Source organism: Cryptomeria japonica, chromosome 5 (genome assembly GCF_030272615.1).
Source record: "Cryptomeria japonica chromosome 5, Sugi_1.0, whole genome shotgun sequence".
Taxonomy (NCBI): Eukaryota; Viridiplantae; Streptophyta; class Pinopsida; order Cupressales; family Cupressaceae; genus Cryptomeria; species Cryptomeria japonica.
The window spans coordinates 216,409,407-216,532,975 of NC_081409.1; the positions used below are offsets into that span (position 1 = coordinate 216,409,407).

The 123,569-nt window shown below is 39.6% G+C and overlaps 1 protein-coding gene across 1 annotated transcript; it reads left to right on the forward strand.

The window, feature by feature from the left end:
• The first annotated feature begins 38,245 nt into the window (after positions 1-38,245).
• Positions 38,246-121,094, forward strand: LOC131064395 (uncharacterized). The gene is made up of 3 exons (XM_057998526.2): positions 38,246-38,638; positions 59,959-60,426; positions 120,147-121,094. Exons 1-3 carry the CDS (start codon positions 38,519-38,521, stop codon positions 120,957-120,959), a joined length of 1,401 nt encoding a protein of 466 aa, XP_057854509.2. The 5' UTR covers positions 38,246-38,518; the 3' UTR covers positions 120,960-121,094.
• The last annotated feature ends 2,475 nt before the right edge of the window (positions 121,095-123,569 follow it).

The following is a 123,569-nucleotide window of genomic DNA, read 5'->3' on the forward strand; positions in this document are numbered from 1 at the left end:
GTCTAGTTGGCATGTATATTTTGTATATGGACATACATTTATATATATCGACATGTATTTTGTTTGAGTTGGCATTTATGCCATTTTTTTATATGGACATACACATGTAATTATTCAATATTTTGATATAAATAGAAGTTGAGATTTGATATAACTTGTTCCTCATGTGCATGGTGTCATTAGTTTAAACTTTAATCTTCAATGCAATAATTAACAATGGTTAAATAATGAACGATAGAATGTTGTTTGTATAATCTTGACATTCTATATAATTCGTTCCATCTAAATATTAAGTGTTAAATTTGGTTGTCTTTGGCACCTTTGCCAAATTTAATGACCATATTGGTATTGTTATTAATCATAACATGGATACTTAGTAATGACATATAAAAAAGTGGCAAAGCATCTTCTATAGCGGAATGCAATTTTTTCATAATCGGTTGGTTACATTTAGCAACAATCCCCTATCATTAAAGTCATCTCAGCAGGGAGATACTGTGAAGAGGTCCATTTCCACACGTTGCCTATTAAATACAAATTTTACCTTCCTTTCTTTTACTATCACATGCAAAATATCACCACCCCCTACTGAATATAGGCATATTGTGCTTCATAATGCATTGTAACATCAGTCCTAACACCTTTGGTTTTACATTCTTATCCAAGGAATGCTCTCATTTTACACCCCCCCCCCCCCCTCGATCGAACGCTCAGGGCCATACCCTATCGGCATCGTCCCTTGAGCGTCCTAAGTGTAAAAAAATGTCAAAATTTGACAAGTTGTATCTTGGAAACCATGGTACTTGCAAATGATCCGTTTGAACCTATAGGGTCATGTGAGGGCTGCCTACAATAGCCTATCTCGAATTTTTAAGATTCAAAGCAGTTTTCGTAGGACAACATTTTTTTTAGTTGATGAAAAAATTGTTAGTTTCATTCAATGAAAAGTTGCCACGTAGCCAATTTATCATTCTGCTCATCGTGGGAATGAACTGTCGGTCCCAACACCTCAAGATAGGCATGCTCTTGTTTTACACCCCCTCTCCCCCCCCCCCTCAATCAAACATTGAGGACCATACCCTACTGGCGTCGTCCCTTGAGCACCCTAAGTGCGAAAAATTGTCAAAATTTGTTAGGTTGTATCTCTGAAACCGTGGCACCTGCGAATGGTCTGTTTGAACCTACAGGGTCATGTGAGGGCTATGTATAATAGCCTATCTTTTATTTTCAAGATTCATAATGATTTTCATAGGGCAACATTTTTTCAGTTGACAAAAAAATCATCAGTTGCATTCAATGAAAAGTTGCCATAGAGCCAATTCTCGTTCTACTTGTTGTGGGCGTGAACCATCAGTCCCAACAACTCTAGTTAGGAATTATTACCCTAGGAATGCTCCTATTATACCCCCCCCCCTCGATCAAACACTCAGGGCCATACCCTACCAGTGTCGTCCCTTGAGCTCCCTAAGTGCAAAAAAAATCAAAATTTGACAAGATATATCTCGAAAACCATGGCACCTGCGAATGATATGTTTGAACCTATAGGGTCATGTGAGGGTTGCCTACAATATCCTATCTTGGATTTTCAAGATTTGGAGCGATTTTTGTGGGGCAAAATTTTTTTTTTTTCATTTGACGAAAAAATCGTCAGTTTCATTCAATGAAGAGTTGCCACATAGCCAATTTTTCATTCTGCTCATCGTGGGAATGAACCGTCAGTCCCAACACCTAGGATTAGGCATTTGCCCTAGGCATGCTCTTTTTTAACCCCCCATCAGCCGAACACTTAGGGCTATACCCTACCGACATCGTCCTTTGAGCGCCCTAAGTGCGAAAAATGTCAAAATGTGACAAGTTGTATCTTGGAAACCGTGGCACCTACGAATGATCTGTTTGAACATACAGGGTCATGTGAGGGCTGCCTACAATAGTATGTCTCATATTTTTAATATACAGAAAGGTTTTTGTAGGGCAGTGTTTTTTTAGTTGACAAAAAAATCATTAGTTTCATTCAATGGAAAGTTGCCACAGACCCAATTTATCGTTTTGCTCGTCATGGGAACAAACCATCAATCCCAACATCTTTGATTAGGCATTCTTACCCTAAGAATGCTCCTATTTTACCCCCCCTCTCAGTCGAATGCTCAGGGCCATACCCTACCGACGTCGTCCCTTGAGTGCCCTAAGTGTGAAAAATTGTCAACATTTGACAGGTTGTATCTCAAAAATCATAGCATCTGTGAATGGTCTGTTTGAACCTATAGGGTCATGTGAGGCCTTCCTACAACTGTCTGTCTCAGATTTTCAAGATTTGGATTGCTTTTCGTAGGGCAATGTTTTTTCAGTTGACGAAAAAATCATTAATTTCATTCAATGAAAAGTTGGCACGAAGCCAATTTCTTGTTCTGCTCCTCATGGGAACAAACCATTGGTCTCAACACCTCTGATTAAGCATTCTCCTATTTTAACCCCCCCCCCCCACTGGGTTGAATACTCAGGGCCATACCCCACCGACGTCATCTCTTGAAAACTGTGGCACCTGTGAATGATTTGTTTGAACATGCAGGGTCACATGAGATTTGCCTACAATAGCTTATCTCAGATTTTCAATATTTGGAGCGGTTTTCTTAGGGCAGTGGTGTTTTAGTTGACGAAAAAATTATCAGTTTCATTCAATGAAAAGTTGCCACAGAGCAAATTTCTCATTCCGCTCGTCGTGGGAACAAACTGTCAGTCCTAATACCTCTAGTTAAGCATTCTTACCCTAGGCATGCTCCTATTTTATCCCCTGCCCCTGTTAGTTGAACGCTCATGGCCATACCCTACTGGTGTCGTCCCTTGAGCGCCCTAAGTGCGAAAAAATGTCAAAATTTGACAAGTTGTATCTCGGAAACCATGGCACCTACGAATGATTTTTTTGAACTTATAGGGTCACATGAGAGCTACCTACAATAGCCTATCTCTGATTTTCAAGATTCAGAGTGGTTTTCATAGGGCAGCATTTGTTATGGGACTTTTTCCCATAGTGAATAAATTAATCAAAAGTATTTTAAAACAAAGTAATAATTATATTTATCAAATGATAATTGAAATCTTTGTGAAAGGGTGTGATGGTTTGAAAAATGAACCCTTAAGGATTATATAATCCACTTATGTGGGAGTTGGAAAAAGGGGAGAGGTATGGAGAATATACCCAAAGAATAATATAGGAGAAGGAATAATAAAGGAGAGCACAAAGAAGGGGATAGTTAAGGTCTATGGCTGAGCATTGGGCATTGGAGAGGGGGCACACAATGTGTGGCCAAATCGGGGTACAACGTATACCCAAGAGTGTCTTGGCCAGGGTTTCTTTTATTTCGTGTCATGAAGACACACGAGGTTTTGTATGAGAAATTGTCCTCCTGGAGTGCCTCCTTGTCGTGAAAAACCAAGACTTGTAACTGATCCTCTACGTGCTGGATAGAAGCCCTCTCCAGAGTTCACACAGATATGTATTTAAACACACACACACACACACACACACACACACACACACACACACACACACACACACACACACACATAATAATAGATAAATTAATTATCTCAATATTTTGAATACTTACTTAGGATGAAAAAGGTAGTTACAATTTGGTATCAGAGCTAAATTGATCTATAAAACCAAACAATAGAAATTAGAAGAAAAATAAATTATCTAGCGCTAATAAATTAACTTTCCAAACAAATCACCATTCAAATTGACATAGTAATTAGATTTAAAAAAAATTGGTGATAAATTCCATGTGGCTTGGAGATTAGGTTAGCATTATCAATATTTCACGCTATTCATCTCCAAACTTTTCAATCAATTTACCTTGCAATTTTTATTTTTATTTTTAAATTCTTTCTTGAGAAATGCCTAATGTCACTAGCTGCTATTTTTAATCACCTATAATTCTCTAAAATAAAAGAAGAATTTGCTTATAGATTTCTTGCATTTAGGTCTCCATATTTTGCCACCATTTTCTCTCTTTCACTCAGATCTAATCATCATCCAAGCAATACACCAAGAAACTTCGATAAATGAATGAGGATTTATGCATTAAGAGACAAGTAGAGCATCGCCTTTAGTGCCAAATGTCATGAACAGGGTTACAGTTTGTTATTTTTGTGAATGTGACTTTCAACTCTATTGCCATTGTGTGTCCATGTTTGTAATATGTCATTTTCACTCAAATAATTCTTATTTTTCTAATCAAAATAGATTTCTAAATCCCTATGGCTATTGAATTACAAAAAAAAAAAAAATTATAAACTTACGAGCTACCAATATTTTCATTTACAACAATTGGAACATTTTTTGACCCACACCTGCAAATAGATTTCAACTCGCAATCAATATTTTCATTTAAAAGGCTTCAAAAAAACAATATAGTTAATAAATCAGTACATTATATTTTTATGAAAAGGATCCAAAATCAAAATCAAAATCAAAATCATGTAGTTAGTAATTCAGCACATTACATATACATTGAATTATGAGCCACTTTCACACCGTTACGATTTAGTCTTGCACCCATTTGAGTTCTCTCATGCTTCTAAGTAAACGTTTGGTTAAAATTTTATCAGTTGGACTATACAAGCCTGCAACCAGAGGTTTACATTTTTTGGAATCCAATAACACGGAGAGCGGGGGTGGATTAGTGTTATACCGGAACTATTAATTTTAGCCTTATTAAAACATGCATACACCAACCGGTACATACAGAATTGAAAGAAGTAAAGCAACCAATAAGCCAATCACATAAATGGGAACCATAACACACACAATTATATGTGGAAAACCTCAAAGGGGAAAAACCACAGAGGGATTTGTGACCCACAATATCAATCCACTGGCCATATGAAGAGATATTACAAAATATAAGGGGGCCTGCACTTGCAGGAAGGCTTACAGCCTAGAGCACACTACTCAATCACAAAAGGAGCCTCACTGACTACATAAAAATCCAGACTGCAATCTGGAGAAGTGTTGAATTGTTAAGATAGCATCTTCTATGCCAGAATACAGTTTTGGTTTAAGCTCTATCTATTCCGGTCTAAAACCCTAAAACCTTTACCGAAATAACCCTTACATGATTTTCCTCACATTCATAATCTCTCTGATATATTTCGCATCATATTACATTCACATATCCATAATCTCCTATTTCTTGAATATTTCAAAATGATCTAATCCGACTGACCTGTATACCCTATACATCTTTCATACCTTATGTCGACTTACAAAGATATATACAATATCAAATTACATGTCGGCCAGATAACATAAATGCATAAATATTAAAATCAATTGTTGATGCCGAATCCAAGAGATGTCGACCTCCAATATCGATAACCTTTTACTAAACCATGTCGGCCTGCATTATCGGTAACCAAAGAAATCCTTTTGTCTGGTGTCGGTGTCGGTACACAACTGAACCAAAACATGAAGCTGGAATAAGATACCATGTTTCCATCAATGACAACATAGTGAAACCAACCAATTGAGTGTCAATGGCCAACAATCTTCCCCTTTGGCATTGATGACAACACTCATGTGAAAAATGGTCAAGGTTTCATCTGTCGGTTTCATTTGTTGGTTTCATCTATCAAGGTTTGTGGTTGGGCATTGGGCATTGGAGAAGGGACACATAGCGTGTGTCCAACTCGGGGTACAAATTACACCTAGGAGTGCCTTGCCTAGGGTTGCATTCATTTCATGTCGTGAAGAGACACGAGGTTTTGTATGAGAATCTGTCCTCTTGGAGTGCTTCCTTGCCTTGGGTATATATATATATATATATATATATATATATATATATATATATATATATATATATCTATGCAGATTGTGATGTTTAATTGGTTTATTGATTACTGCATAATAATGCTTTTGAATTTCTATGATCTAATTATTAATGCACAAATTAATGTTTATAAAGGTTCTCTTGTAATATATTATTGCATAAATGTTATGTTGTTATGTTTTAAATGTTTATTTAATATAGAGTAGGGTTAATTCATCTACCAAATTTATATTAAATAACTTACTTGTGGAAATGCATTAAATATTATTTAAAGACTCGATAACAATAGTTAAATTAATTATCTCAATATTTTTAATATTTACTTAGTATGAAAAAGGTAGTTACAATATTTTTTCAGTTGACAAAAAAATTGTCAGTTGCATTCAATGAAAAGTTGTCACGGAGCTAATTTATCATTCTACTCGTCGTGGGTGCGAACCGTCAGTCTCAACACCTCTGATTAGGCAATCTTACCCTAGGCATGCTCCGGTTTCACCCCCCCTCAGTCGAACACTCTGGGCCATACCCTACTGGCGTCATCCCTTGAGCGCCTTAAGTGCGAAAAATTGTCAAAATTTGATAAGTTGTATCTCAAAAACCGTGGCACATGCGAATGATCCGTTTGAATCTATAGGGTTACGTGAAGACTTCCTACAATAACATGTCTCAGATTTTAAATATTTAGAGTGGTTTTTGTAGGGTAGCATTTTTTTAGTTGACAAAAAAATCGTATGTTGCATTCAATGAAAAGTTGCCACAAAGACAATTTCTCATTCTGCTCATCATGAGCATGAATCATCGATCCCAATCACCTTTAATTAGGCATGATTACCCTAGGCATGCTCTTGTTTTACCCCCTCCCCCCCTTGATCGAATGCTCAGGGCAAACCCTACCAACGCCATCCCTTGAGCGCCCTAAGTGCAAAAAATTCTCAAATTTTGACAAGTTGTATCTCGAAAACTGGGGCACCTACAAATGATCCATTTGAACCTAAAGGGTTACATGATTCCTACCTACAATATCCTATCTTGGATTTTCAAGATTTAGCGCAGTTTTCGTACGATAATATTTTTGCAGTTGATGAAAAAAACGTCATTTTCATTCAATTAAAAGTTGTCATGGAGCCAATTTCTCATTCTTCTCATCGTGGGGGCGAACCGTCAGTCCCAACACCTTTGGTTAGGCATTTTTACCATATGCATTCTCTTGTTTTACCCACCCCCTCTCAGTCGAACGCTCAGGGCCATAGCCTATCAGCATCGTCCCTTGAAAATCCTAAGTGCAAAAAAATGTCAAAATTTGATAGGTTGTATCTTAGAAACCATGGCACTTGTGAATGATCCATTTGAACCTGCAGGGTCACGTGAGGGCTGCCTACAATAGCCTGTCTCAAATTTTCAAGATTCAAAGCGGTTTTCATGGGGCAATGTTTTTTTAGTTGACGAAAAAATCGTTAGTTGCATTCAATGAAAAGTTGTCATGGAGCCAATTTCTTGTTCTTCTTGTTGTGGGCGTGAACCATCGATCCCAAAATATCTAGTTAGACACTCTTACCCTAGGCACGCTCTTATTTTACCCTCCCATTGGGTCAAACATTCGGCACCATACCCTACCGATGTCATTTCTTGATCGCCCTAAGTGTGAAAAATTGTCAAACAAGCCTATATTAAATGATAATGAGGATGAAAAAGATAAATGTAGACTAACAAGGCTATATTAAGTTGTGATAAATTTAGGAAATTAGTAATAATCATGATCATCAATATTTGCATATATTATAGACACATAATTACCATTAGACTTGCATATGACATCCATGAACATACATAAGTGGGCCATACACATAATATTTGTTAGTCTATGCATATTTTTTCATCATTATCAATACAACTACCCCAATGTACTCATGTACAAATACATTATATATCATGAATACAAGTAAACCAATTTACTCATGTACAAATACATTATATGAACAAGTTGAAAAAATACAACTTCTGAGATCCCAAGAGCACCTGCAAGAAAAATACCTATCACAAGAGAGGATTGGAGACATAAACACAATAATGGCTCTGAAGAAAAAGATTATCATTCAGAGAGGGAATAGAATAGAAAAGTACAATACAATCCTTATGAAAGGAGAATGTGAAACCTTAAAGAAACCCTAAAGGGATAAAGTGTATTTAATAATTAGAATAATTATTAAATACCTACCATATTATTAAATGCCTAATTTTAGCTTAAGCGTAGAGTATAATAGACTAATAATTAAATAAATAATTATTAGCAAATACAAGATAACTCTAACATTATATATCTTCAATACAACTACACCAATGTGCTCATGTGTAAATACATTATATATATTTGTACCCAAGTACAAATATATCATATATCATCATAACAAAGTTGAATCAATGTACTCATATACAAATAGAACATCCCACTTCATGTGCATCAGTTATCCTCTTGTCCTAAGAGCAAAGCTTACGTAGAGCAATGTCTGCATATAAATGAAGACCAACATAAGCAACATGAACAACATCAACAAGACCTACATTTTTAAGAATTGTTAACCTACACAAAAAGGAAACATGATAATAAATGGAGAGGTGGGATTATATCAAATGTAACCACTATGTTGATGCGAAAATCATGATGTAATAGTATTGTATATCATAAAAAATACATATGTTTAAGAATTGTTCATCTACACATAAAAAGTATCATCATAAATATTTTGTGATTATTATTTGAAATGAAATGCATGATAATAAATGAAGAGGTGGGATTATTTACCATGAAGATACGTCCCTTCAAATTATATCAAGTGTTCCCACTATGTCGATGCATTGGTATTGTATATCATAAAAAAGATCTTCATTTAAAACAATTGTTAATCTACATATAAAAAAGCATGAACATAAAGGTTTTATGATCATTGTTTGAAATGAAAATAATGATAATAAACAAAGAGGTAAGATTATACGAATTTTATCAAGTGTACCCACTACATTGATGCAATAGTATTGTTCATCAAAAAGGACCTGCATTTTTAAGAATCCTTAATATACACGTAAAAAACTTGTATATAAAAGTTTTATGGGATCATTATTTGAGATGAAATGTATGATTAAAAAAATAAGAGATAATAAATATTTGCTACTCTAGTGTTCCCAAAGGGTCATATCTTAGCTTAAGAGTATCTAGTATTGCTTCATGATCAGATCTAGTCACTATCTGTGAGATTTTGCCAAGATCAAGGGTACAATGAAAAGCATAAAGAGAGACAATAGAATGACAAGAACAAATTGTATTCTCATCAATATACAAATGATCAACTAGATTAACCAATACAATGAATATGAGCCTGCTTATATAGGCAAGGCCACAAGGATATACGAGCGCACAATCATGACATGTGGCTCAATGAGAAACAAGGGTAGGTAAGAAATACTAGGGGTAGGTAGGAGAAATAATATTATATTCTACAAGAGATGGATGACCCACCGAATGTGGAGTGTAACAGCAAGATAAGAGCACAAAAGGTGGAATTTCTCCTACAAGCTATATCCCTATGTGCACACTTCCCTAAGTGTCTCATATCCAAACTACAAAGAGATGCATTATCCTAAGCTAACTTAAGTAAGTGTAATAATATCCATGATGAATATTTATTTACACCAACACCCGCCCCCTTAAGTGAAACTTAGGGGAATAAAGACTCAAGTCAACAATGCGAGATGGGTCTTGGCTACTAGGCCATGATAGGTACACATGTACAATATGAAAATACAAGCAAACCTATGAAATGAAATCTCTCACAAACGGAGAAAGGGAGAAAACCCAGTGGGTTTAACTCCCCCCAAAAGAGAGATGAATGTACAAAAAGACTCTCAAAGAAGAAGGACAAAACCTCAAAGAGGAAAAAGTCCCCCCCATAAGAGAGGAAGGTGAAGTTAGCAAACCCCCCCTAATGAGACATCGCGCACCCCCAAGAGAGCTCGCAACTATTGGAACTTACTCTCGGTGAAAGGTTTGGTAAAGATGTCGGCAACCTGCTCCGCTGTAGGACAATACTGCAAATCAATGACGTGCTCCTGAATTAGCTCTCGGATGTAGTGCCTATGGATCGCGATGTGTTTGGTCTACTAATGCTGGATCGGGTTCTTCGAGATTGAAATAGCACTCTGATTGTCGCAATGTAGAACTGTCAGTCGTGGAGAGGTGAACCCAAACTCTGTGAGAATCTGTTGAAGCCAAATGGTCTCAGTCGCTGCGTTAACAACTCTTTGATACTCAACCTCAGTAGAAGAGAGAGCAATAGCATGTTGCTTCTTGCTTTACCAACAAATGGGGCCTGAACCAAGGAGAAAGTTGTAACCTGAAGTAGACTTACGATCATCCTTATCGCCAGCCCAATCGAAGTTTGTGTACCCAACCAAGCGAAGTCCTGTGCCTGCTGCATAGTGAATCCCATAGTGATGTGTACCCTGGATGTAATGAAGGATGTATTTGGCAGCTTTCCAATGAAGCTCATGTGGTTCCTACATGAAGCGGGACACAATGGCAACTACAAATGAAATATCAGGGCATGTGTGAGTCAAGTAAATGAGACTACCCACAAGCTGATGATATAATGTGGCATCAACTGGTGGAGAAGAAAATCAAACCTCAAGCTTGACTCCTAAAAGAAAGGGAGTCAATGCAGGCTTACAATCAGCCATATGAAAGCGTGCAAGTAGATCAAGATAATACTTGGGCTGCGATAGTGTAATCCCGAAAGGTGACTGTAAAGTCTCTATCTCGAGAAAGTAGTGCAAAAGACCCAAGTCAGTCATAGAAAATCTATCATGCAAAGCAAATTTGACCCTGATAATGATGGATGTGGTGCTCCCTATAATGATCAAATCATCAACATAGAGCATAAGTATCAAGTGTGAGTCATCCCATCACAAAATGTAGACATTCGGATCAGAATGACACCTAGTGAGCCCTGTAGAGAGAAGAAAGGAATCCATCTTGGTGTACCAATCCCTGGGGGCCTTCTTAAGGCCATAGAGAGATTTCATTAGTCTCCAAACTAAGGAAGAATCCTGGATGAAACCCTATGGCTTCTCCATATAAATCTCCTCATCTAGATCCCCATGAAGAAAAACACTCTTGACATCCATCTGATGTACAACACAACCATGAGCTGCAGCAATAGCAAGCATCAAGTGAATGGAGTTCATCTTGGCTATGCGTGCAAAGGTTTTAGTATAGTCAACACTTGGAACCCAAGAGAAACCTTTCGTAACAAGCTGAGCCTTATACTTATCCACACCACCATCTGCTGCAAACTTGGTCTGATAGATCCACTTACATTGAACCATCTTTCTCCCTTTAGGGACGGGGACTAACTCCCATGTGTTTTTCCTTATTAAGGAACTATACTCTTCCTCCATAGCGTGGTCCCACTCAGGAACCCCTGATGCTTCCCGAAATGTCTATGGATTGGAAGCGGTAGCAATGAATGCATGTGGAAGGTCCTAATGTTGTGATCAAGTCCTTTGTGTATCTAAACGATCCCCAACAAGAGAATCCATTGACTCAAGTGTTTGTCAAGCCCAACAAGTTCTAGGTGGACGTGGAGAACGAGGCTCCTCAACTGCAAGTGGACCCTACGTAGGTGTAACCCTATGAGTCAGAGTTGAAGGAGCCTCATCATCTGAATCACTAGCATCACTATCCACAATGGAGGAAGGTGGAGGAGGTAGAGAGTCTAAGCTAGGAGAGATTTCTTCAAAGTGAAGACTCCTCTCAATGAACACCTCATGTGTCTCATAATCCATCAATCTATATGCCTTAACACCCTCGGGATATCCAACAAAAATACAAGGCCTACTCTGAGGTTCCAATTCCTTGTGTTTCTGTGGTGGTATGTGAGCCCATGCTGGACAGCCAAAGACTCTGAAATGTCTCACAATCGGTTACCTACTAGCCCAAGCCACAAAAGGAATAATACCTTACAAAACTTTGTGAGGAACCCGATTCTGGATGTGTGTGGCACAACTGATAGCCTCTGCACAAAAGGCGGGATCAAGAGAACGTGCATGTATCATACAACTAGCCATTTCTTTGAGAGTTCTATTCTTGCACTCTGCAACTCTGTTCTGTTGTGGAGTGTATGCAACTGAATGCTGAAGATCAATCCCCTCAAATGTACATAAATCCTCAACTCTTTTGTTCACATATTCCCTTCCATTATATGTACGAAGAATCTTGACCACTTTCCCGGATTGCTTCTCCACAGGAATCTTGAAGTCCTGAAATCTGTCAAATACTTCACTCTTATAAATAAGAAAGTAGACCCAAGTGAAGCTGGAGTAGTCATTAATGAAGGTAAGGACATGGCAGGCTTTACTAAATGAAGGGGATGGAAATGGACCTGGTACAACATTGTGAACAAGTTAAAGAACTTCCAAAGCTCTCCAAGCTTTCCCCTTATCAAACTTCTCCTTGGGATGCTTACCCATGGAATACCCTGAACATACACCCTCTGAAAAACTAATTCGAGGTAGACTTGTGACCATGTCTTTACTACTGAGCTGCTGAAGATAGTGGTAGTTGAGGTGACCAAACCGCTCATGCCATAGCTTACTTTCTGAATTAGAATGAGTAAGCAAGGCCCTAGAAGGAGAGCTTGGCACAAAGTGGGAAAATGAATACAACATTGAGTTGTCATTGACTTGTCCCACTGCTATGTCCCACTGCTACCAAGGCATCATTATCAAGTTCCTTTACTACAACTGTATTAGGTGTAAACTCAACCTTTTTCTCATTCCCATAGTGAGTGATTTGGTAGATAGAGAGAAGGCTGGTAGACAAGATAGGAACATAGAGAACATTCTCAAATGTTCCATCATCCATGTCAACTGAACCTTTCCCTTCAACCTCAACTTGCGTATCATCGCCTATGTAAATGTGAGGTACCTTTGATGGCTCCAATGAAGAAAATTGCTCCTTTGTAGAACCCATGTGATAAGAGGCACCTGAGTCAAGTATCCACTGTTGTAAAGAACCTATTGTAGCCACAAATGCTTTCCCTTTTCCCTTAGACTACGAGGAAGAGGAAGGAGATGAATCCTTCTTTGTGTAGGCGGATGGCAAGTTGATGTTATTTTTCTTAAGAAGATTTATCAAATCATCAACTTGTTTGGTGTGACATCGATTCTCATCATGACCGTACTTCTTGCAATAAGCACAAGTTGGTTTATCCTTCTTAGGTGGAGTCCCCTTCTTGGAAGAGGATGAAAAACCGCTTTGTGATGGAGAGGATGATTGTCCTTTTTCCTGTTGTGGCTTTGACTTAGATTGATTCTTCTTCTTGTTGGAATCTTTGCCTCGACTCCCTTGACTCCCTTTATTAGCCACCAAAGCCTTGGACTTTGAAGACTTAAGAAGCCCCATGTTAAACAACTTAGATTGTTCCAATATCAACATTTCTGTGAAAGCATCAAATGAAGGCATAGTATAGGAACTTCCCATTGTCAAACAATGAGTTTGGAAGCTAGACACAAATGCTGAATATTTTGGTGCAAGCTTGTCCAACAAGTTGAAGATCAACTGAGCATCCTTTTTGTTAATTCCATGATCCTTAAGCTTTGCTCTTAGCTCATTTGCTTTGGTGACATAATCTTGGATTATATCAAAATTCTTGAGATTCAAGTTGGTGATCTCATTGTTAATCTTGTAACCTCTGATTTCATCAACTTGACCATACAATTTATGAAACATATCCCAAGCCTCTTTGATTGTAGTACACTTCTCAATGTGAAAAATTAGGTCATTTGATACATACTTATGCAAATTTCCAAGAGCCATGAAATTATTAGTGAGCCATTCTAACTGAGCATTAGGACCAACCTTAGGATCATGTGGTGTTGCTATTGCTGCATCTATGTAATGCGTGAGATCTTTTTCCATTAATTTGCTCCATACTTTAATTTTCCAAGATGCATAATTATGTGGAGTTAAAGGTGGAAATTTATGAGGACTCGTAGCAACAAAATGAAATAGCACAAGGAAAGAGAGGAACAATCACACAAGACACCCCCCAAAATGATGATTTGGCACTTTATACTTAGTGCGTGTACAATGGGCCACTTGCAAAAAATGGCAAAGTGGACTTCTGATTTCAACTTTACAACTGCCTCAATGAGTCAAAAGGGGACTCAAACTAATAATGCAAGAGATCTAAACTAAGATCCAAGCAAATTACAAGTACCAAGTAGGCCAAAAAAGACCAATATCTGAAAGTACAATATCCACTCAAAATATCTGAAAATTGATCATATATTATGAAATTAGACAAAAAAATATGCACTTTCAAAAAAAACGACACCTGAAAAGGAGGTCTTATGAGCTCAAACGAAGCCTTTGAAGTTGCAAATTTGAAGATTGGACAGGTATAGCTAAGAGAATCCAAAAATTCTAAAAAAATTGTGCACCAAAATCAGAAAATAACCACACCACTACAAAGAGCATGAAATATTAGCCAAAATATAAAAAAATTGTACCCAAAAAGGAGCAAAATTGAGCAAGTTATGAGCCTCCAAAGTTGACCCAAAAATCCAAACTACTCAACAGAGAGGGGTCTAAAATTTTCAAAAAATGTTGATGTCAGCAAAACACTTTGCTAAATTTGACGATCGTATGAACGTCAAAATGGTCGTCGCACCCCTGGACTAGGTTAACTGGAAGACGGTGGGCCTTGGGCCTAGAGTTAGAGGGGCCGACGATGGCAAGGCCTGGCGAGAGACCGGAGGAGAGGCCATTGCGGGGTCAAGCCGATGGAATTGTCGGTAGTGGTGTTGCTACACGAGGTCGGCAGTGTCGTGCTGCACGATATCCCTACAAAAACCCTGGAGAAGTACGGTGGGGGTAGAGGGGGGGGGTGGTCTTCGGACCCCCAAACAAAGTTTTTTTAAATTTTTTTTCAAAAAAAAAGCCCCCAAATTTTTCAGAAAATAAAAAATTTCAAAAATAAAAAAATATTTTTTTTTGCAAATCTGAAAATTCCATACCGTACCTCCCAAATTGGGCAAAAAAAATTTCCACACCCAAAAATCGACTTTTGCCAAAATAGGTCGAGTTTATACTCGATTTTTATGGAAACAGCCTCTCGGATGCAATGGTGAGGTCAAAAATGCTCTAGGATGCCTCCAAAAAGCGCAAAACCTCAGATCCAAAAATAGAAGCCTTCCAAGATGGCTCCCAAAACCAATCAATGAAACCCCAATAGCTTTGATACCATGTGAGATTTTGCCAAGATCAAGGGCACAATGAAAAGCATAAAGAGAGACAATAGAATGACAAGAACAAATTGTATTCTCATCAATATACAAATGATCAACTAGATTAACCAATACAATGAATATGAGCCTGCTTATATAGGCAAGGCCATATGGATATATGAGCACACAATCATGACATGTGGCTCAATGAGAAACAAGTGTATGTAAGAAATATTAGGGGTGGGTAGGAGAAATAATATAATATTCCACAAGAGGTGGATGACCCACCGAATGTGGAATGTAACAGCAAGATAAGACCACAAAAGGTGGAATTTCTCCTACAAGCTATATCCCTATGTGCATACTTCCCTAAGTCTCTCATATCCAAACTACGAAGAGATGCATTATCCTAAGTTAACTTAAGTAAGTGTAATAATATCCATGATGAGTAATTATTTACACCAATACTATCCATAGTTCTTTTGTTTTCGGTCTTGCTTGATGCTTCAACAACTTGACATTTATAGCTATAATAAGGTGCGAATACATGAGAATGGTTTTTTGTCTCTCATAGTCTTCAAATGTAGGTATACCATTCTTTCTAATCATGTATGTTCGCAACAAAGTTCCTGCAATAAAAATTGAACCTATAGGGTACGTGAACCCATCATGATCTGTCACTGGTTGTGTTAGCTTTTGCTTTCCTTATATACACTATTCCAACCAATAGTCTGATCTCTCTTTATTCCCCTACGGTGCAACCACTGCAAAAACATGTATTGGTTGTAGAATATCTGAAAGTCAAGCATACTCAACTAAACTTTCCATGTCATCATTTGACATGGATATTGTTTGAGATGAAGGAGTTAGATATTGTGGAACCCATGTATCAAACTACTCACTTGACTTGCACTGAACACAACTTTGACAAAAACAAGCCAATTCTCATGTCCAAATGGTCCACATACTTGCATTTGAGCTGTGAAATGAATGCATCTTTGAAGAATATTTAATTGTTTGACAATCCAATATGTCTCCCACTATGCCCTCCTCAACTAGCCAAAAGAATCTACGCACTATTGAATCAAGAGTCCCTCCCTATGATATTGTTGTACTGCACCAATCAACAATTGAATGTGCATCAAAGAATTTTGCACTCGAAATTCTTAATTGCTCCTTAACTAAAGCTCTCTTCAAACATGCACCTAATCCATCATGCTCCTCCTTCCCATGCTCTGATTCAAAAAAACTCCAAATATGAGGTACATGCATTCTACTCAACCAATAAAACATATGAGCATTCTTGAATTGACTCGTGCAGTTATTTGATAATATGAGATTTCGTTCTATTGCAATACCTTTCTCTTGCAAGAACTCAAAAAAAATCTCAAAACAATGTTGCACATACTCAGAGGAGTGAGATCTATCATCACTCATATAAAAATGATACTCCCTGATTAGCTTCTCATCCTCTTCTATACTATCAGGGGCATGTCTGTAGGTTATGTCAACAAAAATAGTAATCTGAATTGAATTATAATACTAAGCATGTACCTCATTTTATGGTTGCAATGTATAGTTTTATGCAAAATCGACCACCGATATAATAGTGTCAATTGTGAAAGAGTTCTTACACATCCTGAACTGTTGATCTAGCCACTGAGACCTGTGGGTGTGCCTTGCATACTTGTAGAAAATATTTTCCTTAAAATCCAAAATAAAATCAGCAACACTAACTTCTCTAGAGAGCAACTCGCATCTAGAACCTTCACCTCTAGTATTCAAAGTATATTTCATTGTCTCATATCTTTTTTTCTAAACAATATTCTTTCCAAACTCGTGTTCATTGTCTTTGTGAAAAGACAAAACAAACTTTGACAACCCACCATATTGTGAGCACTTCTCATCCAAACACTCATTTCTATAAAAAAAATGCATCCATCATCTCTAGGACATAAAAAAAGATCTAGCAAGTCTCTTGATGATCTCAGAAATCGCTCGATTGATGGCTTACTAAGGAGGTTGTAATCACTCTTTGAGTGGCTCTCTTATCATTTTCCCTGCTATTCATTCTAATAGAATTGAGAGCATTAAAAACGTTTTTGACAATAATAGAATTTTTCTCCATCTTGTTCATACGAATCTTCAATTTGGCTAGCAATGTTCTCATCTTATTCATCTTTGGAAATTGAAAAAATAGTTGGCATTGCTTGGTCAATGTCTTATTGCTAAAATATTGGTTGAAACGTTGTGTATCCCACAACCGAACGCTTCGTGTTGACCTCTTGCCTTCAAGATTGTCAAATGTTCTCATGGATTTCAAGTAATCATTTTGGGGTTCTTGAAGGTCTTGAATTTGGAATTTGTCTTTTCTCCATGAGAGGATCTTCATTTCTCATGTAATTAGGAGTTACATATTGTTCACTTGGTTAAAAAATTCCACCTTCAATGTCAAAATTTTCCAAATTTTCACCTCCAATGTTATTTACTAAATTTTCACCTTCAATGTCAACGCCCAAATTTTCACCTTCATTGTCAATTCCCACATTTTCATTCCTAAATTCAATATCATGCTGAAAATTTTCAATATTTATTTCAACATTCTCATTCCCAATTTGAATATCATGTTCAACATTTCCAATATCAAAATCTACATTTTCATTTTCACTTTCAATAACTTGCTCAACATTTTCAAATTCAGTTTCCTCTTCACTTTAAGTAACATTTGCAAAGGCTTCACCAATATTTGATATGCCTTGTCTTCTCCTCCTATGACCTTCTATATCTCTTTGTCTATATACTTCAATTTGCTCATTTGAAAGCTTTCTTTTACATATACGCTTTCGATGACTGATACTCCCCATTATACCTCCACAAAGATGCTCCTAAATGATTGGCAGTGACAAATTTGTCTCCAAGAATCTCTCAAAAGCACATTTTTGTCACTGTCTATCTGAAAACCCATGATTATCGCCTGCAACATGAATGTGTGGGTTGTTGGAATGCACAAAATGACCCAAAAGCCTATTTTGTGTGGTACAAAAATCAGATATCTGATTTTTACTCATATTTTTCCTATGCGCTACAAAAAATTCTCGTTAGCGCCCAAATTTTTGAATGTTGGCGCCTTAATGGAAACAAATTGGATATCAAATTATATCTGGTATTCAATTTGTTTACATATAGGCAAAGTGAGAGAGACACTTGAGGAATATAATGAGAGGAATAGTGAGAGAGAGTGAGGGAGAGAGAGATGGGAAGTGAGAAGGAGAAAGGGAGATGGATGGGGGAAGGGGAAAGCGAAAGGGAGAGAGATAGCAGGAGGAGGGGGAGAGAGAGAGGGGTTGAGGAGAGAAAAATAAGGAGAGAGGGAGAGAAAGAGGGAGAGTGAGCAAGGGACAGAGGAATAGGGAGGGGAAGAAAGAGGGAGAGAGATGGACACCATAAGGCACCATATGACCCCTTTGGAAACCATATGGTGTCCTAAGGGGTCATTGTTAATCTTATGAAGATTTGGTTAATACTGAGAGGGGGGTGAATCAGTATTAACAATAACTTAAACTTTGAATCCAAATCCAACTAAAATTAGATCTGAAACTTCTTAACAAATATCCTCACTTCTACAATCAGATCTAACAATCTTTTAATCAGATTTGCAAAAACAATTTATCATAATTATCAACATCTATATATCTTAATCAGTCATACCAATTTGATCATTCAACCAATCAATCTTATCAATTTGATCAAGTCCTTGATCATTTCATATCAGTACCAATAATCTCTGATAAACTATAAATGACATATCATAACTGGTGTCTCAGAAATAATGCTTGTAAACATAAACATCATAAAAAGACATTCCACACATAAACACCAAGATTTTTGATGTGGAAACCCAAATGGGAAAAACCACGGTGTAAATTGGTACCCATGATAATTTGTACTTTTTTGAAGTATGCCCTGTTAGGAGCTTAGCCCGGTTAAGAGCTTACAATATGCCCGGTTAGGAGCAGACCCTGTTAGGAATCACCCGGTTAAGGGATTTGCCTATCACTCTAGCTGGGAGCTTAATGATTTGTTAGGATCAACTTGGTTAGAGGATTTAAACACTCTTTTGTGAGTTGCCCTGTTAGGGGACTTAGATGACAAAGTCCTGTTAGGACCTAGCCAGTTAAGGGATTTAAGCTATTGCAATTGTTAGGGAACAACAGTGAAAAATGATCTATAACTTTGCACTTTCAGCTTGCTAAATCAGATCTAGTTTTGCTTCACAATATGCAACACTCAGGCAGATCTATATCTTCTTTGGGATAGCTTAACTCATTCTCCATGCCACTGACACATAAACCATCAGTTGTGTTGCCCTAAATAGTCATAACAAATAGTCATCCATAAAACCTAATTACATCTTGAATTTACAATACAGATCACAAAAGATAAGCATACAGGTCATTACAACAAATTGCAATGCAATATCAATCGTTGATTATTCATAAACCATCACAAAAATCCAATCTGTAGAAAAGTCAAACCCTTAGAAGATTCCACTAAGCACTTTCCACATTCCCAAGAAATTCTATCATCTTCTACGCCAAAACACATTTCAAACCATTCAAGTGGGTTGTGTCGTGTTATCCTCTTCATGTAGATTCACCACCAATCACCGTCAAGTAGAAATCATTATCGATTGAGTGAATTCATGACCAATCCTAAAACCCTACTAAAACCTTAGCACAACTCAATCAAAATTTCAAAACATGCCTTCTGGTAATCAACATAGGATGCAGTTTTGGTCACATACACAAATCCATCATAAAATATTATTTCTCAAACCACATGTTTCCAACCATCACCCATTTATCGATTCCATCAAAATCTTTGCTTTTACCGGTTGAAGTCCTAATTCTCAGTCCTACCGATAAACCCTGTCAAACTTACAAATTCTAAATCCAGTAGACCAAATTACTTATCCAACAAGTTAGACATCAAAGTTCATTTGTAACCATAATCAAACATTAATTGACATAGGTTGCCATCAATGACAACTCCAATAACTGATCATGTCATCATCATTCCTCTACCGGTACAATCATCAACTCATTTGCATCAGGTATGCCAAACATGCCAATAATCTCCCCCTTTGTCATTGATGGAAACACTAATTAGATATACAATCATATATATCAATCATCTGCATCTGACGATCTTCTATTTCTTTTCTTCTCCTCAAGCCTGATCATCAAATTTCTTTTTCTTCTCTCCCTTTGACAACAATGCCAAACAAAAATGCATCACTTGACTTGAATATGATCAGATTTCTAATTCATATCATACTATATTAGAGCCGCTCCCCCTACAGAGTAGCCCACATCTTCATCAATCTTTAGTGAATAATAAACATGAAATCCACGAGATTGATGCAACTTCAGCATCTTAGTTCTTCCGGTGTAGGGGTCTAACCCCTAATTTACTTCCGAGAAACTCAAAAGTAGTCTTTGGCAAGGGTTTAGTAAAGATATTAGCTAATTGATCTTTACTTTTCACATACTCCATATTTACCTGCTTCTCCTGAACTCTTTCCCATAAGAAATGATACTTCAAATCTATATGCTTGGTTCTTGCATGAAGTACAAGATTCTTGGAAATATTTATTGCACTCGTATTGTCACAATAGATAGTCAATGGTTCAAACATATCTATCTTGAATCCTTCTAGCACATGTCTCATCCATATGGATTGCATGCAATTCATGGATGCAACAACATACTCAGCTTCAGCTGTAGATTGAGAAACACAAGTGTGTTTCTTGCTTGTCCATGCTACAAGTCTTCCTCCAAGAAGAAAAGCTCCATCGGTTGTGCTTTTCCTATTATCCACATTGCTTGCGCAATCTGCATCAGTAAAAACATTTAAAGTGAAATAACCTTTGCAGGGATACCATAATCCATAGTCTAATGTTCCTTTAAGATATCGAAAAATCGTCTTAACAACCATCAAGTGACTTTCTTTGGGCTCTTTTTGGAATCTTGCAACTAACCCAACAAAATGAGCAATGTATGGTCTGCATGTACAACATAATGCATTTTACCAATCATAGGCATGTATTATTTTTCACTAACACCAAGTGAATCATTCTGCTTTGTCAATTTATAGCCTATTACCATCGGTGTTCTTACCGGTTTGTAGTCTTCCATGTCAAAAGTCTTCAACGCCTCTTTAATATACTTGTTTTGACAAATAAAGATACCACCATCCAGTTGTTGGATTTGTAATCCAAGAAGGAACTTTATTTCACCGATTAGAGACATCTTGAATTCCTTTTTCATCTCATCAGCAAAATCCCTACTCATATTATCATTTCCACCAAAAATTATGTCATCTGCAAATACTTCAACTATTAGCATCTTGTCTCCATCAATTTTAGATAAATATTACTATCCTCATCGGCACGCTGGAATCCAATCTTGATCAAATGTGCATGTAGTCTCTCATACCATGCTCTTGGTGCCTGCTTTAGACCATACAAAGCTTTATGTAATTTACAGACCATGTCTTTATCATACCATCCATTTGGTATGACCATACAAAGCTTTATGTAATTTACATACCATGTCTTTATCATACCATCCTTAACTGTTTTGGGTTCCATTGTAGAGATCAAACATGAATTTTCTCTAATCTTCCTCTCGATTTGGACACCTGCATTCTTATCACCAATTATTTGGTCCTGAGAGTGATTTAATCTCACATATCTAGGTATAGTATGTGTTGGCTATGCATCTTCCTTATCTGATTCACTAGTCAAATCACTACTTCCTTCATCATTGTCCTCGCTTATCAGTTGAGCACATGATACTACATTTGTCGGCTGATTATTATTCTGTGCTTTCGGTTCAAAGATCACTAGTCTTTCTTCGTCATCATCTTTTTCGGGTTTAGACCTACTTGATCCTTCATATTTACTTGACAAATCATCCACCTTTACATGCTAATAGTCATACAGTGACCTAAGGGGTCCTATGATTCCCTAAGGGGTCATATCATGTTCTATGACCTCTTAGGACACCATATTACCCCTTAAGACACCATATGGTGTTGTTAGGGGTTATATGGTGTCCTAAGGGGTAAAATGGTGTCCTGAGAGGTCATATGGTGTCCTATGACCCCTTTGGACACCATATGACCCATTTTAACATCTTAGTATATGACGTGACCCCTTAAGGCACTGTATGACCCCTTAGGACACCATATGAGGTCATTGGGGGTCATATGGCGTTCTAAGGGATCATATGGTGTCCTAAGGGGACATATGGTGTTCTAAGGGGACATGTGGTCTTCTATCACCCCTTAGGACACTATACGGTGTCTATAGGGGCCGTATGGTGTCCTAAGGGGTCATAAGGTGTTGTTAGGGGTCATATGGTGTCCTAAGCGGTCATAGGGTGTCATTAGGGGTCATATGGTGTCCTATGACCCCTTAGGACACCATATGACCCCTTTAACATCCTAGTACACGGCTTGACCCCTTAAGGCACCATATGACCCATTGAGACACCATGTGGTGTCGTTATGGGTCATATGATGTCTTATGACCCCTTAGGACACCATATGGCCCCTTTCAACATCCTAGTACATGACATGACCCCTTAAGATACCACATGACCCCTTAGTACACCATATGGTGTCATTGGGGGTCATATGGTGTTCTAAGGGGACATATGGTGTCTAATGACCCCTTAAGAAACCATACAGTGACGTTAGGGGTCATGTGGTGTCCTAAGGGGTCATAGAGTGTCATTAGGGGTCATGTGGTGTCCTATGACCCCTTAGGACACCATATGACCCCTTTTGACATCCTAGTACATGACATGCCCCCCTGTGACATGATATGGTGTCCTAAGGGGTCATATGGTGTCCTATGACCCTTAAGGATACCATATGGCCCCTTTTAACATAACAGTATGCGACATGACCCCCCAAGGCACCATATCATCCCTTAGGACACCATATGGTGTCCTTAGGGGTCATATGGTATCCTAAGGGGTCATATGGTGTTATATGACCCCTTAGGACACCATATGGTGTCATTTGGGGTCATATGGTGTTTTATGACCCCTTAGGACACCATATGACCCCTTTTGACATCCTAGTACACGACATTACAATTTAAGACACCATATGGTGGGTCATATTGTGTCCTAAGGGGCCATATGGTGTTTTATGACCCCTTGTGACACTATATGATTCCTTTTAACATCCTAGTACATGACATGACCCCTTAAGGCACCATATGACCCCTTAGGACACCATATGATGTCGTTGGGGGTCATATGGTGTTCTAAGGGGTCATATGGTGTTTTAAGGGGTCATATGGGTTCATTGAGGGTCATATAGTGTCCTAAGAGGTATGACTATGGTGTCCTAATGGGTCATATGGTGTTCTATGACCCCTCAAGACACTATATGATCGCTTTTAACATTTTAGTAAATGACATCACCCCTTAAGGCACCATATGATCCCTCAGGACATCATACGACCCATTTTGACATCCTAGTACATGAAATTACTCCTTTAGGCACCATATGACCCCATGGTGTCCTAAGGGACCACGTGGTGTCCTAAGAGGACATATGGTGTCCTATGGACTCTTAGGACACCATATGACCCCTTAGGACATCGTACGATGTCATCAGGGGTCATATAGAATTCTAAGGGGTCATATGGTGTCCTAAGGGGTCATAGGGTTTCGTTAGGGATCATATGGTGTTTGAATGGGTCATATGGTGTCCTATAACCCCTTTTAACATCCCAGTAGATGACATGACCCCTTAAGGCATGATATGACCCCTTAGGACACCATATGGTGTTGTTGAGGATAATATAGTGTCCTAAGGGGTCATTTGGTGTTATATGACCCCTTAGGACACCATATGACCCCTTTTAACATCCTAGTACATGACATGACCCCTTAAGACACCATATGACCTCTTAGGACATCAAATAGTGTCGTTAGAGGTCATATGGTGTCCTAAGGGGTCATATTATGCCCTATAACCCCTCAGGACACCATATGAACCCTTTTGACATCCTAGTACACATTACCCCTTAAGGCACAATATGACCCCTTAGGACACCATATGGTGTCGTTAGGGGTAATAGGGTGTCATTAGGGGTCATATGGTGTCATATGACCCCTTAACACACCATATGACCCCTTTTAATATCATATTACACAACATGACCCCATAAGGCACCGTATGACCTGTTAGGACACCATATGGCATCATTGGGGGTCATATGGTGTCACAAGAGACCATATGGTGTTCTATGACCACTTAGGATAGTGTATGGTCCCTTTTGACATCCTAGTGCACGACATTACCCCTTAAGGCACCATTGTTGGCATTTCAATAACGATATTGAAAAGGTTGTTGATGATTATGGATAAAACTGATTAAGGATGTTTACTGTCTTAATATTATTATTTTGTTATTGATGTCAAGAAATTAATTTTCTAATTTAGTATGATGTTGCCATATCTTGTGAAGTATGATTTGATGAGTATAAAGATGTCGGTAAAAGACACAGAAAGAATATGATGAATAAGGGGAGGAATAAGTTATTCAATGGGCAACTATTACCGAGTTAGACAATGATGAGATCATGATGTTTAGATTGTTTTGATATCATACATATGTTATTGATTGTAAGGTTAATACTATACTATGTTACCGAGCAAAGAACCTAGTTGGTAAACCCTAAGGAACCTAGTTGGTAAACCCTAAGGTTATCGCTATCGGTTAATGAAGGTAGAATGTCTACCGAGTAAAGTTTAGTATTTACCAAGTTGCAACCGAGTAATAATAGAATGCATTGAATGAATAAAAGCATTATTTAATGAAGGAAGCTGGTGAGCAGGCTATGATTAAATGATTGGTATGTCGTGAATGAAGTTTGTTAAAGATCTATGGCAAAGGAAAATCGGCAGGAAGATCTACAGCTCAGATTGAACCGCAATACCCTAGCACAAGTTCCAAGAAATGTATGCAAGTTCCAATGTGGGGTAAAACATTTTCAGATCAAAGGATAGATTGAACCTGGTCAAAGTTTGAATATCTAATGGCTATGATTGATCATGGGAAATGTGATAAAGGAGATTAAGCGGTTGGCGAATTATTTATAAATAAGGAACTGTTGATAAAAAATGCATGCGGGCAAGTGTATGCACAAAGATGCTACATAGTGATTACCGAGCACAGAAGCTTGAAGACCTGTTTGAATAAAAAAGTATAGAGCCCAGCAGATGGACAAGATTAGTCCTATTGTATTGAGAAAATAAGAATCCACTTTAGCATTTTGGATGTGAAGTTGCAGATAGATTTTTATTACTGTTATTTTGTGAAGTGACAGAAAATCTCTTAACTGAGTGGACTTAACAGTCTTATTTGTAAAACCCTCTAGCAAGGTGACATTCTGATTGAGTGTTTGAAATCCTTTAACAAGGTCACTTCTAACAAGGTGAAGATCCTAACAAATCTGAGGGAAATCCCTTAACCGGGTCACATCTAGCAATGTGTTTGTAATCTTTAATAGGATTTGCTTTTAATGATCATACTCTATAAGAGTATATTTCTTAGTGGGTCCAAAATCCCACAATGGTTTTTTCCTATTTGGGTTTCCATGTTAAATCTGGTGTTATGAGTGTTATGATGTTTATATGCTTTTGAGTTTGCATGTTTAGCAGTTTTGGTTATATTACTAAAGTATATGTTACCAAGGTTTAATCTGTTGTTTTTATGGAAGATTAAGTTTGTATGATTCACCCCCCCCCTCTCATCTTATTAGCTTGGCATCTGTACTTAACATTAAGTATCAGAACTATCAACTGGTATCAGAGCTTTGGAATCCGAAAGAAAAAGTTTAAAGGTACTTGAGGAAAAGATCCAAAGATGTATAAGAGGGATGCGTCGAAGTTGAACAAGTCAAGTTTCTCTACATGGCAGAAAAGGATGAAGTTGCACCTATCAGGAGTTGGAGAATATGTTGTATATTATCTGGAGAATGATTTCATTACACCGAGCACCTATCCATTGATAATGGAAGAGATAAAGGCAAAGCAAGAACATATTCAAGCAATGATTGAAATAACATCTACATTGACCGACTCAGAGTTTAATGATCTAGAAGGCTGCAATGATGCAAAGGCAATGTGGGACAAGCTCATATCTGTGTATGGTGGAGATGAACATGTTCAAAGAGAAAAAGTGGATAGTCTAAGAGGACAACTTGAATCTATGAGGATGAATGAAGGTGAGAACATAACCCAGTACAGTACAAGACTAAAGGAGATTGTCAATCAAATCAAAGGAGCAGGTGGAACTATTGAAGAAAAGGATATAACAAGTAAGTTGTTAAGAACCCTTCTACCAGCATATGCAATCCAAGTCTCTGCAATCAATGAATTGAGGTCTGTACCCAATATGCCAGTTTCTTTAGATGCTACTATTGGTAAGCTACATGCATTTGAGTTAAGTAACTTTGATAACAGTGGGTCATCGGTAAATAAAGTTGAATCTGCATTTAGTTCTCTTCATATTGGTGAATTTGATGATTACAATGATAGAATGAGTAAGTACACTAAAGGGGATCACAATGGAGCAAGTGAAGGATTTCGCAAGAACATGGAGGAAGTACACAAACTGTATGAGGAAATCAGAAAGCAAGAAGAGTTTGAAGCACTTTTAGCCAGAAGGTTACCGAGAGGCAAAGGTAAGTATAAAGGAAAACTACCTTCGAAATGTTTCAATTGTGATAAGATAGGACATATGGCTTCTAACTATCTTGACAAAGATTCTACTGAAAAGAGAGATTACCAAGATGATAGACAGAAAGATAATCATTACAGAGGACACCGAGACTTCAGAAGAAGAGATAGAAAGTCATGCTTAATAGCCAATGAGGAATCCAATGATGATAAATCAGATGAAACTGATACAGAGGAAATAGTTTATGTGGCTATCAAAGATGGATCAGATGAAGACAGGTATGAAGAAAAAGCCCTAATATCTCACATAAATACTAATGATTCTTGGATCATAGATAGTGGATGCTCACATCACATGACAGGCAATAAACACAAGTTTGTTATGTTAGAAGACTATGATGGAGGCTATGCAAGATTTGGTAATGATGCACCATGTCCAGTAAAAGGTAAAGGATCCATAACACTTCTTGACAATGCAAGATGCAATGATGTTTATTGGGTTGAAGGTTTGAAATACAATTTGTTGAGTGTAACACAACTAAACAATACAGGATACTGAATAGAATTTCAAAAAGGAATTGTCAAATTTCATGACAAGCATGGAAAGTTAGCTACTACCGGGACACATTTCACCTTGACTCAACTCGGAATAAATGTTTGTATGCAAAGATAGATGATACATGGTTATGGCATACAAGGTTTTGTCATGTAAATTTTGATAATCTGATCAAAATAAGCAAGAAGCACTGAGTAAGAGGTCTACCGAGTCTTGAAAAACCTGAGAATGCTATGTGCCGAGGATTCCAGATGGGTAAAATGACAAGATCAAGCTTTACAAGTAAGTCCTACACTTCCAAGGGAATTTTAGATCTTGTGCACACTGATCTTTGTGGTCCTATGAAAGTTCAAAGTTATTATGGTGATAAATATTTCATATTATTTGTGGATGATTATTTAAGGATGATGTCAGTTATGTTTTTAAAAGAAAAATCAGAAGCTTTTCAAATGTTTAAATGGTACAAGGCAAGAGTTGAAAATGAATTAGGAAGACAACTGAAATGTCTTAGATCAGATAGAGGAGGAGAGTTCACATCTGATGAGTTCAACTTATTCCGCAATGATCATGGTATAAAAAGACAAGTCTCTGCACTGAGAACTCCACAACAAAATAGAATTCCTGAGAGAAGAAATAGATCTATTGTGGATTGTGCCAGAACCCTGATGATTGAAAAGAAAGTGCCACAAACATTTTGGAGAGAAGCAATAAGCACAACAATTTACTCCCTGAACTGAGTACAACTGAAGAAAGGAACTTTGAAGACACCATATGAAATCAGGTATGACAAGAAACCTAATGTAAGTTATTTTAAAATCTTTGGAAGTAGATGCTATGTACACAAAGATGATAGAAATGGCAAGCTTGATTAGAAAAGTGAAGAAGGAACATTTCTTGGTTATTCTTCCAGAAGTAAAGCATTTAAATGTCTAATCAAATCATCTAACAAAATAGTAGAAAGTGCAAATGTGAAAATTGATGAATTTGCAGAAAGAAATGATGAAGGAAATTCCAAAGAACTAGAAGATTATGATGAATTTGTCTATGTTCAACTGACAAATCCTACCGAGAAAATTGCAGAAGGAAATGAAGAAAATATTCAGTTATCGAGTGATGAAGAAGATCATACAGAGCCTACCGAGCCTGTATTAGCCAAGTATGTCAGAAGACATCATGCATCAAGTCAGATTATAGGAGATAAGGATGATCCAATGATGACAAGGAACAAACTAAGACAGAACACATGTCTGATATCTGAATTTGAACCGAGAATAGTGAGAGAGGCATTTAACAGTGAAGATTGGATAAATGCTACGACATAAGAGATTGATCAAATCAAGAAGAATGACACATGGACACTGGTCCCAAGACCGAAGGACAAAAATGTAATCGATACAAAGTGGATTTTCAAAAAACAAGCTGAATGAAAAAGGTGAGGTCATTCGAAATAAAGCAAGACTAGTTTGCAAAGGTTATGCCCAAGAAGAAGGAATTAACTATGGTGAGACTTTTGCACCTGTGGCAAGACTTGAAGGAGTAAGAACATTGTTGGCATATGCTGCTTACAAGAATTTCAAGGTATATCAAATGGATGTCAAATCTGCATTTCTGAATGGTATATTAGAAGAAGAAGTTTTTATTGAACAACCTGAAGGATTTGTTGAAGAGAAGAATAAAGATCAGGTATGTAAATTGAACAAAGCTTTATATGGTTTGAAACAAGCACCTAGAGCATGGTATGAAAGATTGCACTCTTATTTAATCAAGATTGGTTTTATAAGAACAAGTGAAAACAACAATATGTACATGAAGAATGATGAAAATGGAATACTGATCTCAGCCATGTTCGTTGATGATATTATCTTTTGTGGAAATGACTCTCTATGTAAGAACTTTGGAAATGAAATGAGCAAAGAATTTGAGATATCATTAATCGGTGAGATAAAGTATTTTATAGGTTTACAGATACTGCAAATGAAAGATGAGATTTTCATTACTCAATCCAAGTACATAAAGGAAATCTTGAAGAAATTTGGAATGGAGGATTCAAAACCAGCAAGTACTCCTATAACTACCAACTGTAAACTATCAAAGAATGATGAATCTGCATCTATTGATGAGACACTTTACCCATCCATGATTGGAAAGTTGCAATATGTTGTTCACGACAGGCCAGACATAGCACATGCAGTAGGTATAGTTGCAAGATTCTCTGCAGATCCTAAGGAAACACACATGACAACAATCAAGAGAATTTTCAGATACTTGAAAGACACTGAAGATTATGGCTTAGTATATCAGAAAAGAAATGGTTTTGATTTAAAAGTTTATACTCATGCTGATTGGGCAAGCAACATTGATGACAGGAAAAGCACAAGTGGAGGAGCTTTCTTTTTAGGAGAAAGACTAGTAAGTTGGCTTAGCAAGAAACAAGGATGTGTTTCATAGTCAACAACAGAAGTTGAATACATTGTTGCAACATTGAATTGTACCAACATAGCATGGATCAAACAACTGTTGGAAGGTATAAATGAGAAAGTTACCGAGCCAGTAACTATATTCTGTGACAATACTAGTGCCATTAACATTTCAAAGAATCCTATTATGCACTCTAAGACAAAGCACATATCTATCAAATATCATTATCTTAGAAGAAGAAGCTCAAGAGAAGAAAGTGGTGTTGGAGTATGTTAGCACAAAGGAACAAATAGCAGATATCTTCACCAAGCCACTGCCAAGGGACACTTTTGAGTATCTCAGAAGTAAGTTAGGGGTCCTACCCCTATCTTCTACTCACTGACCGAGTTCGGTGAAAGCATCAATCGATGACTCTACAAAATATCTTTTAGGAGTTGATGCTGATTTACACACTTTAGGATGTTTTCTAAAGGTGTGCAGGAAACAATACAGGGAACAAGAATTGAAGACATGAATGCTTTGACCGAGACTAAGTTGACACATAACAACAGGAAATCACTTCATACAGGAAGGAATTATGTTTTAGTTCTTTACTTTTTGGCATTATTGTCAAAGGGGGAGAAGACTGGAGAAAAGGAGTGGATACTAATGTATGGGGGAGAATTCTAATGACAGGAGGAGAGAATTTCAACATTTTAGAATCTCACAACAATCCGAATCAATTAGGTCAAATCAATTGGTTTTGCCATCAATGCCAAAGGGGGAGATTGTTGGCATTTCAATAAGGATATTGAGAAGGTTGTTGATGATTATGGATAAAATTGATTAAGGATGTTTACTGCCTTAATATTATTATTTTGTCATTGATGTCAAGAAATTGATTTTCTAATTCAATATGATGTTGCCATATCTTGAGAAGTATGGTTTGATGAGTATAAAGATGTCGGTAAAAGACATAGAAAGAATATGATGAATAAGGGGAGGAATAAGTTATTCAATGGGCAACTATTACCGAGTTAGACAACGATGAGATCATGATGTTTAGATTATTTTGATATCATACATATGTTATTGATTGTAAGGTTAATACTATACTATGTTATCGAGCAAAGAACCTAGTCAGTAAACCCTAAGGTTATCGCTATCGATTAATGAAGGCAGAATGTCTACCGAGTAAAGTTTAGTATTTACCAAGTTGCAACCGAGTAATAACAAAATGCATTGAATGAATAAAATCATTATTTAATGAAGGAAGTTGATGAGCTGGCTATGATTAAATGATTGGTATGCCATGAATGAAGTTTGTTAAAGAATCTATGGCAAAGGAAAATCGATAGGAAGATCTACAGCTCAGATTGAACCACAATACCCTAGCACAAGTTCCAAGAAATGTATGCAAGTTCCAAGGCGGGGTAAAAAGTTTTCAGATCAAAGGATACATTGAACTTGGTCAAAGTTTGAAGATCTGATGGCTATGATTGATCATGGGAAATGTGATCAAGGAGATTAAGTGGTTGGTGAATTGTTTATAAATAAGGAACTGTTGATAAAAAATGCATTCGGGCAAGTGTATGCACAAGGATGCTACATAGTAATTACCAAGCACAGAAGCTTGAAGACCTGTTTGAATAACAGAGTATAGAGCCGAGCAGATGGACAAGATTAGTCCTATTGTATTGAGAAAATAAGAATCTGCTTTAGCATTTTGGATGTGAAGTTGCAGATAGATTTTTATTACTGTTATTTTGTGAAGTGACAGAAAATCTCTTAATCGAGTGGACTTAACAGTCTTATTCGTAAAACCCTCTAGCAAGGTGACATTCCAATTGAGTGTTTGAAATCCTTTAACAAGGTCACTTCTAACAAGGTGAAGATCCTAACAGATCTGAGGGAAATCCCTTAACCGGGTCACATCTAGCAATGTGTTTGTAATCTTTAATAGGATTTGCTTTTAACTGAGCATACTCTAGAAGAGTATATTTCTTAGTGGGTCCGAAATCCCACAGTGGTTTTTCCCTGTTTGGGTTTCCACGTTAAATATGGTGTTATGAGTGTTATGATGTTTATATGCTTTTGAGTTTGCGTGTTTAGTAGTTTTGGTTATATTACTGAAGTATATGTTACCGAGGTTGAATCTGTTGTTTTTATGGAAGATTGAGTTTGTATGATTCACCCCCCCCTCTCATCTTATTAGCTTGGCATTTGTACTTAACATTAAGTATCAGAACTATCAATTGGTATCAGAGCTTTGGACTCCGGAAGAATAAGTTTAAAGGTACTTGAGGAAAAGATCCAAAGATTTATAAGAGGGATGCACCGAAGCTGAACAAGTCAAGTTTCTCTACATGGCAGAAAAGGATGAAGCTGCACCTATCAGGAGTTGGAGAATATGTTGTATATTATCTGGAGAATGATTTCATTACATCGAGCACCTATCCATTGACAATGGAAGAGATAAAGGCAAAGCAAGAACATACTCAAGCAATGATTGAAATAACATATGCATTGACCAACTCAGAGTTTAATGATCTAGAAGGCTGCAATGATGCAAAGGCAATGTGGGACAAGCTCATATATGTGTATGGTGGAGAAGAACATGTTCAGAGAGCAAAAGTGGATAGTCTAAGAGGACAAATTGAATCTATGAGGATGAATGAAGGTGAGAACATAACCCAGTATAGTACAAGATTAAAGGAGATTGTCGATCAAATCAAAGGAGCAGGTGGAACTATTGAAGAAAAGGATATAACAAGTAAGTTGTTAAGAACCCTTCTACCAACTTATGACCCCTTAGGACACCATAAGGTGTCGTTAGCGGTCATATGGTGTGCTATGACCCCTCAGGACAATATATGACCCCTTTGATATCCTAGTACACACCATTACCCCTTAAGGCACCATATATGGTGTCTCGTATGGTGTCCCAAGGGGATATATGGTGACCTGTGACCCCTTACGACACTCTGTCCTAAAAAGTCATATGGTGTCGTAAGGGGTCATAGGGTGTCATTAGGGGTCATATGGTGTTCGATGACCCCTCAGGACACCATATGACCCCTTTTAACATCATAGTACATGACATGGCCCCTTAAGGCACCATATGACCCCTTAGGACACCATATGGTATGGTGTGTTAAGGGGTCTTATGGTATCCCAAGAAGCCATGGAACATTTTATGACCCTTTAGGACACCATACGGTGTTGTTGGGGGTCATATGGTGTTCTATGACCCCCTAGGACACAATATGACCCCTTGGAACACCATATGATCCTTTTTAACATCCTATTACACGATGTGACCACTCATGACACCATATGGTGTCCTAAGGGGTTATATGGTGTCCTATGACCCCTTAGGACCACATATGACCCTTTTAACATCATTGTACACGACATGACCACTTGTGTCATCATATGACCCCTTAGGATACCATATAACCCCTTAGGACACCATATGGTATCGTTGGGGATCATATGGTGTCCTAAAGGGTTATGTGGTGTTTAATGACCCCTTAGGAAACCACATGACCCCTTAGGACACCATATGGTGTTGTTGGGGGTCATATGGTGTTCTATGACCCCTTAGGACACCATCACCATATGACCGCTTAGGACACCATATGACCCCTTTTAACATCCTAGTACACGACATGTGTCCCAAGGGGTCATATGGTGTCTTATGACCCCTTAAGACCCCATATGACCTTTTTAACATCCTTGTACATGAAATGAACCCTTGTGACACCATGTGACCCCTTAGGACACCATATGTTGTCGTTAGGGATCATATGACGTCCTAAGGGTTCATACAGTGTCCTAAGGGGTAATATGGTGTTCCATGACCCCTTAGGACACCATATGACATGTTAGGACACCATATGACCCTTTTTAACATCCTAGTTCATGACATGACCCCTTGTGACACCATATAACCCCTTAGAACATCATATGGCATCGTTAGGTGTCAGTTGGTGTCCTAAGGTGGCATATGGTGTCCTATGACCCCTTTGGACACCTTATGGCCCCTTTTAACATCCTAGTACATGACATGATTCCTTATGATACCATATGACCCCTTAGGACAATATGATGTCCTAATGACCCCTTAGAACACCATATGACCCCTTTTAACATCCTAGTATACAACATGACCACTTATGACACCATATGACTTCTTAGGACAATATGATGTCCTAATGAGTCATATGGTGTCCTAAGGGGTCAAATGGTGTTCTAAGGGGTCATACGGTGTTCTAACACATGTGTGGACCCTTAGGACCCCATATAACCCCTAATGACACTGTATGACCCCTCATGACACCATACAATCACTTTTAATATCCTAGTACACGACATGACCCTTTATGACAACATATGACCCCTTAGGACAATATGATGTCCTAATGGGTCATATGGTGTCCTAAGGGGTCATATGGTGTTCTAACACATGCGTGGGCCCTTAGGACACCATATGACCCCTAATGACACCATATGACCCCTTAGGACACATATGACCCCTTTTAACATCCTACTACACACAATGACTCCAGACATATGGTGTCTTAAGGGGTCATATGGTGTCTTAAGGCATCATATGAATTGTTCTAACATATGTGTGGGCCCTCAGGACATCATATGACCCCTAACGACACCACATATCTCTTTAGAACACCACATGGCCCTTCAAGACACCATATGACTTTTTGAGACCTATGATGTCCATATGGTACATCCTAAGGGGTCATATGTTATTCTAACACATGTGTTGCCCCTTACTACCCCATATGACACCTAATGACACCATGTTGAGCCCTTATGACACCATATGAACCCTTGGAACACCATATGACCCTTGGAACACCATATGACCCCTTACACCACCATATGACCCCTAACGAATATATTAATAATATATTTTAATATATAGATTTATATATATTATAGTATTAATATATAACATGTTTATTATATCTCAATATATTGAATATTATTATATTAATATATTAATATAATGTATTATATAATTTATTAATATATTCATAATAAAAACTTATTAGAATCAAATATTCGATTTCTTTGACAAAAAATTGAAAATTTGAAATCTGGCTCAAGATTTGTTTGGGATTTGGCTTGGAAAGTTAACAAAAAAAATGTGTTTTTCAGTGTTCATTGTTTTTCCAGACTTCGCCCTGGTGGTTGACATCTTTTTTTTAGTCGAAATTGATAAAACGAAAAGGGTTTTTTAATGTCATTCTCAGATTTCCAACAATATAAGGTTTGCCTTGTTTTGACTTTAATAAATAATTATTCTTTATTTTCTAATTGAATTCTGACTAAAGTCCTGATTAATAGGCTAATTGAAAAACACCCATAACTTTCAAATGGTATCACATTTTTTGAATCCGAAACATGTGTCACATTCTATGCTTCCTCTACTATAGGATAATTTTTTATTTTTTATTTTTTATTTTAATTTCATAAATTTTAGACCAAGTTAAGGTGGTGAAATGTATGAGTTTTTGAATTTCTGAAAAGTTGTAGTAAAAAAAATCACAATTAATCATTTACTTAAAAAAAAAGTACAAAAAAATATGTTTCACATCCGGACATGAGTCTACTACTTATATTATAAATCTTATAAAATATTTTGATTTGATTATGGTTAGGGTGGTTAGACATACACCTACTTCTTATCTTTTTCCTAAAATTTTAGTACCATTGCATTGAAATTTCAAATTTTCATCAAATACATTTTTTTTTTCAAAAAACAACTAGTAACTTAGAAACTATATTCAATTTGCTACTGATTCTCTTCTTACATATTTTTAAAATAATGTTCACAACTTATTCAAAATTTCATGTCAAGTTTCATTGTAAATCAAGAAGAAGTGTATATCTAACATGATTAGATTGTTACATTAGAGGATATATTTACGGGTGTGAAAGTGATCTACAAGCAGGAATTCAACCTAGATAGAGAACACATGCTACATGAAATTTGAAGCAATACATAGACATGTAGATCCTTTCTCTTATCTTCAAATAGTTTAGGTTTTAAACTATAGTGAAACTATTCATCTCCAAAATAGAACTAAATTCTTTTGCATCTTATTGAATTAGTCTAGATTAAACATAAATAAATATATTCTTTCCATTTTACAAAATCTAATAGCTAGCATGATTGATAAATGAGATCCACATAAACATTTTCTTTTTTGATCTGTAAATAAAAAAACCTTACAATTTCAGAGTATTCGATATCATAATAAAAATCAACGTATGCAGACCTACTGGTTCTGAGTAGTAAACCCCCATCCTAGATATACAAAACATAGCTAGTAGTCATCCATTGAGAGAGCTAAGAGCATTACATATGATTTTACATTTATTCATTTAAAATAAAAAATAACAAAAGATCACATAATTCCTACAGTAAGACATTGAAACGATTTCCTTGCCTTTCCCGCTCGAAGCCATGGCGTGCTCCATCTCCTCCTCTGGATCTTCAATGTCATCATTATCCTTAAGAGGAAAGCCAATCCACAAAGAATGTCAATGTTGTCTCTTTCTTGATTTCCTCGGCCTTCCTCGCTTGCATTTTGAGGATGAAGAGCTCCTTGACTGAGAAGATTTCACCTCATAATTGCCCCACTTCTCCATCTCCACTTGTAGCTCTTGTTTGTCCCACATCTTCAAGAATTCCTTCACTCTGTGCATCCCTATCTGTGTAGAGGCATGCCTAACCTCCTTATTACAGTTTGCACTCCATAGAAGATATGAGCACAAGGGACGGTTTAACTCATTGACGTGTATCCACGTTCCATATGGACACACGAAACCTGCACCAGCTCTAGACATTTTTAGGAAACTATCCAAGCCTTCACACCATTCTTCATGGAGGCAACCTCACACAATCCATTTTGCCTGTTCTTTGCTCTCCAATTCAAAGAACCACACCACGAACATGGAGGTGACTTCAACATTTGTGTGATATGTAAACCCTCCTCGCATGTATTCATCTCCAAACACTATCTTAAACCTTGTTAGGAAACTTTTTTTCTCAAATAGAAATATGTTCACCAATCTTTCATCAGAGATCTCACCCCAAAAAGCCATCATTGGTTGCGTGGATTGGAAGGAGAAGTTTGAATCCATAATCCCTTTTTGCTATTCAACTTGACAGATAAATGTTAAGTCTCATATGGTTTTGATTATCTTCATCATCTTGCGCTCCAAGCTTGTCGATGAAGCTAATATCTACCTCCACGTCCTTACATTAGAACCATTAATGCATATTCTTTTCAAGGTTGGCTAAGTTTAAGATGAAAGGACGTTACCAACTTTCACATGCTTGAGGTGACAATGCCCCCCACCACCTTTATCCATTGAGGTCGCGATCTGACCTCATTTAGTTCACTCTCAACTTGGAAATATTTACTGATCATCCTCCCACTTTTCCAAAAGGATGATTTTCGGATTTAGGAAGATCTTTATTTAATGCCTTGCATGACTTTCCTGCGTAATGAAGCCAACTTTATTGTTACCACATGTTTTAAATTTTATATGGTCGAGCCGTTAGAAAGAAATTCTTCCTACCTAACATCCCCTATTTGCAATTCAAATACTCTATTATCACACTCATCGACCTCCTTGTTTCCTTCCCTTAAAATGTGAGATATCTTGAACTCTTGAAAGATGTGTAGAAGGTTTCTGATCCCTTTGATTTCTCTCTCTATCCTCCAGTTGTGAGCTTCTCCTCAGATTATAGCTTGAGTGATGATTTGAGAATTGCCTTCCAACTGGATCTTGTCCACCTTTAGTTTCTTAGCTACTTGAATCGCCAAAGAAGTAGCCTTAACCTCAACTTCATTGTTTGTGCCCGAATTCAGGCATTGCGTGCATATAGCAATAATCCTCCCATTACAATCTTTGTCAACAGATCCTGCACTCGAAGGTCCCAGATTACCACGAGATGCACCATCAAAATTAATTTTAGTCCAACTTGAATTCGAGGGAGACCAAAAAAATGATTTGGTTAATCCACATAAGCATTTTAGACCTTATTGATGTAGAAAACAAATCGAATAACCACGACCCACCTCCTTACCCTTCTATTATTTATTCTCTCACCAATTAACAACCTTCTATAATGGTGTTGCTATTTTATGTTGGGAGCAAATCGAATTAACCTTTTGAAGATGTGACTTGGTGTTGCTATTTTATGTTGGGAGCAAATCGAATTAACCTTTTGAAGATGTGACTTTTTCCCTTTTTGGGGGGGGGATACATGTAAAATTATTTGTAAATTAATACTATATCAACTATTTATTAAATAAATTAATAGTGAATTCGTGAGATTCTGAACACAACTCTGTCGATTTAAATATCCCGCAATATTTATACATAAAGCATCGCTCCTGAACTTCCAAACATAAAATTGCATCATGAAAACCCAGATAAATTCCCGTACACACCAAGGAAAAACAATCCTAGTTCTTCCGCTGTAACTAAGATTGTCGGCAAATTATAAGCCAATGATCATTGGACGTCAATTCTTTATAGTTTTGTGTTTTCCCCACTTTCACGTCAGACGTAATATGGCAGAGATTTGTATATACGCTTTGCAATAACCGATGCGATTAAGATCTTTGTAGCAGAGTAGAGGTATTATGGAGGAGAGCAGTAATAAGTGGAAAGGTCTATCACTTCCTGGCGTAGGCCTGTTGAACAACATACGTCAAAAGGCTACAGACTTCATCTGGCGTCCTCCAAAACCACCTTCACAAGATGTAACTAATTTTCTTCTCTTTGTATCAAAATTTCATGTTATTGACATTACATATTGGTTTCTTTTGTTTCATTCAAAAAGCCCTAAACTGCTGTAATGATACAAGCCACGTTCCCAATTTAAAGGAGTGGGTTGCTATAAAAGCCATTAGCTCAGAGGCAGAGCACCCAACGTACACCATGGAGGTCTTAGATTCCATTTCTAGATGGTCTATCTTAAATAACTTACCTGACCTCTAATTGTGTTGGACCAGTTATTCTTTAACATGACACATAGAGAAAATGCCATTAGTCTTATTAATATTATAACATTACTTTGGGCAGTCGGTACTCCGAGCTAGTTTTTTGTTATTGAACATGGGCTATGCACTCTGAATGTTCTACCGTTTTAATAATCAACAAACCCATTTTACACATTTTTTAGTGCTCCATAACCTTGAACTCAAAACTCACAACCAATTACTTTGAATTTGATTCCACACCGAAGGACCAAACCAGGGCCTTTGATATGGAACTCACTATTTTGAAACTCTAAAAGGAACTCGTATTGTAAATATTCACAATCCTTCCTGCGTGTGTAGACTGCCTTTTTGAGGCGTGAAAATTTGAAACTGGTTTGCTGAACTTTTGCTTCAGACAGCTTCTCAATGGCCATTGGAATAAAAGAAGAAAATGCAATTTGATTTATTTTGATGTGTCTTCTTCAAATCAGAGTCTTCTTCAAATCAAATGTATTGGTCTTTACTCCTATCTAGCTTTATTACAATGATAATGTGTAAGCTGATCCAGAGCCTAAATGCCCTACCCCTCATCAGCATCCTTTTGCTGGCAGGAATGCCTTTACCTTTAGGTCCTCAACCAATGGGACAAGGAAGATCTCTATTAATTGAGTGCCTTAAAAAGCCCTAAAGCATCAAGTCAGTAAAGGGCCTCAACTCAGTTCATTACGTCAATACCCAAGGGCGGGAGAACCTCAAGGGCTTCAATCTTAAGTGAATTTCAATACTCCATAACCCATGTCAAGATGGGCCTTCTTGTTATGGTCCCATTTTCAGACGTTAAATAAATTATTTCCAGATTTTTGAAGGGTTTCGTGGAACAATTTTTTCATGAATTATTGAGGGTGCCAAGGATATTGTTTCATAGGGCTTCTTCAACATAAATTCAAGAGTGCAAGAAGTTGAATTTTCATTGTCTTATCATAATCCTCTTGCATTTCATTTACATAGGGTTTTATTCATTATCATAATCCAAGGTTTTCCCTTTGTCTTTTCAAGTTTGTTGCAAGGAATGAGGTGCATGGAACATGGAAAGTACTTCACAACATGTAAGAGGACTAGCTCATGACATGAGCATGACTTCCCAATGATGGCAAACAAATGAAGGAAAGACAAGTTCAAGACACGAAAGGATGAGAAAATCAAAGTCAATGAAGGCATCACAAAGAATTTCAAAGGTGCAAGATGAAATGATCAAGGCAAGTGGATAGTTTTAGAAGAGTTAATCAAAGTTAGAAACTTGATCAAGATGATGCAATTTGGGAATATATGCCATCACATCAAACAATTGGATGATGTTGAGTATTAAAAGATATGCATGCTGAGGTGGCGCCTTATTCATCATCAACCAATCAAGTTATTCTAAGTCAAGGCGTCCAAGTTAATCGAACCTAACTTTCTCACTGGTCCTTTTCATTTAAGGATGTACATTCAAGACATGTAATTTTCCCATTTACTGATATTAAATGTAAGGTGGTGGTTGTTGTAACTACCCCAATTAGAGTTTGCTTTGAATTATCTTGGCCGTTGATTTCAAATCAATCCCAGCCTTTCATTTGTAATCAAGACCTTTATATAAGGCTTTGCCTTCTCATTTGTAAAGGTTAATAGTGAAGGAATAGAAGATACATAACAATCGATAGTTAGCAAGTGGAAGTAATAGTAGAAGGAGACTAGAAATTGTTGCCAAGATTATGTCGAAATGAACATATGATTTTCATTGAAGATATGGTGGATTTTGTTTGAGTTTGAACATGTTGCATGGTTTCTACTTCTTAGTTTTTAGATTTGTTTACATGGAGTTGATTAGTTGAATGGAAGATATTGCCGCTGATTAATGGTGAAGCCTATATAGTTATACCATTTGGAATTCGTTGATTATAAATTGTAGTGCATGGTTAGTCCTAACTCATATCTGAAGCTTAACTTGAATTGCTCTATGCTCATTGTTCATGGTATTGATGTGCATAAGTGATATGAAAACCATTTGCATAGGAGATTGTACCATCTTTGTGTAGTCGTTTCCTCATGGCGAAGCAAAGCTTGGTTTGGTTTCGCTAAGTCAGCAATCATTTCTTGCATTGTTAGGATTTTAGATTAGATTCTCTAAACCCTAGTCCCTTTTGTCTTTTATTTTCCAAGTTAGTTAAGTATTCCAACTTCTAGGAAAGCGTAAGCCCCTTCGTGATACCAGCAAATCACATCAATTCACTGAGTCTACCCATCATAAAAGTCACATTGTTCGCATTGTAAACCTTGGAGTTGCCTTATTTGATTACTTTGTTTAGCATTTGAGGTTTCCTTGTTCAAGAGATGATAGAGTACTTGGTATTTTATTTTGTGTTCAAGGTGTCATAGAAAATGCATCAACAGGATGGATCCATAGAAATTCTTAATACTACAATTGGTGAAATGGGGGTATCATTGAGGGCTGAATCACCCAACCATCGAGCCAATTCTGAATGCTATCCGGCCTCCCCCTACCTGGGACTGGGCCTACCTGTCATTAGGGTAGCAGATAAAGAAAATAAATTCAAAAGAAAGAGAATTATGTGCCACAATGTCTCAATTAGCATGCAACAAGCACATAAGCACCAAACTTAGACAATGCAATAAGTGAGACAACATGAACATAAAGTAAAACACTTCCAATAGAAAGAAATGTGCTTTGACAACCCATCTACATGTTTAAATCTATTAGAGGGATTGAAGGGTTCTGTGGTACACCCTATGGGCTCTATTTCCTACAGTGCACCAAGCACATCTATGATGATTAGATATTCAATCACGACCATCTTCCTTAGGGACCTATGTTGGTCAGTAAAGAAGCGGTCAATGGGGTATACTGCAGAACCCTTAACCTACCTGGACTGGTCCAAAGAAGAGAGTGAAGGGGAGCACCTCCACACCATGGAAGCTAACTATCTATCCTCTTTGCATACCTATGGGAGAGGATTTAGTTCCACACTCTCTCCTATTTGTATGTAGAGAGATCTCTGTTCAAATCCATTCAGATAATTACATAACATTTAAATCCCAATGAGGTAGGACTAAGTTCAGAATGGCAACAGCTTAATGAAGTAAATTATAATCAGCTATATCTCTCTTCGTCAAGCTCAAAAAGCCAAGAATGGTTCATCACAGTTTTGATATATTATAATTCTGCAAAGAAAAGTTCTAAACTTATACAAAGGACTGTTACAAAGGCAACCAGGTACATAGGAGTTTGACTAGCCTCTTCCTTTCTAGAGATTGCATGATGTTGTAATGAATGTCTCAAAAAGCAAGGATAGAGTCCTAGTTTCATTATAATCAACAAACCGTTGAGTTGAAACAACAGGTCATCATTAGACATTCAGAGATCAAAGTGATGTACTTAATTTTTTTTGATTTAGCACAACTGTCATGATGCTTCACATTCATTTCATGATACATTTCCCAACTTAATACTAAAGTTTTAACAGCTCCAATGAAGACCATCTAATTTTGCAATCGTGACAAGGATTTCATTTCATTTCCAAGGTCACTGTAAACCAATCACAGTCAACGAAACATGATGTATAGATGGACAAATATTTATATTTATCAGCTAATGATGTATAGATGGACAAATATTTACATTTTCAGCTATTTATAGATGGGATTGTGATCCCAGTCAAATAACAGCAACAACAAGACCAATAAATACTTATCTTCCTGGCTAAATTGGAAACACAGCCATAATGGAAGTAAATCTCCCGTTAGTTTCTCTCATAAATAAGAAAGTAAGGAAAGGAAATTTTGGAGATCATAGACATCAATTTTGAATGAACCCTAATGAGATCTGGGGTGTACAAGCGTCTATATGTTCATTTTCATTCTCATGGGATTCAAAGTAACAATTCAAAAGGTTTAAAACAGTGCTCCCCAAGGATGTGTCCCGTCTTTTGACCTTTTTCCCTTGTAGGGGAGATCTCGGGGACTCGGGGACGCTTAGGAAATGTCCCCTTCCCACCACTTTCTGTGCCAAATTCTGGAAACATCTTGGGGACTTAAAAAAAATTGTCCCCTAACATACTTAAGGACAATTTCAGTCACATTTTAAAAAAACTTACAACCTTTCAATGCTTGTTTGGTTTATGACAAGTGCACTAGTATTTATAAAAAAAATATGAAAATGGTGTTTTCATGAAGGTGTATGTGGTTTCAAAGGTGTTGATTTGGGCATGGTGGTGGGGGCTCCTCCCCTCGATCCCGCCCTATATCACAGCAAGGAACATGCCCAAGGTGCTGCCTCTTGAGCCTGTCAGGGAAATTGCTATTAGTCTAACCAAGTAATAGACCAATGATGAATCATAATTACAAAATCTACAAAATACATATCCTCTATTGTAAATCTCTATATCTTCACAATCAAAATCACAATCAAGGATTGTTTTGTTTCATACATTGGAGAACTTGTTTAGCATACAAGGACTGCCATAGAAAAAGTTGGCATGCTACAGTCATTAGACTGTTGAAAATACGACTCAGAGCTGGCAGTAAATGTCATTTTTATAATGCAAAAATGTATTTGCACAGACAACTCGGAACAATCTCATCTAAGGTCAAACTAGAACATAATCAGTTATCTTTTTAGTTAACCATTAATCTTTGGTAATGAGTTTGACAACAAAACATGCAGTCTTGAAGGCTTTAGGAAAACTTAAATACTGAATCTCTCACTTGACTTTGAGTATACAGTGTCTTTATTAACTCATGCTCATATGTGTATATAAAGAACAATATAATTCCTATTCAATTACCCATGCTCACAAAGGTTCTATAATGTCTATGAAGAATGCTATATCAATGTAATCATAAGAATATTTGAAATTTCCTTTTTTTCAATAGCTGCCCCCTGCCGTCCCCTAATAAATGGCCAAAAAGTACCCCTGTACCGGAAGCACATCTTGCTGCCCCATACCGTCCCCATTCTAGCAACCTGGTGGAGCATAGGTTTTAAAGAGAATTAATATTAAAGAGAACATTGCTGTTATTTATGCATGGCATGTAGGATTTAATCCTTTATCAACAGGGAAACAACAATAATCATTAGGGAAACAATAATATGTCTACGCAAATATTTTATTCAACGTAAAAAGATGACTGCAACAATCTATGGTTCTATACCATTGAAGATTGTTAAATGGTTAATAATTCCCTTTTTTCAAGGCTAAAAGGAAAATACAAGAGATCGGTTCATACTTTGAGACATTTTACAGTCTCCATTTTAAAGAAACAAACAGAGAGAGTGTAATGTCCCCTAATGCAACCCTCTTATATTCTGTCCTAGAATCACAATTTTAGTACATAGAGAGAACAATAGCAGGACACTAATGTCAACCTGCACAACAAATTAGACAACATTTCCATGTCATGATAGAACATATATTCGTCATTCTTAATATATTGCAAAGTGTATGTGAAGGATTCAACAACCTTTCTTTCCCTACACCCATCCTCATATGGAGCTCAAGGAGAATCACACAAGGTGCCTTGAGTACTATCCTTCTCCCACAAGCCCACAAGCACCAAGGACCTCGTTAACTTGGCCTCATGGCCCACACTCGGGGTTGGCGTACCTGCTGGAGCCTAGTGCTCTTGCTTCCTTATATTCTCCCTCCATAATTGGATGGTGAGATTGAAAGGTATTGCAGACTCTCATATAACTTATTAGTCATAAGAACAGTTAATGCTAGTAAGGCATTATTATACTGTCATCATGTTATATTACATTATTAGTATTATATCATATTTATTAATAGCGTGATGTTAACAGCATTATATTATTTAACAATATTATATTATATTGATTTAAATTGTGAAACTTAATTCTTTCTGATTATCATTATTAAATTTTCCTGTTTAGAAGACTGTTTATATGTTAGTTAGCATTTCATGTCGCATATTTCTGACGCATATTACTGTTTATATTTCTTAAACTAGACAACATATATACTTGATGAGGGCAATATTATTACATGGATCAGCCAACGTACCAGACTGTTCCTTTTGACCCAGTTATAAACCTTGGCAAGCAGACCTCAATTCTCAATTGTAACTTAGACACTATTCTGTGCCCCAATTCCTTAATCTTCTCCGTATTGGGTCATAGTGATTTGCTGGACCCTTTAATATGTGCGATGCTGTAGTGATTGGCTACGTGGGAAGGATGTGTCTCCTTATTTTCAAAGGGTGCCTTTTGACTAAGGTTCTCAGCCTTAATTTATTATTGTGTTCTTTAAATAATATCGCTAACATAGCCTTGTTAGCTATTACTAATACATTGCTTTATACAATCTTATTAATGATTAATTCAATTAATCTTAGATAAATACATTGCTTAGTTAATTAATACTGGATAAATACAAGATGGAAGATAAACACATTAATATTATATTGATTAATTAATCGATTAATATCATATTACTTAACTAATTATATTGCTTAATCATTTAATTAACATTGTGTTGTTTAATCAATTAATTAATATTATTGATAATGGCCATGTTCTGAAGAATAAATTTAAGAGATAAATTTTGGAAATTTATTATCATTATTGAATAATCTGATCAAGGGAACAAGCTATGACAGAGAGAAGATTCAGCATGCCTGGCCATGGATTGGAGTTCTAATGACTGTAATGCCAAGTCAATGTTACCCTAATACCATTTTCAGTGTCCCTCTTAACAGCAAACACAGAAATCACAGTCCATGATCAGGGCATTTAAACCCTATGGGCTGTTAAGTATTTCACTCACAGCAATATAATAATAGAAAATAGTCCTTATGCAAGCTCTGCCCTGCTTTTCTTTTCAGTCTTCATGTCATCTTCCTCCAAAAACCCAATTTTCACCTCTTTAAACCCGAAACTCCAAAGATTGCACTAAACAAAGAAATAAAAACCATAGAATGAGATGTAAGCTGTTTGAAACCCATTTCTTTCTCAACTGTCAACTGACATCCCCATTTATAGACTTTGTTTACCTCACTGGGTAAACAGGAAGAATACAGAAATCGAACAGTAATGCACAATGCAAATACAAAAGAAGTACCAGAATAATCTTTCCATTAATGTCAAAGGATGTTCATATTATATCTATCGTACATATTACATGTCACATGACTAACATTACCTGTCTCAACACCCGAAGGTGGTACAATATATGACTGCCGAAGGGGTGCGACCCAACCGTCGCGACTCCAACTACCTACCCGTCGGCTAACTAACTATTGATAATTAACATTACTAACTATACACTTTTTCCCGATAACATCATCCCCCCCAAAAAAGAAGTCGTCTCCGACGACTAACAACAAAATGGAGACAATGTAATATAAATATACAACCAAGTGGAAGTCAAGGAGGGGGCTGAGGAAGCGTCCCTGAAGTCGAAGGGTGAGATGCAGGTGTCTGGGCCGCCAGGCGGGCGCGGAGCTCATAGACCTGCTGGGTGCGCGCTGCCACATCCCGCTCTGCGACCAACACCTTCTCCAAGGCAGTCTTCACCATAAGCGCAGCCTCCAGTAGCTCCCTCTCCTTGGTATCGGCGGACTCTGTCATGCGAACCAACTGGGCCTGAACACCATCTAACTCCTGCTGGACTAGACTCCGCGCACTCTGTTCCTCTGAAAGACGGGCGTCCACGGCAACCTTCTTTGCGCGGGCTGTCTCAAGCTGTGCGACCAACTCTGATCTCTCGGCTGCCCACGAGGCTTGTTGCCTAGCCATGTCCTGCTCTAACTCCACTCGAGCAGCCTCGCAAACTACGGACTTATGCTGTGTCTGGCGTAAGGTATAGTAGGCCTCCCTATAAACCTGCTCAATCTCCCGGACGAGAGTCGTCACCCTACTCTCCACGACGGGCTGAGGCACACGCCAAGCCTCCAACATCGCCTCCGTCTGGGTAACTGGCCACCCTCGTGCCTCAAAACATGAGGTGAAAGCTGCGGGACAGCCCTCTCGCATAAACTGGAGGACCTGCTCTAATTCCTCCACAACCTGCTGTAGAGACCGTGTCTGGGCCGCGGCCACCACTCGCCGACCCCTCGTCACCATATCTGCCAGATAAACCTCAATATCCTCTCCCTCTAGCCCCGATGTAGGTACAGGAAGCCCTCGTGGTAACTCAAAAGTCTCCTCAACCACCCCAACTGCATCCTGCTGGCCCAGAACACCCTCTCCAAGGACCTGTCCCTCTGCCGGTGCCTGCGTCTCCGCCGAGGAATCCTCCAGATCCACCACCTCAGTGGGAGGCTCTCGCCGAGGTGAGAGTACAGCTGCTCCTACGGGTGGCGTCACTGTCATCTGGAATCTCCGGGTCAGCCAACTCCCCATAGCCGCCACTGATGGAACTGCACTCAACACCTCCGACCCTCTCTCCCCCTCGGAGACATGTCCGGTGACGGGCTCCTCCAACAAGGAGGCCGCAACCGTCACCACTGCATCGGATCCCACGACGTCCAGTCGTACCTGAGGCTCCGTCTCAACCATCTCCTCTGCCACGCCTCCCTGCGGTGGACCACACAACTCTGCCGTGCTCTCAGTACATGCCTCTGCGGGAATCGGTCCTGCGGCTGGTATGACGGAAGGTGCTGCGGCCGGCTGCATGGGCCTAAGTGTAACGGGCGTGCGGCTCTGTCCGAATGCCGGAATCGAAGTACTGCCTGCGGACGACCCCACAAGTGTGCCAAGTGGGAGTGTGGGTGGTGCAAACAACACTCGCTCTCCGGCGGGCTCCATCCTCCCCTCGTCTGTGGCCCGACTACTACTGTCGTCCTCATCCTCTGAATCCTCGGAATCCTCTGCACTGCTAGAAGTTTCTCGCCCACTATCTGGTTCTGCTGCGGTGGTCTCTAATACCTGTTTCCGCTTCGCGGAAGAGTGTCCAATATCCAGATGTCGCCAATGCATGATAGGAGGCTCACCCTCCGCCAAGGGTCCCTGTGGCCGTACCTCCAACTCAGCCTCTGGCACTGCTTCCCGCGTAGCCTCCAAGAACAGTCCAATGGCATAGTGGGGCATGTAAAAGGTGCGCTGCTCCCTCATCAGGAATGCGCACATCCGCTCTGATAACAAGGTAGCCCAATCATAGACGACTCCGTTCATCAACCCGTTCATCAATACTATCTGTGGTAGAGCGATGTCTGATGCCCTACCCGACCCTGTCAACCTGCTTTTGATGACGTCCATAATGCATCGCCAGTGACCCTCTGCGACAAAGGACCGGCGCATCCCACGACCCTTCGTGGCGTCTACGATGCTCGCCAACTCTGCAGGGGTCAAGTCTCGGGACACTCGCCTAATCCAATGTTCCTTTTCTTCCCGTGTCATCTTCTTCGGCTTCAAGTCCACTTTCTTGCCATGTATGCCTGGGATGCCAAATACTCTGGTGAAATCTGCAGGTTTGAAGGATATGGTGATATCCTTCCCCAAATACTCAAATGTGCTCGTCTGTGCGCGGCTATCAAAGGTATCAACCATATACCGCAATGCTCCCTCGTACTCGCGAATGGCGAACACAGGCATCCGTATAGCCCATTCTACCCCTGCTCGGCGAAGACTTGTTTTCACCAAATTATCATCCGACGTCTCTTGCCACCATTTCCGACATTCCACCCCATTCAATCCCTCAAAAGTGATATTCTGTGAAGTGGAAGTGTTCTTCCCTCGTACAGTGGGCTGCTGTGGTGTTTTTTTCTTCTGCCTGTCTTCCATCGTGCCGCCTGCTATTCGAACACCCGAAGGGAGAATACGTGCATCCGGCTTCCTATGGCTGCTATCCTGCAATTGTTTTTTCCAGTTTCTTTTTCCCGCAGACTCCATTGACCTGCTAACCGCTTCTTGAGTTGCCCTTGTCGGATGGAAGGCACCTAACTACCTCCTGGCAGGTGGGCCGTACGGCTGTAATCCTCAACTACCTCCGGCTAATAAAATGCTCAAAACAAATCTTCGTCCACCTCCCGCACTACACCGCACGGTAATTTTGAAAAATCCTTGCGGCTGCCAAGTTCGGTTCAAGCCCTTTGGGCTTATTCTGGTTCAGCGACTGATACTAGCAGCTCGCGGGGTGTCACATGCGAAGGTCGTTTGCCAAAATACAACACGCCCTAAGCCTACCGTAACTCCACGGGATACCCCTTCGGTAGGCGGCGTTGTTTCTCCCTTCGGTAGCCAGTGTTTGTTAGATCCTTCGGTGGCTTCGTTTTATTCCCCTTCGGTTCGGCGTGGCTGTTCGGTAGGCGTGGCTGTGCGGCGTTTGTTTCCCTCCCTTCAGCGTTTTATTTCAGCGTTTTATCTCCCTTCGTTTGGTAGGCGTGGCTGTGCGGCGTTAACCCTGTGCGGTGCCTTTGTCTCGTGCGGTGCCTTTGTCTTCATCCGGTGCCTTTGCTTCGCGTTTTGTCTTCCTTTTGCTTTGTGCGGCTTTTATAAACCTCCGGACTACCACCGCACGGTGGCTTCCACCTACGGTGGTGTCCACCGTCGGTGGTGCCACCGCACGGTGGCTTCCACCTACGGTGGTCCCACCGTCGGTGGTGCCACCGCACGGTGGCTTCCACCTACGGTGGTCCCACCGCACGGTGGCTTCCACCGTCGGTGGTGTCCACCTACGGTGGTGCCACCGCACGGTGGTGTCCACCGTGGGTGGTCCCACCACGTGGCCACCGCACGGTGGTGCCACTACGTGGCCACCGTGCGGTGGTCTTTTTCGCCCTTTTTCTAACTTTTTTTTTTTCTTTTTTTTTTTTTTTCCAATGTTTTTCAATTTTTTTTCTTTTATATATTTTTTCAATTTTTTTTTTTTTTTTTTTTTTTGAATTTTCTAATTATTTATTTATTTATTTATTTATTTTATTTTCATTTATTGGCTGACTGCGACTGTGCGCCTCCTGTCGGGGTGCTCCTGTGCGCTTCCACCCTCTGGTGATACACTTTCAGTTTCGACCCATTGACGCCCTCTGGGATTACCTGTCCGTCGAGGGTCGAGAGTTTGACGGATCCGTTGGCGGCGACCTCTTGGATCCTGTAAGGGCCTAGCCACTTCACTTTGAACTTGCCGGGCTTAATCTTGTTCCTTCCGTTATACTTTAGGACTAATTGGCCCGGTGTGAACCTCGCCCGCCGAATGTGTTGGTCATGCCAGTATTTCCTGCGTTGTTGGGCCACGTCTGTCACCCATTGTGCCATCGTTCGTCTTTCATCCAACTTATTTAAGGCGTATAGTCTCTCTCGAAGGCTTTCCATGTCACCCAGTTTGTTGTCAATGGCGATTCTGAGACTTGGCACCATGAATTCGATCGGTACCACAGCCTCCTGGCCATACATCAATTGGAAAGGTGTCTGCCCGGTGGTTACTTTGTAAGTTGTGCGGTACGCCCAAAGTACCGAAGGCAGACGCTCTTCCCAGTCTTCCTTTTCCACCCCACAGGACTTATAAATTACCGACACGATGATTTTGTTGGTTGCCTCGGCCTGACCGTTTGCCCTGGGATAGTACGGACTCGATAGAGAATGAAAAATTTTGAACTCGGTTGTCAGTAGTCGAACAATATGATTTACAAAGTGCCCTCCTCTATCACTTGTCAGTTGAATCGGTATTCCGTACCGGGTGATAATCTGTTCATAAATGAATTTCGCCGTGCTGACGGCGGAGTTGTCTGCCAACGCCCTGGCTTCGACCCATTTTGTCAAATATTCTGTCGCCACGACAATGTATCTACATCGTCGGGCGCGACTCGGTTTTAATGGACCAACGAAGTCTAACCCCCATCTTTCGAACAATTCTTGAGCATGCGCCGGGTTAAGTGGCATGAAATCTCTTTTTAATGGTCGCCCAGCACGCTGACATGTATCACAACTTGTCACCCATTCTCTGGCGTCATTATGCAGTGTCGGCCACCACAAGCCAGCTAGTAGGACCTTCCTTGCTGTCGTATCCGGTCCCATGTGCCCTCCAGCAGCCCCTTCATGGGCTTCTCTCAATACTCCTGGGATTTCCTCTTCCAAGACACATCGTCGTAGGATCTGATCAGGTCCCATTTTGTAGAGAAGACCATTTATAAGTTGGAATGTTCGGCTTCTTAATACAAGTTTCCGTCTTTCACCTGGTGGCATTTCCTTCGGAAATTTTGATGTTGACAGATATTCACCCACACTGGTGTACCAATGAGGAAGGATGGCAATGCGGAAAAGATGGGTGTCCGGAAAATCCTTGCTAATGCCTTCGGCCGGCTCTCCCGACTTGATCCGTGATAGCTGGTCGGCTATGACGTGGCTCCTGCCAGGTCTGACAATGATGTTGAACGTAAATTCTTGTAACAGCAACAGCCATCGACTAATCCGCCCCTGGATGATTGGCTTGTTCACCAAATACATCAACGCCTGGTGATCCACATAAAATGTGAATGGTGTCGCCAGTAAATAATGTCTGAATTTTTGGACGGAGTATACCATGCCGAGGGCTTCTCTCTCCGTCGTGCTGTAGTTCCTCTCCGCGTTTGACAAGAGTCGACTTGCAAAATATACTGGGTGGTCCAGCCCGTGGCTGCCGACCTGTGCTAGGGTGGCCCCTATGGCGAAGTTGGATGCGTCGACATGTACATGGAACTCTTTGTCCCAATCTGGGTATGTCAAGATTGGCGCACCCACCAATCGTGATTTTAACTCTTGAAAAGCCTCTTCTTGGGCCGTCCCCCAGACGTACGGCTCCCCCCTTCGTGTCAGCTTATCAAGTGGGTATGATACTTGGGCAAAGTTCTTAATAAACCGCCTATAATACCCGATGTGTCCAAGAAATGACTTGACGCCGGTGACATCATCGGGCGCCTCCATCTCCACGATGACTCGTATTTTGTCAGGGTCCGTCTTCAGTCCAGCCTTGCAGACGATGTGCCCTAGTAACTTGCCCTGAGGCACCATGAATCTGCATTTCTTGGGATTTAGGGCGAGGCGGGCTCGTCGGCATCTCTCCATGCATTCGCCAAGTGCGGCCAGATGTGCCTCCTCCGTGCTGTAAATGGACCAATCATCCAAGAATGCTTTGAAGTTTCCCACGGACATTTTATCGAAGATATGGAGGATTATCCGTTGAAAGGTAGCTGGCGCGTTGCACAACCCGAATGGCATCCGGTTGTATGCATAGACGCCATCTTCTACGATAAAGGTGGTCTTCAATTTGTCCTCCTCTGCAATGGAAATTTGATTATATCCGGAGAATCCATCCATAAATGAATAAATTTCGTGACCCGCGACTTCCTCGAGGATGGTGTCTGTGAATGGTATGGGAAATGGATCTTTAATTGTGACAGCATTCAAACACCTGAAGTCTACACAGATTCTTATCTGATCGGCCTCCTTTTTCAAAGATATCACAATGGGTGATACCCATTCACTCGTCTGGACCTTGAAGATAATCCCTGCTTCCAGCATGTGGTCAATTTCATTATTTACCCTGGCCGCATAATTTTTGTTCATTCTGTATGGCCTCTTCCGTACGGGCACGGCCCCGGGAACCAAAGGGATCCGATGTACACAGAGTTCTTGTGGTACCCCCTTGAGGTCCTTATATGTCCAAGCGAACACGTCTTTGTATTCTGTAAAATTTTTGAACGCCGCCGTCTTTAAGACGGGATTCCAGTCGTCGCCGACTAGAATATTTTTCTGTTCTGAAGGTTCTCCAAGGTTTGTAACTTGAAGTGCGGATTCTTCATACCTTATGGGCTTACTTTTGTCAAACTTGTGCGCTGGTGCGTCATCCACAGGGACATCCCCTTCCTTGTATTGTCCGTACTCTGGCGGAAACTCGTTCATGTCAGGTCCTTCGATCCCCAACATATTGCACCCATACAATAATTCATAGTCTTCCATTTGCCAATGGAAGAGCCCTCTCAAAGAATCCGTCTCATCCTCAGAACAGGCTTGAATTCCTAAGATGCCTTCATCATTTGGTTCCCTGCCCTCCTTCCCTTCGTCGGTATCGTCTCTGTCGGACTCTGACTCCGACGCCAACTCTTCACTGACCTGTTGAGTTTTGAGGTCAATGGTATACCTTCGGCCAGCCTTTTCCATGGACAAGGTGTTTTTCTTCCAATTGTGATTTGCTTTGGCCGCCACCAACCAGCCTCTGCCGAGGATGGCGTCGTACCCCTTCTTCTTCAATGGGATGACCACAAAATTCAGGACGAATGGCTGTGTTCCGATCGTCACCTGTTGCGCCATGAGTGTGCCCAGCGGCTTGATGCCGTGTTGGTCTGCTCCCAATAAAGTAAAGGTGGACGGCCAGAGAGTAGGTTTACCCAATTTTTTCCATGTTTCCTCTGGCAAGACATTTACTCCCGACCCGCCGTCGACAATTGTGTCGGTTAGGATGGTGCCCAATATACCCATTTCCACCACTGCTGGGTGTCTACCATTGTTGATCGTCAGGGTTAATGGGTTTGCTGCTGTCTCGCCAAGGTTGTCCTTGCCATGTATTGGTTGGCCTACTGGGGTTACTATTGCGGATTGCAACAACGTCGCTCGCAAGTGCGGCATACTTTCTAGGAGGTCCTTCATTTTGACAGGTATCTCGACCTGTAACAGTTGGTTTATAATGTTTGTTTCTCCTTCAGAGCGAGAAGTACCCGCCAGCTTTTGTGCACCCTTGCTCCTCAACATCTCCCTCTCCAATTCCGCTCGTGCCTCCAGTGCCTTTTGTTTTTCCGTACGGGGGTCTGGATAAGTGGCTGCTTTCGTCTTGGACCTTGTTATGGCGAGTGCATCCTCCGTTTCTACATTCAACAGGTTCACGCCAGATTTGGGACAATTGCCATCATCATGGTCCCCGGGACCGCACCACTTGCAAAGTTTTTGTGGTGCTTCCTCCACCGTACAGTCTCTAGCGAAATGCCCCCAGTGATTGCAAGCTCGGCATTGTATCATCGGCCGCCCTTTAGCGTCGTATTGGATTCGGCTTCTATTATTCGTATTGTTATTATTGCCTCTTCCTCGCCTGTTGTTTCGGTAGCCGCCACACGAAGCGTTGTTGCTCGCAGGCTGGGACGTGCCAGTTGACGCAGATGGTTCTGCAAAGAGAACCTGTTGGCTACGAGTCCTCATATTGTACGGACACTCCTTGGTAAGGTGTCCGGCAATCTGACAAATATCACAAAATGCTTTTTTCGGACAAGACCCCTTGGTGTGTCCGTCGGTACGGCAGTCCGTGCACCATAACTCCCCTTCGTCGCCCTTGCTTGTGCTTCCTTTTGTTGCCTTTATCTCTCTCATCATTCGCTCCATATCTTTTTGGAGAGCCCGTACCTTCCGATTAGAGTCGTCATCACTACTATCACTTTTGTCCGAAGAGGAATCATCGTCCGTCGAGGATTTATTTTTCTTCTTCTTGGACGTCTTCTGTTCACTTTCTAAATCCATTGCCCTGTTATAGGCGTCCGAATATGAAGAAGGGGGTACTATCTTCATTTTTCGTCTAAGGGATTTCTTTAGGCCTTCCACGAACCACCGTTTTTTCAATCCGTCTGCCGGCTGGTTCTCCATCTTTCCTAGCAGTTCTTTGAGCCGCCGGCTGTAGGTTCGGACAGTCTCGTCTTTCCTCTGTTTCGTGCCGTAGATTTCAGCTACGATCTCATTATCGTCTCTTAGGAGACGAAACTCTGCTTGAAATTCCTTCTTTAGGTCTGCCCATGTGCCAATTTTGGCCTTATCCGTGTCCGAAAACCAGTCGATGGCTACGCCCCTCAGTGTTGCGGGAAACTGTGTTACCCAATCGTCCTCATCGGTAACACCATTCGCTCCCCAAATTGTTTCACACGTGCGACAATGGCGGACAGGGTCTTCTTTCCCATCCCCATGGAACTTTGGAAGTTTTTGTTTTTGTGCCATACCTTGCCTTTTTACTACTGGTGGTGGCTGTTGTCCTACTCCTGATGGGTCAGATCCTATAAGGGGTGCTTGACCGCCGTGCCCCGGTGTCCCTCCGACACTCCTGGCAGCCCCGGTGTCTTCTCCCTCTCCTGCCTCCTCCCCACTCCTTGGAGTTTTGCTAGCCTCTGGTGTGTGTGGCAAGTCCCTCAACTCCCTCAACTGAGTTTGGGTACACTCTATCCTGCGGCGGGTTTCCGCAAGTAACTCCTCCCGACTCCGTGGGTGGCCTCTGGCCTCACCGTCCCCTTCGGAGCGTTCCTCCTCTCTTCGCTTATACCTCTGTCGCCTTTCCGCTTGCTGTTCAAGGATCAAGGCACGTTGGGCTACTGCACGTTCATCTATATATTGTTGCTTATTTTTGTCTTTATTCAGTGTATTGGGCATTAATTCCCAGACCGCTTTAATGACATAAAAAGTAGAACACTTTTATTCATTCATAATGTGGTAGACAAGTTTATGCCAACAATATGACATAATTATTACAATAAGTGTTCTTTATTTCGTCCCGTATGGTTCACGGTTCAAATGCGCCTGGCGCCATCTCGTTCTGCTTCCCGTTCCTCGTACTGTTGCAAAATTTCTTGGCGTCGCTCCTCCCGGGCAATCTCCTCCAGGCGAGCTTGTTGTGCCAACGATGCTTGTGCTAGCAGTCGAGGGAGATGGTTCATCAACCGATTTACCTCCGGACTCACTTCCAACGCTGTCCACACGGCACTTGGTGGGACTCCTGCCTCCGCCGCCTCTCGTCGTACGTGGGTTTGAATGGCTACTTGGAGTAGAATCGAAAATTCTCTCGTCGCAGTGTCTTCTCCTATATAGAGTTCTGTTTGGGCATCGTCGACCTCGGGATTCACCTCACCAACGGGTAGGCCCATTGTGTCTGTGCGCCATCCGTGTCTTCCCTTCCTGAGTTCGTGTCGGCAACGGCGCCAAATGTTTACCTCACTGGGTAAACAGGAAGAATACAGAAATCGAACAGTAATGCACAATGCAAATACAAAAGAAGTACCAGAATAATCTTTCCATTAATGTCAAAGGATGTTCATATTATATCTATCGTACATATTACATGTCACATGACTAACATTACCTGTCTCAACACCCGAAGGTGGTACAATATATGACTGCCGAAGGGGTGCGACCCAACCGTCGCGACTCCAACTACCTACCCGTCGGCTAACTAACTATTGATAATTAACATTACTAACTATACACTTTTTCCCGATAACAGACTTGGGCCCCTTAACAGCCTATCAATTCTGTCCACTACTAACAAAAGCAAAGCAAAATTTCTAATGTTTAGGTTTCACCCTGCCTGCTATTACATTTGAACAAAGAGCTATCAATAAATGCACCACTGCCGCACTATAATCAAACATCAAATACCCGATATTAGGGCTAAACTATAATGCCTACACTTTTTTGATTTAATGACAAAGTCACAGTAAATATTTTGATTTTTAAACATGGTCAGGTTAATTTGCTGTCCAAACACCATGCAAAGCAAATTGAGCCTAAAGGTGTAAAAGTAGTCTTCAAAATATCAACGAATGACACTCAAAACATAGTTTCTAAAGACAAACCATGGGATAACGGATTGGTCACAATCCAGCGAGCTCGACATAGAATCATCACAAAAGCTCAAAATGCTATGAAGATAATTACACAAAAAAGATCTGTTAATGAAACATATCTACCACACAGGTGCGACACAGTCACAGGAGAAGCACTTCAAGAAGGTTAAATGCTGAACATGACAACAATGCAAGTTCACTCACATGACATCTATATTAGGCACGAGTTTTCCACAGTCCATGAAGATATTAAATTCCACAATTTTGATGCAAAAAGACTTATGTAGTTGTATTTAAAAGCACTCAAAATCGGCTCATGACATCTTGCAAAGTGATGAAATGTCAAAATACATAATCAAGTAGAACATTAATGCCAATCATGAATAGTGAGGCTGTGAGGTTCTTTTTTTCTTGGAGTTGCTCCATTTCTATTTACTTCCATCTCCTCAATGATAATCTCCCTCAAGTCTGCCTATGTGATGGAGAGTCACCTGCATGGCACTCACACAATTAAAAGCAGTTGTTGGTTATTATTATTAACTCAAACATATTATGATAATGTGAAGATTAACAAGAATAAAAAATTAACTGGATCATGGATTGTTATTTAATCAACCATAACTGAATTAACAATTCTGCTGTCATGGCTCCGCCAGGATTAACTTTCAAAAGAGATTACAGATGAACCAATCTAATTTTCTGCCACCAATATGTAGCCAATAATTATAGCAATTAAAGGAAATAAGGATGGCAGTCAATGGAGATCATGTTTTTGAAAAAGAGATGCTAGTTTTATACTAGCACTTCAGGTTAAACATTGTTAAATTAACATTCAATTATTAATTATTAAAGGTAGCAATTGTATGAAGGGGTGTTTAAATTAAAATTAAATTATAATTACCAAGAGCAGTGGCTTATGGAAGGCTTTTGACTTCTTCCAACCATAAGATATTAAACGTAAATCATTTCAGTGTGAGGAATATATCATTTCGGAATAAATTTTATGTGACTTTGCAATTAAATTTTACAACCAAAGAGGACAATATCCCTCCAAGGAAATTAAGAGACTTAAGGACGGAAACCCTTACTTGTCCTACCAAGTTATTGGACGAAAAACCTTAAATTTTCTAGATATCAAGGACAAACATTCGACGAAAAATAGTTGCAAATGGAAAGTAGAATTACAGCAGAAAATCAAGATAAGCCTTTTTCCAGAATAATGTCAAAGTGATAAAACTAAATATTATAATAAAATTCATAATTTTGATTAAATTATATTTATAAATATAAATACAAGTATCATTTTTGAGTTAGAATTATTGTTTGAAGGCAAAAATAAGAAATGTACTAGAATGGGACATTACACAATCCAGTGAGGTTGACATAAAATTATCACAAAAGATCAAAATGCTTATGAAGACAGTTACACAAAAAGATCTGTTAATGAAACATATCTGCCACACAGGTGTGATACAGTCACAGGAGAAGCACATTAATAAGGTTATATGTGGAACATGACAAGATGCAAGTTCACTCTCATGACATCTATATTAGGCATGAGTTTTCTAGAGTTGACGAAAATGATAATAGATTCCACAATTTTGATGCAAAAGGACTTACACAGTTGTATCTAAAAGCACTAAAAATCATCTCATGACATCTTGGAAAGTGATGAAATGTCAAAATACAGTACTTAATCAACTAGAACATTGAAGTCAACAATGCATAGTGAGGTTGTGAGGCTCTTTTTGCCTTGGAATTGCTTCATTTCTATCTACTTCCATCTCAATGATAACCTCCCTCAAGCCTGCCTATGTGATGGAGAGTCACCTGCATGGCGCTCACAATGAAAAACAGTAGTTGGTTATTATCAATAACTCAATCATATTATGATGATCTGAAGATTAACAATAAGCTACGAAACCTGGGGACGTGTCCCCTACCTGAAAACCCCCGTCCTAGTCCCGGGGACGTTTCGGGGACTTGGGGACGGCTAGGGGATGTCCCCCCCCCCAATCCCCAAATTGTCAGAATTTTGAGGGGACGTCCCCGAAATGGGGGGATGGCTTCCCTAGCTGTGGGGGACGTCCGTACTTCCGGGTACGGCTGGACGGCTAGATGTCCCCCACATCTAGGGCTAGGGAAAAGTATTAAAAAAAAAAAAGTCGTATTTTCAATTTTTTAAATTTTTTTCTAACATGGGCCCTCTATATTGAAAAAAATAAAAAAAAGACTCTCAATTTTTTTATTATTGAATTTGAATAGTTATGAAATCAAAATACGACTATCTATATTTTATTATTTTTCTAACATGGGCCCTCTATCAAAAATTAAAAGGCAACATTAAATTTATTAATTCATATCAAATATTTATAATTTTAAAAATTTATAAATAGAAAATAAATTAAATAATAAATATTATACTTTGCTTTTTAGTATTTACTTAGTACTATTTTGATTTCCATATCGCAATTGACAATGAAACAATATGGCAGCAGTGTGGCCTTTGGGCATTTTGTATGTTATTTCTTTAATATCTATTATGATATACATATTGACAATGTGAATGAATTGAAATTCTGAATTATGAGTGCATATTGAGTATTGAGTCTATTGATAATGTTGTATGTTCAATGTTTGCATTCTAAAATGTTTTCATAGTATCATACACATGCTATATCCATGTTTTCATATGAATATAATGTTTAGATGCATGCTTTATCCATGTTTTCATATGAACATTTAGAATTTTCCTATATATTTTAAATTTTCCCTATATTTTATATAGCCGTCCCCTTTGCCGTCACCCCCCGTCCCCAAATTTGGCAAAAAAATTTGCCGTCCCGAAAACTCGTTCCCTTGTCCCCCCGTCCTGGAAACTTGGGGTAACGTAGACAATAAGTAAAAATTAATTGGATTATAGATTGTTATTTAATCAATCATAAATGAGTTAACAAATCTGTCAATAATTCAGTAACCAACATCAATAGTAATCCTTAATAATTGTCATACAATTAATAAATAATAATAATTGAAAAAAAAAACATAAGGAGCAAGATTATTTATCTATTATCACTATGGCAGCAGTTTCAGGTACTTCTTACCAAAACCAAACAAATAGAAATTTTCTTTTGCATGATGGAAACTGTAGAGTCAATCGCAGGACCAGGGTGAGTCATTACAAAAATGGGTTTAGCAGTCTACTTCTGTAAATTGTAAATTCTCCCGTTGTGTAACGCAATATTTATAGCTGGCATAAGAAACACTAAATTACAAATTTATATAACATAAAGAAAGGTTCTACGTGAACTCTGATTTATTTGTCAAGTTATATAATTATTTATTAGTAAATGACATTCATGCATGATATATTATTCTTGAGGATTGCTATCTTACCAAACATTCATGGCTTAAAGAAAGGGTTATTTTGCTCTGGATGAGTTGACAGTGGATTACTGTAAATTTAGGTATTTGATTTGATGAGGTTTATTTATGTCAAACTCCTTATGAAACCTATTTTTTGGCAGATACAAACCTTAAAAAGACTACAAAGAGAAGCTTTTGCAGAGTTGAAGAAAATGAGAGATAAAGTAGAGATGATTGAGAAACAGTTCTCTTGTTTTTTATCTAATACTCAGGGAAGTTTGGCAGGGGGAACCAAAACCCAACTTAAAGGGGAAGTCAAAGCAGGTGGAGCATTTGTAATGATGCAAAATGAGAGCAGCCAGGAAGCCTATTCTTTACTGGAGCAAGCAAGGATGAAGATTGGAACAGAAGTGAAATTTACTTTTGAGACATTTTTCAGGGAGAGAGACCTCCTTGTAACAGAATGCACTGCAGGCCAAAGCTGCTTGAGCACTGGTGATGTTTTTGGGGGTCCACTTACCTTAGGAAAAGTTCTTTATTCTGCAAGTATCAGTGATTACTTGTCATTGTCTATCGTTCCACTAGGAGCCAAGGGGACGGATACAACCACAATTCTTAATCCTTTGCAGGTAATTTAAGATAAGCATTCACATTGCATTGGGTTTCTGATATTTTATCTATTTATCCCATTTCTTCATTTGCATGTGAATAAGAATGTGTGTTTAGTTTGTCTAGATGGAAGTTGAAACTACTGCCCAACATTTAAAAATAGAAATATCATAAGTTATCAAGTATTTTTCTTTTGTTAATTCCTCTCATAAAAATGCAAAAAGGCAGAGCTCTTAGCTTTTCCTTCTTAGGCACAATTTGACTTACTGTGCAGGATTTTGGATTCCACTGGATTATAATCAACATATGCATATGTTTTTGAGAAATAAAACATTATATAAATTTTATGCTCGGTAATTTTAGTATGCAATATATTTGGAAATCACAAATTGATTTTCTTATTTTTATCGCTGTTTTGGCTGAGTATTCTAGTTTCAAATGCAACAAAAAAATCATAATCAGGAGCCTCATAACTCCTCAACTTATGCTGCAAAAAACTTGAAGACAGTGGAAGAATACTTGAGGCATAATTTTTTATTTTCATTTCTTCCTATTCAAATGTAAATCTGATTGTTGATTTTAGTAGTGAAGAAATCAGACATTTCTTACTGGTGCACTTTTTTTAATTTTGCTCTCCTTGAGATGCTTGAGTTTCAGTGAGGCATGGATTTAGATTAATATAAAACATTTGTGTACATCTATACCGTGACAATACTAAATAAAATAGACTAGAAACAACTCGTTGTGAGTGAAATTTTGAATATGCTATTAGTTGTTGCTCCAAAGCTGATAATTCTATTCAAGGCTGCATGCTGGCTTCTTTCTAATGATTAACATCAATCAAGAAGTCATGTGCTGTTATGGTCCTTTGGTATAGTCCACTTTGATGCAAATGAAAATAACAAAATAACGATATTGTGAAGTATCCAGTGAATATTTGCAGTCGCTGTAGATTTTTTCCATAACATGAACAGGATTCCTACTTTGTCGATTTAATCTTAAAATTTTCAAGCATTGAATGCTATTTATCATTCATACTCTAAATTTACATGATGCTACATAATTCAATATTTCAAACATTTTTATCAACAGTTTATTTTTTATTTGTCTAAGAAATTGTGTTGTACTTTCTTCCTTTGTAATGCACTACTAACTGCTTGAAATTTGGCCTTTGATGGTATATCATATTCTTGTTACAAATCAACTATATCCCACAGGAAAGGAGAGGGAGTCAGTGGGATTTGCTTGTAAATAGTAATAATTTTATTCACTATAGGATATGCTTGGGTATGGAAGGTTAACTGGGTAAACAAGTGACTATAGCAATTCATATAGTTGCACTCTAGTCCCTGGAGGACAACAGTGGCCTTCAGTGGGGAATTTCACATTCCAATTAACCATTAAGGTGGTTGGTTGGATGATGCCATGATTTAAATTTTATAATGGAGGATGTCCCTTCTGGTCGCTGATGAACATTGGTTTGGAATCAACTTTGACTTGCAAATTCCTGTCAATGTCCGTAGATGGTTATTGTTTGTTTTGAGTACTTTTTCTTGTATTGATATTGGGTATGCTGGAGCTAAGGTAGGAAGAAGTACTAAGTTTTTAATAGGCTACTAATCCATTTAAGTGTTATGATATAGGTAACAAACTTTTTTTAACTTGCTAATCCATCTTTTGTTATTTTGACAATTGTCTACAGTTAACTGGAGTTTGGATTTGCCTTTGATATTTGCAATTTCTTGGGATTCAATAATTTTGGTTTTTGACGAGTCACAAACTCTTGCACCATGTCTTGTAGTTGTGTTTTTGTCAATATTCTATGTTGTTGAGTTAAATTGTTGATGGTATTGTAATGAGTATCACCTATGTTATTGGATGTGCTCATTTTACCCTGGATTTGGTTTCTGATCTGAGCAGGGTGAGTTAACTGCTGTGGGTTCGTACCAGACAAACATAGGCAAGCCCATGGCAAATTTCAATAGGATTTCCCATTGCTGTGACAAATCCAACATGTTTTAAATATTTTTCTTCTTTTTTAATTCTTTTCTGCTGTTCAAGCTATGCCTTACCACATATTTTTTTGTGGCAAGGGCCAGTAAATATTAATAATATTCCACCTATAGTCCTTCAGATTCTTTGGGTTCTTTCTTCTCTTTGGTGGAAAAACTCCCGCATTCACTATTAATATTTCAATATTTAAATATTGATACTATTTATTAGAATCCAAAACCATACAGGCCCTTCAACGGGATATGTTGAGAAAAATGAAAGAATTGGATGTTAATTTTAGTAATCAGAAGTAATAATAAAACTCAGAAATAAACAATACAAACAAAACACAAGACAATACACTCAGATTATCCTGGGAAAACCTCCAGATTGGAGGAAAAACCCAGCCTCAAGTCCAGATCAAAACCTTTTCATTAATGTGCAGATTACATATACAGATTGATCAGATTACTTATCTGATTAGTTGCTGATCCACAGCCACTTTGCCCTAGCTTGCTTCAAGGAAGATAATGACACTAATCCACATCAACTTTGCTCAGCAAAATATCTACTTAAGATTCGATGGAAGATTAGACACAGTCCAGCTTCTTGCAAGGTTCGATCAGCTAGATTGCATAATGAATTCGCTATGAAGGTGACAATGAATAGGCTCGTGCTCGCTGTGAAAGAATCAGAATTCGCATTATTCTACAGATCAGAATTTGCTATGACTCCAAGGTAGGTGATCAGCATTCACATGAAATGATGCTTTATATTATGCACAGTTCGCTTCCCTGATTTGCATGGAGGAATACATAGTTTTCTGCCTTAGTTTGCTGCCTTGATTTGCTACCTTGATTCGCATGCACATAAGGTATCATAATTTTCGCATTGTACATACTGGAAGGGAGGTTGAGCCTTGTATTCAACCCTTCAACTTGACCCAGCCGACTTTGATCTTTGGCGCCAAAATAAAACATAATTTGCTTTTACATTTTACCGCCCAGCTTTGGGGCCTACAAGTTACAATATTTAGTTTGGTCCCAGCCAAATACAATTTAAGTTCACACAAAGTTACATTATGCATTTGGGCCCAGCCCAATACAAATAATACAAGTTACATATATTTGATTTGCAAGGTAATCGAAACTAGCTATTATTTCAACACTCCCTCTTAGCTAGAGAGGATTCAGTCAGCTATAGTGTAATCATGCATCGTGGACTTCTTTATGAGATTCATCTTACATTGCCTGTAGAGGATGAATGTAACCTGCAAGAAAACAACAAAACTTTTCATCTTGCATTGCCCGTAGAGGATGGATCCACCTTGTATTGCTCGCAGAGGTGACTCCACCATGCATTGCCCGCAGAGGTTGGAAGATGTAACTTAATGCATCACTGAGACTAAGACTCCCTCTCAGTCATAGCTGGATTCTCCACAATTCCAATCCTATCTCTGAAGTATTCAAACTTCACACGAGCAAGGGGCTTGGTGAGAATGTCTGCAACCTGCTCATCAGTGCTAACATATTTCAGCTGTAAGGCACCTCTTTGTACCATATCACGAACATAGTGATAGTGAGTTTCCACATGTTTTGATCTATCATGAAACACAGGATTAGCAGACATTTTAATACAACTTTGATTATCACAATGAATAAATTTGGGTTCCTGTTGATGTGTTTTTTATGCACATGCGAACACAGAATAAAATACCTAAAGGTACCTTATCCTCTCTTGAACAAAGTTTCCCGACTGCTGAAGATTTCTCCGAAGGATCAATCGAGGCAACTCCAAGGTTCTTGTATGTAGGATCTCTACGTGTGGATAAGCTTCTCGTGGTATGATGTGATTTTGCTGGAATCACAAGGGGACTTACGTTTGACTGCCTGGACGTTTGATTTGCTTTGGATATTGCTGGAACGTGAGATTTTACTGGTTGTTGATTTTGAAAAAAAAGGAAAAAGGAGAAGGGTTGAAATGGGATCTATTTCTAATACTAAGAATGTAAGAGCAATGAATGACCTTTGATGAAATTCTAACTAAGTCTTGCTTTGACATCCCAGGACCATCTCCATAAGGTTAGTGCGATCTTCTGAGGAAAGCTTTGTGATGTTTAGATCACCGCCACAGGCATGGACACCATCAGATTGATGCATATCAATGAAGAAGCGACAATTGAAGTTAAGCTTAAGCTGAATGATTCCAGTTGACTACACAAGGGGAGTCTGCAATCAACAAATTGCTAGTAGTATGGATATACAAATTTCACCATTGATCATACAGATTTCTTCCACTCATCTAATAACATGAAATAAAATTTGAGAAGTATAGAGACCCTGCAAATTGTTGAATCGACCCATAGAATTCACCATTTCTTCAATGAAGTTTACAAGTCCTTTACAACAACATTTTGGCAACAATCTTTGCCTTCTCTTTCTATTCTACTCTAACTATTTCCTACTCTGACTATTCACTACTATCTATTCTCTATTAACCAACCATTAACTATTAGCTAGCTATTCTCTATTAACCTCTACAAAATGAAGAGCTTGAGCCTTTTATGATACTCTCAATACAATTCAATGGCTTAGATCAATTTGAGATCAATGGCCAAGATTTTACAATGTAAACCCTAATTAGGGTTTGTTACAACAAACTCAATTCTAGCCAATGAAATAATTGCATTATTTGGACACATGTCTTCTCTGGAATATTCGACCAATGGATAACCAGGGTAGGTACATTGAAGTTTGTGTCATCCCCGATGAGTCAGGTACATTGAATCTGGACATGTTGAGGTGGACCAATCCAACTGGAGGAATGATGACTGGGACGCCACCCTGTCTGACACTTGTAACTTGGTTGATGTTTCAATTTGATGATGCTGAGAAGATAACTTTAATTAACTCTTCTGAAACTATTGGCTTCTTCAACGGACCCTTGCTTTAACCTCATTTGTCTTTGCTTTAACCTCATTTGTCTTTGATGTGCAGGATGGATGGTGTACCTTTCCTTGAAATGCTGGACTGGAAGAGGTCGTCCTTGATCTGGCCTGGTCTTCTTTCATCTGCAAGACAAACCAAAAGATGATTAAGGTCATATAACGAATTCATTTCAACATAGCATTTTCTACCTTAAATCATCAACAAGAAGATATCAAAATGAAGTTTGCTCAAGATTCTTTCCAGGGACAGGCTCTATAAGAATTTCGCCCTGGACCCTTTGGAAGGGTCAGGAGCGAATTTTGCATTCCTGGCTCATTTAGACCTCACTTTGCGACTACGCTTGCTTAGATGCATGCCTAAGGATCCCTATACTCTCAACCCATACCAAGTTTGATGTAAATTTGGGGCAAAATAGAGGTTTTAAGAATTTCGCTCTGGACCCTTTGGAAGGGTCAGGAGTGAAATTTATATTTTAGGACAAAATCTATCATGCCTCTACTCCAAAATGCCTTCCAAGGCAAGCATACACTAGTCTTCTCTCCACCAAGGTCTGGGAATCCATCTCCCGATCTTCATCATGAGCAATTTAGGTGAAATTGGTAATTTTGCTCTGGACCCTTTGGAAGGGTCAGGAGCGAAATTCAAGTTTTAGGTCTCAATTCCTCATCTCCTTCACTTCAATTCATCTTGCAGGGCAAAGTAACATCATTTCAACCTCAACCACGCCTTAGGACTCAAAGTCTCGATTTGACACAAGGAGGAAATAGGCAGATTGAAGAATTTCGCTCTGGACCCTTTGGAAGGCTCAGGAGCAAAATTCATTTTTTGCTTGCCTATTCACACTAAATTTCACTTTCTTCACTTGACTTCATCTGGACTCCCTCATATTGAATCCACTTCTCAACTTGGCAACATTGGCTTGATCTTACTAAGGCCTAAAAAGGAGAATTCGCTCAAAAAACCTAGCTAGGGACAGGACCTATCCAGAATTTCGCTCTGGACCCTTTGGAAGGGTCAGGAGCGAATTTCTTCCTCTAGCCCAAAATTTGCACTTTTAATGATTAAAAAACTTTCCAAGGCATTCCAAATGGCTTCTCTCACCCTAGCCTAGGCTTGACATCATTCAAAATTTGGATAAAAGGATGGTTGGAAGAATTTCGCTTTGGACCCTTTGGAAGGGTCAGGAGCGAAATTCACTTTTTAGCTTAAAATTAGCATATTTGAAGGCAACAAACTATTCAAGGGCAATCCTAGGGGCATCCCTCACTTGATCTAGGCCTGACTTGGCACAAACTCTTGAAGATAGGATGTGTTTTAGGATTTTCGCTTTGGACCCTTTGGAAGGGTCAGGAGCGAAAATCTTGTTTTGAGCTCATTCCTCCATCATTTCATCTTGAATCCACCTCAAAAGGCAAGGAAACACTTCTCTTCTCTCATCCAACCCAAGTTTGACTTGATTTTGCAAGGAAAAATAGGTGATTGAAGAATTTTCGCCCTGGACCCTTTGGAAGGGTCAGGAGCGATTTTTATCATTTGGCTCAATTCCTTCAAACTAGATAATCACTGGCAAGTCAAAGTCACACCTAAGGACACTCCCAATCTTATTTTACCTTGAACCACCCTAGACTTGGCATAAAATTGAGGGAAAAGAGAGGTTTGGAGAATTTCGCTTTGGACCCTTTGGAAGGGTCAGGAGCGAAAATCTCATTGTAGGCTTGATATTTCATTTTTTTATTGCTTTCCATCATCCCTCAAGGCAAGAACATGTCCGTCTACCCCCACTATGATCAAGGAACAAGACTTTCAGTGCAAACAAGGAAGAAAAAGGGGTTTTCTAAGAATTTCGCTCTGGACCCTCTGGAAGGGTCAGAAGCGAAATTCCTCTTTGAGCTCAAGTCTTGGCTTCATTTTCACATTTCTTCATTCAAACAAGTGCCTTTTCCTTCATTCAAACCTAGGAATGGGTTAGCTTATAGTTTGGGTCAAGGTGGAGTGTCTTGTAGAGGAATTCGCTCTGGACCCTTTGGAAGGGTCAGGAGCGAAATTCCTATTCTAGGCTCAATTCACCTTCAAACTGACTTGACTTTGTCTTAGACTTGATCCTAGATCCATTTCCTTCTATATCCTTGCCCGTTCGCTCAACCACTCTTTGACTTAGGTGAGATCCCGAGTACTTGGTGAATTTTCGCTCTGGACCCTTTGGAAGGGTCAGGAGCGAAATTTGACATTTTAGCCTCTCCGTCAGGATCATTTTATGGAATATAACATCCTCTTCTTTCTTATACTTTAAGTTATATTCCATAGATACTGTCAGGATGTTTGAGAGTGGTTTCGGACCTCCAGGAGTTATAATGCAAATTCTAGTTTTTGGAGGATTCTTTAGTTTTCCAGACAGCCAAATTTTAGGATCAGGACATTCCAGACTTAGCCAAATTTCAGGGCATTTGAAGATCAAGATGATATTCCAGACTTCATCACTCACCAACTTGATCTAGCTTGGACCTTCAAGATGATACTCACTCAACAAGCAAGACACAATTAGCAACAAGAGCAAAACTAGGCCCTAAGGAAGACTTTCAAAGAAACCCTAACCTGGAGCATCTACTGACTCAACCTAGCTCAAGCAGAGCCTACTATCCAGCGATCCCCCTGACAGCACTCATCATGCAAAGGCTAATAGACAAAACCCTAAAAGACCTAGAAAACAAACCCTAGAAAGCAAAAAAAGTAGGGGTCCCCATTTGCAATGGGGCGATGTGTGAATACGTCACAACAGTTCCCAAGGTTGTCCAAACAACCCAGCAAGAAGCTTCCGAAGCCACACTGCTTCTCTTGATGCAACACTCGTTGCGATATACTTAGCTTCTGCAGTACTCAAGGCTTACTCAAGGCTATTGAGGACTATATCCTGCTGGCCCAGGAAATCATAGCAGAACCCAACCTGAAACAGATGCTTGAAGTGCTCTTCCTATCTGTAACACTTCCTACCCAATCAAAATCTGAGTAACCTTCCAAGGTAATGATAGTGTTGATTGGATACTTCAGCCCATAGCCAACAGTTCCACGCAAATATCTCAGAATATGTTTGGTTGCAACAAGGTGAACGTGCTTTGGCTTGTTCATAAACTGGCTGAGTGCACTCATTGCATAACAAATGTCTGTCTAGTGTTAACCAGATACATCAATGATCCAATCAACTGCTTGTACTCTGAAGATCCTGCAAAATCAGAGTTAGCTGCAGATAAACTCAATTTCTTCAAGTTAGTTTCCATAGGAGTAGACATAGGTTTGCAATCCAACATTCCAAATCTATTCAAAATATCAACAGTATATTTTCTTTGACTTAGAATGATTTCATTAGGTCTTTGCCACACTTCTAACCCTAGAAAGCAATGCATTAGACCTAGATCCTTCATTTCAAATTCAGTAGCTAATTCTTTCTTACATCTAATGATGAGACTATCTTCACCAGCTAGAAATAAATCATCCACATATAAAACCAGAATTAGCATTTCATTACCAAATACTTTAAAGTCAAGGTTAGGATCAACATCATTCTTACAAAATCCTAGACTTACTGAATACTTATCAATTCTTTCATGCCAAGCTCTAGGGGCTTGCTTGAGGCCATAAAGAGCTTTCTTTAATCTGCACACATGAGATTCTTTGCTATGAATCTCATAACCTTATGGTTGCTCAACATAAACTTCTTCCTCAATGACACCATTAAGGCTGTCTTTACATCCATCTGATGTAACTTCCAACCTTTAGGTGCAGCAATAGCTATAATAGTTCTAATAGAAGTATATCTAGCAACAGGAGCAAATGTTTCCTCATAATCTTTACTTTCCTTTTGAGAAAAACCACGAGCTACAAATCTAGCTTTATATTTCTCATTACTACCATCAGCAACATGTTTAATTTTAAACAACCATTTAGAAGAAACAACAAACTTACCTTTAGGTCTAGGCACAATATCCCAGACATCATTCTTGATGATGGATTGATACTCTTTGTCCACAGCTAGTTTCCATGCTTGTTGGTTCATAGCTTCTTCTATGCTTCATGGTTGAGTCTCAATTATATTGCACATCATTGCAACATAGTTTGAGAATTTCTGAGGTCTTCAGCTTTCTCTAAATGTTCCTTGGGGAGCTGCAAACTTTTCTGCTTCTTGAATTGTGCTCCTAACCCAAAGTGATCTTTTCTTGCTAACTGCAATATCTCTAGGTCCATCAATTGGATCCAAGGGCTCATAAGGATCACTACAATCAATGTGTTGAGGATTCTCAATAGGCTCCCTTTGAATCTCAGGGGACTCTCTCAGAATCTCAGGTTTAGTATCAATATCCATATTTTGATTATCAACAATTTCCTTATCATAACCTTTAGATTTCTTAAAAGCAATATTCTCTTCAAAGGTAACATCTCTACTTACCTCAATATACCTTTGTCCTGGAATGTAGATGCGGAAAGCTTTGGAGGTCTCACTGTATCCAACAAGTATGCCTTTCTTCCCGGATTGTTCTAGCTTAGTTCTCTTTTCCTTTGGAACACGAACATAGACAGGACTTCAAAAAATCCTTAGGTGACTGATGTCTGGTTTGACTCCAGTGAAGGCTTCTTCAGGAGTCATGTTCTTCAATACTCGATGAGGACATCTATTCTGAATATAAATTGCAGTTTTGGAAGCTTCGACCCATAAGAAGGTTTGAAGATCCTGATCATGAATCATGGCTTTAGCAGCTTCAACAATAGATCTATTCTTCCTTTCAACTACTCCATTTTGCTGAGGATTGTAGGGAATGCAGAACTCTCTCTTAATTCCTGTCTCTACACAAAAATCATGAAAGCTACCTGAGGTGTATTCACCTCCATTATCAGATCTTAACACTTTAATTCTTTTACCAGACATTTTCTCAGCTAAGGCTTTAAATTTTTTGAACCTACTTAGTACTTCATCAGATTCTTTTGTTTTCAGAAAATAAATCCAAGTTTTTCTAGAAAAATAAGTCAGAATGAACAAGTGCCAATTTTTCCTTGGCTCTACTTTCACTTTTATGAAATGGACTTTTAGTGTTCTTACCTAATGCACAACCTTTGCAAGTATCATCATGAAAATGACTAAGTTTAGGCATACCTTTAACTATCTTTTCAAGTGAAGGAAGTGCCTGGAATTGGAGGTGACCAAGCCTTCTGTGCCATAGCTCGCTAGATTCGGGAGCCTCATGAATGAGTGCTTGAACAGGGTGAGCTGAAAGCTTATACAAACTATCATATCTATTTCCAATAACACGAGCAGATTTAAAACTAGCCATGCAATTACTCTACCCTCAGAAAATGCTACTTGATAACCTTTATCTTCTAGGGCAAAAATGGAGATTAAATTTCTTTTAATTCCAGGAACAAATAAAATATCACTAATATGCAAGGAGATACCAAATTCTAAATTTAAAGAAGTATTGCCAAAACCTCTTACCGAATACCGAGCATCATCACCAATTACCACATGAAGGTTGGACTCTTTCTCCATTAAGTCTGAGAGGTGCTCCTGGTACCCCGTGATATGCCTGGATGCACCACTGTTTATCAACCAAGTGTTGCTGTCAGTTGACACATTGCTGGATAAAGCAGAAATGAAGAGGAAGTCTTCGTTATCCTTTGAATCTGCAACTTCATCCAGGTTCGCTTCTCCTTGCTTTGGCAGATTCTGACATTCTTTAACATAGTGTCCAAACTTATCACATCTGAAGCAACGGATATGTGAAAGATCCCTTGGCTTCTTCCTTGAATCATGAGCAATAGGAGGTCTGAAATCTCTATTTCTTTTGAAGTTGTTCTTCTTCCAATGACCACCCTTTCTTTTGACACATTGAGATGCAAGCATGTGATGGTCACCTCCATGAGCGCCCTTGAGCATTCCTCTTGCAGCTAAGCGAGATTCTTCTTGAATGCAATCAGACTGGAGGCGATCAAATGTGGGAAATTCAGATCTTCTGCTTATACTTTGAATGAATGGATCCCAAGAATCAGGAAGTCCATTTAGTGCAATCATGACAATGTTCTTGTCCACAACTTCATTTCCAATGGAGCTGAGTTGATCCTTCAATTCTGAAATTTTCATGAAGAAAGACATTACTGAATCTCCCTTACCCATCTTGACTTGAAGTAGTTTCTGCCTTCGATCAAGTGCTCGGCTGATGTTGTTGATCTCATACATTCTAAGTGTTTCAACATCTCCCTGGCTGAAGGCAACTTGGAGATGATTGGGACAAGATGATCCTTTACAGAATCAATTAGGAACTTCTTGGCCTTAAGAGCATTCTTCTTGAACTGCTTTAACTCTTCTGGATCTGAGGGCTTAGGCAGATCCTTATCTTCTACAAACTGCAGCAGATCAATCTCTTCAAGGGCAAGGAGAACACGAACCTTCCAAGAGGTAAAATTAAGAGCCCCATCAAGTCTGTCTCTACTTTCAAACCTGTCACCATCTTGAAAATAAAACAGCAAACTGAAGGTGAAAGCTTACTGTTAATCTGATTACTTAGAATGAATCTGGCTCTGATACCATGTTAATTTTAGTAATCAGAAGTAATAATAAAACTCAAAAATAAAGAATACAAACAAAACACAAGACAACACACTCAGATTATCCTGGGAAAACCTCCAGATTGGAGGAAAAACACAGCCTCAAGTCCAGATCAAAACCTTTTCAGTAATGTGCATATTACATATGCAGATTGATCAGATTACTTATCTGTTTAGTTGCTGATCCACAACCACTTTGCCCTAGCTTGCTTCAAGGAAGATAATGACACTAATCCACATCAACTTCGCTCAACAAAATATCAACTTCAGATTTGATGGAAGATTAGACATAGTCCAACTTCTTGCAAGGTTCGATCAGCTCGATTGCATAATGAATTCGCTATGAAGTTGATGATGAATAGGCTCGTGCTCACTGTGAAAGAATCAAAATGTTGGTGTTGGAAATAAGCCACACTCGGACCGACGATGGACTGGTCCAAGAGGGCCAGTAGCTTAGTGGTAGAGCACTCCAGCAGGGTGTGGAAGGTCCTAGGTTCGAGTCCTAGCTGGTCCATGTCTCAACATGGTATCAGAGCCAAGTCCAGGCTAGGAGCCCCAAGCACAGGAGAGGTGTGGCTTAAGGGGGGGTGTTGGTGTTGGAAATAAGCCACACCCGGACCGACAATGGACTGGTCCAAGAGGGCCAGTAGCTCAGTGGTAGAGCACTCCAACAACGTATGGAAGGTCCTAGGTTCGAGTCCTAGCTGGTCCATGTCTCAACACAGAATTCGCAGTATTCTACAGATCAGAATTCGCTATGACTCCAAGGGAGGTGATCAGCATTCACATGAAATGATGCTTATATTATGCACAGTTCGCTTCCCTGATTTGCATGGAGGAATACATAGTTTTCTGCCTTAGTTCGCTGCCTTGATTTGCTACCTTGATTCGCATGCACATAAGGTATTATAATTTTCGCATTGTACATATTGGAAGGGAGGTTGAGCCTTGTATATATACAAGGCTTAACCCTTCAACTTGACCCAACCAACTTTGATCCTTGGTGCCAAAATAAAACATAATTTGCTTTTACATTTTACCGCCCAGCTTTGGGGCCTACAAGTTACAATATATATTTTGGTCCCAGCCAAATACAATTTAAGTTCGCACAAGTTACATTATGCGTTTGGGCCCAACCCGATACAAATAATACAAGTTACATATATTTGATTTGCAAGGTAATCCGAACTAGCTATTATTTCAACATTGGAGGCTGAGAAAGGAGCCAATAAAGAATGTAATGAATTATGGTGTACCGAGTGCAAAATTGAGGGGCACACGAAAGGTAGTTGTCCTAAAAAGATGTTTTGTGAGATTTGCCAATGATGGGTTATTCAATAAAGGAGTGTTCATATAATTTGAAGACTAGAAGTACGCAAGTACTCTTTATATAGGTAGATTACAGCCCATTGAAACCACAAAATGTATTGCTTGGTGGCAATGGAAATCAACGAGGTCGAAACCAAATATAGTACGACTGCAAAGGATGTCCTATCATACAGTTGTAATGTCCCCACTTTGAAATAGAATTTAATAATAAATGATAATAATAAAATTAAAACATTAAAAATTAAATTAAAATATAAAATAATATAATTAAATATGATTAATTAAAAATTAATTAAGTTAATGAAAAGTCAAAAGACATGAAAGGAAAAGTTGTGACTCCCTCAACAATGAGATATAAAAGGGAGAAGAGAACCTCATTTGAGAGGGGGGATAATTTGGAAATGAGAAGTGCAGATCTGATTTAAATAATAAGTGCACATCTGATTATGAAAGGCTGTGTCCCTTTCAGGGTAGAATTAATGAAGAGTTGCACTCTTTCAAATGGTGCTAAGGGTGAAAGGGTATGTCTCTTGCCAAAGGGCATACATGATGAAGAGGTGTGACCTCTCCCTCAAATTGAGAGATATAAAGTGCTAACAGTGATAGCCACGTTGGAAGCAAAAACCGTGGAAGGAATAGAGCGTACCCAGCATATCCAAGATACACCACCGGCAAGTGAACGGTAAGTGGTTTGCCCTAAACTGTAGGAAATACTTCATGAATAATGCCGTGGAATTCGAATCATACCGCAAGATAAATTAAAGCAGAACAGCCGGTAAATAACAAAGATACATTCTAAATTAATATATCAGAGATGCATTTAGAATCAATGTTGCAGAGATACATTCAGAATTAGCATAATAGAGATGCACTCAGAATTGTAACGACACTCTAGAGACAGAGATACACTCAGGATTATAATATAATAGTGATATATTAGTGATGTTAAATAACAATTACCATAAGATTGTAGAGATACACTCAGAATTAAAACAGAGGGAATAGAGATTGCTTCAGAGGCAATTTACAGAGCTAGGGATCATTGAGGCATTTCAAAGCAGAATTATATTTAAGTCCCTGCTAATGTCTACGATGATTGCTCCCTTTAAAGGAGCCATAGAGACCAGAGGGCAAAATTGAATGCCAAGATTCCAAGAGGAATCCAGAGAGAGATTCATAGGGAATCTCTTAGAGACAATATATATATATATATATATATATATATATATATATATATATATATATATATATTTAGAGGTTAACCATATGCATATGTTAGAGATAGAGAAGCTTGAGCAGGGGTGGGATCTCTGCCAAGCTTTGAGAAAATTAATGATTTCACTTATTAATAGAGATCCCAAATAGAGACCTTAGGAGGACTACATCCTGGGTTGCTCCTAACTGAGAAATATTTCTCAATAGAGGGTTGGGTCAATCCAGGTAAGGTCCAACTGAGTATTGTATCCTTTTTTATAGATAACATTAAATTAGCTTAACATTATTTGTTAAATATGTAGAATAACGTATAGCATTCTTTCTTGTATAATTGCCCAAACAAATATATATGTTTAATTATCTTTCATATTGTTTGTATACTAACGTTTGTTTGCAGGACTTGAACGCCAAATAATCCAATCCCCAACTGGGAACATTACAACAGTGCCGACAATTTAGCAAATGGGGACACTTTGCGAGAGACTGCCAAAACAAGAAAGACAACTTACGATTATTGTGCAAATGGTGTGGACCAGGTGACTATGAAGACACCAACTGCCCGAAGTAGAAGGGTATTAATATGATATATGTGGAGGAACAAGAGGACGCAATTTTGGTAGTCACGAGAGCACAGAGAAAGAAGGTGATCAATTCAAACTCTTGTACGGAGAAGGAACAACTCCAAGAAGGTAGAGTCGAAGTAGAACAAGTGTTAGTGAAGGATCGAGTAACCTCCAATAGAACTGCAAGTACGTCATTGCGGGAGTTAGAGAAGAACATAGTTTGACAGGGGCTACAGACAATCATACCCATCAAGGTGGCAAACCTTCTTCAAACTATGCTGCAACTGAGAGTGGCAATTCCCAACACGGTTAGTGACGATACAATTAGCCAAAAACAATTCAAACCACGAGATAGAGAAACCGCCACATGAAGGGAATGAGGCTAGTGATCCAAGGTTGCTGATGGTGAGCATCGGGAGGAAGCCGACTATTGTCGAGATGGAAATAATGGGCCAAAAGTTGACAAACACCATCATTGACGGGGGCTCGGGAGTTAATGTGCTACTGGAGGAAACTTGGAAATGTCTGGGGAAGTTGACATTGTGGCCGCCAACCTTCCACTTAGTAGGTACCGACCAACATGGCATCAAGCCATTGGGAACTTTGGTGGTACAAAAAGTAATGATTGAGACAACAATTTTTCTTGGACTTCGTAGTCATCCCGTTGTAGAAGGCATACGACGCACTCCTCGGGAAGGCATGGTTGATTAATGTGAAGGTGAATCATAATTGGAAGCGGAACACACTCTCGATTGAGAGTGATGGGAGGAAGTATGTCATTGACATGAGGAACAAGCAGTGAGTGAAGAATTGGCATCCTTTGACTCAAAGTTTGAGGGTGGAGATTTTGGATGGAGGAAAGGCATGGAACCAAACAATGAAGGGGTGCTCGAGTTGGAAGATTGTTCTAAAGATGAGATGAGTTCCTTGAATGGACTATTTCATTGGCAAATGGAGGAGTACAAGATATTTCCGTCGACGTTTAATATTTTGGAAGCTGCAACTCTTGATGAAGAGAAACCAATAAAAGCATGTAAATTTATGGACGATACATTTGATAGTACAAAGATGGAAAATTGAAGCAAAAAGAAAAGGGAATCGAAGAAAATAAAAAAATTTAGAAGGCAAAATATGGAGTTGGCTAATGAGAAAAAAATAAAAAATGGAGGCATTAAATTGGTACGACACCCAACATTGGTACAACTTTCAATATTCAATGCACAACCTTCAAGGAGTATTATAGCATGGCAACCAAGTCTTCATTTCGTATGGTAGCATTTGGTAGACCCCATCCAACAATCTTGGTAGGACACTTTAAGATTTTGGCTATTGCATTTGGAGGTACGACATATTGAACAACATTCTTAGACTTGCACTTCGTACGACAAGGATCCAAGACCGTACGCCACAAACTCAAGCAACCTTGCCACTTCGTACGGAGGAAGGGATATCAACATACAGTAGAACATTTACACCGTATGGGGAGCAGATTGGGAGGCTGTATGGCTAGAAGAGAAGGAAGCCATACAAGGAAAGGAGGAATTCGTATGTATAAGGATGAGTTGAGATCAGACCATACGCTGGAAGGGTTGAGCAACTTGTCAAACCTGCCAACCTGTACAGAGGGATAGAGAAGTTTGAATCAATGGAAATGTCAAACACTTCGTATGTAAGGAAGCCATACGGGAGAAGGTTATTGTATGGAGGGGTGATACCGTACATGAGGAAAAGCATTCAGTCATACAAGAAGAACACCAACCTGCCATATGAACATGAATATACCCAATCCGTATGTGGATCCAAATGTTCTATACCTACGTCCTACCAGATTGTACGAAAAAACAAGAGGGTGGAAGAATCTGTACGTATTGAGGGATGGGTGGCCGTACATGAGAAAGGTTGTTGTATGTTAGAGGGTTCTGTATGGAATTAAGAGTAGAAGGTCTAACACACCGCAAACACTGTACTAGCACACAAATGAATCCGTACGAGGACTAGGCATGCTGTACAAACGTAAAGGGTTGTCGTATTGGACGCCATACAAGGGAAGAAAAACAAAGCAATCTGTATGGGTGATAGGCATTCATGAAGAGAGAAATGTTGTACGCGAAGTCAACAAGTCCGTATGGAGAATAGAGATCGTATGAGGCACCTACTCAACCGTATGGAGATCGTGCACCAACATTGTGAAATCTATATTTTTTGGCTTCATCAACATTGTTTTTGACATCTAAAAAAATCAGAAAAATGAGGTGCACCATGGAGTTTTGTGGGGTTTTGAAGGTCTAAATTTGGTGTTGGCAATGGGGGCACTACCCCTTGACCCCACTCTATATTGCCTCTCGACCCCACGAGGGGCGCTATCCCTCAACCCTGCTAGGGGCACTGGCCCTTGATTCCGCTGGGGGTGCTGCCCCCAAACCCCAATTTGATTTGGCAGGTACACTACAAGTTTGGGTTGTCTAGTCCAAGTCACTGTCTGTCATTAGTCTTTCCAAATATTACTTGATGTTTACTTGTTGTTTGTAAGACAACTTTTTCTTTTGTGAGGGATGATGTAGTCGGCATAAAATGCCTATTGTTATGTTTGATAATATTTGTTATTTGCCAATGCATTAATTGTTTGTATTAAGTGGGTTGTCACTCTTGGATAGTTAATATGTCAGTTGGTTGATGGTTTTGTTCCTCTCGGCAACCGTTGAGTCCTTTAAATATGTTGTGTACCGCCAAGGAAGGTAGTAAGGTATAGGGGATCTATTGTAATCCTTGGCCGACCATCTTTGGTCTTCTCTATAATAATTTCATGTGCGAATAAAGATATATTTTATTGTTGTGTCTGATATGCATTGTCATGTATATTATTATTTCCCATATTTGATTTATCAGATATAGCGGTAACATCCTTTCCTTTTTTCCTATTTTCTAAGTGGACTTTTATTGATTTGGATATGATTAACAAATGTTTAAGCTCAAATCTCATTTGTTGATGAGGTATTAAATTCCAAGGAGTTGTCATTTTGGGCTAATTTGGTAGCTGTTTTATAGTTTGCTAAGTGAAGGAGGAGGATGTTTATCCTCTCGAACCAAACAATTATACAACACCCTTGCTCATAGAATTGAGCTTCATGTACCTTTAAGTATATATAAGACTTCCTAGTCGAACCTTGTACAAATACAAGTAGACGTTTTGATTGTTTTGTACTTGTGATGCACTAGTAAGTAGTTACCCTAGGGAATCTATTCACCACTTACCTTTGGACACGGAATAGCGGACTATGAGTAGAGTCTTTTTACTCCATAGTTAGTGTTCATAGATATTGGGCTAACACTATTTATGACCAAGATTATGTATTATTGATGGACTCACAATTCCAAATATTCCAATTGAATAGCTAGGGTGTTCTTGTGTTGTCATGCCCCCGCTATGTTACAAACAGGCGCAACATTATTTAACCCCAAACATGCCTTTATCCTTGGCAAGAGAAATAAAAAGGGGAGCGATTCCACCAAGTGGTCGATGGAGATTAATTAAGAATTATTACTTGGCAGTGATCCCTAAACAACATACAAATAAATTAATTCAGAGTTCAAGGCAGCGATTAGTTAGGATAAGGTGTGACTATTGCAAAGGATATAAATAATGAAAAGGCGTGACTCCCTTGTAGAACACAAGCTACTACTGAGAGGAGGGGGTGAATCAGTAGTATATTTGATCCTTTTTAAGTTCAATAACTTTTAAACGTATTAACCTTCAGATTGTAATTTGGAAGGAAACAATAAGGAAAACAGTATCAACTCAACTGCACAAGAGAGAATGCACAAGATTTTACGTGGAAACCCAATTTGGGAAAACCATGGTGAGAAATGCTGCTAGGATCTACCGTCCTAATCCAGCCTCACAGTTAAATCACACTTACAATCTTTTGAGCACCAACTCAATCAAAGCTCTTATGAGAGCACCAACCCTCCAAGTACACAATACAATGACTTGAGCACCAACTCAAGAAACATAGAGCACCAACTCCATGTCCTTAGGCACCAACTCCATGTCCTTAGGCACCAACTCTAAGGATGTTTTCAATATGACTGAATTCAACCAAAATAACAACCTTTACAAACTTTGATAAAATGCAAGTAAAACAAGACAGTATCACTTTTCAGCAGTGGTAGTTGATCCAATTGTAACAACCTGCAAACAAATTCTTCAGAACTTCTGTGTTTAGCACCAAACTTCAGTGAACCTGTTAAAACAACCTCAGAATGCCCACAAAAGCATATCACTGTCAACACTAATTTTCAATATGTGAAAGCTGTACCCAAACAATTTCAAATACTTCTATTAACTTTCAGATCTACGATTCAAAAATAATATCACCAAGAAAAGCAGTGATCTTTTAATTCAACTTTTCTACTATGGATGACACAATGAATGCTTATAACCCTTGTTTATTTCAGTGATAAAAACAGCAGTCAATGTTCAGAAATAATTCTCCATCACTGAAAATATCTCTGCCCTCTAACGTATTTTACTATTTCAGAATCAACTCTTTATTGCTCCAAATACATAACACACAGCACTTATATGTTAGTTTCTTTCTCAAGTAGTTGTCACCTCTCTTTGCCTTGAATATGTTGTTATGAAAATACTATTCACAAAACAAAGGTCACAGTTATACCTGAATGTCTGAACAAAGCATGATTAATGATACCTCATTCGAACTTTCTTTTTCACACATATTGTCAAGAGCCTTTCATTTGTATTGCAGAGATCTTCAATACAAGGAACAGGTGAATATGGCTCTACTTATCTTGCTTGAGAAACATTGAACCTCGTACTCATTTCCAGATTTCACATTAATTTGTGCACACTTATCACACACTAATCTTAAGCAGACAGCAAGTTTTATATTCAAATTTCATATTGCACGAGCATACTCTTCACACAGCTATTGAATGTCAATGACTTGTTATTAAATAGATTCCTTCTTCAGATGTACAGTTGAGAGGTAGTTGAAACTACTTTTAAACAACCCTTAACTAATAACTAATACTTCCGATTTATGAATGAAAAGAAATGTTAATGATCAGTTCATCTAACTGTACCATAACCAACAGAAAGTATCTCACAAAATTAATATTTTTGTAACATTGTGAGAGCAACAAATGCCATTGTCTCCATGCCTTCAACACAACCGATGAGAAACAAACTGAGGCCATCAGAAATAATAGTTGGGTAAAATACCTTATTCACATCAACAGTTTAATGCCTTCATTGTGGTCTAATTTGAGTTGTGTGTTCAATGTGGATTGAGTCTATTGTGTTAATGCATTTGCTCCTCTTTTATCCAAATTTATCATCCACAAGAGTATTGTTCAAGAATGCCCAAGCCCTATGAAGAGAGATACCCTTCTGATCTAGGGTTTCATATAGAAATGTGTGACCAACCTATAAGGGATTAGTGGACTTAGGGAGGCCATGGTCACAAAGGTTTAGTGCCTTTGTTGTGCATGTTATTCTCTGAATTTGGCTTGAACAACCATCCCAGCAATAGGGAGGTGCTTTCTTTCCCTCAACCATCTGTTATCGGGAAAAAGTGTATAGTTAGTAATGTTAATTATCAATAGTTAGTTAGCCGACGGGTAGGTAGTTGGAGTCGCGACGGTTGTGTCGCACCCCTTCAGCTGTCATATATTGTACCACCTCCGGGTGTTGGAGGACATGTAATGTTGGCGACAGATTATAATATGAACATCCTTTGACATTAATGGCAAGCTTATTCTGGTACTTCTTTTATATTTGCTTTGTGCATTACTGTTCGATTCTTGTATTCTTCCTGTTTACTCAGTGAGGTAAACATTTGGCGCCGTTGCCTAGATGAACTCGGAACAGGAGACACGGATGGCGCACAGACACAATGGGCCTACCCATTGGTGAGGTGAACCCGGAGGCCGACGACGCCCTAACAGAACTATACACAGGGGAGGACGCGGCAACGCGAGAGTTTTCAATTTTGCTCCAGGTGGCCATTCAAACATACGTACGACGAGAGGCGGCGGAGGCGGAAGTCCCACCAAGTGCCGTGTGGACAGCGTTGGAAGTGAGTCCGGAGGTAAATCGGTTGATGAACCATCTCCCCCGACTGCTAGCACAAGCATCGTTGGCACAACAAGCTCGCCTGGAGGAGATTGCCCGGGAAGAGCGACGCCAACAAATTTTGCAGCAGTACGAGGAACGGGAAGCAGAACGAGATGGCACCAGGTCAGGGGCATTTGAACCGTGAGCCATACGGGGCGGAATAAAGAACACTTATTGTAATAATTATGTCATATTGTTGGCATAAACTTGTCTTCCACATTATGAATAAATAAAAGTGTTCTACTTTTTATGTCATTAAGTATATAGAAAGCGGTCTGGGAATTAATGCCCAATACACTGAATAAAGACAAAAATAAGCAACAATATATAGATGAACGTGCAGTAGCCCAACGTGCCTTGATCCTTGAACAGCAAGCGGAAAGGCGACAGAGGTATAAGCGAAGAGAGGAGGAACGCTCCGAAGGGGACGGTGAGGCCAGCGGCCACCCACGGAGTCGGGAGGAGTTACTTGCGGAAACTCGCCGCAGGATAGAGTATACCAAAACTCAGTTGAGGGATTTGAGGGACTTGCCACACACACCAGAGGCTAGGAAAACTCCAAGGAGTGGGGAGGAGGCAGGAGAGGGAGAAGACACCGGGGCTGCCAGGAGTGTCGGAGGGACACCGGGGCATGGCGGTCAAGCACCCCTTATAGGATCTGACCCATCCGGAGTAGGACAACAGCCACCAGTAGTAAAAAGACAAGGCATGGCACAAAAACAAAAACTTCCAAAGTTCCATGGGGATGGGAAAGAAGACCCTGTCCGCCACTGTCGCACTTGTGAAACAATTTGGGGAGCGAATGGTGTTACCGATGAGGACGAGTGGGTAACATAGTTTCCCGCAACCCTGAGGGGCGTAGCCATCGACTGGTTTTCGGATACGGATAAGGCTAAGATTAGCACATGGGCAGACTTGAAGAAGGAATTTCAAGCAGAGTTTCGTCTCCTAAGAGACGATAATGAGATCGTAGCCGAAATCTACGGCACGAAACAGAGGAAGGACGAGACTGTTCGAACCTACAGCCGGCGGCTCAAAGAGCTGCTAGGAAAGATGGAGAACCAGCCGGCAGACGGACTGAAAAAACGGTGGTTCGTGGAAGGTCTAAAGAAATCCCTTAGACGAAAAATGAAGATAGTACCTCCCTCTTCATATTCCGACGCCTATAACAGGGCAATGGATTTAGAAAGTGAACAGAAGACGTCCAAGAAGAAGAAAAATAAATCCTCGTCGGAGGATGATTCCTCTTCTGACAAAAGTGATAGCAGTGATGACGACTCTAATCGGAAGGTACGGGCTCTCCAGAAAGATATGGAGCGAATGATGAGAGAGATAAAGGCAACCAAAGGAAGCACAAGCAAGGGCGATGAAGGGGAGTTATGGTGCACGGACTGCCGTACCGACGGACACACCAAGGGGTCTTGTCCGAAAAAAGCATTTTGTGATATTTGCCAGATTGCCGGACACCTTACCAAGGAGTGTCCGTACAATATGAGGACCCGTAACCAACAGGTTCTCTTTACAGAACCATCTGCGTCAGCCGACACGTCCCAGCCTGCGAGCAACAACGCCTCGTCTGGCGGCTATCGAAACAACAGGCGAGGAAGAGGTAATAATAACAATACGAATAATAGAAGCTGAATCCAATACGACGCTAAAGGGCGGCCGATGATACAATGCCGAGCTTGCAATCACTGGGGGCATTTCGCCAAAGACTGTATAGTGGAGGAAGCACCACAAAAACTTTGCAAGTGGTGCGGGCCGGGGGACCATGATGATGGCAATTGTCCCAAATCTGGCGTGAACCTGTTGAATGTAGAAACGGAGGATGCACTCGCCATAACAAGGTCCAAGACGAAAGCAGCCACTTATCCAGATCCCCGCACGGAAAAACGAAAGGCACTGGAGGCACGAGCGGAATTGGAGAAGGAGGTGTCAACGAGCAAGGATGCACAGGGGCTTGCGGGTACTTCTCGCTTTGAAGGAGAAACAAACATTATAAACCAACTGTTACAGGTCGAGATACCCGTCAAAATGAAGGACCTCCTGGAAAGTATGCCGCACTTGCGAGCGACATTGTTGCAATCCGCAATGATAACCTCAGTAGGCCGACCAATACATGGCAAGGACAGCCTTGGCGAGACAGCGGCAGACCCATTAGCCCTGACGATCAACAATGGTAGACACCCAGCAGTGGTGGAAATGGGTATACTGGGCACCATCCTGACCAACACCATTGTTGACAGCGGGTCGGGAGTAAATGTCTTGCCAGAGGAAACATGGAAAAAATTGGGTAAACCTACCCTCTGGCTGTCCACCTTTAATTAATTGGGAGCAGACCAACACGGCATCAAGCCGCTTGGCACACTCATGGCGCAACCAGTGACGATCGGAACACAGCCGTTCGTCTTGAATTTTGTGGTCATCCCATTGAAGAAGAAGGGGTATGATGCCATCCTCGGCAGACGCTGGTTGGTGGCGGCCAAAGCAAACCACAATTGGAAGAAGAACACCTTGTCCATGGAAAAGGCTGGCAGAAGGTATACCATTGACCTCAAAACTCAACTGGTCAGTGAAGAGTTGGCATCAGAGTCAGAGTTCGACGGAGACAACGATACCGACGAAGGAAAAGATGGCAGGGAACCAGATGACGAAGGCATCTTAGGAATTCAAGCTTGTTCTGAGGATGAGACGGATTCTTTGAGAGGGCTCTTCCATTGGCAAATGGAAGACTATGAATTATTGTACGGGTGCAATATGTTGGGGATTGAAGGACCTGACATGAACGAGTTTCCGCCAGAATACGGACAATACAAGGAAGGGGATGTCCCTATGGATGACGCACCAGCGCACCAGTTTGACAAAAGTAAGCCCATAAGGTACGAAGAATCCGCACTTCAAGTTACAAACCTTGGAGAAACTTTAGAACAGAAAAACATTCTAGTCGGCGACGACTGGAATCCGGTCTTAAAGACGGCGGCGTTCAAAATCTTCACAGAATACAAAGATGTGTTCGCTTGGACGTATAAGGACCTCAAGGGGGTACCACAAGAACTTTGTGTACATCGGATCCCTCTGGTTCCCGGAGCCGTGTCCGTACGGAAAAGGCCATACAGGATGAACAAAAATTATGCGGCCAGGGTAAATAACGAAATTGACCGCATGCTTGAATAAGGGATTATCTTCAAGGTCCAGACGAGTGAATGGGTATCACCCATTGTGATATCCTTGAAAAAGGAGGCCGATCAGATAAGAATCTGTGTAGACTTCAGGTGTTTGAATGCTGTCACAATTAAAGATCCGTTTCCCATACCATTCACAGACACCATCCTCGAGGAAGTCGCGGGTCATGAAATTTATTCGTTTATGGATGGATTCTCCGAATATAATCAAATTTCCATTGCAGAGGAGGACAAATTGAAGACCACCTTTGTCGTAGAAGATGGCGTCTATGCATACAACCGGATGCCATTCGGGTTGTGCAACGCGCCAGCTACTTTTCAACGGATAATCCTCCATATCTTCGATAAAATGTCCGTAGGAAACTTCAAAGCATTCTTGGATGATTGGTCCATTTACAGCACGGCGGAGGCACATCTGGCTGCACTTGGCGAATGCATGGAGAGATGCCGACGAGCCCGCCTCGCCCTAAATCCCAAGAAATGCAGATTCATGGTGCCTCAGGGCAAATTACTAGGGCACATCGTCTGCAAGGCTGGACTGAAGACGGACCCTGACAAAGTACGGGTCATTGTGGAGATGGAGGCGCCCGACGATGTCACTGGCGTCAATTCATTTCTTGGACACATCGGGTATTATAGGCGGTTTATTAAGAACTTTGCCCAAGTATCATACCCACTTGATAGGCTAACACGAAGGGGGGAACCGTACGTCTGGGGGACGGCCCAAGAAGAGGCTTTTCAAGAGTTAAAGTCACGATTGGTGGGTGCGCCAATCTTGACATACCCAGACTGGGACAAAGAGTTCCATGTACATGTCGACGCATCCAACTTCGCCATAGGGGCCACCCTGGCACATGTCGGCAGCCACGGGCTGGACCACCCAGTGTATTTTGCAAGTCGACTCTTGTCAAACGCAGAGAGGAACTACAGCACGACGGAGAGAGAAGCCCTCGGCATGGTATACTCCGTCCAAAAATTCCGACATTACCTATTGGCGACACCATTCACATTTTATGTGGATCACCAGGCGTTGATGTATTTGGTGAACAAGCCAATCATCCAGGGGCGGATTAGTCGATGGCTGTTGCTGTTACAAGAATTTACGTTCAACATCATTGTCAGACCTGGCAGGAGCCATGTCATAGCCGACCAGCTATCACGGATCAAGTCTGGAGAGCCGGCCGAAGGCGTTAGCGAGGATTTTCCGGACACCCATCTTTTCCGCATTGCCATCCTTCCTCCCTGGTACACGAGTGTGGGTGAATACCTGTCAACGTCAAAATTTCCTAAGGAAATGTCAGCAGGCGAAAGACGGAAACTTGTGTTAAGAAGCCGAACATTCCAACTTATAAATGGCCTTCTCTACAAAATGGAACCTGACCAGATCCTACGACGATGCGTCTTGGAAGAGGAAATCCCAGGAGTATTGAGAGAAGCCCATGAAGGGGCCGCTGGAGGACACATGGGACCGGATACGACAGCAAGGAAGGTCCTACTAGCGGGCTTTTGGTGGCCGACACTGCATAATGACGCCAGAGAATGGGTGACAAGTTGTGATACATGTCAGCGTGCTGGGCGACCGTTAAAGAGAGATTTCATGCCACTTAACCCGTCGCATGCTCAAGAGTTGTTCGAAAGATGGGGGTTAGACTTCGTTGGTCCATTGAAACCGAGTCGCGCCCGACGATGTAGATACATTGTCGTGGCGACAGAATATTTGACCAAATGGGTCGAAGCGAGGGCTTTGGTAGACAACTCCGCCGTCAGTACGGCGAAATTCATTTATGAACAGATTATCACCCGGTACAGAATACCTATTCAACTGACAAGTGATAGAGGGGGGCACTTTGTAAATCATATTATTCGACTACTGACAATCGAGTTCAAAATTTTTCATTCCCTATCAAGTCCGTACTATCCCAGGGCAAACGGGCAGGCTGAGGCGACCAACAAAATCATGGTGTCGGTAATTTATAAGTCCTGTGGGGTTGAAAAAGAAGACTGGGAGGAGCGTCTGCCGTCGGTACTTTGGGCGTACCGAACAACTTACAAAGTAACCACCGGGCAGACACCTTTCCAATTGATGTACGGCCAGGAGGCTGTGGTACCAGTGGAATTCATGGTGCCAAGTCTCAGAATCGCTATTGACAACAGGCTAGGCGACATGGAAAGCCTTCGAGAGAGACTATACGCCCTAAATAAGTTGGATGAAAGACGGACGATGGCACAATGGGTGACAGACTTGGCCCAGCAACGCAGGAAATATTGGCATGACCAACACATTCGGCGGGCGAGGTTCACGTCGGGCCAATTAGTCCTAAAGTATAACGGACTGAACGAGATTAAGCCCGACAAGTTCAGAGTGAAGTGGCTAGGTCCTTACAGGATCCGAGAAGTCGCAGCGAATGGATCGGTCAAGCTCTCGACCCTCGATGGACAGGAAATTCCAGAGGGCGTCAACGGGTCAAAACTGAAAGTGTATCACCAGAGGCTGGAGGCGTGCAGGAGCAGCCCGACAGGAGGCGCGCAGTCGCAGTCAGATAATGAAAGAAAATGAAAAAAAAAAAGTTTAGAAAATTTGAAAAAAAATATATATAAAAGAAAAAAAAAAAAAAAATTGAAAAAAAAAAGAAAAAAAGAAAAAAAAAAGAAAAACGAAGGAAAAAAAGACCACCGTACGGTGGCCACGTAGTGGATACCACCAACGGTGGACACCACCGTGCGGTGGAAGCCACCGTGCGGTGGCACCACCGAAGGTGGAACCCATCATGCGGTGGAAGCCACCGTGAGGTGGAAGCTGCGAAGGCTCGTGTGAACATAAAGCCGCCCAACCACAAAACGCAGGAAATAAACACACCGAAGGGAAACAAGGACGCCGCACATGCCGAAGGGAAAAGAAAGGTAGCCGCTGAACCCGCACCACCACGCCACCACGCAACGCCGCACACCGCCGAGGAGAGGTGGAAGCTACCACGGCAAGGAAGGAAAAGAAAAAGGAAGACTTCGCCAAATGCTCGATGAGGAATTTAACGGTTGGGATTCTTAGACTTGCATCGATCATTCTTTCTGTCTGCTCGATTGTGTTGCCCCTCGAAGCTGACGAAGTAGGCGGCTCCTCCACGACGGTAATGCAGAAAGACGTCTCGCACACCGGTCCCCGCAGTGTCTCCTAAGCAGAGGTGTCGGTATACAGACGTATCGTATGCGGCAACTGACAGAAGACCAGACGGATTGATTGATGGAGCAATAGGTGCAAAGGCAGGGGTTTAGTGAAGTGCATGGGTCCGGCAGTTGACGGCGGCAGATTGTAATTGAGCAGATGTGGATGGAAGGAAGGATTCTCGGTAATAGCGATCAGACACATCATCATTAACGGTGAAGGAGACGGATGGAGGGATGTTTAATGGAAAAATTTGATGTTGAAATTTACCTCTGACTGGACACAGAAGATAGAGAAAGAAGCTACCGTGCGGTGTTCACAAATATAGGCGGACAAGAAGCTACCGTGCGGTGTTCACAAATCTAGGCGGACAAGAAGCTACCGTGCGGTGTTCACAAACATAGGCGGAGATATATATAGTGCGGGAGGTGGACAAGAGTACTTTTTGTTCAGCTTTTTACTAGCCGGAGGTAGTTGGGGATTACCGCCGTACGACCTACTGCGAGGAGGTAGTTAGGTGCTTTCCGTCCGACAAGGGAAAATCAAGAAGTGGTTACCAGGTCAATGGAGTCTGCGGGAAAAAGAAATTGGAAAAAAAAGTTGCAGGATAGCAGCCATAGGAAGCCGGATGCACGTATTCTTCCTTCAGGTGTTCGAATAGCAGGTGGCACAATGGAAGCTAGGCAGAAGAAAAAGACATCACAGCAGCCCACTGCACGAGGGAAGAACACCTTCACTTCATAGAGTATCACCTTTGAGGGATTGAATGGGGCGGAATGTCGGAAATGGTGGCAAGCAACGCCGAATGATAATTTGGTGAAGACAAGTCTTCGCAAAGCAGGGTTAGAATGGGCTATCCGGATGCCTGTGTTCGCCATTCGCGAGTACGTGGGAGCATTGCGATATATGGTTGATACCTTTGATAGCCACTCACGGACGAGCACATTTGAGTACCTTGGGAAGGATATCACCATATCCTTCAAACCTGCAGATTTCACGAAAGTATTTGGCATCCTAGGCATACATGGCAAGAAAGTGGACTTGAAGGCCAAGAAGATGACACGGGAGGAAAAGGAACATTGGATTACGCGAGTATCCCGAGACTTGACTCCAGCAGAGTTGGCGAGCATCGTAGACGCCACGAAGGGTCGTGGGATGCGTAGGTCCTTTGTCGCAGAAGGTCATTGGCGGTGCATTATGGACGTCATCAAAAGCAGGTTGACAGGGTCGGGTAGGGCATCAGACATCGCCCTACCACAGATCGTATTGATGAACGGGTTGATGAACGGCGTCGTGTATGATTGGGCTACCTTGTTATCAGAGCGGATTTGCGCATTCTTGATGATGGAGCAGCGCACCTTTTACATGCCCCACTATGCCACTGGACTGTTCTTGGAGGCTACGCGGGAAGCAGTGCCAGAGGCTGAGTTGGAGGTACGGCCACAGGGACCTTTGGCGGAGGGTGAGCCTCCTATCATGCACTGGAGACACCTGGACATTGGACACTCTTCCGCGAAGCGGAAACGGATATTAGAGACCACTGCAGCAGAACCGGATAGTGGGCGAGAAACTTCTAGCAGTGCAGAGGATTCCGAGGATTCGGAGGATGAGGATGAAAGTAGCAGTTGGGCCACAGACGAGGGGAGGATGGAGCCCGCTGGAGAGCGAGTGTTGTTTGCACCACCCACACTCCCACTTGGCACACTTGTGGGGTCGTCGGCGGGCAGTACTTCGATTCCGGCATTTGGGCAGAGCTGCACGCCCGTTACACTCGGGCCCATGCAGCCGGCCGCAGCACCTTCCGCCATACCACCGCAGCAGGCTTGTGCACCAGCCGCAGGACCGACTCCCGCAGAGGCATGTACTGACAGCACGGCGGAGTTGTGTGGTCCACCACAGGGAGGCGTGGCAGAGGAGATGGTTGAGACGGAGCCTCAGGTGCGACTGGACGTTGTGGGATCCGACGCAGTGGTGACGGTTGCTGCCTCCTTGTTGGAGGAGCCCATCGCGAGACATGTTTCCGAGGGGGAGAGAGGGTCGGAGGTGTTGAGTACAGTTCCATCAGTGGCGGCTATGGGGAGTTGGCTGACTCGGAGATTCCAGATGACAGTGATGCCACCCATAGGAGCAGCTGTATTCTCACCTCGGCGAGAGCCTCCCACTGAGGTAGTGGATCTGGAGGATTCCTCGGCGGAGACGCAGGCACCAGCAGAGGGACAGGTGACTGGAGAGGGTGTTCCTATTGGCCCAGAGCAGGCGACTGCTACACTTGAGGGGGCGGGGGAGACACCATTGTGCCAGCAGGATGCAGCAGGTGTGGTTGAGGAGACTTTTGAGTTACCACGTGGGCTTCCTGTACCTACATCGGGGCTGGAAGGGGAGGATATTGAGGTCTACTTGGTAGATATGGTGACGAGGGGTCGGCGAGTGGTGGCCGCGGCTCAGACACGAGCTCTGCAGCAGGTTGTGGAGGAATTAGAGCAGGTCCTCCAGTTTATGCGCGACGGCTGTTCCGCAGCTTTCACTTCATGTTTTGAGACACGAGGGTGGCCAGTTACCCAGACGGATGCGATGTTGGAGGCTTGGAGTGTGCCTCAGCCCGTCGTGGAGAGTAGGGTGACGACTCTCGTCTGGGAGATTGAGTAGGTTTACAGGGAGGCCTACTATGCCTTACGCCAGACACAGCATGAGTCTGCAGTTCGTGAGGCTGCTCGAGTGGAGTTAGAGCAGGACATGGCCAGACAACAAGCCTCGTGGGCAGCCGAGAGATCAGAGTTGGTAGCACAGCTTGAGACAGCCCCCGCGCAGAGAAGGTTGCGGTGGACACCCGTCTTTCGGAGGAGCAGAGTGCGCGGAGTCTCGTCCAGCAGGAGTTAGATGTTGTTCAGGCTCAGTTGGTTCGCATGACAGAGTCCGCCGATACCAAGGAGAAGGAGCTACTGGAGGCTGCGCTTATGGTGAAGACGGCCTTAGAGAAGGTGTTGGTGGTAGAGCGGGATGTGGCAGCACGCACCCAGCAGGTCTATGAGCTCCGCGCCTGCCTGGCGGCCCAGACACTCGCCTCTCAGCCTTCGACTTCAGGGACGCTTCCTCAGCCCCCTCCTTGACTTTATCTTGGTTGTATATCTATATTACATTGTCTCCATTTTGTTGTTAGTCGTCGGAGACGACTTCTTTTTTGGGGGGGATGATGTTATCGGGAAAAAGTGTATAGTTAGTAATGTTAATTATCAATAGTTAGTTAGCCGACGGGTAGGTAGTTGGAGTCGCGACGGTTGTGTCGCACCCCTTTGGCTGTCATATATTGTACCACCTCCGGGTGTTGGAGGACATGTAATGTTGGCGACAGATTATAATATGAACATCCTTTGACATTAATGGCAAGCTTATTCTGGTACTTCTTTTATATTTGCTTTGTGCATTACTGTTCGATTCTTGTATTCTTCCTGTTTACTCAGTGAGGTAAACACCATCTTCACCCACAAATCATTTTCATTGACATGTTTTTAAGAGATTGTTGTTGTTCTTTAGTTTCCTATTTCAGATGTTTATGTTGGGTAATGATCTTTGACTATTTATTCTAAATTTCGGAAGCTACATTAAATTGCTGCAAGCAAGGAGAATTATTGGTAGCTTGGGCCTATTCAAGATGGATGATTTGAGCCTACAAACTGGTAATGAAATCATCCTCTTTTATAGTTGTTTCTGAAATAGTGACATCAATATTTGCAATTGATGGCTATGGGTTTCTATCCAATTAATCTTTTGCTAAGCCTCATGTATTTTTTGTATGGTGCACTGACTTTAGAGGGAAGGAGTTTTATTCTTTAGCTTTATAGGTAGAAACTAAATAGGTCATGCACAACAAAAAGTTGTCCACCAGAAACCCCCTTTGCAGCAAATTGATGCTGCTGTAAAAAGGAACAGATTAAAATGCAAAAACATGAATTGGAAATTTAGAATCTATGTGCAAAATGTAGATTGTAAATTGTTGTAAAGCTTGACTAGAAGAAATCCCTTGTCCTCAATTGGAAAATTTGTGTCCTTGGTGGGAAAAAAAATTGACTAGTATTCTATAGCATGTGGTCTTCACATACATGATCTCTAGAAGGTTTGCAATAGGAAAATGCAAGTGCAAGAGATTCAATGAGAAATTTGTGCTCAAGAATGAGGTGGGAAGAAGATGGCTAAGTAGACAGCATTGGCAAAGGAAAGTGATTCAGAGTTGTAGTTGATGGTCAAGATCACAAAGATGATGACCAAGATAGATGCACTATAGGGGAAGATGGCTGAGATGTGGTATCCTATAGAGGAGCAAATATTATAATCCTTGAAGAGGAACTCTGTGTAGAGACACACTTGTAGAAGAAGGCAATCCTAAGGAGTTGTTAGAGTGGGTGTTGGGGCGGAAGCACTATTTCTTGTAGAGATGACTTGAAGACCTCAGGTGGGTAGAGTTCACGAGAGGAAGGCCACGTGGTGGCACAAAAGCTAGATGGAGAGACCTCTACAAATGGAGACAACATTCTGGCAAGGCACGTGTAGAAGTGGGATTGGGGGGTATTTTAATCATGGAAGGATATGTAGCACCCAAGGGAGCAATTGGGTTGGTTGCCAAGGTTGGAGGCTAGGAGGCATGAGTACATGCAAGAGGATTGTGTGCAATCCTCGAATGAGGAAAAGGTTAATGTAGAAGATGAAGACAACATAGAGGTAAAGGAGTTGGAAGAAGGACAAGTTTTAGATGACTTTTCTCTGTAGGTGCCTCCGAAGAGAAGCATAAGATGAAGGGGCAGATCTTCCTACAATGGACAAAACCTGGTAGAGAATTGAACAAATCTACTGCAGAAATACAACAATGAAAGCTTGCAATTTTACTGCAGAAATACAACAATGAAAGATTGGAGCTAATGATACATTAAAGCTTCATTACGTATAACAGGCTTGATAACCTATCCAAGTCAATTTCTCATAATCCCAAGATCGCATGGAAGCGCAAGGGTAGAGGATACTCTTGACTTGTTCCTAAGGGACTCTTATGACACTTCACATTTAATACTCAAATAATAGACTCAACACCTGATGACACCTGATGCCTCAAATGATCTCACAAGGCCTCTATTTATAGCATTTGGAGGCCAAGGGGTAGATGGAAATTATCGGTAGAGATAGGTGGTAGATGAAAGTACTGGTAGATGTGAGTGGTAGATGGTGGTACTGGTAGATGAGAAAATAAGCTAGAAAAGTAGAAGGAATTTTTGGAAGGTAGTGAAAGTGGAGCAATATTGGTAGTATGTACTTTGAAATTTTGTCATAGTGGAGTACATACTCTGAGTTTTGTAAGCTCATGTAGGCCCCTTATTATTCATTTAATAATTTCTATAATTTTTTACAAACTCATTATCCACTAATTTATTTGCTATCACTTTTTTATATACTCAAAAGTGAGAACGACCCTCTTAACACCCATAAGTGGCTACAAAGATCTTGCTTTTTACACAAGTTTTGCATCCTGTTGTCAGAGCTTCACATGGTTGACATCATGGCTTTTTTAGATAGGGCTGCATCATGCTGTCAAATTTTAACGTGGCTGACTTCACGGCATAGAAAAAACCTTGTGCTAGTTATATGCAAGGCATAAAATATTTAAGCTTAAAATATATTTATCTAATTTGCAAGGAGGAATATCGTACCAAATGGCCAATATTGTCAATCCTTGCTCATTTACAAGCCTAATTATATATACCATGATCTTCTTCATACCATTATCTAGAATGCGTTATCTATTAAGCAAGAGACCATTGACATTATCTAGATTTAAAACTTCTTAATATACTCATATACATTTATGTACAACAAATCCCATGATGTTGCTATATTATCATCCTTGGTCCAGTGTCAAATCAAACCACCATTCTAAAACACCCCATTGCCCAATGTCAGGAATAAGATGAATTCTTGGTAGGTTGAAGACATTATCAAATTCCATAACATACTTATATTTGTAAGTATGTTTCAATCTTTTTGGCAGAATTGATCTTGTTTCTAGATGGTACCAATCGCTTTTGATTTGGATGTCTTTATGCTCGATTATCCATTCCAACTGGCTTCCAAGAAAATGTACAACAAGATAGATAATATCTAGGAGGACAGTATTGGACTTATATGGAGTTAACCGGGATAATAATATCTTACATGAGGGACTAAATACATTAGTCAAATCATCAACATTATGATATCCTAAGGGGAAATGACTAGTCATATCTCTACATCTGAATATTATATGAGCTTTTTTATATAGTCTTACTAGTGCCTTCAAGACAACTAATTGTCCCTTAGTGAGATTTGGAGACAAAATGTGTATTTCTTTTGTACATAAGACTGTCTACAAGTCACCACATCCATCATTTTTGAATATTGGAACAGGATTGCCAAAGAAATATGTTTCAAATATCTTCCTTTGACATTCTTCAAGAAGCTGTTTAATTTGTTGAATGGCTAAAGATCCCGGAGTTTCAGGTAGAAGATTTCCATCTGCATTAAATCTACCAATGACATTGACACAAACCAAGTCTTGGCTAATAACAACAAATTTAGCCTCCAGGTTATTCCTTAAAATACCACTTGTTTGAGTAAAGTAAACCTTTTGAAACTGGCTCAAAAAATCCCATCCTACGAGGATAACAATTTTGATGCCATCATCTTGCCAAAATGAACAAGAATAATTAAGTTCTCCTATTTTTATTGGGATGCCACATGCTTTTCTTTCTTACCTTTTCTTGGCTCCAATTCCGTGAATCAGGATATTTTGAGATTGCCAATAATAAGATGGTAAAACATAATCTTTGGCAATGTTGATTACAGATCCTGTATCTAGAAGAGCAGAAAATTGTTTCTCATCTTCTCCCAGTGTGACAAAAATTATGGGTTTTTTGGGATTAAACTTGTAATCATCAATTTTCTCTATTTTGCATAATTGACATTCCTCAAGTCCTGAAAAAATTCCCCAGTTATTAGTTTGCTGAAAAATTTCATCTATTTGTGCTATAGGATCCATGACTTCTTTGTTCTCAAAAGATGCTTCATGAATCTCTTCAAAGATATCTTATGCATAATCAAGAATAGTTGATCATACTCATCTTCAAGAACTTCCTTCCTTTTTTCACAATATTGATCAAGCATCCATTCATAGTGACTTTAATTTATTTCTTCTGTGTATAAGTCTTCGAGGAAGAATAGATTGATCCTTTCTTCATTTTCAATCATTCTTGCTAGACTATCTTTATTATCTTCTTCTTCTGTTATCATTTTGTGTTGAGAAGCTCTATCATAATCTTTGCAAACTTCTTTTTCTTGAAGAATTTTTTTATCATGAATGCTTTGATCACCTGCTACTTCAATAGGCATTGCTTGAGAATAATTATAATCTACCTCATTAGCCTTATTTGATATTATTTCTTCATAAATATCTTTATTTTTGCCATTATTTTGTGAAGAACTTGCTTCATTATGCTCAGAAGATGTAAAGCACATTGAATCTTTCTGTTCTGCATATATTGGTTCAAGGTTTTTTCCTTCAATTTGTATTTTAGAAGAATCAGCTATCACCTTTCTGTCCTTATCTATGATGTTTTTAAACTTTTTTGAATCAAACTCTTTAGTATCCATATGTAGAAGACTTTTGTTTGACATCTCATCTTGAGAACTTTTTCGCTTTCCTTTTATCTTATCCAAAATTTTCTTGGCTTTCCTCGTAGAAATTTCTGTAACATGAAAATCTTCTTTTTGCAAAAGATTAGTTTTTGATTTCGTTGCCCATTTATTTATTTCTTATTCGATGTCTTGTTTTTCTTTGTTGAGTTCCTCTATCTTTTGCAAACACTTTTCTTTTTGGATCCTTCTAGCAATTGTGCTTTCTTCATTTTTGTAGGATTTTTTGTTTATTTCTCTTTCGAGTTCCCATTCTACTTCTTCAAGATCTTCTCTTAGGATCTTTCATATAGTCCTCTACATATTTATCTTATTTCCCATTTGAAAATTTTCTTTCCTTTTTACAAAGACCATTTGAGCAATTTTCAATTTTTATAGCATCCTGGACACAAGACTTGCCTTCTTTCCTATATTTTCGAACTTGCAAATTTAACTCAGTTTGCCTAATATTCTTTTCTGGACAAACTTTTTTTTCATTCCTTATGTCTGTCAAACTTCTATCTCCAATGATAACTAATTCCTTCTCATTTATTGCAACATTCATATCTTTTGAACTATTATGCAAAGATGCAATTCCAGATATGCTAGTATTTAAACTCTTACGACTTGCCCTTTATTAAAACACAAGAAAGCCTTTAGATCTTACTTGAAATTTCGGTCCATGTTTGTTGCTACAATTTCTTGACATGCGGCTGCCCTTCACAACACCTCCCTGGCTTCAACAACGGGTCTTACTTTTGTGAGGTCCACAACTATTTGTTAGACTTACCCTCAATTTTTCAGACTTCAAACTCTCTCAATATTTCTCAAAATGACAAATGACGAGACAAATAGACACGATGCTAGAATAAACTGTGGAAACTATTTATATTATGCTCAAAAGATATTACAATGAAGATAAGGATTTTACAACATTAACTTGGCTTTGATACCAATTTTATTGTGGAAATACAACAATGAAAGCTTGGAGCTAATGATACATTAATGCTTCATTACATATAGCAGACTTGATAACCTATCCAAGCCAATTTCTCTTAATTCCAAGATCGCATGGAAGTGCAAAGGTAAAGGATATGTAGTACCCAAGCGAGCAATTGGGGTGGTTGCCAAGGTTGGAGGCTAGGAGGCATGAGTACATGCAGGAGGATTGTCTGCAATCCTCAAATGAGGAAAAGGTTAATGTAGAAGATGAAGACAACATGGAGGGAAAGGAGTTAGAAGAAGGACAAGTTTTAGATGACTTTTCTCTGTAGGTGTCTCCAAAGAGAAGCATAAGATGAAGGAGCAGATCTTCCTATAATGGACAGAACCTAGTAGAGAACTGAACAAATCAACACCATGACATTGAAAATAAAATTAATTCACTAATATTGTGGCAGCATTGTCATCTCGTTTTACAATATCAATCGACAATAAATCTTATTTTACTTTTGGCAGAAAGTTGTACAAAAAAATACAAACAAAATGATAAACTATTAATGCTGAGCCACACTCACAAATTTTGATTTGAATCACCTTTGAAATATGTAGTAGTGAGTTAAAAAGATGTGATGGAAATCTAATGATCAAGATTGGAACAAGATAAGTACCACTGTAGCAGAATCATTAAATGGCTGATGTAGAAAATTGCAGAACAACAAATATTATATTTTTAGAATTTCCCATTTACCAAATGCATGGCAGCCAATTTTGAGTTTGGGCTTTGGCCTCTTAAAAGAATAGCAATTAATAATATTTGTGCCCCCTTTCAATAAGTACAGCAGCGGCAATAAATATTATTTACTTCCTTTTGTCCATGTGCAGCCCCAGACAAAGGTATGGCAAAATTTTAATACCTAACCAGCTGCAAGTAATAAACAGAATTTATAAACCTTTTTACTCAGAAATATAAGGCACAACAACATCATTATGATAAGCTGCGATAGGTAAAAGAACCTTCAAAGGCTGTGCTTCCTTAACCAAAAGCTACAGCCAGCTTCTCATAGGCAACATTCAACATAAAATACTGTTATATCTGGGATTAGTGTAGTGCAGCTAGTTAAAAATCAAAATATTTGATCCATAATATCAAAAAAATATAATATTATGTGATTCCCAAAAACTAATATAGGTGTGCTGACTGGGCTGCCAATGAGGCAGTACGGAGTGAGCAAATCAAGATTTGGAATAGCGAGGGGGAGCTCCCTTGTGTGGCGACATCTTAACTAATGAAAGATCTCATGGTAAGCAAGGCCGGATTTGAAATCATTTCCCGAGATGATAGGGGAGGTCGTGGTAGCATGAGTTAGTTTTGTATGCAGCCGAGAAGGAGGTACATTAATAATTGCAGGATCACTTTGCATGCTTTATGGGTGCCTTTTTCCCTATCGAGCGGAAGCATTAGAAATTTCCATAGGCTTCTAGAGGTTTCTCACAGAAAGTTCATAGAGAAGAAAGGTATTTGCAGGAAATCACAGTTGACAGATTTTAATAACAATATGGGTGGAAATCGCAAGAGAACGGAGGCTACCACTATTGACAAATGGAGGAACCGTCTTCAAGTCTGGGCGATACTGCATGCTGCCAAGATGAATGATTTCATGGAGAGAATGCAAGAGAAATGGCCCGAAATCGCAAGAATTTTCAAAAAGGGTTGGAATAAAGGTACATTGACCATTGGTAGCAGGAAGGTCAAGGTGAATGATCGCTGAGGCCACAGGTCTTCCGATGGACGACATCAAGTTCTATAGGGATAGGAAGATTTCTGATGCGGCTGTGAAGAAATTTCCTAAGGATGAGGAGGAGAAAGCCAGATTGGTGAAGGGCAGCCATACTTATTACTAGCCAAAGGTAATTAAATTAATTTGGTGAAGGATTTTGCTTGCTATAATGGAATTTATCACTTTAGATGGGAGATTTACTAGGGTTTACAACTATCATTTTGTAATTCTTAACCATTTTTGGTATAAAGAGAATTTCCATTCCATATTATCTTTTCCGCGCCCTAAATGCTGGGATAAAGGATGCAATTTCCAACCCCAATACCAATCCTGCAATGCATGAGGGCCTGATGGTGATTTTGTATAATTACATCAAGAATACTACCGTCCATTTGAACATTGCTGAGGTTTCTGAGTTGGAAGAGGATTTGGACGACTCTGATGATGAGGATGGTGATGGCTATGACATGGAAGCTGAGGCTGAGGACGACCTCCAAATTGCTGGGTTGAGTAAGAGAAAAAGAAAAACATGGCATGAGCTATAGAACAAAGGGTCAGCCAAAAGGAGGCAGAGGGGGGAGGATGATGATAGCTGGTATGAGGAGGAAAATGAGACTGATGACGACATGGATACCGATAGCGAGGATGTCCATATCCTCTCAAGTTAGAAGCAGAAAAGGAAAACACCTAAAAATGGGGATGTGGGAACCAAGAACATGTCGCCTCTCACGATTGGTTCTAAGGATAAGGGTCCGGTTGGGGAGGACACGGCCATGAAAGAATCTCAGAGCTCTGATGTCAGGGAGGTGGGTCTTGAGGTAAATTTGGAGCCTGTTGGAGTCAAGGACTAGGAAGACCATCATCTAGATATTGACTTTTGCATCAAAAATGCGACGGATAGCTACAACAAGGTGTTCCTTTGGCTGCAAATGGAAATTACTGGCATAAAAACCAAGCAAGCCCAAGAAGTATGAAAAATTGAGACTTTAGAAGCTATTGGCACGGGTAAATTTAATTCCCTCCCTGAATGTCTTAGCGAGCTTACCAAAGCTATCAGTAATGCTGAGGAGATCATTAATGCTCATCGGAATAGCTTCCAAATCTTGGAGAACAGAGCAGGGGCAATTGAAAAAAGACTCGAAGGAGTTGAGAACATGCTCAAGAAGATTGGTGAGCAAAGTCATAAGATCCTTAAGGCTGCCTTTGCTAGTATGAAGACTCTTATCACTAAGCTTGAGAATGACCATGGGGATAAGGCCTCTGCGGGCATCATTGATGTGAAGGAAGACATCCCTGATGATAAGGAGACAGGGCTTGGCAGAAGAACTTGTGCGAGCACCAGAAACATGCAAAGCCAAAGCAAGGAAATTGATGATATCAAGTGGGCGGCTGATAATATGGAACAATTGGAGCTGGAAGCTGCTGAGATGCTTCAAAAATTTACCTAACCTGGGCTCTTTCTCTGTCGGTCCTGTTTGATGTTTGCTGTCTCTAGTTTTCTGGCTGTTTTGCTTGCCAACTGTCCTTTTCTTGTGTGTTGTCTTTTGTGTTATGTGCGCTTTAATGTGTATCTTTTGATCTTTTGTTTGTAATGGGTTTCAGGGGCCCATCAAAACCTGTTTTCCCTTATTCAACAACAAACATAAAACCTTCAAACCACACTACAATTAACAGAAATTAGAAAATCTTTTGCAATTGTTAGGTCACTAGTAATTCTTGAATAGAATTATTCATATGAATGGGACAGTTTTCATCCTCAAATCCATTTGTCAAAGGGCTTTCATCCTTAGGCAGGAAGATGATTATGTGTTCAATCTCACGAAAAATGAGGTTTTAATTTCATAAATTTCTAACTGTCTTTAATACTCAACTCCTTTGTAAAAATCCATATGGGAATATTATAGACAAACTGGCAGTTTTCAAAAATTTCGTTTGACAGGATTACAGTTTGTATAGATGCTGTTCCAGGTTTTGGTTTAACTTGTATTGAATAAATATTGCAAATATTCATTATAACATTACTATCCACGTCTCATAACAGCATTATACCAATTTTATTTTCATAAGAATACTCAAGAGAGAATTTTATATATTTTAATATATTGCTATAAGAACATGATGCACTCAGAAAGTTGTTTCCAACAAATAAATCAACAATATTAATCATCCAGATTTGCTGAATTGTTAAAGACCAAACTGCACTAACCTTGAACATTAATGCTCTTTTCCAAGCTTGTAGGGCCTCTTGAAATAATGATATGACTGTCCTTTATGGATATGGCAAAGCTAAATGAATACTCTGTTAAAGTTTGGATCAGATTAGATATGTGAATAGTTTTTGTTTTTTTAATACTTGTTTCTCACTAAACTATATGACATTGAACTCTTGAGTGCAGGTTGCTGCACATGTGAAAGGAACACAACTTAACAGATTAGATATGTGAATAGTTTTTGTTTTTTTAATACTTGTTTCTCACTAAACTATATGACATTGAACTCTTGAGTGCAGGTTGCTGCACATGTGAAAGGAACACAACTTAATGCATAATGTATTTGAGAGTCTGCTGAATGAAGAAGATCGATATCTAAAAGGCTTGCACTTATGATTACTGTACTTGCCTATTAAACTCGAACTGCACCATGATATATACCTTACGGTATAGGCATGCCAATGGACAAACATGCCTCTACGTACATGGAGACATGTCTCTATACCGAAGGTTATGCAAGACAACGATTCTCTAATCATTTGTTATTCGGTTGACAATCAAACAACGATTCCTCTTAATCATTTGTTAGCAGTTAACGATTCTTCTAATCGTTAGTTATTACTGTTACATGCAAGTAATGATTTTCATAATCGTCTTTGAAGGGAGATCGACTAAAGTCGATATACACGGCGATAAATATATATCAAACTATTTAATGTGGAGAATCGATTTATATTGATCATTTCATTTGATCAATATAATCGATACTTATAGATACGGTGATCATATTCTAATCTGTATAAACAATGATAAATATAAATTATGTATATATAGATATTCATATATATATATAATAATAATAAGAACACTTATTATTATTACATATATTAATATGTATATATTCATATCAACGATAATTTGCATTACTTATACATATGAGACTTCTCCGACTGAAGCTATAAAACATCAACACTCTGTACTATCCCCACCATTTTTCTCAATTTATTTCCAGTTACAATCACAACAAGAACCTGTTAAGGCTAGTAAATGAAGATACAATAATGTTGAAACTGTAACCCTTCCACTTTCTGATCACCAAGTGCCCAATATGGGAAGGTGAGAGCATACGGTGTTGAGGGGATTATTAGCTTCAAATAACTGGAAATAATACAATGTTTGGGCGGCAAGCTAGCCCCTTCCACTTTTCAGCGGGATATGGAGAATATTAAAAATCACTTGGCGGTGAACCAGCCAAGGATGATGCAAGAACTGAAGAACAATCACTCTACCACTTATGCAGCGGGAGGACTAGAAATGAAATAGCAATCAACTCCACCGCTTATTCAACGGGAGGACTGAAAATGAGATTACAATCAACTCAACCGCTTATTCAACGGGAGGACAAAATTACAATAGATAAGAAGGCGGCAAGCCAGCCTCTTCCACTTATGCAATGGGCCAAAGAACAACAATCCAAGTATATAGCTGTTAGTACTACTAATCAGCTTCACAATGCAAACATGGATTACAAAATTACTAGAATCATTGTCCAAACTAGGTGGCAAGGCCAGCCTCTTCCACTTATGCAGTGGGACTAAGAGAGTTCAAATAAATTGCTGTTAGTACTGCTAACAAGCATTACAATATGATTCATCATAGATATTCAAATGTCAAAACCCAAACTAATAGCTGCAACTTATTACCAAGACTCTTCACACCACATCCATAGACTCTCACACCTGAAAACCAGCTTCAACCCCCCAAAACTAAATCTGATATGAATGAACAACAGGCTGGAAATACAGACCAACAACATTAAAATCCTCACAAACACTTCTAAATCACTCCCCACACAATCAAATTATCTCTAAACACACTCCATAAAACCCACACACTCTAAAACCAACTCCACACAAGGAAACACTCCAAACTAACAATTTTTCAGATTTTGATATGCAACCCATGCGCTGGAAACACACAGACCAACAGCTTAGAAACTCACAAAAATGCTTGTAACTCTATTCACACTCAACGAAATTACCCCCAAACGGATGCAAATGAGAGATACAAGACAAGCGATGAGATTAGAACCAACAAACTGCACCCAAAACCCCCAAATGAATTTATGCACGCATTCCCAGGCAGCCCAACATAGTACTGCTAGGAAAGAAGTATGATTTGCATTTAAAAATTAAATACTCAACATTAAGCTCTACAAACTTACAAACTTGATCGTCTGTGGCATAGGAAGAGAACGAGCCACTACCCAGAATGATTTGACACACGAACTGAGAGTTATGAACTAAAACGTGCCACAGCCACACCAAAAACCAGCAACACTGAAATCCACACCACACTGAAAATATGCAAATGCACACTAAAATCGAACCACACATTCAGAAGATCCAATCATAGCTAGGAGTGATATCTCACACTCGAAGTCTATCAAGAGCCCTAGGAGGTATTCACCCTCGAAGATTGTTTGGAGTCATTCCGACAGCATAACAATATATTTTCTCTAGATACCAAAATGAGAGCCCAAGTCACTTACTTATAACTTTTTGCCAACCAAATTCAAACTCAAATGCACTCCAAATACGCCCAAACCAAATGCTATTCCATTTCATCCACATTTCGCATTGCATTTCATTTCATTTCCTTGCACAAGTTCGCCCAATTCACATTCACCCAAAATTGCCCTTTTTAATAAATATAAGTGTCATAAAATTAAGTGTAAAGTGGGCGGCCAACTATGACTTCCAAATAAAAAATATTACTAAGGCAATATAATTAGAAAATCGCCCCATTTGCCTTGAGTTATAATTTAATTATTAACACCATGATGACCCCCTTGAAGTCATATGCAAATTTCGCCCAAATAGACTTAGGATAAAATTAATATTTTCTCCCTTCCTAAGTCGTCCATTCATAAAATAATCAAATATTAATACCTCATACCTAAGGTATTAATATATTAAAAATACCTTCTCCTCAAATACTGATTATTGCCAAATTGAGCCGGAGACTAAAGTGCTTGAAATCACCAAAATTGAGCTGAGTTGGGGCTCTGAACTGAATTGCTAAAAATAGTCATCTAAGTGAATACAGGATCCTGCCAAAATAATACTACCAAAAATAGCCACTGAGCTGAGTTGCAGAATCCTTGCCAAGAATAGCACCACTAGAAGACCAACTGCTCAAACTGACCTGCCGGAAATAGCCATCTGAACAGGCCTGCTGACATCGTACCAAAAATAGAACTGCTAAAAATGGTACTTACTAAAAATAGCATACTGCTAAAAATAGTAAGTGTTTCCAAAGTGATTTTAACCACATTTTGAGCAGTCGTCGCACTTACTAAAAATAATAAGTTTGGAAAAAGTCACCCGATGCAGATGCATGTCGAACCATTCTGAAGCTCTCTGAAAACCTAGAAGGAATCCAAAATCCAAACTGTCAAACTCTCACATATACCCCTTGAAAACACCAAAGAATCCTCCTAGAAAATAGGAAACCCTAATTTCTGCTCTCGACTAGCCTACGGGCCTTCGAACTAGGCTAACGACCAACTGAACTAATCACTGCGGAGAAGGGGACATTACACACTCCCTCTTAGCTAGGGAGGAGGATTACAAGGTATTCATAGAAGAACTACACATAGTGTAGTAAATATCATTATATGATATCAGGAGCAATGGTCTACAAGTATCAACACTTATGATACTTACCAGAACCCAACATATCCAATATGGTATGTGCACTAGCATCAACCATATGATGCCTACCATAGGGATGTATGAAAATCATAGCATACTCACAGATATTAAGCACTTAATATCCACCATGATGTATCTCAACAATTTTAGGATATCAACCTTATGATAAACAATTGTTTTAAGAGATATGCACTATCATGACATGTTCACACATATCAACCATATGATATCTATCATGATAGATTGTAGAGTTATTGTAAAGTCATCACCTTTCAATAACTACTAGAAATACAAGTGATTATCATTTAGAAGTCATCACTTCTTAATGATGTACACAGGTGCCCATAATGACAGAAAGAGTTTATATTAAACATCTTTAGAATAATGACAAAAAGAGTTTTGGCGAGAGGCTTGGTGACAATGTCTGCTGTTTGATCTTCGTACTAATATATCTCAACTGAATTACTTTTCTCTCCACTATGTCTCTAACATAGTGATAAGGTATTTCAATATGTTTGGATCTGTCATGAAATACTGGGTTTACTGAAAGCTTTATACAACTTTGGTTATCATAATGGATGATAGTAGGATCTAAGGATTGTCCAAACAATCCTACAAGGAGTTTTCTCAACCATATTGCTTCTTGTGCTCCCATAGATGGCGCAATTTACTCTGCTTCTGTGGAGCTCTAAGCAACTAAAGATTGCTTTCTGCTAAACCAGGATATCATAGCTGATCCTAAACTGAAGCAACACCCTGATGTGCTTTTACAATCTACCACACTTCCAGCCCAATCTGAGTCTATATATCCGTATAGGTTTAGATCAATATTTTTATATTTTAAGCCATATCCAATTGTTCCACGAAGATATCTCAAGATGTTTTGCTGCAACTATATGTAACTGCTTTGGTTCACACATGAACTGACTGAGTGCATTCACAGCATAACAAATATCTGGTCTAGTATTGACCAAGTTCATCAATGATCCAATCATCTGCCAGTAGAGGGTGGAATTTGCTGATTCAGAAGTTGCAGTTGCCTCTCTTAACTTGTGTAAGTTTGTTTCCATGGGAGTGGACATAGACTTACAATCCATCATTCCAAACCTTTTTAGAATGTCAATAGTGTATTTCCCTTGATTTAGAATGATCTGATTAGTTTGCTGCCATACTTCTAAACCGAGAAAATAGTGTAGAAACCCTAAGTCCTTCACAACAAATTCAACTGCAAGTTCTTGTTTACATTTGATGATGAGATGCTCTTCGCCTGTTATTAACAAGTCATCAACATAAAGGATAAGAATTAACATATCTCCATTTATTACCTTGAAGTAAAGGTTCGGATCTGCATCATTCTTTGAGAAGCCAAGTCCTGATAGATAGTGATCTATCCTTTCATACCAAGCTCGAGGAGCTTGTTTGAGCCCATATAAGGCTTTCTTCAAACTGCAAACATGAGAATGTTGTTCATGCACTACAAATCCTTCAGGTTGTTCCAGATAGACTTCCTTCTCTATTAAACCATTAAGAAATGCAGTTTTTACATCCATTTGATGGATTTTCCATTCTTTAGATGCAGCAATAGCAATCACAGCTTTGACAGAAGTGTATCGGGTAACAAGAGCAAATGTTTCTTCATAATCAATTCCCTCTTTCTGAGAGAAACCTCTGGCGACAAACTTTGCTTTGTATTATTCAATACTTCCATCCGGAGCATGTTTGATTTTGAAAAGCCATTTAGAAGACATCACAAATTGATTCTTAGGCCTAGGCACAATGTCCCAGACATCATTCTTGAGAATAGATTTATACTCTTCTGTCATGGCTGCTTTCCAGGCTTGATGTTGAAAGGCTTCCTCAATAATAGAAGGTTATGAATTTATGATTTCACTCATTAGAGCAATGTAGCTAGAAAATCTATTAGGTCTTTTACTTTCCCTGAAAGTTCCTTTCAGAGCTGCATAATTTTCAGCCTCCTCAATCATCTTCTTGGCCCATAGTGGTCTTTTCTTAGTCACATTAGTGTCCCTAGGTTCAACCAGATAGTCCATAGGTTCAATGTGATTGTTGCCTCTAATTGATTCGTGAGTCTCATTCTGAATCTCGGAGGAGTGATCCTTTTCATTGTATTGAGGGGATTCATCTTCTGTTTCATTAACATCCTTAGATCTTTTGAATGCAACATCCTCTTCAAATATTACATCCCTGCTTAGTTCAATTTGTTTTTGACTTGGAATATAGACCCTATAGGCTTTAGAAGTTTCACTATACCTAACAAAGATTCCCTTTTTCCCAGAGGGTTCTAATTTAGATCTTTTATCTTTAGGGATGTGAATGTAAACAGGACAACCAAAATTTTTTAAGTGACGTATGTCTGGTTTGATTCCTGTGAATGCTTCTTTAGGAGTTTTGTTATCAAGAAAGGAATGTGAACATCTATTTTGGATATACACAACACCACTAGAGGCTTCAACCCAGAATGAGGTATGAAGGTTTTGGTCATGCATCATGTCTTTGGCTGCTTCTACTATAGTTTTGTTTTTCCTTTCTGCTACCCCATTTTGTTGAGGGTTGTAAGGAACAGTGAACTCCCTCTTAATCCCAACATTATTACAAAAATTTTTAAAGTTTTCAGAGATGTATCCCCCCCCATTATCTGATCTAAGAGTCTTTATACTTTTACTTGATATATTTTCTACTAAAGCCTTGAATTCCTTAAACCTTTTAAGGACTTCATCAGACTCTTTACACTTTAGAAAATATATCCATGTCTTCCTAGAATAATCATCTACAAAAATAACATAATACAAAAATCCTCCTAAGGAGGGTACTGACATAGGTCCACATAAATCGGAATGAACAATTTCTAATACATTTTTGGATTTACTTTCACTATTATGAAATGTGCCCTTGGTATTTTTCCCTAAGGCACACCCTTTGCAGATTCCTTCATGTTCTTGAGTCAGCTTAGGTATCCCTGTCACGATTTTCTCTATAGAGGGTAGAGCACGAAAATGAAGATGCCCTAATCTTCTATGCCACAATTCACAAGTGTTAGAAGATTCATGAATAAGTGCTTGTGAAAGAGAGATGCAAAGTTTGTAGAGTGTTTAGTCCAAAATGTATAGTTGGTGAATAATCAGATAACACAGTACTTCCTGCACGTACCAAGTATTCATGGAACAAAACAATTGTACATCATAACATAAATGACAAATGATAATAATTAGACCAGAAAGTTATATCTTTATTCCAATGTCCAGAATTGTCCATACATCCCCCCCCTGTCAAGGTTCCAACCAAACAATATATAGACCCGAAGGTTGCCCAAGTTGCCAACCGTCACCAACTCCCAACTACCCGACGGGAACCTCTCGGCAACAACAAAACATAAACACACATAACACACATAATTATTATTCGTACTAACATACGTTTTTACCCCTAACATTAGCCCCCCCAAAAACGTAGTCGTCTTCCAGACGACTCAGACAAGAGAAACTGAAATGAAAAACATAGCTAAGACCAAGAAGAGGGAGGAGGCGTCCCCGTAGTGGTCGCCGTAGGAGGCTACTGTCCGGCCTGGAGTTTCAAGTTCTTTTTTGCCATTAACTGCCGTTCCTGAGCTTTCTTTACCATGTGAGCAGCTTCCAGTAGCTTTTTATCTTTTTGTTCCAGCTGTGAAGTGAGCGTCACCACCTGGGTTGCTAATGCCTCCAAGTCACCCGTACCAGTTTTTGCTGGTACCGTACTGATTTTTGCTGGTATCGTACCAGTTCCTGCTAGCACAGTACTAGTTCCTAATGGCATCGGACCAGTTCTTGTTGGCACCATACCAATTCCTGTCGTACCAGTACATGTTGGCACCGTACCAGTTTCTATCGTACCAGTACATGTTGGCATCGTACCAGTTTTTGTCGACAACGTACTAGTTTTTGCTGACATCGTACAAGTTTCTGCTGCTGTCGTACCAGTTTCTGTTGCTGCAGTACCAGTTTCTGTTGCCGCCTTACCAGTTCCAGTTTCTACCGACACAGTACCAGTTTCTACCGACACCGTACCAGTTTCTGCTGCTGTCGTACCAGTTTTTGCTGCCGTCGTACCACTTTCAATTTCTGTCGACACCGTACCAGTTTATGTCACCGCTGTACAAGTTTCTGCTGCAGCCGTACCAATTTTTGCTGCTGCCGTACCAGTTTCAGTTTCTGCCGACACCGTAGGAGTTTCTGCTGTCGTCGTACCAGCTTCTGCCGCTGCCGTACCAGTTTTAGTTCTTGCCGACACCGTACTGATACCTGCTGGTACTGTACTAGTGCTCGTCGTACCAGTACCTGAACATGTCGTACTAGTACCAATTACCTCTACGGTGACCTCATTTTTCCCTAGTGCGGCCTCCTCTGCCATTGTCTGGTTTTCTATATTGGTACGGACCATTGGACCGACTGCTGCCTCTACACGGTACGGATTAACTCATGGACTTCCGCTCCTTGGTCATATGACCTCTTCAACCTGTGCCAACTCTTCACTCAGCTTCACATGGATGGCACAAATCTCTGTACATATACCCTCAAACTTTTCATACAATCGTTCCCTGCGTGTACAAACACTGCGAAGGAGGGGATTGTACGGATCCTGCACGTATGGTTTGTTTGTTTTCTGATCGTACGGTCTTTCTCCTTTATCTGTTGCTAGTCGTACAAGATCGTATGACTTAGTTTCCTGTGGGTGCAATGTTCCGCCGTACGGTATTCCTCCTCTTGTAGGTCGTACATCGTACAGGCTATGCCAGTCTCACTTCTTTCCCGACCGTACGCCGTACAAATAACTCAAACACTCCCTCGATTGGCCTACGTTGTACGAGTACGGGGTTCTAGTCATCCCTTACGAGTATCACCTGCGGGTCCTCGTCCTTGCCTAGATTCATTTTTTGCACATCCCTTTCCTCGTACTTGATGGGTTTATCCTGTTCAAACTGGTGGGTTGGCATGTTGTCCATCTGTGCCATTCCCTCTTGGTATCTACCGCACTCCAGGGAAAAGGACTGTTCTTCCATCCTGTCGCTTGATTCTCCTATCTCACATATTTGAAGCATGTGACACTCTGGGTGGAAGACCTCATAGTCCTCCATTTGCCAATGAAAAAGTCCCGCCAGTGAACTAGTTCCATCCTCGGAACATTCGTCCAATTCCAACACTCCTTCCTCGTCGGGTTCTTTCCCTCCTCTATCTCCTGTAGAACCCCACTCCCATCTATTTGAATCTTCTGAGTCGGAGTCCGATGACGCGAGCTCTTCGCTAATGGACTGGTTCCTTAGATCAATTACATACTTATGATCGTCACTCTCGATTGAAAGCGTATTCCTTTTCCAGTTGTGGTTAGCTTTGGCCATGATCAGCCACCCCCTTCCTAGAAGAGCGTCGTACGCTTTCCTTTCCAGAGGGATGACTACAAAATCCAGAAGCAAGTGTTGCGTCCCAATTACCACCTTTTGTGCCATGAGGGTGCCAAGGGGTTTGATGCCGTGCTGATCCGCATCGACTAGGTGGAAGGTTGGTGGCCATAGAGTCGGTTTGCCGAGGTTCCGCCAAGTTTCCTCCGGCAATACGTTGACTCCGGACCCACCATCAACAATGGTGTTTGTCAGCTTTTGTCCCAATATATCCATCTCTACCATTGCGGGTTTCCGTCCGACGCCCATCGCTAGTAGCATAGGGTTCATGGCATCCGTACCGGATCCCTTCACCGGGTACGTACTAGACTTTGTCATCGTTGGTGTTCCTGACCGATGGTAGTGTCCTCGGTTACATTTGTCAAAGCCATCCTTAACTGTGGCATGGTCTGTAGAAGGTCCGACACCCGTATCGTACGAGTATTGTGGTTTGTAACATTTGCTTGATGATATTCTTCTCTGGTTCCGACCGGACTGGTGTATCGGTAGCCAGGTGTGAGGCCCTCCGCTCTCCAGCCATCGCCCGCTCGATATCCGCCCTTGCCTCCTGGAGTCTTTCTTTTTCTGTGCGAGGGTCCGGGTACATGGCTTTCTTGTTCTGCAACCTTGTGATTGCCAGTACGTCTTCTCTTGATCCCTCCACATCAAGCATGTTCACCCCTTTTTTTTTTTGGACAATCTATGTCCTTGTGATTTCCTGGACCGCACCATCTGCATAACAAACTTCCTACATCACCTCCGTTTTGACATTCTTGGGCAAAGTGACCCCATTCGTTGCACTTCCTGCACTGAATCATGGGTCGCCCCTTCCCGTCGTATTGAATTCTGCTCCTCGGTGTGTTATTATTGGATCTGTTGCTACCTTGATTATTTCTGTACCCTCCAGGTGAGGTGTCAGAGTTTGTTGTTGGCTTCGGCGGTGTCGTCGACAGTGTGGCTTGGTCGGGTTGGGCGTAGAGCACTTGTGTGCTCCGTGCTTTCAAGTTGTACGGGCATTCCTTAGTGGAATGTCCCATTACTTGGCAGATGTCACATAAAACTTTACGGGGACAACTTCCTTTAGTGTGTCCTTCAGTCTTGCAGTTAGTACACCATAGTTCTTTTCCTTCCCTACCACTTTCTTTGTCACCTTTTAACTCCTTCATCATCCTCATCATATCCTTTTGGAGTGCTTGCACAGTTTTGAATCCCCCGTCACTGTCTTCGTCTGTGTTGTCACCATCATTGGTTCGTCGCTTCCCCCGGGATGTCTTGTTTTCACTTTCAATATCCATGGCGCGGTTGTATGCTTCATCGTACGATGGCGGAGGGACTACTTTCATCATCCTTCTCAGGGATGGTACCAATCCTTCCACGAACCACCGCTTCTTGAGGCCATCTGCCGGTTGGTTCTCCATTTTGTTAAGCAATTCCCTCAGCCTTCTGTTATATGCGCGCACACTTTTGTTTTTTCCTTGTTTGGTGTTGTAAATTTCCGCCACAATCTCATTGTCATCCCGTAGGAGTTTGAATTCTTCCTCGAAGGCCTTCTTCAAATTGCTCCAGGATGTTTTATGCTGAGCATCAAGGTCTGTGTACCAGTCAATAGCAATTCCTCGCAGAGTGGCTAGAAATGCCTTCACCCAGTAGTCTCGGTCATCCTGGCCATTTGCTTTCCAGATGGTGATGCATGTCTTGCAATGCCGTACGGGGTCCTCTGACCCGTCGCCCATGAATTTTGGAAGTTTTTGTTTCTCCGGGGTGCGTGCCATCGTTCTTTTCTGTGCGGTTTTATGCAATGCCTAGAAATGGCTCTATGCCGGGAAGGTACTATGTGTCTGGAGGGTACCATACACTCTTGGTTTGGTTGGGCCCCTTCCAATCGAGATTTGGTCACCTTCACTTCTATAGTCCCTCCTTCCTGGGGTTTTCGGATCCGATCTTCCTATTTTGATGCCCTCTGACAAGGACAAATTTTTAATGCCAGACAACGTTGCTTCAAAAATAGTGGCGATTTCCTCGTGCAGGTCTCGTACCGCCTCCTCTCCTTGTTCAGAAAATTTCGATTGGGTGCTTTGTGATTCGGCTCTGGAGTCTTCTTCACTTGACGTCGAGTGTGGGGCCAGGTCGGCGAGATCTTCTTCTGCTACGTCTGGAAGTGGCAGGTTCCTGGTGACCTCGGCCAACTCCTTCCACGTACACGGTTTTTGCCTCTCCCGACTACGACTCCAACTCACACTCCGACTTCTGTTGTGTTTCTCCGGACTCCTCGAGTCGGCAACCTCTCTTAGTAGCCGTCTCTTGTTGGCCTGTTCTTTTATTCGGAGAGATCGCCGTACAGTTCTCTCGTTTACTCCTTCGGTAGCAATGGTACGTCTGTCTTTGTTTGGTCGTAGGGGCATCAAGTGCCAGAGGTACGGTGCTGACTGGCCTCCCTCTCCTCTTCCTCCCTATGACTTTGTTCCTCGTACCATCGGAGAACTTGTTGCCGCCGAAGTTCCTTTACCGTTTCCTCCCTTTGGTCTTGGAGTGCAATCAAATTCTTGGCGAGTAACCTTGGAATACTTCCGAGTAGGTCAAAGATGGGGGTGCTGACGGTGAGTTCACCATGTACTGTACTTTTCGAGACGGCTCTCTCCTGAGCCTCTTGCCGTATGTATTGCGTGATCGACACGTCCCACAACTCCACCAAGTCTGCCGTCAACTGATCCTTTCATTCCTCTTCCGCGGTACTCTCTTTGTGCGTGTCGCTGTCCACGACAATTAATTGCTGGTTAAATGGTCTGCCCATTAATTGCTTCCGCCTGCCGCCATGGTTATCTCCAGGTTCGTTCAGGCAACGACGCCAAAATGTTTAGTCCTAAATGTATAGTTGGTGAATAATCAGATAACACAGTACTTCCTGCACGTACCAAGTATTCATGGAACAAAACAATTGTACATCATAACATAAATGACAAATGATAATAATTAGACCATAAAGTTATATCTTTATTCCAATGTCCAGAATTGTCTATACATCCCCCCCCTGCCGAGGTTCCAACCAAACAATATATAGACCCGACGGTTGGCCAAGTTGCCAACCGTCACCAACTCTCAACTACCCAACGGGAACCTCTCGGCAACAGCAAAACATAAACACACACAACACACTTATAATTATTATTCGTACTAACATACGTTTTTACCCCTAACATATAGGCACCCATGTCGAACTCCAATGGTGTGAGCCTTCTTGATGTTTTAGTTCTTAGGCCAGGCTAGGACTTTTCCATTGATGAAGGTGATTCTATATCCTTTGTCTTCAAGAGCTGATATTGAGATTAGGTTGCGTTTGATGCCTGACACAAATAGTACACCTATTAATTGAAAGGCAATGCCTGATTTTAGTTGAATGGTACAAGTTCCAATCCCTTTCACTAGGTAGTTTGAATCATCCCCAATTGTGACTTCCTCATCAGATTTTTCTATCATAGTGTCTAAGTGCTCTCTAAACCCTGTTATATGCCGAGATGCCCCACTGTCTATTACCCAGGTGTTAAGGCTGGTTGATACTTGATTGGATAGAGCAGAGTAGAATACAAGTCTTTCAGAGTCTGTGTTGGGCTCACTGACTTCAGCAATTGATGCTTGAGGCTTAGGTCTGTCAGGACACTTTACAGCAATGTGACCATATTTATCACATCTAAAGCATTGTAATTTAGATAGGTTCCTCTTCCTTTTGAAAGATTGCTTCCTAGTTGAGTCCTTACCTCTCGTCTTCTTGAAATTATTCCTCTTTCCTCTTTTTTGAGATTGAGAGTTTAGGGCTTGCATTTCTTCATTTTGGGAGTTAATTCCAGTCCCTCTAGTGATCAATCTGGATTCTTCTTGTATACAATCAGTCTTTAATCGATCAAATTTGGGGAGTTTGGATCGAGCACTAATTCCTTGAATAAACGATTCCCAAGAAGTGGGAAGTCCGTTGAGTGCCAGCATAGTCAACTCCTTGCTATCGAATGTGTGACCAATAGTAGATAATTGGTTTCTTAGCTCTGTTATCCTCATGAAATATGAAGTGATAGTTTCACTTTGGTTCATTTTGATGTGGTGTAGTTGCTGTTTAGAGCAAGAACCTTGCTAGTGTTATTTATCTCAAACATGTTCTCTAGTGTTGAAAACATTAGATAAGCAGTATCTAATTTTGAGATAATAGGAACAATGTGATCTTTTACTCCATCCACCAATAGTTTCATAGCTTTATTATTATTTCTTGTCCATAGGAGTTTTTTTGTCTTCTTCATCGGGCATGGGTAAGGCCTTTTCCACAAGAGTGTTTAATTCATGTTCCATTAATGCGAGCATCATTCTAAACTTCCAAGATACAAAATTTGCAGCTCCTTCAAATCGGTCCTCAGGCCTAACTCCATTCACCATTTTGATGAATATAGAATTCTAGAACTTTTAATGGAGTTTGGTTGTTTCCTTTTTATAAATCTGATCGGATCTTTTCTTCAAACTAGCTTTGATACCATGTTAAAGTTTGGATCAGATTAGATATGTGAATAGTTTTTTTATTTTTTAATACTTGGTTCTCACTTAACTATATGACAATGAACTCTTGAGTGCAGGTTGCTGCACATGTGAAGGGAACACAACTTAATGCATAATGTATTTGAGAGTCTGCTGAATGAAGAAGATCGATATCTAAAAGGCTTGCACTTATGATTACTGTACTTGCCTATTAAACTCGAACTGCACCATGATATATACCTTACGGTATAGGCATGTCAATGGACAAACATGCCTCTACGTACGTGGAGACATGTCGATGAATAGACATGCCTCCACGTACGTGGAGACATGTCTCTTCATTGAGATGTCTCTATACCGAAGGTTATGCAAGACAATGATTCTCTAATCGTTTGTTATTCGGTTGACAATCAAACAGCGATTCCTCTTAATCGTTTTTTAGTAGTTAACGATTCTTCTAATCGTTAGTTATTACTGTTACGTGCAAGTAACGATTTTCATAATCGTCTTTGAAGGGAGATCGACTAAAGTCGATATACACGGTGATAAATATATATCGAACTATTTAATGTGGAGAATTGATTTATATTGATCATTTCATTTGATCAATATAATCGATAGTTATAGATATGGTGCTCTTATTCTAATTTGTATAAACAATGATAAATATAAATTATGTATATATAGATATTCATATATATATATAATAATAATAAGAACACTTATTATTATTACATATTTTAATATGTATATATTCATATCAACGATAATTTGCATTACTTATACATATGAGACTTCTCCGACCGAAGCTATGAAACATCAACATATACTTGCTGCAGAAGTCAACAAATCCTCATCAAAAAATTCGAAGACATGCTAGGCTTCCTTGTTGATTTGTATAGCTCCCAAACTCCAGGTGTACAACTGCTTTGGCAAGGTACGACACCCCAAAGGATGAGTATGGCAACAATTAATGAATGCAAATTCCCTCAAAAGACTTCGACTCTATCAATACAAGGCTGCGTTGGTTAATAGGAGTCTGAAAAGTTAGCGGCAAAGATAAGCTAGGTTTAGGAAGCCTCCAAAGAATTCCCATTGACCACCCTCCATCATGTACTGCTCTTTGGATGTTGTACAACTTCCACCAAAGGCATTGATTTCTTTAATTTGGAATTTGATTGACTCTTTGACTCACTTTAGGAGCTGCATTGGATTTGCTATAAGGCCTTAAATATTCAAATACAATTTTCATTCTTCTTTTTGACAGGTAATGGTGGTACAGCCAAGTTGGTCTGAACACTATAATAAATAAATATTTGATTTTTACACTATCATTCCACAAGCACACAATGGATTGATATTCCCTGAATTTTCACTTCACAAATTCTGAAATGACAATTTATTATTTGCTTGCAAATCTGAATAAATTTGTACCTGGAAAACTGAAACTTGCAGCCGACAACCAATTCTCTATTTTTGCACAAATCGTGACCCTGAGTGAATCATGCCCTATTGGCTAGGGAGGAATATTTCTCCATTGAAACCAATCTTCACTAGAGCGTTTTCCTCCTATGGCAGTAGAAAATCTACTTTTAATCACCTTGGGGTTTCAACCAAAATATCAAATGCTCTGAACATGAATCAAAGGAGTCACTTCAACTTCTTGTTTATAATTCCTGCAGAACTTTTCAGAAAAATATATTTAATAATCATTTTTAAATAATAATTCATAATTCTTGCCTCCACACAGTGACTTTATATTGTTATATTTTTGGTCACTAGCTAAAGTCACTTAAATAAATATTTAACTTAATAATTCATTAAACACAAAGTTGCCTAAAAATATTAATTTAAGACTTTATTTAATTAGTTAAATTATCTCCTTTCTGCTCACGGAGGCCAAAAAAGGGGACATTACATCCTCCAATAGGCACTTGAGGGATTATAATATCATTTTATTATATTACTTTTCTCCTCCAAAACTTTATTTCAAAAGTGTGTAGAAATTCATTTTAATTAAACATTACTTTGGACTCCAGTCCTAGCGATACTTTATAACTTGCTATTAACAAAACATAAGCTGTCTTTTATGATTATCTTCCTTGCAATACCCCAGTAATCTATGGGAAATAAAAGAATAGGCTAAGGAGCTCCTGATTAACTTCACGGTTGGGTGCATAGGAAGGCATCCACAAGAAGACATTGGTGGAAATCTGCAGGTAGGCAAAAGTATAGTGGATCACATAGAGATCGTTGGAGAGGAGGATGAAGGGAGGAAGGAAGTACCGAAGGTTCTTGCCAAAATCTGGATTAAAGGCAAGTGCACTATGCAGGGAAGTGTGTGAGGAGATGCAAAGATACCCTGACAAAGCCATCATGGAGGAAGTGTGAGTAGCGCACATAACTAGGCGAGAGTGGTTGGATAGAAACAAGATGGAGATCGAGAGGGAAGACAAGAGAAAGCAAAGAGAGAAGGTTCATAAGAGATGGATGGAACTTGACTCCAATATAGTTGAAAGAGAGGACACAAAAAGCAAGCTAAGGAAATTGATGTATGACCTAGGTTGGGCAAAGGAGAAGGACAACAATCAAAGTAGGTATGCTAAAATGTGAGTGCCTCGGTGGGGCTGAAACCATTCTAGGTTAGAAGAGTGGTTCTATCACTTTGTCCCAAAAATGAGCTAGGGGTCATTGAAGAAACACACACTTATATTGAACACAAGATCTAACAATTTAGAACACAAGATGCTCACTCGATTTACATGGAAACCCTTGTGGGTGAAAACCATGGCAAAATATAGCTTATATTGGAAACTTTTACATCTTCGTAGGCACCAACCTAAAAGAGACACCAATCCCCTCCATTGAGCACCAACTCGGCAAGAGACACCAATCTCTTTGAATGAGAGGCACCAACCTCACTTTCTCTTAGAATGGAAGGCACCAACCTTTGAATGAGGAAATGAAAACTTCTGATCTGAAATATCTTCACAATAATTGCTCTTAACCTCTTCCAAATTTACCTATAATATTCAACACATTCGGCACAATAGGCCGGCAATAATCCAACTTAGAATCTGCTCATATCCTTAAACTGTTTATGCTTATAAAGTCTGAAATAAATAGCTCATAAAGTCTAAAATAAAATCTTGACAAAAACTCCGATCTGCTCTAAGGTCTGCTCAGATCTGCCTAAAAATGAGAATGGCATTCAATGAAAATCTTGATTGAAATAATCTCCAATAGACCTCTTAGCTATACACCCTCAAGCACCTCTTCAACCAAGAGACGCTTCCCCTCAAAACAGGTCGGCCAGCAGCAAGGAGTATATTTTTATTGATTTTTATTTGCCTTGCAGTGGCCCTTGCCCAAAGTGGGTGCCCAATCCTAGGAGGGTTGGCCAAGGAAAATAATTTTTATTTAATTCAAAAAACTTCCTCATAAATGGGTGCTCAAACCAAAGAAGGTTGGCCCTCTTGTGAGGCACAAAAGCATATCATATTTTGACATGTAATTCTCCTAGGGTTGGCCAGCAGGGACATGGTTTGGCCCTCTAAAAAAAAAATATTTTCTTTATTTAATTTGTATTTAAAACTCCAAAACAGGTCTGCCTTAATGCTGCTTATTTATTTATTGCTTCCTATATGATATTGCATTATTTTTATCTCTGCCCATTTAATATGAAGCTTCACAATCAAACATCTAAGTGCCTTTGACATCGTTGACAATTAATCCAACAGTCACTTCTTTTCTGCTCGAGTTGTTTGATTCAAGGGTATCATAGGATTGATTACGGCCTTGTTGCAGTAAAACATATGGTCATTTTTTTTGGTTTTTGGCTATGTTACCCCAAGTTTCCGGGACGTTTTTTTTTTACCCAGAATAGGGACAGCAAGGGACAGCTATATATATATATATATATATATATATATATATATATATGAAATTTAATAATAGCAACATAATAACATTTATAAATTAGTGTCTTGATTCTAATTCTAATTATGTAATATACTAATATCATTGATCATTCATCGAATCATCATAGAACTAAGAACATGGCATCAACCGAATAAATTATAAAATCGAATCACCATAGAATAAGATTAATAACATAGGATAGCATCATGAATCATGATCAAATGAATCAAATAAGAGTTGAAATTTCAATTTCATACATTCATAGATATAATTCATTGAAACAATGAGAAGTTACACTATCAAGTATCATATATCAAAATATTTAAATAAGCAAAGGCTGCAAGTTCGAACTTTCAACAAAATAAAACATTGAAAAGTTAAAGTAATAGATGAAGAGCTATAAGTATCATATCATATAGCAACTACCATGTATCAGTGTATCATGTAATGTCAAAAGTGAGAAACTCAAAGTGACAAAGTCCGAAAGTCTCAAACTTCTAAGTCAAAATGAAAACAAAAATAGTATGTTGCTGCCCCTAATCTTGATCCAAGTCAATGTCACTGTCACTGTTGCTGCCCCTAATTTTATAATAATGTTATAAAATTATTATTAATTAATAATTATCAAGTTGATAATTATTAATTAATAATAAATAAAATATTATAATAATTTAGTATTTACAAGCGATTCTAAAAAATTAAAAGAAATTTTTAATTTACTTTTCTATAAAAAAAAACTCAATTGCTCTCTAGTCTCTATACCATATAATAATATTTTTTTTGAATTTTTTTATTAAAAAATAAAATTAATTGCCCTATAAGCCGGAAACAGCTAGAGGTCCCAGGGATGATATGGGACAGCTTGGACATCCCTTGCCGTCCCGGGGACGGTCAACGGTCCCCGGGGAAAAAGTTGACCATCCTCGAGTTTTCGGGACGGTTTCCAGAAATTTTCGGGGATCGGGGACAGCTTGGAAACATTTCCGGCCATCCCCGAAATGGGGACAGTTTCTGAAACATGGGCTTTGGAGCCGGAAATGCATTTCTGGGTAACGCTGGTTTTTGGAGTTTTGACTCTAAAGGAGATTGTGCATGAGGGCCATTGCACTACAGGGTTAAGTGTGCCTAGGCCCTACAAGGACGTGGCATAAAGAGGAAGTTGCCCACAAGGTGCAGGAAAGGAAACATGGGCTACAAAGTGCAAGGCATGAGAGCATGCAAAGTTAAGCACTTGTAGGAGATCATGTAGTGGGCATGGTTAGAAGGGACCGCATGTGAAAGGGAGAAGGCACAAGGATGCATTAGATGGGATTGATGCCTTGGGGTAGTGATTAGATGGTAGACCATTGTTTTTAACAATTGTTATAAATACAACCGCCTTTGCATGGACTATGTAAATAAAGGTTTTTAGGTGTCCATGGAATCACCAACAAACAATGGTCATTCTAAGATGTTCTAGTTTTGGGCAAATAATTGTAGATAGTGGTAGGTAGATTTAAATCCTACTGTGAATTGATTGGATGCAAAGATGGTGTGTGCCTATAATTAAGATGGCCAATGGTAGTGTTGGAGTTAGCCAGGTTGGGTTCTAGTGAATAGTTAAATGTAGGTTGGCCTCCATGCCATAGCAAATAAGCTAGACAAGATAGAATGAGAGCCAAAGTGCTCATTGTATTCACAACGGCGACTTGTAAACCACATTTGTTATCAATAAAATAGACCTCCTTTCCTGCATGTGTTCATGTGTTGTATGTTTGGCTGCATGCCTGAGCATCCCTTAATGGAGACCTTGGGCTCGGCTGCATCGGAAAGTGATTTAGTTGGACTGAACTTTGAGAGTCAAGGGGTGGACTGCATTGGATCTTGAGCTTAATATTCTCATCTCCAATTCAATTTACATGGAGATATTATTTGTTGAATTGAGAAGTTTCAAGTACTGACTTTTAATTTCTCAGTTACTCGACATATCTAAAGGTTATGTAGTACTTAAGATAATCCTGTAATCCATTAAGTTATTTTGAACTCAGTGTTTAGATTACTGTTGATTCAGTGAGTTGGCCGCCTCCTTAACTTCTATTCTGGGCAATGCTGTGAGTGATGCCCTTTGCAATACTTGTATGTTATGGTAAATTATGTTGTGTAGCATTTGAATATGCAACCTTTGCCTTTCTGTAGAATTTGAGATATTGTGGACAGGCTTCAAATAATATGCTTAAACAAGATAGTTTTTTTTTTAAATGACTGAAAAGGTTGATTTTTTTCCATTTACAGCTACGATATGTCATTCTTCTCATTTGAGAACACTGAAGATATATTTTCTTATAAGAATGCTTAGTGTTTAGAGTTGATCGAATTTGTTTAAGAACACTTAACAGATTGTATTGATATGTGACAATAATTGATATTATAAATAGATGTTTGATTCTTGCAGGACCAAGCTCTCACAGGATTTTTTGCTACTGGGCCAGAACTTTTTAGACATTGTCAAGGGTCTGCTCTTGGAGCTACAATCAAGGGACCAAACCTTTCTTTTTCCATTGGAAAGTATCTTTCTGGTTGGGGAGATATATCACGGGTCTCATCATCGCATGGCTTTTCAGAGGCTGAAGTTAGTCCTCTTTGTTTGAGTACCATTGGACAACTATTGTTCCAACCCTCAGAAGGCATCAAATTTGCATGTTCTGGTTTAAATAGATATTGGCCCAGTCCTTGTTCCTCTTCAAGGGTCTTTAAGTGGAGTGAAATTGGCCCACTTATTCTTTCCAACATTCATTTGAAAGGTTTCAAGAGCTGTGGTAGTTCATCTAGTTCATTTTTAACTCAACCTCCAGGCTTAGCAGACAATTCCAATTCTAAGGGGATTTCAACACAGTCAGTTGCTTTCTCAGTAGATGCAGAGTTCAGTGAGGGTATGCGAATTGGTGGGTGGTTACAAATGGAAAGGGAAGGTTGGTTGCAGGAAGCAGGTAGAAAGTCCTTACAGTGGGCTCTTTGCCTTTCAGGATTTCCTGAGGATGGTTTATGCTGGGGTATAAATATAGGCCAATCAAGGCAAGATCCATTCAGCATGCGTAGGAGCAAGGAGATGAATTATCATCCTGATGAGCTTCCACAAATTCAACTGGAGGCTTTTCTCAAGATTGACTGTGGAAAAGGTTTTACTCTGCAACCGGGATTAGTGCATGTGACAAATAGAAATGCCCAAATACCTGCACTAATGCTTAGGTTCACTTGGTCTCTATGATGTCATCTTTGTCACTTTGGTTTATGATATAAAGACAGACATTTGTTATCCAATTAAAAGATTTCCTCTTGCCCCCAATTTTGTGGCTTCACTTGGATCTTCGGTAGCTTATCAATTCTTTTGATTTTGGCTTAAGCCATGCATTGGTGTCACACTCTTGCTCTTCCTTTCTGTTGCTTATTCTGAATGAGTTCAATTCATCTTTGTTTCATTGTATAAATGTTGTTTACTAACAAAAGTAGAAAATTAATGTGATTATCAATTATTGATTAGCCATTATAGATGGAAAGCCTTAAATGTTCAAAATAGTTTTCTTTCACATGTTTAATCATATACGTAGAGGATTATTTTAAAATGTTCCTAGCATAAACCTCATTGTATACTTTTCGGATTATAACATATTTTAATCAAGTTTCAATGCCAATTATATACTTACGCAGAGTAACTGTTGATACTATGTGGATGACTTTGTAAACCAAATTTCTGGTCCACTCGTGCTGGTTCTATCGCAGGAATGAAATGATATGTTAATAAAGGACTAAATGATACAATAAGAGGAAAGAGGAATCATATTTTAAGGTAATATGCACAATGAATATAAACTAGATGTCATAATGCATTGTTTTCATGTTGTGTACGATATTAGTGATTTTGGCTGTATAAATGCACCATTTACATTTTGCCATTTCAATAAAAATAACTTATTCAGATGAAACTTGATCAGAATTTTTAATTTATATTCTGAAGTTGCTTGCGATATGTTTGCCTTGATAAAAAATTTAGACCCTCCTGTTGTGTCTGTCCTATCCCACAAATATACCAGGAGAGAACTTTTTCATCTCCTGAATGATTGGAGGAACATCTGAGTCAATTTCCAGGAACTAGGAGCCTAAATAACTATGATAAATGCCATGAAAGAATGAACATAATAGATATTACCGTAGCAAAATCCACAAAATCTATAAAGGCATTTAATAAAAGATTCCTTATTTGTAAATTTTTGGTATTAATTCCATTGCCAAGAATGAAAGTGGATTCTAGAAAACTTCACAAGCATAAGGGGAAATGAAGATAACGATAGGCCACAACAATCCAAATAAGGCTTCTGCTAAATGGCACAAGCACAATACCGAAAAAAGTCAGAAGCAGCCAAACCAAATAATGGAAAAAATTCTGTAGCAGTCAGTGCTCAAAATAACTGCTCAAAGGAGAATTCCAAAGAGCAGCAAATTTAAGATCCGCAACTGAAGTCTGAAATATGAAAATAACAAGAATAAATATAATGAACTTTTGAGTTTTTCTGTAACTTATTTTTCTGTTCACATGGTTGACCAAGCAAGGGAAAAATAGCTGTTCTAACCACATAGATATACAACAAGATGGAGGACAACACAAGCAGATTTCTTTGTGCCAATATGCAGTTGATTTATTTAAATTTTAAGTCAGTTAAGTATAGCTGTGGAAAGTGGAATCCTGTATTTGCAGTAGACTCTAATTCCTCTAACACCAGAATTTAGAACGGAACTCTGCATTACCTTTTGTAGAGTCAGTTTTATAAGCTACAGAAAGTAAAGTCTTGTAATTGCATTCTTCTCTAATTTCTATAACTCACGGACTACAAGACCAACTTTATTAGAATATTTAATTATATTTTAGTCACCTATATTTAGTTCCTTTTTTAATGGTCATTTAGCTTTTTAGTTAATTAGCTTTTAGCTTTATTTAGCTATTTAGCTTTTTAGTCGACTTATTTAGCTTGTTTAGTTAGCTTTTTAAGCTATATTTAGCTTATTTGATTTCACTTTAACGACTAGTTCTTAATTTAGAACGTCATCTTGTAATCTCCATATATACGTGTGTATATCTTTGAATAGGTTATCCGATTATTTTGTTCAATGAAATTTTCATGGTATCAGAGCAGGTGACGAGCCTCAAAAGATCTCTCGTGCCCTAGCTACCTGAAATTTATTTCCAGAATTATTTTTTTATGAAAAAAATCTAGTGTTTTTGGTTTGAAGTGCAGATTGGAGTTTTATTTTTAAATTTTATTTTGGTCGAGGGTTTTTTTTGTAGTCGAGGGTTTTTTTGTGGTCACAATTTTTTCTCTGCACGTTTTTTTTTCTCGGCAAGGGTTTTTTGCTGAGCAGCGCGTTTTATCCCACGCGATTTTTGGCGTGTTTTTTCAGAACACAATTTTCTAAGCGCGACTGTTTGTAAAGAAATTTCGTGATTTTCATACTTAGCAATTTTTGCAATTTCCACGACAGATTTTTCGCAGGCTTCAGCACGTTTTGCTGTGTTTTTTCTACATTGAGTTTGGACTTAGGGTTTTTGGTTCGCATCTTTTAGACGGTTTTTTTTTGCACTTTTTTAGTTTTCGTGGGTTTTCTGCTCGTTGGTGACCAGTTCAGTTTTGAATTTTTTTTGGGCGCTTCTAGAGTTTATTTTCAGATTATTTTTCTGATATTTTTTTTCAAATTATTCAATTTTTTCTGCAGTTTTTATTTTACTTGAAATTTTGTGCCTTGAATTCCGTGTCAGGGAAATCAACGTCCAGATTCTTTGTACCAGCTTCTGCTGAAGGTTTATTTTGATTGTTTTTTTGACAGA

Coding starts and splice junctions, on each gene's coding strand:
- LOC131064395 (XM_057998526.2), top strand. CDS start 38,519: ATGGAGGAGAGCAGTAATAAGTGGAAAGGTCTATCACTTCCTGGCGTA. Junction 38,639..59,958: donor CAAAACCACCTTCACAAGAT/GTAACTAATTTT, acceptor ATTTTTTGGCAG/ATACAAACCTTAAAAAGACT. Junction 60,427..120,146: donor CAATTCTTAATCCTTTGCAG/GTAATTTAAGAT, acceptor TGATTCTTGCAG/GACCAAGCTCTCACAGGATT.